This window comes from Zingiber officinale, chromosome 6B (genome assembly GCF_018446385.1).
Source record: "Zingiber officinale cultivar Zhangliang chromosome 6B, Zo_v1.1, whole genome shotgun sequence".
Classification (NCBI taxonomy): Eukaryota; Viridiplantae; Streptophyta; class Magnoliopsida; order Zingiberales; family Zingiberaceae; genus Zingiber; species Zingiber officinale.
The window spans coordinates 93,067,319-93,211,497 of NC_055996.1; the positions used below are offsets into that span (position 1 = coordinate 93,067,319).

At 37.2% G+C, this 144,179-nt stretch overlaps 6 protein-coding genes and 1 long non-coding RNA gene across 18 annotated transcripts in view; 5 read left to right on the top strand and 2 right to left on the bottom strand.

Annotated features, from left to right (window-relative positions):
* The first annotated feature begins 4,437 nt into the window (after nucleotides 1-4,437).
* On the top strand, nucleotides 4,438-5,908 carry LOC121993204 (NAC domain-containing protein 21/22-like). Its single transcript, XM_042547894.1, has 3 exons — nucleotides 4,438-4,689; nucleotides 4,907-5,175; nucleotides 5,339-5,908. Exons 1-3 carry the CDS (start codon nucleotides 4,515-4,517, stop codon nucleotides 5,747-5,749), a joined length of 855 nt encoding a protein of 284 aa, XP_042403828.1. The 5' UTR covers nucleotides 4,438-4,514; the 3' UTR covers nucleotides 5,750-5,908.
* A 450-nt stretch (nucleotides 5,909-6,358) lies between these two features.
* LOC121993205 (calcium homeostasis endoplasmic reticulum protein-like) lies at nucleotides 6,359-12,789 on the bottom strand. 2 transcript variants are annotated; one of them, XM_042547895.1, is made up of 4 exons: nucleotides 12,539-12,789; nucleotides 8,838-9,926; nucleotides 7,428-7,702; nucleotides 6,359-7,312 (listed from the first exon to the last, which is right to left on the bottom strand). In XM_042547895.1, the coding sequence occupies exons 2-4, from the start codon at nucleotides 9,857-9,859 to the stop codon at nucleotides 6,582-6,584; spliced, it is 2,028 nt and encodes a 675-aa protein (XP_042403829.1). In that variant the 5' UTR covers nucleotides 9,860-9,926; nucleotides 12,539-12,789; the 3' UTR covers nucleotides 6,359-6,581. The 2 variants fall into 2 exon arrangements, with proteins under 2 accessions (XP_042403829.1, XP_042403830.1); XM_042547896.1 differs by having other exon boundaries at nucleotides 12,518-12,789.
* Nucleotides 12,790-26,823: 14,034 nt separating this feature from the next.
* Nucleotides 26,824-56,534, top strand: LOC121993207 (chaperone protein dnaJ 16-like). 6 transcript variants are annotated; one of them, XM_042547900.1, is made up of 12 exons: nucleotides 26,824-26,868; nucleotides 47,118-47,762; nucleotides 51,413-51,536; nucleotides 51,719-51,801; nucleotides 51,898-52,009; nucleotides 52,088-52,192; nucleotides 54,624-54,674; nucleotides 55,430-55,516; nucleotides 55,619-55,727; nucleotides 55,823-55,971; nucleotides 56,054-56,107; nucleotides 56,187-56,534. In XM_042547900.1, exons 2-12 carry the CDS (start codon nucleotides 47,599-47,601, stop codon nucleotides 56,415-56,417), a joined length of 1,269 nt encoding a protein of 422 aa, XP_042403834.1. In that variant the 5' UTR covers nucleotides 26,824-26,868; nucleotides 47,118-47,598; the 3' UTR covers nucleotides 56,418-56,534. The 6 variants fall into 6 exon arrangements, with proteins under 6 accessions (XP_042403834.1, XP_042403837.1, XP_042403833.1 ...); XM_042547899.1 differs by lacking the exon at nucleotides 26,824-26,868 and adding an exon at nucleotides 37,088-37,149; XM_042547898.1 differs by lacking the exon at nucleotides 26,824-26,868 and adding an exon at nucleotides 43,296-43,554.
* Nucleotides 56,535-58,801: 2,267 nt separating this feature from the next.
* On the top strand, nucleotides 58,802-60,790 carry LOC121993206 (IAA-amino acid hydrolase ILR1-like 2). The gene is made up of 5 exons (XM_042547897.1): nucleotides 58,802-59,292; nucleotides 59,500-59,625; nucleotides 59,742-59,871; nucleotides 59,952-60,124; nucleotides 60,199-60,790. Exons 1-5 carry the CDS (start codon nucleotides 58,867-58,869, stop codon nucleotides 60,709-60,711), a joined length of 1,368 nt encoding a protein of 455 aa, XP_042403831.1. The 5' UTR covers nucleotides 58,802-58,866; the 3' UTR covers nucleotides 60,712-60,790.
* A 40,029-nt stretch (nucleotides 60,791-100,819) lies between these two features.
* LOC121993209 lies at nucleotides 100,820-121,823 on the top strand. 6 transcript variants are annotated; one of them, XR_006115115.1, is made up of 5 exons: nucleotides 100,820-101,308; nucleotides 116,530-120,901; nucleotides 121,006-121,164; nucleotides 121,479-121,533; nucleotides 121,619-121,823. XR_006115115.1 is itself a non-coding variant. In XM_042547906.1 (5 exons), exons 2-4 carry the CDS (start codon nucleotides 116,155-116,157, stop codon nucleotides 120,856-120,858), a joined length of 4,416 nt encoding a protein of 1,471 aa, XP_042403840.1. In that variant the 5' UTR covers nucleotides 101,170-101,308; nucleotides 116,072-116,154; the 3' UTR covers nucleotides 120,859-120,901; nucleotides 121,006-121,218. The 6 variants fall into 6 exon arrangements, 4 of the variants coding, with proteins under 4 accessions (XP_042403838.1, XP_042403840.1, XP_042403839.1 ...); XM_042547906.1 differs by lacking the exons at nucleotides 121,479-121,533; nucleotides 121,619-121,823 and adding exons at nucleotides 116,072-116,180; nucleotides 116,368-116,428 and having other exon boundaries at nucleotides 101,170-101,308; nucleotides 121,006-121,218; XR_006115114.1 differs by having other exon boundaries at nucleotides 121,479-121,823.
* An 886-nt stretch (nucleotides 121,824-122,709) lies between these two features.
* On the bottom strand, nucleotides 122,710-124,904 carry LOC121993210 (protein STRICTOSIDINE SYNTHASE-LIKE 10-like). The gene is made up of 3 exons (XM_042547908.1): nucleotides 124,616-124,904; nucleotides 124,275-124,538; nucleotides 122,710-123,326 (listed from the first exon to the last, which is right to left on the bottom strand). The coding sequence occupies exons 1-3, from the start codon at nucleotides 124,894-124,896 to the stop codon at nucleotides 122,822-122,824; spliced, it is 1,050 nt and encodes a 349-aa protein (XP_042403842.1). The 5' UTR covers nucleotides 124,897-124,904; the 3' UTR covers nucleotides 122,710-122,821.
* A 19,076-nt stretch (nucleotides 124,905-143,980) lies between these two features.
* The window catches only part of LOC121990425, a 370-nt gene continuing 171 nt past the window's right edge, over nucleotides 143,981-144,179 (top strand). Inside the window, exons 1-2 of the long non-coding RNA XR_006114593.1 lie at nucleotides 143,981-144,082; nucleotides 144,160-144,179. The exon at nucleotides 144,160-144,179 is cut by the window's right edge and continues 30 nt beyond it. This is a non-coding gene — a long non-coding RNA (uncharacterized LOC121990425). The remainder of the gene's footprint in view (nucleotides 144,083-144,159) is intronic.

The following is a 144,179-nucleotide window of genomic DNA, read 5'->3' on the forward strand; positions in this document are numbered from 1 at the left end:
AAGCGTTGAAGTCTAGCAGTTAACGGAAAATAATACATCATTTTCCAAGCAATATTTTTCCTCTTCTTCCCTGGTATGCGAGGACGATGTTTAAAACGAGGGTGAGTACAGATTTTGCATTCATTCAGATCGCTGTCTTCATTCCAAAATATCATACAGTTGTTTATACAATAATCAATCTTCTCTACAGGCAAATCTAAACCTCTGATCAATTTCTTTGTTTCATAGAAGCTATCAATCATTATGTTATCAGTAGGGAGTAACTCTGACATCAATTGACAAATATCATCGTAACATCTTTCAGAAAAATGATGCTCTGCTTTCATATTCAATAGCCTTGCAGTAGCTGATAGTTGAGAATGATCGGAAGGAATTCCTTCCCACACTTCTCTTTCACTAGCCTTTAACATCTCATATAGTTTTTGATATTCAGGTGTTGGTGTTTCATCTATATTGGAATAATCAACTGCATTCATCACATCATTAACCGTTGATTGCATTGTAATATCAATATTAGTTGATGCTTCAGGAGCGGTAACAGTTGTCCCAGATGACGAACCACCAGAAGGCTCAATTGGTTCATATAAATAAGGCTCTCCGCGATAGTACCAATTGTAGTAATTTGGCACAAAACCATTTCTGCATAAATGCATTTTTACGATATCCTCATCACGGAAAGCTCTATTTTGACATTTTTTATGATTGCAGGGACATTGTAACTCGGCACCATTCATACATTCTGGATGACTTTTAGCAAAGTTCATGAACTGTTCAACTTCAGCAATAAAATCAGCTATGAGAAATCCATTTTCTAATCGATTGTACATCCAAGCTTTGTTCATATACATTGTTACCTAATAAAGCATTATGAGCTCAGATTCATCTCATGATCTTCCTATCATATTACCAAAATTCTATGTTGTTGCATAAACGCTCATTAAATGAAATAACAATACATATAATGAAACTAAATCTACTAAATAAAAGATAATGCAAGTAAAATAAATCTAATTTATAGAACGTAAGCAGGGGCCTGCCGTCAGCCGCGAGCAGGGGCCTGCCGTCAGCCGCGAGCAGGGGCCTGCGGCCAGCCGTGATCATGGAGGCTGCAACCAGCTGCGATCATGGAGGCTGCGGCCAGCCGCGAGTAGGGATCTGCGGACAGCCACAAGCAGGGGCCTACGGCCAGCCGCGAGCAGGGGTCTGTGGCCAGCCGTGAGCAGGGGACTACGGCCAGCCGCGAGCACAGGCCTCAGGCCAGCCGCGAGCACGGGCCTGCGGCACCTGCCTGCCGCGAGCAGGGGCCTGCGGCGCCCGGCCTGCCGTGAGTAGAGGCCTGCAGCAGCCGGTTGCCGCAAGCAGGGGCATGCGACACCGGCCTACAGCGAACAGGGCCCTGCGGTGCCGGCCTGCAACAAGCAGGCGCCAGCGGCGGCCGGTTGCCGCGAGCAAACGCCTGTGGAGCAGCCACCGGCGGAGCACACGCCTGGGGAGCAGGCGCTGGCGTAGCAGGCGACATGCACGTCAAACAGAAGAGAAGAGGGAGGAGAGGAGCATACCAGAGTCGTCTGTTGTTGATCGCCGAGAACGAGAGAGGACACGAGGCTAGACGCCGAGATCGCTGGTTGCCGATCGCCGAGGATGCGGAAAGAGAGGAGATCGAGTTCGCGCGGAGAGGAAAGTCGCACCGTGCTCTAATTTTTACTCTATTATATCGACGGAATTCAATTCCATCGGGAATTACCGACGAAATCACAAATCCGTCGGTAATTTCTGACGGAATTGTGATTCCGTCAGTACTTACCGACTGAATGTTACAATCCGTCGGTAAACCCTAATCCTAATCGGAGCTCCCGAATACCGGTATATACCGGCGGAAAATATTCCGTCGGTAAACATCAATACCCGAACCCGTTAAAAGATTTACCGACTGAATTAAATTTAATACCCGAACCCGTTAAAAGATTTACCGACTGAATATAATATTCAGTCGGTAAATACCGACTGAAATATATAGTTCAGTCGGTATTACCGACTAAATTAAATTTAGTCGGTAATTACCGACTGAAGTAATTCAGTCGGTAATATTTCGACTAAATATATATTTCAGTTGGTATTTACAGTCGGGAATGTCGTCATTATTTGCAGTTTTTTTGTTAGTGAGCTTCCACCCTCTTCTAGTTTTCACAAGTCCTAACAACTTAGACTAAATAGGATTAAATAATATAAGCTTAGATAGATAATCAACTTATCAATAATAATTTTCAACTAAACATGCCCAATCCCTCACGGGAAAATAAATTTTTTTTCTACAAATAAATTTGATATTTTTTTGTATGAATTGAATATTTAAGCACAATTATATATGGAACAGAAACTAATCATATTTGTTGGAAAAATAAATAATTTATTTGTTGAGTTTTTATCATTGGAAAATTTCAAATTAATTAGTTTCTCCTCAAAATGACCGAGAACAATATCTCCTCTCCTTGGAAGGAGAGGAAGCCACATTCCTAGAAATCTATCCAAATTAAGGACGTGAATTGCAAAAGTAATAAGTAGGGCAGATGAAAGAGACAAGTTTATTTGTTTGCATTCATGAATATAATTTAATTGATCATCATCAAATTTATAAAATTATTCATGTTTTCTTATTTGAAATAAAAAATAATAATTGTAATTTCTTTTGTAACTAGAGATTATTCAAAATTTATATATGAGGTAATCTAATTGATGAATCTTCAGTTTTACTAATTTGAAGTGCTAATTTTTGTTTAACTATATGTATGAACGATCAATAGTTTTATAGAATAAATATTCATAAATTATTTTCTTTTTTACTTATCAATCGTGTGTTAAAAAGAGAGTTTGATGGGTATGTTAAAAGTGACGATGTCTCCTTTCAATAACTTTGAAAATAAAAGGTATTCCTTATCATCAAATTTATTGTTTCAGTTATTTGTTTTCATCCATTTATATGAATATTATAAATATTCTCATTGGTAACGTTTAACAGAATAAATTAAAATACAATAGACCTAATACACTAAAATTAATGTTATATTATCATGACAATTGACAAGAAAATAATAAGATCACTGCACATGTTTACTAAATCTATTGTTCTGTTTTTCAAAATTTTGCATCCCATTATTTTTTTGGATTTAAGTACATAAATAGAAAATTCCACATCAAACAATCTATTTTATTCTTTTGAGATGATCTACTTGACCAACTTTTTTTTTTTGGTCATTTTACATAATTCATACTTTTTAAAACTCTCATCATTGAGCGTATTGATCAAGACATCCATTTACAGGTGCGATTAAAATAATAATAATAATTTGGAAAATTGAGTCATTTTATGGGTCTCTTGATCGATCTTGTCTACCTTTTTCACTTGTTCATATTTGAACTTCAAACTAAATAATATTTCAACATTAACTTTTCCCGCATGAATTGCAAATGATCTTAGTTAATATAATTATTATTATTATTCCTATCCATATATCGTTATCATTTTGTTGTCTTTTAAAATTACAACAAAAACATGCACATCACTAAAATGACAAAAGGATAAGTAAATTCAATGAAATACAATTAGAAATGTCACAATATTGGCACTGTATTAGGAGGCATCTTATTAGAGGATATGACATTATGTATATGATTTTTCTTAATTAGAATAATATTAACTGCTTTATCATGCCTAGCTTGGCTGCTTATTAGGGATGGCCCCCAAAGGGGCCATTCAAGAGAAATTCCTTGTCGTCCGATCATGATCAAAGGATGAATGATTGGCCACGTGGCCATCACCACATGAAGCCCATGTGACAGCTAGAAAGAGATGTGAGGTGAGGCCATAACTCTGAAGTCCATTTCAATGAAAAGAGAAGGGTAAGAAAGGATCATATATATCTATAGGTCAAGTTGCCAAGATTCCATGATGCCAATTGAAGGATATGTATATCTTGTTATGAAAAAAAGAAAATTTATACTAATCAGATTTATTATTATTTTTTTAATATTTGTCTCGATTTGTCGTATGTGTGTATTTATCTATTAAGAGGAAAATAATAATGAAGGTTAGAGTAATAGTTAAAATCGAATACAACTTTGCCTAGGTCAAGATTGCATGAATTTAACTTTCCAATTTTAATTACCACGTGGTCTTATCAATAAAATGGAAAAGATCTGGGATGCGATAAAAATGTTGCTAGATCTTCAATGCATAAATTTGCAAAGTCAACTCCAGGAACATGCATGCTTCGCTGTTGACCTGGCATGGTTAGTCAATGGTATGTCTACGCTTAACTTCGGAAAAAAAAATGTAAATATAAAATTTGACTAAAACAAGACTGTTCAAAGAAGAAGAAGAAGAAAAATAATCAAATAAAGGGCTTTTCATTAAAAAGATGAGCAATTGGCTCTTTCTTTTTGCCTATATTTAGCCCTCCATCTCATGCCATCTGAACAACAACAGAGATAACGATAACAAGAAAAAGCCATCGGAGATGAACTTGGGTTTGTTGAGCATGGCGGAGGCAAGGTTGCCACCGGGCTTTCGGTTTCACCCCCGCGACGAGGAGCTCGTTTGCGACTACCTTGAGAAGAAGGTGATGAACACAGCAAATCACAGTATGATGATCGACCTCAACCTCAACAAATTCGAACCATGGGATCTTCCAGGTGCGATATAAAGTAAATTGTGCTTCCTCGATCGGTTCTACTTAATATTCTTTTTCTTAAACTTCTTTTTGCTCCTTGTTTATCAGATTCAGAAATATTCCTCCTGACAAATTAAACTCTTGCTTCGTATATAATTTTTCTAGGAGAGTTTCGCTCGATTTGAACTATCAGTAGTTTGCATATGAAATGAATTAAAGATTGATGTGTGCGATGACAGAGATGGCTTGTGTGGGAGGCAAAGAGTGGTACTTCTTCACCTGCCGGGACCGAAAATATGCGACGGGGAAACGCACGAACCGCGCAACCGAAATTGGATATTGGAAGGCGACGGGGAAGGACCAGCGAGTGAGCCGGCGAGGGGAGCTGGTGGGAATGAGGAAGACCTTGGTTTTCTACCGAGGAAGAGCTCCAATGGGGAAGAAGACCAACTGGGTCATGCATGAGTTCAGACTGGAATCGAGAGAGTCTCCGCAGGTCCATTGCACGGTAGAATTTTCTAAATTACAGAGTCCTTTTAATTTGCCATCGACTTAAGTAAATCACCAGTGGCGTCGTTACTAGTCATTGATCTCGTGTAATAAGAATGTTGTATGAGCTAGCTAGATCGTTAAGGAGACACTGACCTGCGTGCGTTGTGGCATTGGAGCAGGAAGATTGGGTCCTGTGCAGAGTATTCTGCAAGAGCAGGGGAATCAACACCTCCGACTCGAAGGCAAGCATGGACTCCGTCGCTACAAACTCTTCGGCACCCCTCCCTCCTTCTTACATGGACACTATCAAGTTTGACAGCGAAGAAGAAGACTGGCAAATAGCCTGCTTCTCTGGTCTCCCTTCCAGTTCGGTGTGCCTGCAAGACACGAGATTACTCCAAATGGATGCGGAAGGCTGTAACGTGGGTGCGTGTCGTCGCATGCCAGACTCGATTTGTAGTGATGAAGAGATGATGAAAGAGGCCGTGTTGGTCGGCCATATCCCCAAGCTGGAGGGGAAAACAGAGCAGGATCACTTGGAGAGGTTCTTACAGCAAGATGGTTGGTCTCATATGCTCAGTTCCTTCTAGGAACATTGTATAAGGATCAAAGTAGAAGAATGAAAAATAGTTAGTAGGGATGAAAAAATGTTCTCTTTATTTTGAGAGGACATGCATGTATAAAGATGACAAATGGAAGGAGGAGGAGGAGGTTGTAGAGGTTGTATGGTTAAAGTGAGCTTTCGCATAGATGTGAATAGTAGATGTGTATGGAAATGAAGAGAAGGAATTAAAAATTCTTCTGTAATTAAAATCATCAGCCTAGTTTTAATCTCAATCGATAAACTATTCACAAAATGAAGTGCATTTGTACCTTTCCCATAAATTTCAACTCTCATCGTCTACTTTCTGTCATTTCTGCACCTGTGGCGCTAGCCTGGAAATTCATCTATTTGGAATCGAGTGAAAGCGACAAAGAGAAAATGATGAAAAACGCCCCCGTTCGAGTTAGCTATGACTTACTCTATCATCGACGAATAATACATCGGGTACGGTGTGAAACAGATTTAAGGTTTCTCTAAACCACACATAGCCAACATATCATATTTATATAGAAAGTTATATGGAGATCCTCTTCGTATCATAGAGCACAAGTGCATTGCTTGACTTTTCTCAAAGTGAGAAAAAAGAATTGTAAGATTATGTGAAGATACGGATCTCATCGATTATAATTAATTAGACAATTACAATCACAGTTTTATTAAGAACTATATGATGACCGAGAATAAAGGTACACAAAGGCAATTAACAACTTCCCACAATGATCTATCGGAAATGAAGTCGAGCAAACGTCCCAAACACTACATGTTTCCCAACATTTTGGATTTAAACACAGGTCGAGTAAACTGTTTAGTTTGCAAAATTACCTAGCACCAGTTCTAGAACTCATAGAAGAATGATAGTTGGTGCTTCTCTGCTTGCGGTAAGATGTGTAGACGTCATCATACTGGCTCACCTCGTTTGGATTTGCCGTTGCACCGAGACCTAACCTCCCTGAGCTACACTCTGTCTTGCGGTCTACACTGCCATCAGGGTAGGAACCAGTTTCAGGGTCCATCTGCAAGTTAGGAGGTGGAGGGATGCATGCCCCACCCTTCCGAACAGGAGAATCTCTCTCATAGTCATGGAATTCATCTTTCAAATCAGATTGCGCCATTGGGCCTTCTGATGGGTTGACCTCTCCAATCTCCTTGAAGAACTTGGACACACGGTCGAGAATCTCAGAAGGAGTCACGGTGGGCGGGGGAACCACAGTTGGTATATCCAGTGGACTCAAAGGAGAGTAGGGCACACCACTGCCAATCTGCATCTTTCTCACCATGCCAGGGATGAGCCCAGGTGGGAACAGCGGATAAGGTGGAGGACTTTGATCTGTTATGCCAATAGGTGGTTGGATCGGTACAGCTGCAGGGAGAGAACTCTGGGCTGCTGCTGGGAAAATGGCACCAGGTACTTGGTTCATCACAAATGGCTGACCGGCAGCAGGTGCAAAAGGTGGGGTTGACATAGCAGGCAGATGTTTACTGGCATCTTGTTGACCAACCGAGCTCAAGTTAGGGTTTTGCTTGTCGGGCCATTGTTGAGGTGTTAAGCCTGCAAAACAATGATCAAAAACCCCCCAAAAAACAACAATTCTTACCATGAGTGTTGAAGGATCTGATACGATTAATGAAATTATATATATATATAGCAAATATAAGAGAGTAACCTATGAAACTCGATGGATCTGATACACTCATCATTTCCTTTTGTGAAGATGACCGGAAAGACAATCCACCAGTCATTTCTATCTCAAGGCCTTTGATGATTTCTTGGTCAAATACTTCTTTAGAAGCCCAAAACTGTAATATCTTCTCAAGACGAGATTGATTAGCGTCTTTGTTATGAGAGTTATTGTAAATCCTTGCAAGCATGGATCCCAGCACAGGTCTAAATGCAAGCGCTTCATTATCAAGCTCTTGAGGATTGATCCGGCGTTGCAAGCTACAAAAAAAATAAGGTTGAGACAGGATTATAGACTAAACTTTGGAGGCGAAGATCTATATGATTTCCCAAGCATAAAAAAGGAATAATAATAAATCAATGGTGAGAATGGAGGAATTGCCAGGGGGAGGATAGGAGAAAGTAAAGAAAAACTTGTCTGATTACAGAAATAGGAAAGACAGGAATGAAAAAATGAAAGAAAAATTGCAACATATGTCTCCAAATATTATCTTGTTTATGACCTGTAGTTCTATCTTAACTCCGCCAAGTCAATAGACCAACTTACTGACGATGTATGTGTGATCGTTTGGGTCTCAGATTCTATAATCTAGTACAAGTAACTCCTAATACCAACAGAAAAAAGGTTTGCAAGCATATTAACTTAATGTGCCATTTCAAATAAAACACTAAGGTTCAGAGATTGTAGTCTAAGATTAAAAGATGAGCTATATGAGCAAAAGAAGGATCTAAGAATACCTTGTTTTCAGAAACAAATTACAAATAAAAGAAAGATACACATCTATCAAGATGGTTTGTAAAGTCTAGTAGATTTTAATGTCTAAAATAGAGAGCCAAGTATTCAGATTGTGGATATCAATGCTTGAAACTACAGTAGTAGAAATCACAGCCTTACATTAAACCATTTTAGTGCTAATACCAACCTGTATGACCATCATTTTTAAATTGTACACACTATTTCTGGTATTCAATATTTAACAAGATATTTCTTTCTCCAATGCCTTAAAGAAATTAAGATTCTTTTTTACCATTCTTTTGTTCATAAGCCAAGATTGCTCGTGCATGTAAGAAGTACCTAAATGCTACTTGCGCACATAACTTCAATCAGAGACAGCATTATTTGCTAAAGTATTTGGGCGTCTTATAATCCTATTGAACCTAAGCAAATCTTTTGCTTGATATGCAATAAATAAATAAATAAAGGTCAACTGATGGTAGAAACAGGCAATATCCACACATAAAACCAAACTGTTAAGTTACAGAATGAGCCAGCCAAAGCAAATATAAACTGAAATAATCACACATACCACTGAACTATTGAGGAATCAGCAAATAAGAGTATTCACAATGAAAGCAAGTATACAACACAATCATACATGCAAAGCACCTTCAATACCTGTCGAAGAGGATGTCATTGGCTAGAAAAATAATATGCATCTGCCTCTCAGCATCTTCTAGAGAAAAAATTCTATCTCTAAGAGCTTCAGCCAAAGCAGGTGCAAAAGGTGATCTTTGCATGAACCACATTTTGGCTCCCTTAATAGACTCCTTGGTGCCAGTTAGATTAGTAAGTACACCATTAAGCTCGGCTCCAACATCAGAAGGAAGTGGCCCAGATAGGCCCTTGAATTTTGTTGATGGTTCATAATCAGATCGGGGTTGTCCCATGTAGGGCTGGGAATGATGAGGCTGTTGATGCTGATCATAGTAAGGTGGATAAGTAGGTTGGTGTAACTGAGATGCACCCAATGGAGAACCTGTAGAACCAGCTCCAGTGCCTAAAGGAGGAAGATTTAGAGCAGATGGATTTATCATGGGATTATAGGATGGGGGCATCACTGACATAGACGGAGGGAAAGGATGGTTGAAGGGTGCACCAGAGGCTCGTGTTGATAGCCATAACTTGTATCTATAATAACTATGGCCCTCACCACCAAAAAGAAAGCTGTACTCAGGATTGTCATGTTGCTTCTCACGGATCATAGCTTCAAACTCAGGGCCATTCTTGGCAGAATACTCGACTAATTTATCAATCCGCTTCTGGAGCTCTGGATCTGAAGGAGGAGGAGCAGGCGGAAGAGCTGAATCATATGGGTGCGCATAAGGAGGCGGAGCCATTAAATGAGAGGTTGGATTGTGAGGACCAAATGCAGCTGATGATGGCTGTTGTTGTTGGAGACCAAGATGAGGATGAGGATAGAGCTGCTGTGGCGGTGGAAAAGGACGAGGGTAAGGAGGGAATTGTTGGAGAGATGGATGAGGAGGTAAGAACTGTGACCCATGTACTTGGTGAGGGAATTGTTGACTCTGTGGATGGAAACCAAACTGTTGCTGAGGTGGCATGCCTGCATGCTGCTGCTGCTGCTGTTGCTGAGCAAATGCCATGGCTGCTGCATAGTCATGAGCTTGCCGATCCATCAATATAGACAATAAAAGAAGTCAAAAATTGACACCCTCAAGTGTGAATACAATTTCTTCCTTCTCCCTAACATATAGAAAAGCACCACTGTAATGAGTAAAAAGAGGGCAACGAAATAAGCTATATTCTGAGAGTACTAAAAGTGTAATTAATAACATTATTCTTCAGGGAGACAATTGATTATAATTTGATAGATAGCCTAAGAAAGGCATTTCCAAAGATAGCCCCAATATTTCACATCGGAATCAGGTGTTAAATTAAACATGGTGGCAATCAGCTGAAGGTGAAGAGTAGGGTGCATGTTAAATAGCCTCACGAGAGGAGGGAAGCTATGCAACTTAACAAGTGGAAACAGATGGCTAAATGCCTTTTTAACAAAAAACTAGAAAATTAATTACCAAGGTCGTAGAAATCCAAGATGGAACTGCTTTATGACAAAAGCGTCCCACTGTAAGAACACAAAAACTAATGATTAATGTGTTGAGTCTATGCCCAGTGTATATCAGTCCATCAAACTCAACCCAAACATGAAAAAAAATGTTTAAGACAAATATATCACATAAATAATATAGCTCTATAACTATTCTGAACAATAATATGCATAGCCAATACATAAAACTGGAAAAATGAAATGCCTGAGTTGACTTGAAATTTTATGAATAAATAAATGAAAAAATAACAGGAAAAAAATCAGTAATAAAAGCAAAAGGAGAAATTTAAATAAAAATTCCAAAAATGCAATGCAACAAAGCTTATGAACCAAACCAAATGGATTAGAGCAGAAAATTTTCCATTCCATCTCTATAGCTAGATAAATATTGAACTTGTTGTCCTATTAACTAAAACAAAATCCTATTAAACCTCACTCTTGATCTCTCATAAAGCTCAAGGCATATTTTAAACACATTTACATGAACTCATGTCATATCTTATTTGGTGATCATCTGTGAGCTCACTTACAAATCTAGTCAACTACATGAATTGATTGACTAAGTACTTCCAAATTAAGCTACATCACTTAAGTTGACTTCTAAAAACATGCATATTATCATCAAAGAAAGCCATAGCACACTGTATTAGAGAATCTCAGAAAACCTAGTTCCCTAATATATGTAATGTTAAACCAATGCAAACACTCAAAAATCATGGCACAAACTGACATAACAAAGATTTAAACTTGAAGAAAAAATGAACAGGAGAGATGTGACGCCCCAAGTGAGTTGCCATGGCCATTAGGATGGTATGGCACCCATGATGGTCGCATAACAACCTCTTGCGCTAAGCCGGAACCAATTATGCAACAAAAACACTAGTTACCAGAGAAACACATAAGAAATGCATCAATAAGTACCAAATTGAAAGCAAAAGAAAAATATAGCAAAATCTAAAAACCTTGAAAAAAGTGTATGAATTGTCCAAATCCTCTTTTTGTAGCCCTTGAGCAACAAATAAAGGGAGTCAACAAGGAAAATGAGTCAAGCAATATAATGATCGAACATACATGTAATGTGCAAATAGAAAAATCCCGTAAGACACACAAGGTTATTAACCATAAATTATGCCTGTATCGACTGTAATGCAGTCTCACATCCACCTACTATAAACTAGAACTGCAATCAATGGACATGGTTGGATCGTCTATGAGGATATGCCTGGCATTGATAAAGAATGGTGCATGTGATGTGTACACTCTAACATGTGCACAATTACCAAAGATGACCTGAGTATACTACATCTAACATGCCACTCGCCAACATGGGCAATATGCAGATGAGATAAAACTGCTGTAACTGCTCACCATACCCTAGCCTAAGGTAATACTTTATCAGCATGCATCACAATACCCACATATAAACCAAATTTATTATATCTGAGTTCAGCATGTAACTATACCAAATGTAAAAATGACCTACATGTAGCACGTAAGTATATCACAAATGAATACTAGATATTAGAAAAACTAACATGGTGCATATGTCCAATAAAAACAACTAGAGTCCAGAAGGACAATGTGAGTGATACAAGAAGAAGAGTCAAAGATAGCATCAGGATTCCCAGTACAAATCCATACATCAATCTCTAACTCCACACAAGTTAGCTCCCATCAAGAAATAACACTCTGACTCCTGATGAACACACACTAAACTGATAGCCCACATCGCCATTTCAATACCAAACAATCATCCTCTATTAACGCCGCACTAATTATCAAAGTAAGTAAACTCTCGGTGCAACATTATCCCCTAACCTACCTCTTGCATTACCTATCCATAACTCGAAATCCCACAACAACCACGAGAGAACCACAACACCGGATTAAATGTATCCATTCCACAAGTATGGTTTGGAACAACTGAAAATTACCAGGTATAAAATAGAATAGGTTATCACGACTCTCCTAGGGTGCTCCCATACACAACCTGCAAAATGAGCATTCCCTATCCCTTTGGTTACTTCTTCCATGATTCGACCCAATTCTAGGAAAAGATAAGAGAAACCTTCTTACGCGCGGCAATCTGTAGAATCTAACAAGAAAGAGCCGCTAAAGAAGGAATAGAACACCTCCTTGCTGCTCCACGACGTAGTCGCGCATTCGGGGGATTTTGGAAAACAAAAGGAGAGCTTTTACAAGGAAAACGCACGAAGAGAATCAATACCACAGTAGGGTACGAACTCACGCCTAATGCAGATTTGGAGTGCAGGAAGACACCAGGAGGCCTGCTCGATGCTACTGCAACTGGGACTCAAACTTACTGCAGCGGACGAGGGAACTAAGGGTTGCGGCTGTTGACTCTACGGAGGAGGGCAGCAGGAACTCGCGGCGAAAGGCGAGAGGAAGGCGCAAAGGCAGGCGGCGACAGGCGACGGCGAGAGGGAGTCGCAGGAGATCAGGAATGGAAAGACACGAAAGCAGGCAGCATCAAACCCTAAATTGATTTTGAGTCTGAACCGGATCAAACTGATTTGGTTCGGGTTAAATTCAGCTCCGATTCAATCGAAATAAGTCTAATTCAAATTCGATCCGAGTCCAAATGCAATATCTATTAACAATATAATGGACCAAAACTTAAGTGCCTTCACGGCCTGAACCATTTGTGTTGTGCACTGCAGTCAGTCGTTGAAGGTCATTGTTCCTCACCTGCTTGATAAGGCCTCCAATTCTGTCCATATCTCATTCAATTTGGCCGGTCCAATGTTGCCTGGAAGAACATCTGGTGCCCACTTGAGAGCATCTTAGATTAGTCTGGATAGAAACTGCCATCCGCATCCGTGAACGTTCCTGTTCTTTTACGTACAATTTTTACAGTGCCAAGTCAACACAAATCAACATTTTACTCCCTCCCCTTCACTTGCCTATATAAACACCGAAAGTAGTAGAAGACAAGACACCGATAACCAATTGCCCAACGCGCTTCTAATTTTGATGCTCAGGGTTCCAAAAACTTCCTCTACCTTTTTTTTACATTCCTCGTCGTGTTTTTAATTGATCACATTTAAGTATCTCTCACTTAATTACCCTCTCGGCAGCTGAAAGCTGATCTAACATGCGAGCGATGTTAGACATTTTCGCACCTAGCCTTTTGGGCCGTCGCCTTTTTCTCTTTCTCCTTTTCCGGGGAAGAAAACCCGTCGACGGCCGCGGATGAAGCCTCCGAAATTTACCTCGACCTCTTCACGCTCTACCTTATCGCCTTGGCACTTTTGTTCTTCCAACTCCAGTCGACCGTCCCACGCATAAGGTACGTACGTATTTTTAATGACCATGAAAACAATATTTTATCGTTACAATTTAATAATTTACTAAACAATTTAACGACCATGCTTTTATTACTGGAGTAAGTGATCTAAATTTCAGAATTAAAAGTATTAATGATAGTAATAATTATTTATTTATCTTCATTTCTTTATAGTGCGTTCGGTAAATTATTGGCGCCCTTCGTTCTCGTGTTCGGCGCCGCCTGCGGCGCATTGCTCATTGGAGACGCCCCCGCTGGCGCCACCATCTGTGCCAGTTGCTCGTGCACCTTCACGTTGTTTCTCACCGGGCTAGCCTTCTTGTTCACGCGGTTTTTCGCCAGGGTCCCCTCCGCGGCGATGCCGATAGGTTTCCTCCTCGTCAGACTCGGAGTCACCGTATTCTTCTACCGCGCCTACCCGATCCAATGGAATGACGGCGCCGACTTCATCGGATGCTTAGATTTACAACAGTTAGAGATCCGCACCGCCGGCGTAGTAATCATGTGGGCACACGTCTGATATATTTCCGTAGACCATGTCATTATAAAGACTTTAGTATCCTAAAGATAAAATAATATCTTCTTTATTTCCCAATATTATCAGTTCTACATTTCCTGTAAATATTAATGAAATATTTTCACGATTCAAAATGATATTTTTATTTTGAATAATCAATATCTTGAATAAGAGCATTCACATCAGATACCCTATTGAAAGATTTTACCTTAAATTTTGGATAAGGTAGTTAAAAAAATTTTACATCAGCTACCCTATCGATTCCCTAAATTATGCATTTATGAACAGTACTTTTCTAAATTTAGGGAATGGATTTCATTCCCTAAACATTATAGAGGAGAGAGAAGAAATAAGGAAGCTGATATATGATGTATTAAAAAGTGGATATCCAAATTTAATAAAATAACTTTTTTTTCTCTAAATTATACATTTTGGATAGGGAAGCTGATGTGGATGGTCTAATAATTACTTGCACGATCAACCTACCTCATATCAATCAGCCCTTCGTGCAACTAGAATCTCACAAATCTCTCTCTATATATGTCTGACCGGTCAGACCCTACATGTCTGGACGGATAAAGTTTACACTTGAACTAGAAAGACGACATGTCTGGTCACTCAAAAGTCGATCGAATTTAAAGACGATCATCCTTACAAGCCGACCGAAATAACTGACTCACCCTACATTCGACCAGCCATAGACTTGCTCGAAAGGAGGGTCAAACTCCTTACTCTGTATGAGCCTCTCTACATATGTCGATCACCCTGATCATCGGTCAGCCCTATGAGTATCTATTCAATAATAGAACCGGACGGGTTTATAGGACTCCATACCCATCTCTTCTATGTCTAAGGGTAAGATAGCTTTATAAATTCGGTCAAAAAGCCAAGTGCACTTTACCCACAAGTTATTATACACCCGGTCGGGCAAGGGTTTGATCGGACCTAAGGCACTTTGGTTCAAAATACCGACCGGACTGCTCAAAACACAGTTTCATTTCTCCAGAAGTCCATTATATGCCGCCTATATAAAAGCTGACTGGACCTAAGACGTTTATCTTCATATTGTTGCTTGGATGGATCTATAACACGCACATGTCATCAGATGAATTTTCAGCACGCACATGTTTCATACTATTTCTCAAACATATTCCCAACATGTCCACGACATTATATTATTTCTTGAGCAAATTTCTAAATAGTTTTTAATACATAACAAAATGGCTTAATACAAAAATACGCATGAAGACGGACGGCCTTATAAGTCGGCCAAGATATACTCAGCCGACAACATGAGCAGAGAATCTCAACAACCTATCAGAATAACAACTATGTGTCAGAGAATATTCTTTTGGAACCTTCTTCGGGAGCCATCATGTCTTATATCAGCAGATCATTTATAACAGCATATTCCTTCAACAATCTCAGCTATAAACAACAAAAGAGGTATACATGTGGGTAAGGGAAAGATTCCTTAGATAATTATTGTACATTACCTAGGTTGTATATATTTCCTTTACCTAACAAACTCTGCCATACTTCACCACCTCATGATTGTGGTGGTTATTTGAGGTGGTATATAAAGGGGGAGTCCTTTCCATGGCAAAGGTACGTTCTGTGAACATCTGCAACTTACTCTCGCGTGCATTGTCTACTGTTCTTCATTCACCCTTCTGGACTGTTGGAGCAATCTGAATACCCTAGGTTTTGATATTTGGGTAAAGGTTTAAGTTAGATTTATTGTTGTATTTGATATGTGCTTATGAGTGTGCAAGATGCAAGTACAATAAAGAAAAGTCCAAGTGTGAACTTCGCAAAGGGAAAAGTCCAAGGGTGAGTCTTGGCGATATAAGTCCAAGCATATAGTCATGGTCACCCCTGACGGCAGTCATCCATCTCACACACAATGGTGAGACCGAGTGGGTAGGGCTGTGACAACCGTGCACTCTGCCATCACTACCCCTGATGAGTGAGCGAGTGGACGGGATGCTGTCGGAGTGCACCTATCCTCCTACCCCAAATCATAAATGGGAGAGTGCAATGCTCTCATCTCCCGGTACACCATGACAGGGAGGGATCCCTGACGTACTACCACGCTGCGTCACACTACCCATGAGCGGACCAACGGAACACCGACAGAGCCAAACTGACGTGCTACCATGCTGCGTCACGCTACCTATGAGCAGACCAACAGAGCACCGACAGAGATGAAACCGGCGATGTGCTCAACAATAATGGAGCAGACTATCGCGCAGCATGCAATCATGCGAATGGTGCATGACACTAACCATGACACAATACTTAGCAGCATAGCAATATCCATGTATAAATATAAAATGTGTACCATAGAACAATGAGCCAAATCAGAGGTACACAGATCAGATAAGGTATCAAAAGCCCTAGATCCTTAACATAATAAATAACATGGTTGTGTCACTACCTCTATAAATATGTATAATCAGATAAATACTAACATGATGTGCATAGCAAATAAACAACCAAGCATGTAACAGATCAGGTAGTGATCAACCGAAGCAGATAAGAAAATACAATCGTTGCTATTTGTTAAAGACATTACTATGCATATCAAATGACATAAAGTCAAAGTACCCGCATCCAATCGAAAAGTCCAATCTGGTCCAAATACGACGTCGAGATACTCGTCTCGCGTCGAAGTCCTGTGTCACGAATAGAAATATATTTTATTTAACTACAATCATATAAATAGCTAAATAAAATCTCTTACACTAAATTAAGGCAAAACCCTAATCCATAAACCTCGACCTGCCTAAGTTAAATCCAATGGTTAATTAGGGTTAGTTTTCCTAATCCCTAATCAACCCATTAGATAACAAAGCGAAACCTACATCAATCTACACATGAACAACTATCTAAAATAATCGAATCAAAACCACGATCTATAGCATGTATCAAATGTCCTACACCTTACCGTATTTCTCAGCCTTGATTGTTAATCCACAGCAGAGACAACTTGCTGCCGAGAACGGATCTCACTGCCAGAAACCATCACTCCTAGTTAGTACAACAAAAAATCAAAACTCAACCTCTATAAGCCTATACAGAAAATGCTACTCCAATTTCTACAAATCTGATATCAACCACAGCTTAATTAACAAACTCACCAACTCGGTATCGGAGGTAGCTGTTGGTGCTAGGGTAGAGGTAGGTAGAGCCGTCAATTTGGGTTGGGCTCGTCGGGTTGGCCCGCCCCGCCAAACAATTTAAGCGGGTTGGGTTGGAATTTTATCAACTCAAGTCCGCCGTGGGCCGACCCGCCTAGGCCCGCGACCCGCGCGGGTCGGCCCGCTCGGGCTTGGGTTGGCCCGCGGGTTGAAAAACATATGTAAGCTTAAGTTTTATGCCAATTTATTATCTTTCTTTGTTATAATTTTGAAATAAAAATAGTATTTTTCATCCAACATATGTACTCATTTGTGTTCATTTATATTTAAAATACATATTTATGTATACATTTAATTGTAAAAAACTTTTTCGAAGTAAAATATTGTAGATATGAAATATTTTTTAATTTTTTTAAAAATTTTTGATGGGCCCGCGGGTTGGCCCGCCAAACCCGCAACCCGCCTTAGAATGGGTTGGGTTGGAAATTTCCCAACCCGCCAAGTTGGCGGGTTGGCCCGCCCCGCCCCGCCAAATGGTTAGCCCGCCACGGGCCGACCCGCCCCGCCACGGGTTGGCCCGTCTGACAGCTCTAGAGGTAGGGCACGGCAGTGAAGACCAAGCTAGGGCACAGTGGTCGGCGTCGGCAGACAGATCAGAAGGGGAAAAAATAGAGGAAGAGGAAGGATTGGGAGGTGGCTCGGCGCTGTCCCGGCGGTGGCGGCGACGCTCTGCCAAAAGAGAGGATGAGACGAGGAAACAGAAACTTGGTCGGCGGCGCTGCTCCGTGCGACGACGGCGGATGTGAACCCAAAACTAGGGCACGGAAATCAGCCGGATGGGGCGGCGGTGGTGGAGACGGCTAGGAGGCGATCGGCGGCGCGCTCCTTTGCTGAGGACAGGCGGCCGGCGGTGTGCGGCTCGGGAGAGAAGAGGAGGAAGAGAAATCGACGTCGGCGCTGCTCCGTGCGGCAGACTCCAAGGAGGTTAGGGCAGAGCTCGGGAAGAAGAAATGAAGAGGAAGAGAACCGCCGAGCAGTTAGGGCACGGGTCGCGACGGGGAAAGAAGAGGGCGCGCGGTTTCGGCGAGGAAGGGAAACGAAGAAAAAAATAAAAAGAAAAAGAAACGGAAAAGGAATTATAAATATAAACATTTCCTCGCTTAAATGGGTAGCCTAAACAGGCTTTCCCGGGCCCCGTTTTTATTCCCGTTAACTCGTCCGTACGAGCTCCGAAAAATTCTCGAAAAATTTCCAAAAATTCCAGAAAATTCTCTTATTATTATCTACCATTTTTCGGTATTTTACTGGGAGCATTAGGAGAGGGGCATTTATGCATAGACGAAGAATATATAGTTAAAGACAATGGGAGAGACAATAGGGTTTGATAGAAAAAGTACATAATCTTTAGTAAGTAATAAAGCTCCGTTAGGAGTAAAAAAAAGTTTAGTCTCAAAATTAAATGAATATTTAGGTGTAATAAAGGCTTAACTCATGATTTAGGAAGAGAAAGAGGAGAGTTAAATGTGTCATAATTATTATAAAAGTGTAAGTGAATATTTGCGACAAATTTTGTACAAGAAATTTTTGGTCGTCAAATTGTGTACTGACCAAAGGTTGGATAGCTGTTTTTATAAGCATCAGAGGTAAAACAGTATTGCGCAAAGAAGGAGGCAACACCTCTCAACCTTAAAGTGGAAGAAGAGGAAGAGAGAAAGAGATCATGAGGAGCAACAAGACAAAGACACGTAAAAGGAGAGCAAGCACGAGGAAGGAGAAGAAGAAGAGAAAGAAGAATAGTTACCGTGGTTCGGCGGTGTGCCTACTCCACAAACAAGACCGAAGTTTTATTAGAATTCTCTCTACGTACAAGATAATCACATTACATGATTCTTGTGATTATTGTTGTACAATAGGTTTACAATGATCCCTATAAATAATGCATAAACTCCAGACCCGGTAAAATCATAACAGAATTTTATTATGAAAAATCACAACAGAATTCTGTTATGAAAAATCATAACAGAATTTTGTTATATAAAATTGTAACAGAATTTTATTACAAAAAATCTTACCAGATTTTTCTTCCATAGCATCTATCGCATTGGTCTTCATCCAAATATGAGTCACCCATCAACAAATAGGGAATATGATGGCTTCATTGATAGTTGAATTGGTAGCTCCACTGTCAAGAAAGTGTGAATTGTAAATTCATGACCATGTATATTGACCAAGCACCGAACTCATATATCAATAGTTTATCCAGTATTGCAGATACTGATATTTTTTATAAAAAAAATCATATCAATGTAAGAGGTAGGATCGATATTTGCCTATGTTGTCAGGTATAGATGTAGAGGTTTTGTTGGTGCAGGGAGCACCAGATGATCAAATCAGAGTTTTGATTATGTCAAAGGGTCCAAAGTTAAGTTGTCTTATGATCTAACAAGTTTGATTGAGGTTGTAGAAAAGTCCTAAGTTGTCTTAGGCAAAAGTCCTAGCTGCGGTTAAGCAGGTGGAAACCCCTAGGGGGTGGTAACCCTAGGTCCTAGGAGGTAGTAACTATAGGTGAAGAAAAGTCCTAGCTGCGGTTAGATAGCTGGAAAATCCTAGGGGGCAATATCCCTAGGTCCTAGGGGTGATAACCCTAGGCGAAAAGTCTTGGCCGGTCAAGGGCTTCGGACAAAAACCCTAGAGTCGGGGGCTCTAGGTGGAAAGTCATGGTGGTCACAGACCAAGTGAAAAGACTGGACGGGTCGTGGAGCAAACGTCCAGCCGAATGTCCTAGAGCCTCGAGCGCTGAGTAAAAGTCCAATCAGTCTGGAGGACCGGCTGGCAATAGGTAACTTCTCCTGAGAGGAGTATGTGAGGACGCGTTCCCTGAAGAGGGAACAATAAGCGTCGGTTCGACCTAGAATTTTGACGAAACTCAAAGTCAAAACCGAACAGTCAGAGGCTATCATAATTTCATATTATATGTATATTGTTTTTACCTGGACTAGCTTTGTTTTATAGAAAAATAAGGGTTGGAGAAAGTTGGTCCGGGAGCCCGGAAGGAGTCCGGGATCCTGGAAGGAGTCCGGGCGCCCCGACCTGGTCCGAGTACCCAGAGTCGGTCCAGGCACCCGGAACCCAAAGGTTATCGCCAAGTTGATGTAGCGTGCGCGGAGTGGCCAAGCCACGTGTTCCAGGCGCCCGGAGGGGTTCCGGGTGCCCAGAACAACCTATATAAGGAGTCTCGACCAGCTGCTTAAAAACAACACAACGAACGACTTCTACTTCTTCGAGCTGCTCAGAAAATGCTTCTACGATGCCCGAAAGCTCCGACAATTGTTCCACCGAAGATTTTCTGTTGCCAGTATTCTTTAAATTGCTAATTATTTGTAATACTCAATTTGTAATCTTTCGATTGATTAGTAATTGCACATCGAAAGTACTCTTACGTGCGGGCCTTGGAGTAGGAGTCGACACAGGTTCCGAACCAAGTAACCAAAAGTGTTAGCGATTGGTTTTTCGTTTACTTCTATTTCCGTTGCATATTTATGAAACAAAAATGAAAGCCACGAGCGCTATTCACCCCCCCCCCCCCTCCCCGTCTAGCGCTTTCGATCCTACAGGTTTGCCTAAGGCTTGTAAGCTTAAATTCTAATAGATTAAGTCTAGTTTCAAGTACTGAAACTCTAGTTTCAAGTATTGAAACTCATGTTTCAAGTAGTATATATCGTGTACTGCCTTGAACTGTATGAATTGTAGGAATTGTGACTTCAAAGATTTATTCTAAGTATAGATTGCAACATTACTTCTTACAAAGTTTTCAAGTTCGTCTTTTAAGTATAGAGGGATAAAAACCACATATAAAACAAGGAATATTATCCATTCCTTCTCTCAGTAACCAGTTAGGAGAACATTCTCTTTGATCAGATCATATGTTAAGTTATATGGTATAAGTTGGATTGTTACGCACCTGAGAGGGGGGTGACTCACGTGGTTTTAGAAAATTTATCTTTTTCTTTTGAAATCAAAAGTACGTAGCGGAATTAAACATAGAAATAAAAAGCAAACATACAAGTACGCGACCTCAGTCGGTTTTACTTGGTAACTCCTACTCTAAGACCCAGGTTCCATAAACCTATCGATGAGTAATCCACTAAAGACCCTTCCAGAATCATCAAAAGAGGGGATCGAGTATAATAAAAAGAATAGGAAAAGTGTAACAAGCTACACTTTCCTTTATACAAAACTTATGTATAAAATGAAACTTCGTTACCCAACACTTGTAGTTTTAACAGATCGAGCTCAGTGTTGGATAGCTTCTCAGTGGCAGTCAGGCGTAGTAGTGTTGTAGCAGAGCAACAACACAAAGTCGAAGCAGACGGAACATCGATTGAATGCGTAGAAGCTTGTAGAAGATTTGTGATTGAGTTGCATTGAAGTCTTGGTCAAGTAGCCCATTTAAAGGGGATGGAAGGCACCTTCAACACCACTGAAGGTGTCTTCAATACTAACTCTTATTCCCCCAAAACTAGCTCTTATCATTTCTAAGGTCTTTTGTGTTATTCGACTGAAGACGCTTTCCAAGCTCTCAAAGGCGCATTCCACAGCCCTGCTTAAGGCTCCTTCCTTTACATGGAAGACACCTCGGGTACTGTTCACCCAAGGCATTTTGTTCTCCTTTCCTCCTATAAAATGTGTTAATCTAACAAAACATAGTATACCCTACAAGACGAAGTTATCACAATAAAACTAAACAGTTTAGTAATTAGATTCTATCTCTTCGAGACCAGAATCTAGTCAGAGCCTCAATTTAGGTTTTTGAAATTAACCTAAATTGGATATGTGCCTAAAGTCCTCAAATAGGACTCATCCTCACTAGAACACTCTCCTCCAATGACTTACCTTAATATGCAGAATCGCTTAACTACTTATGATCCACCAGGTCTTCCCATCAGTTGTCAGGTTCATAGACTCAACTGGACTTCGGCCAGCCATTAGGTCCCACGGATCCACCTGGACTTCCCGCTAGATATCAGGTCACTCCTTGACCTATTTAGACTTCTACATCAGCTATCAAGTCCTCCAGACCTAGTTGGATTTCAGCTTGGTGTAAGACAGTCAAATCCTGCACACTTGGTGGAAAAGATTAGATCACAACACATCTAACTTTAATCTACTTGTCATTCATCAAAACTTAGGTATGATCATTGGTGTCAACTACACCAACAGTATAAATTGGTAATACATGATGTTTAAATCCTCAAGTAATGGTTCTTCTAAGTTTGTTTGGTCATTTTGACAAAAAGGATGAGTTGCACCATATTTGTCAATTATCCCATAAGGATGCTAAAGAAATGAGTTGACTAATGTATAGTCGGAACAAGAAGGTATTTCATCCATTTTATCAACTAATATTATAGAATAAATAGAAGACATTAGACACATCTAATTGTACTTCTGCTAAATCAAGATTTGTGCAACCTACTAATTTAACTTCTTTGTTATACAAATTCTTTCTATTTGGGCAGGCATACGATAAGTGTCCAAGCTCATTACATGGAAAGTATGTTATGGTATTGGCATAAATTTTCTTTATTTGAATTTCCTAACATGTTTGTCTTTGTTAAGATAACGCTTTTTAGCCTTGCTCTTCTTGAGATAGTATACCTCCTAATATGTCTATGTATTTTTCTTTAAATTTGGCCAGAATATATTACATCCTTATTCCTATGTTATTAGAGTGTCGGCATATGCAGGTCAGTCCATGACTTATATATTTTTTTTCCTAAGTCTTTGGGTAGCTTACTAAATAATTTCTCTCCTAAAGCAGGACTATAGTAATCACCTGACACTATAGTTAGAGCTAAGAAGTAATTACAAAAGGATTTAATATAATTCCAACTAAATAGTTGAAGTTGTTCCAAGTTCCTCATGACTTCTTTTTGTCGTATGTCTAACCCTATGTTTGCATCTCTGGCTATTAAAAGTTTAAATATTATTGCCCTGTAAGACAATTCTAGTGACTTCTTTTGAGAAGTTTAATTTAAAATCTTCCCAAGCAGCTCTGGTTACATCGCTAAAGTAATTTTCACATACTCGGATCATAGTATCTCTAATTTCTATATCAAGTTCATGTTTAGCTTGGTAATTTCATTTTACAGAGATTATGTATTATTCTAAGTATCATACAACCGAGGACCACATTTAGTTATATTTAGAAGTATTGTATCTTTGTCAAACAAAGTAACTTTTGGTGGCCTTTGTTTTCCAATACTTCTAACTAGACGATTTTTGTTGGTGTATAGGTCAATTTTGTTGGGTAGCTCGATACAGATACAAGCTAAAATATGTTTTGTAAATATGCACAACGGAAATAAAAACATAATAATTCCTAATTATCATATGACACACACACCACAAGCATGCAAAGATACAACAAGACAGACATGATCATAAAATAAAAATTTTACGATAATAAAATATACCTGCAGGTTCGTTAACAAACCTTATAGAGAGTGTTTGCTAGCCTCACTAGGCTAGCCTCCATTGGAATCAACTGGAGTGGAATTGGAATCAACCGGGCAACATTAGGAAGTCTCACCTCTATTTGTATCTATGCCGAGTTTTCTTCAAAATGGCTTCCAAAGTCTGAGTCGAGTCTCCGCTTCAGTAGCCAAAGGGTGGAGATAAATCAATTCGAGAGAGAGGAATCACGGCTCAATTTATGTCCGGTAGTCGAAGCAACCTGATGGCATAAATCAAGATGAACGACAACAACTATTTGCGACTATTCAGAAACTAAAACCTCGTTGCTGACAAGGGACAACAGGTCTGACAATCGTTAAGGTTTCGGTAGCAACTGTTGTTGGCTGAAACAAGTCTTCCAGCCACGGAACACGTCTAGACGGAGCAGGTTGAGCCGGAACTGATGTAGGGTAGTGGTGGCAACTTCTCAAGCTACGACGACAATGGCACGCGGGCAGCTAGGAGGTGGTGACAGCGAGCAAGGATATCTGTTCTCCTTTCTATCTGTCGTTGCTGGCAGAGGCGGCTGGCATCATCAAGGTCTGGAGGCGGTAGGAAGCACGCAGATCAGGCGGCGATGGCGAATCCCTTTTTTGGAGTCGGTGATAGAGAAGGGAGAAAAACCCTTTTTTCTCCCTATTCGCAATGGAGGGAAAAGGAGACCTTTGTTTGTTTGTTTTTTTCCTCTCTTAACGAAGAAAGAAGAGAAAATAAAATTAAAAAAAAGGAAAGAGGATAAAAAAAGGGGGAGAATTTAATTTGGGGGAAATAATTTAATTCCAAAATTAAATTTATTTTCTTTTCCATTCATATCTTATATAAATTTTTTATCGGAATCAAATCAAACTCGTATCCACTAACTTATAATTGATATCATTAGCCTTAAGTTTAGTTCAAGATCAAACCATCTTAGTTTTAAAATTAAATTGTTTGGTTCAATAAACAAACCTTTTTTAATTAAAACCAAACTAAATTGGTTTATAATTAAACAAAAAATGTCCAACTATCTTCAAAAGATATGGTTCATCTATGTTTTTGGCAAAATATCTTCAACCAAACATAATCTCTCTCGATCTAAGAATTAAATTCTTAAACTCATTTTAAATCCTTCATATACACTTATTGTGTGTGACATAAGAGGTTCCCAGTTTATGTTGGTCGCCCATAATTAATTATTAATTATGGAACGATCATCAGTGGTACCTATTAGTACATCAAATTCCTAATTAACCAAAATTAAGGATTGATTCTAGAACCACTTTTGAATATTTCAGCAGTTATAGTGAGTTGTGTCTTATTTCTTTCACTCATCTTATATTTACTTAGTTCAGGACATGATCTATGTGTCAGTCCCCACTAGATTAAATACGACATACCTAATACAAGTAATACTTTCTCGTCTTGTGGATTCAAGTCACTCCAATATGTGTCCAAGAGTATCATACTCTTGACATGTATTGCTTTGGCCAAAGACTTTGAGTAACAATCCTAATGAGTGGTCATAGGGTATATGTCTCCTCGTAAAGAGCGGTGAATCCTTTGTTGGCTATTCAAACACCTTCAAGCACTTTGACTTACACCCAATCATCCTGAGGTCATACCTCTAAGGAAATGTTTTCTTAGGATGTCAAAGTATAAGTCTTATGACCAAGGTGACTTGAATATCTCAAGTCAAAGGAAATTTTCACTTAAGCTACAGTAAAACTTTCATTTACATATCCATATATATAGAGAATCATATGAAGTCTTACAATAGATCATTCCAATGAACTAGTTATTATAACTAGCATCCACATTTGTCTGGTTTGTTCATTAAGTTGAAGTGATACACCTCAGTACTGGTTTGTTTAATTTTTTTTGTATTAATCTTAGATATTTTGTTCCAATTTTTCTAAGTATGTTGATGGAGTCATCATCTTGTCTAAGCATGAGATTTAAATTATCTTCTAAACTTTCTTCATCTTGAGAAGTAGAAGCTTGATATCTTGAGAATCTAATAGATATTTTTTTATTCGTACCCTTTGTAGAAAAAGGTGATTACACTCACCCCATACGTCCCTCATAATCTGTCTCTAGATTATGTGAATGAAGGTAAATCACGAGATTAGCTTATAGTCGACCGCCAAATGGCTACAAGGTGAAAGGGTTTTTTTTCCTTTCCCCAAGAGCATGTACCCGTCGAGAATTGACCCATTTCCCCCATTATAGCAAAGTTGTTACCTTCTAGCCAACTGGGCACCACCGTGGGGACTTTTTATGGCTATCCTTATACATTATAAAAGTTTTTGGTTTAAGTGTTGTTTTAGAATTGTTGAGACTAATAGTCCATTCTACTCCTATCAAAGGTTTTGAGTTAAAATCCCTTGATTTAAGAAAATATATACCTTTAGAGGAAAAGGCTTCAATCAAATTAATGATTATAATTTTAAAGTGATTGTGAATGCAATTCATTGTTTTTCCCAAAAACATAATATATAGTTGAATATTTTTACCTTGAAACTGACCATTGCTTAGACAATGAGTTTCCAGAATGGACAATGTATAATAAGTCAAATTAAGATACTAATTGGATTTCTTTAATCCCATTAGAAAAACAACTTCGACACTAGAGAGTAGTCGTCCAAGGAAACACATGGGAATGGGATACTATGGTAGACTCATAAGATTTTCTCTTAGCCGGTGAAGCCAGTAAAAAATAAATTACTAGCCAAAGGAAATGAGAGTCTCATTTTTTTTCCTTTTCTAATTATAACTGAACACATCACTTTAGTTTAATATTACAAAAAAAGACACAAGCGGAATGGGAAAAGAAACACTCATCATTGTCTACCATAACTTCTATGTTAGCCATGATATTTAAATCCACTCAAAAAAAGAACATTGATAATGCAACAAAGGACTAATGGCGGACCCCAAAATTCTCCAACTTGTCTTTATATCTTATCAACGTATTCAAGCTGAGTCAGCCTATCTTATCTTTTGATCATACAATTTTAATAACTCCTGAAGTAAGAAGGCTTGAAAACCTCTATATAAGGACTCTATGTAAATGACTAAGGCATCAACACAAGAAGTCGGTGTCTTAGAAGGAATAGGTGTGCTTGCTATAAGTTTGTTAATTTTTAAGTTATTATAAAATAAGCAGTGTGTACACTTTCTATAAGTCTTTAATCTCTCACGTTTTGTTGCAATTATCTAGCTTCAAATTTGCAATAACTAGTTTGTAATTTTCTAGTTTACAATTTCCTAATTAGTTGTAATTCCCTAACACTCTATAATTTTTATATGTCAACTTAACAAACTTTTCTGCGCCAAAGTAAAGGCTCTATTTTTCTCAACTTATGTCAAAATTCTTAGCCCTTTTCCAAGTATACATTTATGTGAAACACTAACCATCTAAAGAAGATGGAATTGTTGTGGTTTTTCACACTTGTAAAACTTATGTTGGCTCTAAGTTGGACAACAAGAGCTAGAAGCTCACTGTAAGTCCCAACTCTATCGGGGTAATGGTGAAAACCTAAGGCTTAAGATTCCTAAGGCTTTTTAATATGTGAGGCTCCCAGGTGAGACCAAAATTGAGAAAAGTATCTTTCCGAAGTGCCTAAAATTATCCTAAATCCCATAAAAGCCTAAAACAAAGACGATTTTGTTAAAAATACTACAAATAGTACTTTGACACTAGACATCCATAAACTTCACTTAGAACCCAGAAAGTTCAACAAAAACAATGGCAATCTTAGACACATAACTCCAAAAGGAGCATAAAAACTCCAAGATAATAAGTGAAATTGGAGCACTTTAGTCTGACACTAGAACCCTACTCATGTAACGACCACTCTTCTTACTACTACTACTACCTAAGAGTGACCGTTACTTAACTACTAACTCTACTTAACCGGTATGATTAAAAATCACATGGAAACCCTACCGAAAAATTTCGACAAAATCACCCTTGTACCGGTGACCATATTCAACAATACATGCAATATATACTCAGCCACAAGCGGCCGGAACACATATCAATCAACCACGCAGTTAAATAAGTATCAAACACACAAATATCTACTTACTAAACTGAACTCATCCTACATGCAACCTAAACAGAGTAATCTCAAATAACATTAGGTAACTATGGAATAGCAATTTCTAAGACATTGCAAAATTCCCATCTCTATGAATAAATCACAATTCAATCACAGATCCTCCCATTTGCATCAACTATCAACACGAGATGCAAATGCAAAAACAAAAACAGAATCTTAAAACCTGCTCACCAACCTACTCTACTATCAAGTTATTTATCAACACATGTAGCAACCTCAACACCATTTCAAACAACTCTATCATCAAAGCATGTACCATTACTAATGCATCAATTTAACTCCATTATCCAGATGTACATCAAGGACCACATAGAAGGGCAGCAATACGAATCTAATAAGTTCCCCTGCCAAGTTCACCTTCATCCTCATAACTCATGAACAACCCACAGGAAGGGAGGCAGGCTACCCCACTACATCACTACTGAACCTCACTGTTACAAAACTGAAATCACCAAACTACCTAGCTTAATTTAGCACACATTAGAAAACATCAGCAACAAGATGTAGTATCAAATCCGGATTCTACTACAAACTGTCTAGCTTAAGCTATCACACATTGGAAAGAAAAGCATCAACAACCAAAACATAGAGTCAAATATGGATTCAGCTACCACCTACCCAGCTTGTACAGAAGAACCCCAATGCTACCATTGAAAGAACTAGCTTAAAACTCGTATCAAAACTCAAAACATGAAACTAAGTAGCATAGAATCCGATCAAAACACAGAGCACCTACGATCTGTCCCAAGCTTTCGGGAAAAAGGAAAGAAACAAGGAATAAAATCTCGGAGCTATCCTACTGCAGGTGAGTAGCAACTTACCTTGCTGTTCTTGAACTCGCAGCCGGCAAAAATCCCTTCTAGGGTTCGGACGAGCCCACGATCTCAGCGTTCTCCTCGTGTCGGCGCGTCCTCCTTGACAAGATGATCACGACGATGTGAAAGACCCTCGGATTTGGTCCTTGACCGGCCGCCGGAGACGAAACCTAGCTTCGGTTTCGTTTCCGCCCGATAGAAATCGCCGACGCCGCGCACGTGTGAGGGAGAAGAGAGGAATTAGGGGTTCTAGGGTCAAAAGGAAAAACCTAAGTTCTCCTTTTAATAATCCGGTATTTTGTTAATAACTATCACTTAAATATCCGCTGGCGCAGTTGGTTGGCTGTGTTCCGCTTAAAACTTTGCTGCGGTCAGAGGTCTTCGGCTCGGCCCTTTTTCTGCAACCTTTTATTTTTATTATCTATAACTACTACTTAAATTTATTTCGTTCTCTATTTGTTCACAAAACAGCCCTGGAATAGCTGGTTAGCCGGTTTTAACCGAAGTCGCATACCTCGGCTTCGATTCCTCAGCCGCGCCCTTTATTTTTCAATTTATTTTAAATGTTCCAATTACAACTTATTTTAAATGTTCCAATTACAACTTAAATAGATTCGCTTCCCTTTTCAATAACAAAACAACTGCAGATCAGTTGATTGGCTGGATTCGGTTAAGACTGTGGCTAAGTCTGAGGTCTTGGGGTCAAAATCCGTCTTCAATATTTTTTTTTTTTAACTTCTTTCTCTTAGTAAAAATACCAAACGAACTCTAAAAATTGTGTAAAAATACTCTAAAAATTTCTAAAAATTTCTAAAAATCTCTAGAATTTTTCTATAGCATTTCAAAATATTTTTAGAATTATTTTTGGGACTCAAAAGGAAGAAATTTGGGTCGTTATAACTCAGAACTTCTTGGATCTAAAACTGGAGCACTTTATACAAAAATTGGTATCAGAGCCCTAAGATCTTCTGAACCACTAAACAATGCATGACTTATAGTTCTAAAAATTTTTACAACTTTTAAAAACTAGACTTTTTAGATTTAGTTTTGCAATCCCCAGTTAAAAAATCATTACTTCGGATCAACATAAACATAGTTGTTATGTTAGATCTAGGACAAATAATCACTATTTATATAATAAAAATCCATACTTAAATATCATTACTGATCTACTCATTAGTTTAGGAACTTCCCTAACATCCCAACAACGACAAACTAATCAGATATTGGAATAAGTGTCTAATAACTTATTACAGCAAACTCAGATAATAAGTGACTTATAATGAAGCATAGACTTCCTGAAAGAATCATAAGATTCTTTAAATAGAAGATTTATTCAATTTAATTTACTTAGTATCCTTATCAAGAAAGAGATTTTAAGTCTTTCTAAACTTATTGAAAAAAATAAACATGAAAATTTTAAACTTCAGTCCAAAACTATTTTATTTCAAATTAAAAACTTAATTCCAACAAATAAAACTTAGGTAGAAGGAGCACTTAAACTCCTACCTACTATGAACAAACTGCACTTCGAAAATACCTATTACGAAGAAGTTTTAAATTATTCCAAACACTTCTCTAAGACTAAAGAGAACTTATATTGTAGTATTGAAATAATTGGAAATGGAGACCAATTCTCAGTTCAACAAACTAATACCATACTAGCTCTAATAACATCTTTATGCTACAGAACAACACTATTAGAAAATAGATTGTTTGCAGTAGAAAAACACCTTAAAAAACACCCAAACAACTTATTAGAAGGTTGCCTTGGAAAATCTCAACAAATACTTAAGTAGGTTATCCCTTGGAAAAACTGTCTTTAGACAATTGCCAATTACTTATAAGTTTTAACTTATAATTCAGAATAGTCAAATGAATCTCACAAGAACTCAAGTTGAACCATTTTTTAGTCCTTCCCAGACATTGAGACGACGACAAACATAGGCAAATGCTATGTCTTGGTTAGACAATATCACAACAAGAAAAAATAATATTTCTAATCATAAAAAAAATGATTAACCAGGTCAGATAATGTCGAACCTAGGGCGACTAGCTCAATCCAATATTTATAATCATAGATTAGAGGAATTGATAGGCATTGATCAAAATTTAGCTATATTTTCAAATGAGCAGTTAAATACACTTAACCCTAGGCAACTACGCAACCACAAAATGCTCAACTTCTCCTCTTTAGTCTTTAGAAATTATAGAACAAAACCTCTTCACCTTCCTCATGAAGGAGAAGAACAACTTAACTTAATGACTAAAGCATCAACCAGAACTTTATTTGACAGAAGATATAACTATATACATTTAGAATTAATTGCGTTTGGTATTAAAGGACTCACTGGGTTTCACACCCACACATATCACTACAAAAAAACACTAATTTAGTGATGAAAATAATTCATCACAAATTGATAAAAAAATTTGAGGAAAAAAAATTGTCACTAATCAGCAATGAAATTTGTAACAAACAAATTTTGTCCCAAAATTAGCAACAAAAAATATTTCATTACTAATAATAACTTTGTAGCAAAATTCATTGCCAATTGGTGACAAGTTTTATATTTATAGCCAAATTAGCGATGAATTTCAATTAATCGCTAAATGATGAAGTTGGCTACAATTTCAGTCAGTCCCCCTCTCCAACACGTGAATCAAAAGAGAGTGCTCTCCCATTCACTGTTCTTCCTTAAATCTACGTCCATAATTTTCTACAACTTTCCCCTTTCTTTGGATCCGTAGGCTTCATATCCCTTTTCTTTGGGGGAAAAAACTTCATCTTCTTCATCACCGGCCTTTTGCGCTTCTACGACATCAGCATCAGTGTCTAAATAATGAATAAGAAATTCATTGCTAAATCAATGACAAATCCAAGATTCATTGCTAATTATACGATGAATAAAGGATTCATCACCGATTCATGTTCTGAGGGTGTACTTGTCAATCAAATTGGACGGTACCCATAGTGACAATACAAGAAATAATTAGTATCAAACCAATTAAAACCAACAAAAATATCAATACAATATAAAAGAATCACTAAGTTGTTACAATGCATATGATAATGTATGTATGCATGAACATTTGAACATACTAATCTATACAAGATAATAGTTATACTATTATAACAAAACCTCATCAATTCGATGAGGGAAATAAAACCATAAACAACGACAACAAAATAAAAAAAATAAAACAACTCAAACAAAAATCTGAAATTGAGTGGGACTGATAGCTAGGACCTTTAAGCGACATAACACATCCTCTATCTGCTAATTTGGAGGTCAAAAAAAACAAAGGGTAGTAATAATACTTACTACAAAAGTAAAGGCAATAGTATAATCATCTGCTAACAAAATATAACAATAATATAACCCTCTATTAACCTGCTAAGCTATGTATAATATAATGAGTAATGATAGGTAATGATCAACATGGATGATGCACATCATAGGCATGTACAAATGTAAATAACAAAAGTAAATCATCCTACATGGGAGCAATCACTCTACCATAAAAAGTCCAAATGACAAAGACATCTAGTCATCTAGATATGAACTGTAGGAGAAACGCTCTACAATGAGTGGTCTAGTGAATAGAGAGGTAGTAGTTATCTTGCTACGGGCTGCAGGAGAAACACTCTACCATTAATGGTCTCATGGGCAGCCCAGGAGTATAACAATCCTATAATAACAATGTAGCAAACATATGCAATAAACATATCACATGCATATACAAAATCTCACAAGCATACTCCAAGGTCAAACTATCGACGCACAACTCCAGCTACCACTACTTCAAGTGACCAAGTGGGCGGACCTGACAAGTAGCTATCTAGCTACTAACTACACTCAACTCCAGCTACCACTACACCGAGTGACCGAGTGAGTAGTCACAATCTTATCAAAAGAATACTAGTCCACCAATCTCATCAAGAGAGTACTAACCAGTGAGCCGTAATATCTTAATTAATTCCATGGTATCATCATAAATACATGAAAAAAACATCTCACAATCAAGTAGTCCTGTATGGCAGTACAATAGATAACCTAGTAGAATACTCTACCATTTTACTTTAGTTTAACATTTATCACGTATAGGCACCAGCCTAAGCATATAATTATATACTACGGTATAAATGCACTAGCATAAATCTACAACTACACTGGTCTGGTATATCATATATATATAATTTGTTGTGCCCAAAGGATATTCACATATCTCCACAATGACATGATATTGTCCACTTTGGGCCTAGGCACTCATGACTTTGCTCTTGGGCTCTCCTCAAAAGGTTTCATTCCAATGGAGATATCATGCATTCTTTTAAACCCCTGATCTTTCTCAAAATTTTCTAATGTGGGATTTTGATTGAACCCCAACAATCCTCCCCTCAAACGAAGGACCACTATTACTCTCATGGTCTGGCCCCCCGTGAGAATTCAGTCACCCTGACATGTTCCGGGCCTCCCTACAAGCAGTTAGATCCGGTCAATCTTGACCTGCTTCGGACCTATCCGTGAGCATCCGATCACCATGACCTGCTTCAGGCCTCCCTGCGAGCATTTGGTCACCCTGATCTACTTGCCTCCCTACAAGTATCTGATCACCCTGACCTGCTCTAGGCCTCCCCGCAATCATCTGGTCACCTTGACCTACTCCGGATTCCCTGCGAACATCCGGTCACCCTGACCTACTTCGAGTCTCCCCACGAGCATTCAATCATCCTGACTTACTCCAGACCTCCTCGCAAGCATCCGGTCACCCTGACCTACTCCAAGCTCACCCTCAACTTCGTTCAAGGTCACCCCACATTGCATCGGGTCTAGACCATGGCTTTGATATCATTTGTAGGATTGTAGACGTGTTAGAGGGGGTGAATAGCACGCGTGGCTTTCACGTTCATTTCGAAAAACATAGAGTAAGAAATGCAGCAGAAAGTAAAGAGACAAAGAGTATAATAGCAAACACCAAGAGTTACTTGGTTCGGACCCTGTGGCGACTCCTACTCCAAGACCCGCACGTGAGAGTACTTTCGATGGGCAATCACTATAAGCTCGAGAAAATCTTTACAAGATCAATTGCAATTCAAAGTTATCGACAATACAAATATGTTGGAAAGGAACGTCAATTGTCGGTGTAGCAGTTGAGTGTTGTTGAAGCGTTTCGTCGCAGCACACAGGAGTGCAAGTAGTTTAAATTTTGGTTCTTTTGAAGTGTTGGCCGAGACCCCTTTTGTAGCCTCCTCAAACTTGATCCAGATCCCCTGATCTCGGGATCAAGTCTTAACTCGACCCGGATCGATCGATCGATCCCCATGTTCGGTCAACCGAATCCACCTGAATCGGTCAACCGATCCCACCTGAATCAGTCAACCTTCCAATCTCAATTCTGTTGCTCAGATAGAGTTTCTTAGTTCGGTCAACTGATCCCGCTGTTCGATCGACCGATCCCCAGCTCATCTGGTCCGATCAACTCGTCTCGACCACGTCACCGCTTATCCTCGGTTTGGTCGATAGATCCCTCGGTCGAACTCGGTATCTCTAAAAATCTGATCCTGCTGTACTAGGGTTCGGTCGATTAATTTGGTCGTTCGGTCGACCGATCAAGGTCGAATCTAAACCTACAACAAACTATTAGTCTCCTGTAAAACAGAGTTAGACAAATAGCAATTAATTAAGTAAAATAACTTTTAATAGCCTTCGGACTGTCCTGTTCTGACTTCGGATTTCCTCTGAAAATCATACGTCGAACATATACCTATTGTTCTCTCACCAGGGAATGCATCCTCACCTACTCCTCTCAGGAGAAGTTACATGTTGCCAGACCGGTCCTCCAGACTGACTGGATTTTTCATCTAGGGTTACCATCCCCTAGACATAGGGTTACCTCCCCCTAGGATTTTCCATAACTTAGGGTTACCACCCCCTAGGACCTAGAGTTACTGTTGGTGCGGTTAGCGCTAACGGTCTAACTCAGGTTTTGATGAATGACAAATCGGGTTAAGTTAGGTTTTTCATGATCTAACACTCTGACCGAGTGTGCAGGATAAGTCCAGACAGGTCAACGGGCTAACTGGATGTCTGGCACGAAGTCCAAGCGGGTCGACGGGCTGACCGGATGCTTGGTGAGAAGTCCAGCTAGGTTGACGGGCTGACCGAATAGCTGGCGAGAAGTCCAAGCGGGTCGACGGGCTGACCGGATGCTTGGCGAGAAGTCCATCTAGGTCGACAGGCTGACCGGATAGCTGGCGAGAAGTCCAGACGGGTCGAAGGGCTGACCGGACGTCTGGCAGGTGAGTAAAGGTAAGTCACTGGAAGGGAGTGACTGTGAGGACACGTTCCCGGGAATGGAACATTAGGCGTCGATCCGGCTTAGATCCATTTCGGATATCTAAGTCGAGATCGTGACTAGATTCCGGTCTCGGAAAGACGGAATCTAAGTCATAATCTTCTTTGATTAAAGTATAAACTGTGCTAACATCTTATTTTGCAGGATATACATATTGTTTGCCTCGGACTAACTCTTTCTTGCAGATAAAGGAGCTTCTGGAGAAAAAGTGGTTCGGGTGCCCGGGAGGCAATTTCTATCCCTGGCGTGCGTCGACATGTGGAGCTCGTTGGTTGGGCGGGTTACATCACACCAGGGCGCCCGGAAGGGATCCAGGCGCCCCGAGCATCCTATAAAAGGAGGGTCAGAGGGGAGCTTCAAAATATAACTGAAAAAAGAGATCTTCTACTCCTTGCTCTGCTGCTCTACGCTCCTACGACGCTAACGAAGCTCCGATAACACACGTTTCTCTTTTCGATTCATTCCGTTGTCGGTATTGCTGTCATTTTTTCATTAGCTTTTTTTGTACTTAGTTTGTAATAAAATTCGAATTGCTAGTGATTGCCCACCGAAAGCGGTCAACGACCGCGGGCCTTGTAGTAGGAGTCGACACAGGCTCCGAACCAAGTAAAATTGGTTTGTGTTATCATTGTTTTTTTTCCGATGCGCTTATACTCGAACGAATTTTTTACATTCGATATTCACCCCCCCCCTCTATCAGACATCTACGATCCAACAAGTCGTATTAGAGCCAAGTTCTGCTATGATTTGGTGCAACCACCAATCATACAAGGGGTGAAATTTTCTTTTGTTTTTTTCCCTTTCGCTTTCAGTCTTACGTTTAATTCCAAACTGATACTATTATCTTTTTGGAAAGCTTTCTCGTTGCAATTAAATCTAAATTGGTGCAACACCAATTTAGTTCCTTTATTATCTTTTAATTCCTCCCGCACTGCTAATCCAAGACCAAGTCTTGGGAATTTGCCTGTCCATTTCTTTGATTGTGTGCAGGGATTAAAATGTCTCAGCTTGAAGACTTCAGCACAGTACGACCTCCTCTTTTCAACGGGGATGATTTCCCGTACTGGAAGAAGCGAATGAAAGTGTATCTCAAGACGGACTTCAATCAGTGGATAAGCGTCACCAGACCCTACAAAATTCCAGTAGACAGTTCCGGGAATCTACTGGATCCAGAAGATTGGACATCATACCTAAAAAAGAAGGCATCAACAGAGAACAAGGCAATCAACACCCTACAGTGCGGATTGACTAGAGAAGAACTAAACCGGGTCGGACCACATAAGAACGCCAAAGAGCTGTGGGGCAAACTGATCGAGCTGCACGAAGGAACCAGCGACGCTAAGGTAACAAAAAGGGACTTACTCTTAAATAAAATATTTAATATAAAAATGCAGGAAGGGGAAACTGCAAGTCAGCTGCACGCGAGGATCAAGGACATCCTCAACGGGCTCCACGCAATAGGCCACCAAATGGAGAACCGAGACTTAATAAGGTATGCACTGAATGCGTTTCCACGTAATAGTTTGTGGGCATCTATTGTGGATGCCTACAAAATTTCTAAAAATTTATCTAAACTCAAATTAGACGAGTTGTTTTGTGAATTAGAACTACACGAACAAACTAACGTCGGGGCCGAGAAGGGTGTAGCTTTGTTTGCAGGTTCCTCCAAGGAGAAGATAAAGAACAAGTCTGAACCTGAAGACGACTCAGATCAGAACTTTGAAGATGAAGAGCACCTGGTGAACTTGGTAAGGAAAATGTTCACCAGGAGGAAAAGAGCTTCAGCAAAAAGGACCTTCAGAGGATCAATTCTCCAACCGACTCGAGGAGCGTGACATGCTTTGGATGCAACAAAAAGGGTCACTACAAGAACGAGTGTCCGAAATTGAAAAACGAGAAACCAAGGACGACCAAAAAGAAGGCCCTTAAAGCAACGTGGGATGACACTTCCTCAGATGAATCGGAAGCCGAAGAACAGAAGAACAAGAGTTACCTCGCGCTGATGGCCCGTGAAGAAGAATCGGAGGAAGAATCGGAAGACGGGTCCAAACCCGAATCGAGCTACGAGTCCGTACTTGTTTCCGAAGGTTCCGAAGAGGTATTCCTAAACTTAAACCGAAATTTTTTTAAAATTATTTCTTGCTTAAACAATAAATTAATTAAAATAGAAAAATAAAATGAGTTGCTCTTTGAAGAAAATCAAAATCTCAAGGAACAAATAAAAAATTCAAATCCAACTCAAAATCTAACACTTGAGGAGGAGAATTCATCTATAAAATTAGAAATTAATAATTTAAAAGAAATGTTAGAAAAATTCACAACAAGATCCAAAAACTTAGATTTAATATTAAATAATCAAAAAGTAATTTATAATAAAACCGGACTTGGCTATAAGTCAAGCTCAAATAAAACATTCAAGTCATTAATAACCCAACACAAACCAACAAAACAAGCTTGGGTTCCGAAAGCGTGTTTAATCACGCAAGTAGGACTTAATCAACACTACATACCTAAAGAAAAAATAGTTTATATAAACTCGAACAAATCAAGTCAAAGACCAAAATACAAACCTAAACCAAAAAATTTAAAATCTAAAAATAGTAAAACTCAACAAAATATAAACTATCACCAAGTAAAATATAATTACAAAAGAAATAGACATAAACCAAGAACAAAATTAAATTAAATGACCATTAATTCAGGGGGAGGGTCCAGAATAGCTGGCACCTCCAAAACTAACCTACCCGACAGGGTAACCCTAACTAACCTACCCGACAGGGTAATTAGGATTAGTTAAAAAGGGTTCAAGTTTAACTTGAAAAATGGTACTGGTGAAATATTGGATGATAGTACGTTAGGGAAGCTTAGTCTATGCATGTCTAGGAAGATGTGGCTTCGACTTGGTGCATTTGGCTAAGTGGAACTGACCGAAGCTACCCTTTATGAATCCTAACCAGTTAGACCAAGGTTTTTGTACTAAGTCCAGTGGATAGGACTATTTGGAAAACCTCGAAGGCATAGTTACTTTAATGATGTCCGAGTGACTCACTATAGCTCAGAAGTTTATCCAGAGAATGCCTATTTGTTGAACCCAAAGCTAAACTTGAATCTAACTCAAGTTAAAAATATACTCCAAAATTGAATCTAATTCATCTCACAAAATTATAGGATTCCCTGATTGAAAACATAGATCGGGTGAGATGACTAAGAACATTTAAATTAAAATTAAAATTAAATTAAATTAAAGTAAAATTAAATTAAATTAAATTAAAATTAAACAAAAATTTATTTTAAAAATTAAAACTTAAATCCTTTGTAACTTCAAAATTTATTTTAAAAATTAAAACTTAAATCTTTTTTAACTTAAAAATTTATTTTAAAAATTAAAACTTAAATTTTTTTTAACTTAAAATTTTATTTGAAAAATTAAAACTTAAATCCTTTGTAACTTAAAAATTTATTTTAAAAATTAAAACTTAAATCTTTTTTAACTTAAAAATTTATTTTAAAAATTAAAACTTAAATTTTTTTAACTTAAAAATTTATTTTAAAAATTAAAACTTAAATTTGTTTAACTTAAAAATTTATTTTAAAAATTAAAACTTAATTTTTTTTTAACTTAAAAATTTATTTTAAAAATTAAAACTTAAATTTGTTTAACTTAAAAAAATTATTTTAAAAATTAAAACTTAAAATTTTTTTTAACTTAAAAATTTATTTTAAAAATTAAAACTTAAATCTTTTCCAACTTAAAAATTTATTTTAAAAATTAAAACTTAAATTTTTTTTGTAACTTAAAAATTTATTTTAAAAATTAAAACTTAAATCTTTTGTAACTTAAAAATTTATTTTTAAAAATTAAAACTTAAATTTATTTTTAAATATTAAAAATTAAATTTTTTTAACTTAAAAAATTATTTTAAAAATTAAAACTTAAATTTTTTTGTAACTTAAAAATTTATTTTAAAAATTTAAACTTAAATCCTTTGTAACTTAAAAATTTATTTTAAAAATTAAAACTTAAATCTTTTTTAACTTAAAATTTTATTTTAAAAATTAAAACTTAAAATTTTTTAACTTAAAAATTTATTTTAAAAATTAAAACTTAATTTTTTTTTTAACTTAAAAATTTATTTTAAAAATTAAAACTTAAATCTTTTTTAACTTAAAAAATTATTTTAAAAATTAAAACTTAAATTTTTTAACTTAAAAATTTATTTTAAAAATTAAAACTTAAATTTGTTTAACTTAAAAATTTATTTTAAAAATTAAAACTTAAATTTTTTTGAACTTAAAAATTTATTTAAATCTTTTGCAACTTAAAAATTTATTTTAAAAATTAAAACTTAAATTTTTTTGTAACTTAAAAATTTATTTTTTTTTTAACTTAAAAATTTATTTTAAAAATTAAAACTTAAAATTTTCTAACTTAAAATTTTATTTTAAAAATTTAAAACTTAAATTAAAAAAAAAAACCAATACCGGAGTCAAAAACTAGGGGCGGGCGCCCCTGGTATACGGACCCGGGGCGCCCGGAGGGGATCCAAGCGCCTCGCCCCACTTGACCCCGGCCGCCCGGAACAGGTCCGAGCGCCCGGACTCCCCTATATATAGGGGGGCAGGGGCGCCCTTTCGTTCAAGCTTCTTCCAAGCTTTACTACGAAAGCATTCAAAGTTAAAATTTTCTCTCGTTCTACGGGTAATATGCGGTCGCGAATCAACCGAGGTCGTCGGTTCTAAAAATATTTTAGCAATGGCTCCTCGGTAAAATTCCTGTCTTCTATTTAAAGTTCAAGAATATTATTGCATATTTGTTTTATTTAATTAGTATAATTTTGGTATATAATTTAGGAAACGTTCTAAATTTGGTGCTGGGCCCTCTACTCCCAGTGTTGATCCTAGGTTTCCCACTGATGAGCTTAGGATTAAGTTTGAGTCAACAATCTACATGGCCATTAGGACCAAATGTATAGATAAAGCGTTCTTTTACGCTCTTGCATTCCAGCTATTGAGGCCATAAACCACTACAACCTTCAGAACCTTGTTGAATGTACTAGCCCAGTAAACATAAGTTTGTGTGCAGAATTTTACAACAACCTAGTGAAAGTAGACGACTTTACCTAGACTACTAGAGCAGCTGGGACTGATATCACGTTGTCCCCTACTACCATCCGAGAGTTTTTGGAGTTACAGGAGTCTACCTGTCCCTTTCAGTGCTATCCTCCGAGGGAGCTACCCTTTGGAGATCCCTACTCACATATCACTCTTGATACGATTTATTCGTATTTTTTCGGGGGCGAGCGAGTACCCACAGTGACCCAGTTTAGGTTAGTTACCCTTCGAGTCCAGGACTACGCCCTTTATAGGGTCTTAGTCTTTTGCATTCTACCACTGAACACTCGCGACATCACGATGATGCGCCCATTCCATTCCTTTCTCCTCTACGCTCTGTGTCATAGGCTAGATATTGACATTAGCTTGCATATCTTTTCCACCATTATTTACTCGGCCGGATATGTGATGAGTGGGCGAGTTCATATGCCCTACTGTCACATTCTGACAGCATATATGTCCTCTTTGGGCATTGATGTCACCAGAGGTGACATCCGCTATATGACCGAGTTTGACGTTATAAGATCTAGGAACTTTTCCCTAGCTAGCATTCATATAGATGATGAGGGTATCATGACTTGGCAGAGGGGAGCACAGCACCAGCCCGACCCAGACGCACAGCAGGAGGAGGCCGATGAGTTCTTTCTCGCACTCTTTCCTGATGAGGCCGCTCCTGCCCCAGCGCCAGCTCGAGCCCCACGTCCCGCTCCTCGCACTCTAGCCGATCGAGTATCCGGGCTAGAGAGAGCTATGTCGAGCCTCCAGCAGGAGTCCTCCGAGTTTCACCAAGACATACGACGAGAGGTCTCCGATTTCCGACGAGAGGTGCGACAGGAGGTCTCTGATTTACAGCAAGATGTGCGGCAGGAGATCTCCGACCTGCGACAAGACCTACGAGAGGACGACCGGACTCGTCACACTGAGATATTGGCACTGCTTCGGTCATTGGGTTCCGGACCACCTCCATCATCGTCTCAGTAGTCGTGATTATCACATGGCACTGTTATGACACTATTACAGCTTTTGTAGTACATATTATTCTATTGATCTTCATTTTCAGATCTGATTGGTTATACTCTAATTTAATAGATTAGGATTTTCAAAATTCAAAACTGTTTTAAAATTGACTGTTTTAAAATTCTAGGTTAAAATTGTTTTATTTTTTTAAAAACCTTCCTACTTTTAGAATTTCAAAACAACTTTAGCCTTAGACTAGAAAAATCCCCTTAGAAATCATGTACCCCTAGGACTAGCATTTGAGCATCTCACCAACACCCTAGGATTACCTTACTTGTGATTGACAAACATAGAAAGGGGTGAGATGTATAGGCTGATTGTCTGGACTTAAGATGCTTATATCAGTGCAACGAGGTCTGGGCGTTAAATACAAAACATACATTGATCAAGCTAAGTTACTCAGTTAAGTCAACCACTAACTGATTACAACAAACTTAACTTGACTAACCAAGTGAAAACTGCTATCTTCTGATAGTCAGTAAGTACCTAATTGGTTAGACAACTACTTTAGATGTCCGGTTCAGGGGGAGGATTAAATCAACACTTAACACCAACAATTATTTTCTCCACCTTAAACATAATACTTTTTTTTCTATTTTTTTTTTCAGTATTCAAATTGATCTTTGGTTTCAAAGTTAAAATTTTTACAAACTTAATAAGTCTTGAAAAGAAAAGTTTTTCAAACTTAGTTTTTTGAAATCTTATTTTTCAAATATTTTTCTTAAAACTAGCTTTTATTAAATTATTCAATTAGATTTTATAAACTCAGATACTTTTTCAAACTTAGTTTCAATCAGTTTTGAAAAGTAAATAGCTTTTAAAACTCAGTTTTGAAATTTTTTCAAATTTGAAAAATGTTGTTTGGAAAATTTAACCTTGAAAACTTAGCCTTAAAATTTTGATTGTCAAAACTTATGTTTGAAAAATACTTCAAAATTGAAACATATTTTGAAAATTCACCTTGATCCTAAAATTTAAAACTTATACTTATATTAGAAAATTAGCTTTTCAAATTTCTGATTTGGAAATCCTCTATGAATTTACAAAGTCATTTTTGAAAATTAACTTCTGCAAAAATAAATCTTTAAATGCTTTATATTTAGCCACTCTTTCAAAACTTAGCTATTTTCCAAAAAACTGTTTTACATGCTTTAGCTACCTTAAAAACTTAGTCTTAAAAATTAAGTTAATGTTTTAAACAAATCTTCGAAAGTTCAAACTCCCCCAAGTTAACTTGACATTGTTTCTTACATATTTTTTATGTGTTCTATATTTTTTAATGTTTAAAATATATCCTTGTTTGATGAATGCCAAAGGGGGAGGGATAGGTGGTTAAGTTAGAGAAACAAAATGTCAAAGTTAAAAACTAACTTAAACCTCATGCTAGAACAAAATGTCAAACTTAAAAACTAACTTAAACCTTAAAAATCATGTTTTTCTCTCGCATATTTTTCACTAACTTAACCAGATTGTCATTCCATCAAAAAGGGGGAGATTGTTGGTGCGGTTAGCGCTAACGATCTAACTCAGGTTTTGATGAATGACAAATCGGGTTAAGTTAGGTTTGTCGTGATCTAACACTCTAACCGAGTGTGCAGGATAAGTCCAGACAAGTTGACGGGCTGACCGGATGTCTGGCACGAAGTCCAAGCGGGTCGACGGGCTGACCGGACGCTTGGCGAGAAGTCCATCTAGGTCGACGGGATGACCGGATAGCTGGCGAGAAGTCCAAGCGGGTCGACGGGCTGACCGGACGCTTGGCGAGAAGTCCAGCTAGGTCGACGGGCTGACCAGATAGCTAGCTAGAAGTCCAGACGGGTCGAAGGGCAGACTGGACATCTGGCAGGTGAGTAAAGGTAAGTAACTGGAAGGGAGTGACTGTGAGGACGCATTCCCGGGAAGGGAACATTAGGCGTCGATCCGACTTAGATCCATTTCGAATATCTAAGTCGAGATCGTGACTAGATTCCGGTCTCGGAAAGACGGAATCTAAGTCATAATCTTCTTTGATTAAAGTATAAACTGTGCTAACATCTTATTTTGCAGGATATACATATTGTTTGCCTCGGACTAACTCTTTCTTGCAGATAAAGGAGCTTCTGGAGAAAAAGTGGTCCGGGCGCCCGAGAGCCAATTTCTATCCCTGGCGTGCGTCGACACGTGGAGCTCGTTGGTTGGACGGGCTACGTCACACCAGGGCGCCCGGAAGGGATCCAGGCGCCCCGAGCATCCTATAAAAGGAGGGTCAGAGGGGAGCTTCAAAATACAATTGAAAAAAGAGATCTTCTACTGTTTGCTCTGCTGCTCTGCGCTCTTATGACGCTAACGAAGCTCTGACAACACACGTTTCTCTTTTCGATTCATTCCGTTGTCGGTATTGCTGTCATTTTTCATTAGCTTTTTTTGTACTTAGTTTGTAATAAAATTTGAATTGCTAGTGATTGCCCACCGAAAGCGGTCAACGACCGTGGGCCTTGGAGTAAGAGTCGACACAGGCTCCGAACCAAGTAAAATTGGTTTGTGTTAGCATTGTTTTTTTTCCACTGCGCTTATACTTGAACGAATTTTTTACATTCGATATTCACCCCCCCCTCTATCGAACATCTACGATCCAACAGTTACCTCCCCCTAGGGTTTTCCACCTGCCTAACCACAACTAGGACTTTCCATCACCTAAGGTTACCACCCCCTAGAATCTAGGGTTACCTCCCTCTAGGATTTTCCACATGTCTAGAATCCACTAGGACTTTTGTCTAAGACAACTTAGGACTTTCTTGTAAGCTCAATCAATCTTGTTAGATCATAAGACAACTTAACTTTGGACCCTTTGATATAATCAAAACTCAGGTTCGATCATCTGATGCTTCCCACACCAACAATCTCCCCCTTTTTTATTACGGCAACACGGTTCAAAGTTAAGTAAAATATAACAATAAATAAAAGAATTTAAGCATGAGCATAAATACAATAATTTGTAAAAAATAACTCCCTTATGCTCCCCATTTCATAAAAATTATGGTTAACTCTTAACTTTTAACTTTTCTCTCCCCTTTTGACATATATCAAAAAGGAGAGAAGGTTGTTTAAAAAAAAGATTTTATTTTGTTTAATTTTAAGCTCCCCCTGAAGGGTAGTATTTAAAAAAAACTTAGTTAAACTTAGCTTTGAAAATAATTACTTTGAAAAACATTTAGCCAAATTAGAAATGCTTTGAAAATACTTACCTTTTTCAACAAAGACTTAGCTAAACTTAAGCTTTGAAAATTACTTAACTAAAAAAAAAACTTAGCTAATCTTAAGTTTTAAAACTGTCTTAGCTTTTTCCAAAAAATAACTTAGCTAAATTTTAGCTTTGAAAATGATTGTTTTGTCAAGTACTTAGCTTTCAAAAAATTTGATAAGAACTTAGCTTTAATACTTAGCTTTATAAAGGTTTTAAAAAAGGCATAGTTAAAAGTACTCAGCTTAAAAATGATTTTGATTAAAGCTTAGTTTAAAAAATTTGATCAAACTAAGTTAAGTACTTAGCTTTAAAAAAGAAGTTGATAAAAACTTAGTTAAGTATTTAACTTAAAAAGCTTTTGATAAAAATACTTTAGTTTTAAAAATATTTTGATAAACACTTAACTTTAAGAAAATGATTTCTTTGAAAAATACTTTAAAATACTTTATCCAAAACTTAGTTTTTGTCTTTTCAAAAATAATTTATTTTTATTTTCAAAAATAGTTTTAAAAAAAATTAAACTTCCTCTTTTAGAAGTATTTTGAACTTTTGGAAAGTTTAACTTTTAAAACCAATGTTTAACAAAAAAAAAAAAAAAATTAATTTTTTAACCTTTCTTTCACTCCCCCTTAATTAATGCCAAAAATATTTGAGGGTCCTAGAGTCCAAGCATGTAAAATAAACATAAAAGTTATTATTTATTTTTCTAATTTTTCATCTCACCCATTTTATATTGTCAAGCATGTTTAACTTATGAGTGTGTGTGAGACGGAGTTAAGTTAAGTTAATTTTATCTTTAACTTTGAAAAATAGTTATGATATAAGTTAAATTTATATTTTAAAAATTATTAAGTTTAAATTTGAAGATTTCAAAATTTTGAAGACAAAAGTATTTTAAATTTGAGTTTTAGAATAATTAAATTTTGAAGATTTTAAAATATTGAAGCCAAAAGTATTTTAAATTTAAGTTTCAGAATAATTAAGTTTGAATTTGAAAGCATTTACGTTTGAGTAATTAAATTTTAAAAAATTTTAAATAATATTTAAAAAATAATTATGATTAATATTTTAAAAATTAAATCATTTGAAAATAATTTACTTTCATTAAGGATTTTAGAATTAATTGAAATTAATTATACTTTTAAAATTAATTTAATTATGATTTGAAACTAATTAACATTTTGAAATGAATTATGATTTGAAAGTAATTATAATTTAATTATGATTTGAAAATAATTAATATTTTAAAATTAATCATGATTAACATTTTGAAATTAATTATGATTTGAATGTAATTATAATTTAATTTAGTTAGCTTTAATTTAATTAATTTAGGTTTGGTTAATTACTTTAAACTTAGGTCCATCTCACCCTTTTTCTAAATTTACAATCAGGGAACCATAATAGTTTTGTAAGATGGTTAATTTAATCTTCAATTTAAATTCTAATATAAGGATTGATCAATATTTGAGTTAGACTAAGGTTTAACAGTCAATTAATTAAATATCTATTTCAATAATTGACTTCCAGACTGTGACGAGGCACTAGGCTTTCTTGGGTATGGAATCATCCACTACTTCTAGACAAAACCTTTTAAAGAAATTAAATATTTAATTTTCTTTCTGAAAAACCTAGGTTTAACTAGTCAAGTGTGGATTAAGCCTAATATATCCATTCTAGATTAAACACTTAATAATCATGAATGACATTTATCAATTAATTACTTGTATGCATATTCATGGTAATTATGCATGGATCAAACAAATCAAGTTAACAAGTTGTAATTTTAAGTTAACTTTTTAAGTTGAGTTATGAGTTTACTAATTAATTTAGTGTTTATTGATTGGTTTCATAATTAAAATGTACTTGATTATAACTTGATTTGTAGAGTTTAAGTTTTACCTTCTACTTGTAATCCAAGTCTAGATTTTATAATTTGGTTAAATTATTAATAATCTTTTCTAATTTATCAATTTTATCTTTTAAAATATTATTCTATTTTTCTAATTTTCTAAGAGTTAATTTCTTATTTTTATTAAATAGTTTTGAGTTATTCTTATTTAGATTTGAATCAACTTTATTCATTACATCATTAGCATGTGTATCTAATTTTCGAGAGAAATCTAAACTAGTACAATCAGGATTAGTTAGGGTACCAACATGTGTTGCAAAAATTAGATTTTCATGTAATGCAAATTTACTAACCTTGATTTCTCTTAGTATAAATTGATTCAATTGGTAAAAAATATTAATCTATTGATTTTCAAATAAAAAATCGATTCGACTAAGTTGATTAATTAAAAAAAATATAAATTCAGTTAGCCTCATTGACTAATTCTGGGATGATCGATCGAACCTCACAAAATTTTTTCATTTACCATTAAGATAAATCATGTGAATAGTAATCCAGAAGTCCCCTCGGATGGGTCTAGTGGCTAGCACATGAGGTGTTGCCACAATGAAGTCTGAGGTTCGAAGGTCGGCAAAGCCGAGGTAAATACCTCCCTTATGTACTAGTCACTATTGACGGAGGTGCTGGGGACGAACGTATTCGTCTTTTGCCATAGTGAATAGTAATCCAGAAATTCAATATCAATTGATTACATGTCCCATTTTTTAAAAAAATCTATAAATATATTATAGCATACTATTGCAATTTGATAATTTTAATACTTTACATGTACGATAAAAGCTGTTTCACGTTTCTTTCATAGGAGTATCCGAAAGAGAATGGTGTTTCACGGCCATTGATTATGACAGCGGAGGAACGGGATCGCATCGCAGATTCGAGATTTATGCGGACATCGCGCTTCACGTGAGCTAGCAGCTGGCTTGGAAGGCGTGAGGAAAGAGGGACAGGTTTGCAACTTCAGTCTTCATGGGGAACACCTGATTGCGATCCACCCCTTCTCTCTAGCTGATATCCTATCGCTCGCTCTCCGCCTCTTCCCTTCTCCTTCTCTCGTCCTCCGGCAACGGAACTTGGAAGGTTTCGAGGCATATCCGTTGCTCCGGGATCTCTTTCGCCTCCTAGTCCGGTTTCGGGACGGGAGAGAGGTGGAGGATCGGCGTGTAGATTTGCATTCTTCGTGCGGTATTCTAGATTCGGATAGCGGGAAGGTTTTGTTTCTTTCTCGTGTCGAAGTGCGACTAGGGTTGGAGACCGAAGGTTAGGTTGGTTTTCGGGGCGAGAACATGACGGCTCCGGAATTTTCCTCCGCGAAGGCAGAGAAGAAAAGGGATCCGAATAAGCAGCAGCAGCAGCAGCAGCAAAGAAGGGACCCCTACGAAGTGCTTGGCGTCCCCTGTAACGCAACGGAACAGGAAATCAAGAGTGCGTACCGAAGGATGGCTCTCAAGTAAGATATCTTAGGTTTGATTTGCTGATTTATGGCATTAGTATTTGAGCTATAATTGATTTTTTTTAATCCAATTTTCATTTTGCAACATCATTATAGGTAATGACTAGAGAAACTTTTGGTTTTGGTATATGTTTCTATCCGGGCCTTATTGAAATACTATTGCGCACATAAATTACATATAATTTGTAAAAGTTCTTCGTGCCTCAATGCTTGTTACTGTATTCCGGTAAGTGTGACTTAGTGACATGGGTATGACATATGATTCGGAAAGTGAATGATTTATAATAGAAATCACAAACAATTTGAGCTGAAGTGCCTTCGTATATCATATGCGAAGGTCTTTGTTTTGAAATGACTATGTTACTGTATTATAGGGAAAGGGTTTGTCGAACCTCAAACCATCTGATGAAGTGGCATGTCTCTGAGTGAGTTCCATCCTTTTTCAGATGCCAATCGGACAAGATAATCATAGGCATTGATTGTCTCTTGTGCAATCGAGACCGTCAACATTGGTTATCTAGTCCCAAATGAGGGATTTTTCTATTCACACTAATCTCACATTGCTTGTCTTGGCAATATGACGGCTTTAATAATGGCCATCTGCATGAATGTTGCCTTCTTATAAATGATGCAACCCATCTTGTATTGATTGTGTGATGCATGATGATTATCCCCCTATTGATATCACTAATGCTTTGTTTACTCCAAAGCACGGATGATGAAGGGGAAGAAATTTATGATGGAAAATTATCCTTGAAGAGAAGAGAAAGGGTGAAAAAATTTCTTCCTTTGTATGCTTGTTTACGTTGTTAGAGGAAGGTGGATACATGCGACGTAATTTTGTAAATAAAAAAGGGTACATGCATCATTTTTTGGATACATAATGTAATTTTGTGAGTTAAAAATGGTAATTTTTTTGGATACATAATGAAACTTTTGGTTTTGGTATATGTTTCTATCCGGGCCTTATTGAAATACTATTGCGCACATAAATTACATATAATTTGTAAAAGTTCTTCGTGCCTCAATGCTTGTTACGGTATTCCGGTAAGTGTGACTTAGTGACATGGGTATGACATATGATTCGGAAAGTGAATGATTTATAATAGAAATCACAAACAATTTGAGCTGAAGTGCCTTCGTATATCATATGCGAAGGTCTTTGTTTTGAAATGACTATGTTACCCTATTATAGGGAAAGGGTTTGTCGAACCTCAAACCATCTGATGAAGTGGCATGTCTCTGAGTGAGTTCCATCCTTTTTCAGATGGCAATTGGACAAGATAATCATAGGCATTGATTGTCTCTTGTGCAATCTAGACCGTCAACATTGGTTATCTAGTCCCCAAATCAGGGATTTTTCTATTCACACTAATCTCAGATTGCTTGTCTTGGCAATATGACGGCTTTAATAGTGGCCATCTGCATGAATGTTGCCTTCTTATAAATGATGCAACCCATCTTGTATTGATTGTGTGATGCATGATGATTATCCCCCTATTGATATCACTAATGCTTTGTTTACTCCAAAGCGCGGATGATGAAGAGGAAGAAATCAATGGTGGAAAATTATCCTTGGAGGAAGAGAAGAGAAGAGAAAGGGTGAAAAAATCTCTTCCTTTGTATGCTTGTTTACGTTGATAGAGGAAGGTGGATACATGCGACGTAATTTTGTAAATAAAAAAGAGTACATGCATCATTTTTTGGATATATAATATAATTTTGTGAATTAAAAATGATAAATGCGTCATTTTTTTTTGTTATTTGGTGTAATTTTATGAATGAAAATGGGTAAATGCGTTATTTTTTTTCCATCCGTTGCTTTCCGTCCGATTTTGAGGTGATCGATTTTGACTCCAAAGCTATCCACTGATGGATTGCGTTTCTGTTCCCTCTTAAAATTTTAATGAAGTAAACAACCGAAACTTTTCCACTACTCAAACTTTTCCTTAGTTTTACTTTTCACTCTCACAAGTAAACTGACTGTAACTCTGGAGGCCTGATGCCAATGATAAGAACTATACATTATAAATGATGCATTTATTGCTGTTCTCATTACCTCTACTTTTAATACAATCACTCTCTCTATCTGGCTTTGTCATCAAATCATTATACCACTGGGTCCATTTGCATTGATTGATAGAATTCATCCCCTATATATCTGGAATTGAGTTTTAACTTTATAAAAATAGCTTCCTCAAAACCTTGTAACATAGTGCGCAGGATATGTTTGCTTTCCCAATATAAGACAATGATTCAGGGGTGAATGACATATAAAATTGTTACAATTCTTGCTAACTTAACATCTATGTTTCTTGTGTTAGGTCAGTTATCTCTATTTTTGGTTATCGAAACATTTCAAAAACCTTTGAGAATGCAAATATCTGTCATATGTTAGGAAGTATAGAAGGATCATTAAATCTTATTTGAAATGTCTTTAACTTAGATTCCATTATTTCTCATTATGGCATTTCAATTTGCTGACTTACCCAATTTCAAAATCCTTGATCCATTTTTTTTCAGTTTTTTTGCGGCATTATGCCAACTTATTTAGCTTAGCAGTCTTACACAAAAAGCGTAGCCTCGTGTGTGAAGCTCCTGCCAATGCAGGGGAAGGGTTTATTGTACGCAACCTTGCCTACTTTGCAAGGGGTTGTTTCCGAGATTTGAATTTGTGACCTTCAGGTCACACGACATCAACTTTACCATTGTGTTAAGGCTCCCCTTCTTAGCAGGCTTACACAAGCAAGATAAAACAACATAACAAATTAAACCAGTAAATTTATTGCAATACTGGAAGTCTGTGGTTCACTACAATATCTTATAATTATCCTTCTTGAAGTCTAATCAATATAAAATAATACTAAAATCTGATCTGAAGATTAATTTAACATGTATTAGAGGCTAAGTGGTTTCAATGAACATGTTTGCTTGATGATGCTGATGTGTTGGGGGCTAAACGCTATGTCCATCACAATCATGGCAGTGAAATGCAGTCTTGCTTCAAGTAACTGAAAAAAAAGTCATGACACAAACTGTCCACATCTCATCATCAAGCCTTATTTGTCACAAGCCATATATGCCGAATCATCGCAATCAAGTAGTCTTTGTCCCATCTATTTTGGATCAGCTAGCTCAACTAGCTATATGGATCTTATTTCTCATTGAGATTTATACAAGCCTATATCACAAATAATATTTATAGTTTTTATTTTATTCTTTCTAATAAATGTACACACACCTTTTAGTACTCTCATCTCTGCTATATTAAGACAAAAAAAAGGTAACCAGGTGTACGAAGCTCTCGCTATGCGGGGTCCCGGGGAAGGATTCATTGTACGCAGTCTTACCTTGCTTTTTGCAAGAACCTGTTTCCAAGATTCGAACCCGCGACCTTTTGGTCACATGGTAATAATTTTACCGTTGCGCCAAGGCTCCCCATCTAGGCATTGTGAATTTATCCTTGATTGCTATATTAAGACAAGTTATTCAATAATATTTATCCTTGGCATTGTGAATTTATTTTTTCTTCTTACCATAATGCTATCAGTCCTATATCGTAGATGGAATTGTTTTGCATACAGTCATATTGTAGAATTTGTAGCATAAAAAATAATGCCTGATTATATTTTTATGCTCATTTATAGATATCATCCAGACAAAAATGCAAATGATCCTATGGCTGCTGAGGTTTTCAAGGAAGTTACATTCTCATACAATGTGTTGTCTGATCCATATAGAAGACTTCAATATGACGCATCAGGTTTTGAGGTTAGCAATACAAATTGTATGCTTATTTTTTTGGTCATCTTTGTTTAAATTCATTTATTGTCTTCTTCCAAAGACATCATTATCATTGATATGTTTACTGCTTCTATAATGTTATCTATTGAGTTAATTTGTCAAATATTTTAGCCAAAAAATTGTGTAAAAAATTTAAATTGTTTTCCTAGGCTATTGAATCAGATAGTCAGGAACTGGAGCTTGATCTTTCAAGTCTTGGTACTGTGAACACAATGTTTGCTGCACTTTTTAGGTAAAGTGAGCTAATGGACATAGTACTACTTTATATCCTGTGGTGGTGTTTCTGAATTGAATATCAAAAATATCATTGTTTAATACTTTATATTAGTAAACTTGGAGTTCCAATTAAGACAACTGTTTCTGCATTTGTACTGGAGGAAGCACTTAATGGCTTGGTAATTGTCCGTTCACTTCCATTGGGCCAATCAATTACCGGAAAGGTAATGACACTTCCTCTTGCTGTTCGCAGAGCTTTCACTACAAATCTATAGAATAAGCTACTTTCCATAATTAAACAGGTAGAGAAACAGTCAGCACATTTTTATTCAGTTGAAATAACAGAAAAGGAAGCTAGGATGGGAGTTGTTTGTCGAGTTCATTCATCTGCAAAGAGCAAATTCAAGGTTGTTTCAAAATCTCAAACTGGATTCTAATACAATGATGCTGGATATATTATTTAGTACCAATCCCAATATATGAGTATTCTCTTGCGTTTACTTTTTTAGTCTTTTAATAACTCTTCACCCTTTCATCCTAAGCCACTCAGTATAAAGGTGGAAACTTATGCACATGTCATCCTAGTTAACATTATTTACATTGAAGTTCTCTTTACAATGATATAAATATATTCAACAGATATATACCAATCTTTGGGTGTGTCCATGGGCTGTATTCAAAGTTTCAAACTAGCAACAACCCTGCTTTCTTCAAGTTGAGTTTGACACATCACAAATATGTCTTGTTGGGCTGGACCCTAGCCTTACATGTGGTAGCCCCACTCAACAGGGATCTTAGTCTGAGAAAATTTTCAAAAATAAAATATGTTTAAATATCAGAAATATTTTTCGAGGAATTAGATCATTTAAAAATTTATAATATTTTAAAAAATTACTTAGGAACATGAACGCATGAATTAATGAAACACATTCTAATTTTTAACTTTCTAACTGTGCACTTTTAATATTGGAAAGTGTTGGATAAATGTTATAGCTGCAAATCTGACGTTAAACCCATGGGGAGTGGCTTAAAGATTACCTATTAACCTTTGACATATTGTGAAAGGCTTGGATGCTCAACTCCAGTCAACAACTAGTAAATCCGGATATTCCTCCCTCATATAGCCATCTTCTGGATGGAGCATCCTTGTTTTAGCTCCAAGAGGATGTAAAAGAACGTGTTCTTGATCAAAGACACATGTAGTCATGGTGCAGCCATAAGTTTCGATGTGATCATAAGTCTCCAATCATCAGGATCCTTCACCATCCTCACATCACACATCATAGGTGACAACTCAAATTAATAGCAAAATATTGTACTAGAAAAATTTGGGACTTGAGAGACGAAGGAAGGATGGAGTTTGAAAACGAGAGGATAGAATGAGGAAGGGATGAGAATATGATGGATCATGGATGAAGAGTGGAGGAGGGTATTTATAGGAAAATTTAAGGGTTTTTTAAATAAAAAATAAAAAAAATCTAATTATTTTATTAATGAAATGACTTGAATGTCTTATTATTTATATTTAATGTAAAATAAGGGGTGCTTTTTTAGCAATTTAAGTAGGAAAACTAGTCAGCCCATGGACTTGGGTCATGCCCAAGCTAGATTGGGGCCAAACCTAGCTTGTAGTCTGAGTGAAGCATGGGTACATGCCATGCTCAGCACTGCTTGGGTGCGAGCTAGGCTAATTCCAATATGTGAGACGATTGAGATGTTGTCTAGCACGGACCTATCATGCTCCAGTTGTGGTCGGTCCATTTAAGGCTGGACCGTGCCAATCCGGTCTTTCTGTGTGGCACCCCCACCAACAGCTGTATGTAAACATTGCTGTTAAATATGCTGGATATATATTTTTTTGAAGAAGCATCCATTGAAGTAAAAGGTAATGACGCTCACCTCAAGCCCAAGGCTAGGTACTCAATGGGACATTTTGCACTCACTGAGAATTGGCCCCAGGACCTATTGGAGTAACCACCCATATAGTTACCAACTGTGCCAACTTGTGGAAGCAAAGAAGTGTCCATATAAAGTCTTTTTGGGACTTTCCTTACTAACAAGTAATCATTAAAATTGGTTTTCAATTCACTTTCGTTATCTGCAAATGACATGAATTTAATTGTCATAGTTTTGGGGTACTACATTTCGTAGTCTGTGTATAGTAAAAACAACATTATTGTTTGTTATATAACATTTTTGTCTCCTACTGATTGCTGGTCCAGATGCTTTGAATCTTGATGCATGTTTCCAGAGATGTTTGGAGAGTTGGACAATGAACGCATGAAAACATTTCTATTGTTGCGATGTTATTTGTATATAATCCACAAATTTTAGAAAATACCAAGTATTAATAACATTTTTCATTTAATATCAAATATTTATCTGAGTCGAAGATGTCACAAATTAACATTCTAATTGAGGTACAACTGGTCACTATCAATAATCTAATTCCTTGGAAGACATTGTGAAATTGTTTGTCTAAGATAGGTTCTTGTGTCTTATATTTGCTAATTGAACAACCAGACGCTACAACACAAGCTAATTGGTGCAGCAATTGGCTAGTCATCATCTGAACTAGCTTCCAAGAACCTTGTGTTGATTAATTCTAAGGACTTGAGTGCCTAACAAAGTAATGGTTGGACTTAGAGTGTACAGGTTGCTGCATGGTCGTTGCAGCTCGAGATTCACTGATTTCTAATTACATGAATATATTGATAATCTGTTGTCTCTTTGTTAATTCCTTATTAGCATTATGGATTTCATTTGAACGCTAATTCCTTTTTATTTTGTTTTTTATATCATTATTCATTGTTGATCTTTCTTATTGTTAATGTGCAGTTGTTGTACTTTGAGCAAGAAGAGAATGGTGGTCTAAGTCTTGCATTACAGGTAGGTGTAATATGTTGGCAAATGTAGTGGTAATCATTTAATGCCTTTTCTTCTCTTTGCATCAATTGTTTTGTTAACCCAAGGTATTTTCATGTGGATCCATCTGCTAAGTTCAAGGTGGAATTTAGATGTCACTTTGTTCATGTGTAATGAACTGACATCGTCCAAGATGCTAGTCTGGTTTTAATACTATGTTGGAGTTATACATGAATCATTTTCCACTTATTTACCGAAAACATAGCAATAGCCTGATGTTTGTGATGATTTCGGATGGGATGTCAATTAAATGCTGAATTGGTAAAGTGGGCTTTCCATTGCGCTTTGCTCCTTTGTATGTAAAATAATACCCGTTATCTTGAATATGTTAGTTGTATCTCATCTTAGATTTTCTGTCGGTTTTCATCTATTGACAGTAATATGATCATTTATTTGATTTCCTCTATTAATTTATGAATCCATCTTAATATTTTCATAGGAACCCAATTAATCAATCCACGTTGCTTAATGGTGAAACTGATTCCAACATTGTCATGTTTGAGTGTCAATTCTTGAGTTTCCTTTCAGAGTATTACTCCATTTCCTCTTGCAACTTTTGTGCCCCAGTAGGTAGCCTAAGAATTAGTCAACATAGAAATTGTTTATGTAAGTTACAGATCCCTTGTTCTCATATCATATAGCCTTTGAATGCATGTTTTATAGTCCCGTCCGATCTATATAGCTTGTGATGTATTCATCTGACTTCCAGACTGGTGCAGGAAGATAGCACCAAAACTGGAAAGGTTACTTCTGCTGGAATGTTCTTCCTTAATTTTCCCGTATATCGGTTTGATCTAGTTAATTCGGTAAGAATAAACTATTCTTAGAAGCATTGGAAACATTTCCAAAACCAAGGATAAATTTACTAAATCACACTTTGTTTAGTAACCTACATTTTTCACCTCCAGCTTTCATCTACTAAAGATCCAGATGCTGCATTCTTCAAGAAACTGGATGGGTTTCAAGCTTGTGAAATACATGAACTGAAAACCGGCAACCATGTATTTGCAATCTATGGTAAGTTGCATTGTTGTTCTGTTCTTCGAATGACCTTAGCAAAGAGTTTTTATCAATTTTTTCTGACTTTGTTCCCGTGGAATGGAAATCTGAAGGTGATAATTTCTTCAAAAGTGTAAACTATACACTAGAAGTCATGTGCGCTGAAGAATTTTCAGTGGAAAAGCTAAAACTCCGTGATGTTGAGTCAAGAATATTAGCCAAAAGAGTGGAACTGTCTAAGTTTGAGACAGAATATAGACAGGTTTGTCATGTATCTTTGAATGGTTCTGTTTGCTATCCTTTTTTCTAAATTAAAGAATGCCCCATTACTGTGAGATGAACAGGTTATGGCACGATTCACCGAGATGACAGGCAGATACTCGAAGGAAATGCAAGAAGTAAGTTCTATCATTTGATACCCTCTCCAAGCATTGCAAAGTTCTTCTTTTTTGTTAACCTATTTGATACTTCATCCAGATAGATGAGCTTCTCAAGGAAAGAAACTCTGTCCATGCCTCCTACACCACTGGCTTACGGCCCTCACCTCTAAAGCAACATTCGAGTAACCGCAAAATGAGCAGTTCGTTCAAGCTGTCTGTAAGTGACGACGAGTCCCAAGTCAAAGAAGAAGGCAAGTCAAGGGATCAAACACGAAAGAAAAAATGGTACAAAATTCATTTGAAGATGGACAGAAGTAAGCTATGTTGATTAGATTCGTTGCCCGTGTTATCGTTTCATTTCTCATAGATCATCATCAACTGACTGACAATGTTCTCAAGGGCCCGTTATAATTTTCAAGGAATATTCATCCCTTTTTTTTTCGTTTTCCCTTCTTGTTATTCATTTGACTATGCATGCATTCACTTTGTGTTGCTCTTCCTCCATGGCAATGCTATGTATATATATTAGATGTTATAATGTACCATGAATCAATATTTTTCTCACGAGGAGCTTACCAATTTTCTCTTTATAATTGCCCTCTTAATTAATGGAATAACAATTTGTTGCGTGCATTATGAACCAGACGAATACCGTATTTTTAAAACAAATTTAAATAAAGCTAGCAACTGTGTGTCGGCAAAAAACGACACGTGACTGCTTCATATGCGGCTTCCTGTCTTCCCATCAAGGACTTGAATGAAACACGTGAGATTTCATCCGCACCACAATTATTTATATATATCGATTAATTTCTTTAGGAACTTTTAATAAGGATCAACCATAACATAGGATTCTAATCATATGCCATATCCATCTCTCAATTTATTATTAGGGATAGCAATACATTTTTTCTGATATGCATGACTACCTGTTTATTTAAATAGATTCAGATATATGAGAAAAATTTTATGAATTTGACATATATAGTTTTATTTTTTATATATTTATTAGCATTTCACTTACAAATATAGTTTTATTGTTATTTTTAATATGTATGTTAAAATTGAATAAAATGTATGGGTATGTATTTGAGTAAATCAATTTTTATTTTACTAATAATAATTAATCTTAGCGAAGGAGAGATTGGATTAAGCATCTTTGATGAAGAATTTTGAAGTTAACTTAATAAAAAGATGTTCAGTTTAATTTGTTTGGTGGAAACCCGTTTTAACTTTTCCCATTTGTAGAATGAAATAATAAAAATAATAATAATCATATTGTTAGTGACAATTTTTTTCCTATAAAAAATTCACTCATAATAACTAATTTTAATATAACAAAAGTTGCTTTGAAAGTAGTAAAATATTATTTTTATATAAATAATTACCCATAATATAGTACGTTAATATCACATCCACAATTTGATATGAAATTATTGATATTGTTATTTGTTTTATTTAAATTCAAATTGGAACCGATTAGGAATATTTTTGTTTTCAAAAGACTCTAGAACAACACCATTTTTTTCTTCTCTTTGACAAAAATGATCACACCAATAATTACCTTTCAAAGTATTTCCTAGTTCTTTTAATGAATAAACAAGTGTCTTTTTTTAGATCATCCAAAAGTCGAGTTCCAAGTAAAAAATATTTGAATAAAGATCCACTCGTTAAAATATTTATTTCTTTATTTTTTTAAAAAAAAAATCCACACACACACTAAACTTGATGTCATAAGCCTGACGTCTGCGAGCATCATGAGTTTTATTAAAGAAAAAAAATCACGTGAATAATTGGAAAATTCCAAGTTGTTTTGGCCTTTTTCAAATAGCAAAATTCACCATTTTTCAACACAAGTTGGTCGAAAGTCCAAAGCTATCACATGTGTGTTTCTAGGGAATAGTGGGCTACTTTATTCCTTTTTGTCAAAATTATGCTTCGCTTTGGAATGTTCAAATCTTAAAAACTATGACGATTTTTTTTTCTTTTTTTCTTTTTTTTTCCCCTGAAAAATCGAAGTAATATGTTCAAGTAACCAAATATTAAAAAATAATTTAATTATTATGTAAAATATCTTTGAGAATTTACAAAAGCAAGAGTGGTTCGCTGTCATCTATCCAATCCTTTCCTTTTGAAATTCCCTTTTCGTCCTCCTACGACATCGTGCTTGCCCCTTCCATCACTTTTTGTCTAATTTATTTCCTCACAAATAATTATGAAACCGATCATGTAAAATCGGTGGATGACTATCATTTGTCTGACTTTTGTTTCGCCCCAGATTTAACTGGGTCATCGATTTTTTTTATCTGACTTTCGAGTTTCGTCTTCTCCTGTCTCATTTGTCAAAACACTCTCGATCAATGTTGTTTTTTTCTTTTATTTTCCTTTCAGACTTCACTGTTCAAAACGGAACCTTCTTATTTTAGCATAGACGGTGAATTCATGTATTCCGGACGTAATAATTAAAGGTCGATTCATATGAACTGAGAACTGCCGCTATTAATCCTTATCCTGATCGAATCTTACCATTTATTTTTCCACATTAATCACGTGCAGACGCTGCAATTCCTCACGCCGCTGGGGCGCGTGTCGACGACTCCGTGAAAACAAAATCTGATCTGGCACTCTGGCAGCGAACGACGGCGCTTTCTTTCTCTTCCTCAACTTTCCCACAATTATTTGTATATATATACATAAACACGATCGTGTTCTGATTGATTGGGAATGCGTGCGTTGATTTAATAAATTAAATCATCTAAATTCCGGTCGCCAGCGTTATGGATTCTTCTTCCTTTTTGATCCCTTGTTTAATTCTTTGCTTTTTGGTGGGCCCGCTGGCTGCGAGCTTTCCTCTGTTTTTGGGCGGCCGGAACGAGTGCGCGAGCGTCGTCGAGGGGGCGGCGGTCTGGGAGGCGAAGGCAGCAGGAGCCGTGGGGGAGTACTCGACGACGGAGGAGATAAGGAGGATGGCGCACGCGCCGGAGACGGCCCGGTGGATGCTGCGGCTCCGCAGGGAGCTCCACGAGTTCCCGGAGCTCGCCCACGAGGAGTTCCGCACCAGCGCAGCCATCCGCCGGGAGCTCGACGGGATCGGGGTTAAGTACCGGTGGCCGGTGGCCGGTACCGGCGTCGTCGCCACCGTCGGCACTGGCTTCCCGCCCTTCGTGGCCCTCAGGGCCGACATGGATGCGCTGCCAATCCAGGTGCGCGTATGAATCTGATCAATTGAAAATTTTCGCTCTCCCAAGATTTCATAAGTTTTTCAAAGGAAACGTACTGTCTCTTCTCCTTCTTCTCCTTCTTCTTCTTCTTCTTCTTCTTCTTAGTTTAAATATAATCTCTATTAAAAAGCAAACTTCTGAACAGTAAAATTGTTAATTAACACCGCCTAGCTATATATGATATATCAGGAACTGGTGGACTGGGATCACAAGAGCAAAATCGACGGCAAAATGCATGCTTGCGGCCATGATGCCCACGTCAGCATGCTCCTTGGCGCCGCAAAAATACTGCATCAACTCGAACACACACTCCAAGTAGTCTCTGAATCTATCTCCTTCTTAATTATTGGTCTTAATTATATTCGCGTCATCACATTTTGTTAATTTTTAGTGGTTTTTTTTTAAAAAAATTGAATGGATATAATAATCAGGGAACAGTAGTTCTGATATTTCAGCCGGCGGAGGAGAAGGGAGTCGGGGCCTCAGAGATGATCCGTGGAGATGCCCTCAAGAACGTGGAGGCCATATTTGCCATGCACGTGGCTTACCTCCTTCCCGCAGGTTAACATACATATATATAAAATAATTAATTTATATAAAATCGCGTTTAACATAATTGTTTCAATTGGCTCTGCTTTTAGGGGTGGTGGCCTCCAGAGCAGGGGAGTTTTTGGCTGGTTGTGGGTACTTTAGGGCCACCATCAGCCATGATGGACCTCCACAGGCAGCCATGAACACCATTTTAGCTGCTTCAGCTACCGTGATCAGTCTGCAGAATCTAGTCTCGAGGGAAGCCGATCCCTTGGACGGCCAGGTAGGTATTCATCTTAATTCCTCATCGTAATTGATTCAATCGGAATTGTTGGGAAACGACTTGTCTGATGGCAGGTGGTGGCAGTAACTCGAGTAGACGGAGGCAGTTCTAATTCTTACAGTGACATTCCGAGTTCAGTAACGATATCAGGCACGTTCAGGGCGTTCGGCAGGGCAATCTTCCGAGAGATCAGCAGGAGAATAGAGGAGGTGATCGAGGCGCAGGCGGCGGTGTACCGGTGCGCAGCAGAGACGGAGTTCTCGAACGCGGGGGAGCCGCTGATTCCTCCGACGGTGACTGATGGGAGAGTGGACGAGTACGCGCAGGAGGTAGCCAGGGAGCTTTTGGGGAGCGACAAGGTTGAGATTGCGCCGCGAGTGATGGGGAGTGAGGACTTCGCTTACTATTTGGAGCGAGTGCCGGGGACTTTGCTGTTGCTTGGGACTAAAAATGAAGGGATTGGCTCAGTGCATCCGGCGCATAGTCCTTACTTCACCATTGATGAGGATGTGCTGCCCATTGGAGCTGCAATTCACGCCGCTTTCGCGCACCATTATCTTGTTAAATCTGCAAAACGCGACCTTTAATTAATTATGTCGCTGAGACGAAGAACATCCATCCATCTATACATTCTATCGATCTCAAGGGTCAGGTTACTTGGCGTCATTTATTTCACTAAATTTTTGAGACCGAAGAGAGACATAATCCATTAACCGATAATTTATCAGACGGAAAATAATGGATGGAAAAAAAAAAAATGACACACATATATTTATTTTCATTCATAAAATTATATCATATATCAAAAAAATAATATATGTACCCTTTTTAACTTATAAAATTATATCATGTATCTAAAAAATAACACATGTATCTTTTCTTATTTACAAAATTACATCGCATGTTCCACCTTCCTCTATCAAGATAAATGATCCTGTCCGGAATCTGAGTCAGATGAAGATCGGATGAGGTGTTGCTGGTGTTGACAGAGGAGAGATTATGATGCTGCGTGTTGGTTGCTACTCGGAAAACCTATAGGTTCCACTGTACAAAATTTTTTGTACAAAGGTCTGAACCTTTTCCTAGCTACCATGTGTTCTTTTAAATTAAATTCTGGATCGCCTGCGGAACTTTACACGTTTGATCCAAAACTTAATCTATTTGTTCTTTTAGGTTTTGACTTGGATCTCCTGCGGAACTTAACACGTTTGACCCAAGTCTCCTTAAGTTATTAATTCCATTAAATATTAATTTCCATAAAAGGTTCCCAGTACTGACGTGGCGAGGCACATGGCCTTCTTGGATATGGGAGCAACCACCACCGACTAGACAAAACCTTTAATAGAAAGCTAATATTTAATTTCCTAAAATAACTTTAGGTTAACCAAAGAGAACAATCAAATCACAAGGAAAAGAAAGAAACAAAAGAACACAACTTGAAAACCATATTGAAACACTAGAACGTAAGCCTCTTGTATTTAGTATTATTTCCAAAAATAACTAGTATGATGCGGAAAGAAAATTACTAGTTATACCTTGTAGAAAAAACTCTTGATCTTCTACCGTATTCCTCTTCTTATCCCGGACGTCGTGTGGGCGACGATCTTCCGAGACGAGAACCACCACGCACCTTCTTCTTCTCCAAGCAAGGTTCGGCCACAAGAAGAACCACCTCCAAGGAAGAAGAAATTGATCACCACCAATACTTCAAGGGATCTTCAAGATGAGGCTTCCTCCTCTTCTTCTTCTCCTTCCTAGGTCCGGCCACCAACAAGAGCTCCAAGAGATGTATGGTTCGGCCACCAAAAGAGAAGAAGGGAGAACGGCCACAGAAGGAAGAAAAGAGGGAGAAAAATAGAATAGATTCGTTAGATGAAGCCTCCTCTACCCCTCTTTTATAATCCTCGATCTTGGCAAATAAGGAAATTTTAATAAAACTTCCTTAATTCTTTTGCCATTGAAAAGGAAAATTTATTTAATTAAAATAATTTCCTTTCTCAATTTTATATTGGCACCACAATAAAAAAACTCAAGCAAATAAAATTTTAAACACCAATTAAAACTTCCTTATTTGCTTCGAAATTTTATAAAATTTCTCAATAATTTTATCCCTTCATGATTGGTTTATAAAAGGAAATTTAATAAATTAAAATCTTTCTTTTAAACATGTGGAAAGAAAGTTATCTCTAAAAATTAAAATCTCTTTTAATCTACAAATAAGGAAAGATATCAAATCTTTTCTTAATCTCTTGTAGAAACTTATAAAAGAGAATATTTAATTTTTAAACTTTCTTTTAAATCATGAACATGTTTAAAAAGGAAAGTTTTCTTAAAATTTAAAATCCTCCTTTAATCAACAAATAAGGAAAGATTTCAAATTTTAAACTCTCTTTAAAACATGTAGATGATTTACAAATAAGGAAAGTTTTTACCAAAAATTAAAACCATCCTTTTAAACTACAAATAAGGAAAGAGATTAATCTCTTCTCTTAATCTTTTGTAGAAAGCTATAAAAGGAAATTTTTAATTTTTAAACTCTCTTTTAAAAACATGATATCCACATGAGAAATAATTTTAATAAAAATCCTTTTTAATATTCTAGTGGCCGGCCACCTAAGCTTGGGACCCAAGCTTTGGCCGGCCACCAACTTAACTCATCCACTTGGTCTTGGCCGGCCCTAGCTTGGGTTCCAAGCTAGCTTGGCCGGCCCCATTGGATGGGTAAGAAGGTGGGTATGCGGTGGGTATAAATCTCTATATACTAGAGGCTACGATAGGGACCGAGAGGAGGAATTGGTTTTGGTCTCCCGATAAAATTAAGCATCCCGTGTTCGCCCCGAACACACAACTTAATTTTATCAATAATAATTCATTCCACTAGAGAACTATTATTGAACTACCGCACCAATCCCAAATTACATTTTGGGCTCCTTCTTATTATGAGTGTGTTAGTCTCCCTGTGTTTAAGATAACAAATGTCCACTAATTAAGTAAGTTACTGACAACTCACTTAATTAATATCTAGCTCCAAGAGTAGTACCACTCAACTTCATCGTCATGTCGGACTAAGTCCACCTGCAGGGTTTAACATGACAATCCTTATGAGCTCCTCTTGGGGACATTCTCAACCTAGATTACTAGGACACAGTTTCCTTCTATAATCAACAACACACACTATAAGTAATATCATTTCCCAATTTATCGGGCTTATTGATTCATCGAACTAAATCTCACCCATTGATAAATTAAAGAAATAAATATCAAATATATGTGCTTGTTATTATATTAGGATTAAGAGCACACACTTCCATAATAACTGAGGTCTTTGTTCCTTTATAAAGTCAGTATAAAAAGAACGACCTCAAATGGTCCTACTCAATACACTCTAAGTGTACTAGTGTAATTATATAGTTAAGATATACTAATACCTAATTACACTACGACCTTCCAATGGTTTGTTCCTTTCCATCTTGGTCGTGAGCTACTGTTTATAATTTATAAGGAACCAATAACATGATCTTCTGTGTGTGACACCACACACCATGTTATCTACAATATAAATTAATTGAGTAACTACATTTATCATAAATGTAGACTTTTGACCAATGTGATTCTTATTTCTAGATAAATATTTATACCAAAAGCTAGGCTTTTAGTATACACTCTAACACTGCGGTCATGCGGGTTTTGGCGAATAGACCCTCACATGGCCCTAAAGAACTATCGAGTCTGAGCCGGTGGTACTAGAACTTTGCACACTCTCAGACAAGCACACGAAACTTTAGAGACCAAGAACCAGGGAAAAAGTCCTTTGGAGCAGGCCCTTCGACGCTCAAGTCAGGTACTTTTTCCCCAGAAGAACAGTGTACGAAGGAAGAAGAAAAGTAGACAAGTGGGCGAGTGAGTGTACCTGCGAAGGGAGAGGACGTCCCTTTTTATATGAAGGTGCGTACCTTCTGGAGACTGACCCCTGTCAGAGGGTGTCGGGTGTCAGGACTTGTCAAGTGGTGGAGGACACGTGGCCTTCTCCTATAGACTAGAGGAAGGTTCTATTTGTGGATGACCCCAACCGCTGGAATATTCCCTGACATGCAGCAGATATTCTCTGACAAGAGGTTACGATTCCCTGACCTATTGTCGCGTAGCGCCTTCTATTCCACCCGGGTGCCATCGGAACAACCCAAGTTGGTCTACTAAGTGTTGATGAACATACTAGATGGATGGAAGGGCGTAGCCAGAGTCCCTTTCTGCCGGCCTTTACGATTCAGACCTTGACCGAGAGTGACAAGTCTACTTGCATAGGCTAGTTTGAGAACACCCGATCGGTAAAACCAGGTCGGGCTTGATCCTGATCACGCTTCCTGCCGCAGACCTGGTTTCCCGACCAATAGACTTCGCTCTAGCTTTATACGCCGGATAGCCCCGGGTGGTCCCACTCCGTATATTGACTGTCACATCTCCTTGATTTCTGATTGTCACATCCCCTTGACTTCTGACTGCCACGTCTCCTTGACTTTGGACTGCCACATTTCCTTGACTTCTGACTGCTACGTCCCCTTGACTTTTGATGACCAAACCCTACCATCATGCACCGTATCACAAGCTTCCCCCCAAGTGTAGTCGAAGGAGGCTCAAATTCGACTGACTAGACCAGACTCCAGTCTCACTTGGCCTCGCCACTACGACGTTAACTGCTGCTCCATTTTCCCAGGTCTTTTGGGAATTTACCCTGCTCTTAGATGCTACGTCATTTACCGGATGCAACGTGTCCTTGAATGCGATGCTATTTCCTATAGGTCGTTGTGCGCCTCGAGGATGACTCTTCACATCTCTCTCTTTAAAAAGGGATGCCCCCTCTCACACCCTTAGGCTCGCCTTGTACACCTTCCCACCATGGAATACAGCATGGAGCCTGATGAAGTATCATCTTTGTGTCAACAATTTACTCATCTGACTCAATTACTTGCCCAGAAGGATGAGACCTTATTTGAGATGACACAGAGCAGGGACCTTCAATCGTCCCTTCGTCGAGAAATGGAAGAGCTTTGGCTAGCCGCTAAGTCCTGGACCCAAGCTGAGGCGGCCTTGAAACATAAGGCTCATTCCAATCTGGAGAGTCAGACTCACTTTATTGCCTATTTGAAGCTAAAGCATGATGACTCTCTGACCCTTCTCCAAAAAGAAAACTGGCTGAAAGATGAAACTATTGTCCAGCACCATCGCACCATTCAGTGTATCAAGGCGAAGTTGATCTAGGTACGAGCTTAGTTGGAACGGGCAGGTCATGTAGATCGATCCTGCTCCAAGTGTCGATCTGACCATGCTAATTGAAAAAGAAGTTGGGACTACTCATACTCCAGTGTGATAATACGTATTTTGAGGAATGTCTTTCAAACTTTATCAAATAAACGTCAATTGGGCTGGGTCGTGTGTCTCTCTGTTCATGTCTTTCTCTTGTGTTTCCTTCCTTGTCTTGGTACTTCTCCATTTGTGTAAACCCATGAATTGCTGCATATGAAAACATGCTTACTTGTAGTTTATGTTGAGGCAAGAGTTAGAAAACCCAGTCGAGAGGTCATTGGTCGTGAGTACAAGCGTGAGAGTAAGCTCATTTATAACTCGCACTAGGACGAGAGTCTGGAATCCCGACTGTGAGGTCATTGGTCATGAGAGCATGCTCACTTATAGCTCGCACTGAGGCGAGAGTGGAATCCCGACCGAGAGGTCGTTGGTCGTGAGAGCATGCTCACTTATAACTCACACTAGGGCGAGAGTCTGGAATCCCGACTGAGAGGTCGTTGGTCATGAGAGCATGCTCACTTATAACTCGCACTTGAGCGAGAGTCTGGAGGCGTGAGAGCAAGCTCACTTATAACTCGCATTGGGGTGAGAGTCTAGAATACTGAACGAGAGGTAATCCGACTTCCTTATCGGGAACTTGATCTGAAGACCTACCCAAGAATTTGATCTGGAGATTTACCCAAAAATTTGATCTGGAGATCTACCCAGGAATTCTGATCCGGAGATGTGCCTAGGAATTTCGATCTGGAGATCTGCCCAGGAATTCTGATCTGAAGATCTACCCAAGAACTTGATCTGGAGATCTGCCCAGGAGCTCTGATCTGGAGATCTATCCAGGAATTCTGATCTGGAGATCTGTCCAGAAATTCTGATCCGGAGATTTGCCCAGGAATTCTGATCTGGAAATCTGCCCAGGAATTTCGATATGGAGATCTGCCCAGGAATTCTGATCTAGAGATATGCTCAAGAATTTCGATCTGGATATCTTTCCAGGTATTCTGATATGGAGATATACCCAGGAATTCTGATATGGAAATAACACTTGTGACTCAACAAGAGACAAGCTAGTGGACTTAGCTTAACCCTCCTGTAATCGCAAAATGCATTTCATAAGGTTTTAAATTAAATTTTAACCTTACTCTGATTTCGAGAAAGTGTAAAGGCGTCGAATTCTGCTCGCCTTTCCCGCCGCCATCTTCTTCGTTTCCCGAGGCTCCCGCCTGAATTTTCCAATTCTCGAGGCACGATCTTCACGAAGAAAGGCACACCTCCTCGCATATCCTCCCTCATGATTTTCTTGTCACTTTCATCATAAATATCCTTTCATAGGGAGGTGATGCGTGTCCTGTAACCTTAACTCTTCATAATGTATGACCCATGCTTTTTCCGCATGCTTCCCCAAATCGCATGTGTTCCTTGATATGACGGCTACCGTGCGTTGCACAGTTTTGTTTGTCCAACCCGGTCTTCGATGTTTCCTAAGGATTTTGGTTTATAAACCCTAAAGACAGTCCGCTGTTACCTATTGTCGCTTCTCTTCCTTCAATTCTTCTTCGTTCCTTTGCTTTCGATTGCTCGCCTTCTTCTTCGTGCCTCTTCGCTGTAAGTACCTTTCTTCCCTCGTTTGCCTTCCCCTTCTCCGTCTCTCAAATGGCTAGTGAGAGGGAAATGCCTTGGTACTCGTATTTCCTTTCTGATTTAGATAGGAGCAACCTTGAGTCGATTTGTGTTAGCTTGAAGCTTCCTAACACTTACAAGCTCCTCCCTCCGGGTCCCCATGATCATCCGTCTTCCCCTCCCGCTGGGTTCGTAACCTTCTTTAAGGACCAACTTCTGGGTGGCCTCCGTTTTCCTATTTATCCGTTCTTCTCATATTTGAGTCAATACTTTGGTGTCTCTCTATCTCAATTTGCTCCCAATGTCTTCCGTGCTATGTGCGGAATGATGATCTTATGCCGCCTATATAAAATTCCCCTAACTCCTCAACTCTTCCACCACTTTTATGCCCTTAAGCGCTCTGAGCCAGGCGTTTTTATGGTGCAATCTAGGATGGGCTATAAGTTTTTCGCAGACATGCCCTCTTCCAATAAGGGCTGTAAGTTCCATTTTTCTACATACAACTGTCTGAGTCTGTCTCTTGGCCTGCGCGATGGCGATATAATCTCCCTTCCCCTTCCGAATTGAGGGAGCCCCAGCCTGACTGCCTACCATCCTCAGAGAAGCTAGAAAGAGTTCGACTCCAGCTCTCAGTGATATTGCGAGAGGGCTTACTATATGCCTTCGGGCTTAGCCCTATCCCGACGTCGATAGGCGCTCCTTTCGGTAAGATCTCCTGTCTTCTGTTCCAAATCTTCGTTAACTGAGATATCTCCTTGTTGTTTTGCAGAAGCCGCTATGTTTCGCGCATTCTCTGTTGATTCTTCCAAGTTGCCCAATGCGCCTTTTCTGGGTGCTAATCCGATTTCCTGGAAATCTACTAAATAACGCACGATTGCGCGCTCTTCAACTGAGGCTTAATATCACGCCATTGTCTCTGCGACATCTGGAATCCAATGGATTAAGTCACTTTTGATAGACCTGCTTTTTCCGGTTACTACGCTTGTTGTCACTGATAATTTGGGTATCACCTATCTTTCAGCTAATCTTGTTTTTCACTCTCGGATGAAGCATCTGTTATTGACTATTACTTTATATATTCGTGATCTGGTGTATGCCTCTGAACTATGAGTTACTCATATTCCATGTTGAGGATCAGCTGGTTGATGCACTTACCAAGTCACTTTCTCGACCTCGACTGTTTGCTATTTGCAGCAAGATTAGTGTCATTTATGGGACACCATCTTGAGGGGCGTATTAGAAAATAATTATTATTAGTAAATACTTATTTGTTTTGTAGATATTAGAGAATAATTATTATTAGGAAATATTTATTTGTTTTATAATATTTTATATGTTTTCCCATTTTATGTGTTTTCTTATTTTTCATTTTGTAATGGTATTTATATACCATATATTATCATTAATAAAGTGTATGAATTCTATCGTCAACAGAACTATTATGTGCTCTCATGAATTTGGACCAGTCGACTGGCCTCAGTACCAATCGATTGATCCCTTACATTCACTCATACGCATCCTCTCTGGAGTCTCCCTTGAAGTACTCTTCCTCGACCTTCATCCCTCAGATGTACTTGAGCTCATGGCTCCTCTCCATGACATCCTTCACGTTGCCTTGAAGTTCGCTTCCCTCGGCCCACTCCTCTGCTCCTCGTCCGACGGTCCCTCGAATGTACCATCCTTCACTGATCTCAAGGACCCGAGCCATATGATGCATTTATCAAACTTGACCGCACCAAATTTCTCATGTGTAGTTCATCAAGTACGGTATGAATCAAGTACACATATTAGATCCTAGATTGATTGCACTCACATATTGGACCAAATTTTACTATATTAAAAAATAGTGTTTTTTTTTTTCTGAAATATTGTTCATACTTTGCTTTTAGAAAATATCATTAATAATTTAGTACCAGATTTTGATATATAATCATTTAATATTTTATTTAATTAAAAATGTTAATGAGTTAAAACAATAATTCTGTCACTACTTGTTAACAATATTTTATTAAAAAAATATTGTTGACAAATAGAATTAAATAATTAATAGCTATTAATATTTTCATTCCAATTAATTAATACATTAATGCTTAATGTATTTAAATATGATTACTAATTTCATTTAATTTAATCTTCATTAATTAAAACTACACCCCTCTTAATTAATTTACTCTTGTTTGTTAGTTGGTGTAGAGCTCAAATCAAGCACCAATATAGTTGTGTGTGAATGTTCTAAACTTCAAAGTCAATATATTTCATAAACACACACCGAACTTAAGTACCGCGTTGATTGAGATTTAGACCAGTAACAATATCGCTATGAAGCAGACTCATGAGATGGAAGCTTTTCTAAGTTATTAAATGAAGATTGAATACAACACGGTTAATGGCCCTTTCAAGGTAGATTTTTCATTTTCTTGAATGCAAATTGATCCGTGGGCCTGATAGACCCCCGTGGGCCTTATATGGAATCATATCAAGCACAATGTGGGTCTGATATGGAATGATATCAAGTCCCATTTGACTTAATATGATTTCATATCAGGTCCAACGTGAAGAATTTTGATAATTATTACTTATTACATTTTAACACATCTGAGAAGCTAACATTAACAATGGATATCCACATGAATTGAAATGGATGTAATTTGAGATCTCTAGTCCATTAGTGAATTTTAATCGAAATTCATTGATGAACCTAGAAAACTCTAATTGTACTTATTTTAGTTTATATGGATTTATGAGGTTGCAAAGAGTTCAAATACGCTATATATCCATTATTTATTTTGGCCTTTTGGAGATGTTAAAAATGTATTAAAGAAGAATCATCAAAAATCTCCACGTTGGGCCTGATATGTATGGAGATTTTTGATGATTTTTCTTTATTACATTTTAACACTTTTGAGAAGTTGAAATAAATAATGGATAACAAATTTGAACTTCTTGCAATCTCAGAAATCCACAGGAACTAAAATTGGTACAATCGGAGCTCCCTAGGTCCATCAGCGGGTTTAAATTAAAATTTATTGATGAACCTAGAGATCTCAATTTGCATTTATTTCAGTTTCTGTAGATTTTTGGGGTTGTAAGGAGTTCAAATATAATATCCATTGTTTATTTTAATTTTTCGGAGGTGTTAACATGTAATAAAGAAAAATCATTAAAATTCTCTACATTGGGCCTGATATCGAATCATATCAGGGCCATGTTGGGCCTAATATGATTTCATATCAAGTTAATACTGAGCTTGATATGATACATATCAGGCCCAACGTGGAGATTTTTGACGATTCTTCCTTACTACATTTTAACACATCTGAGAAGCTAAAATAAATAATGAATAATATATTGGAACTCCTTATAACATTAGAAATTCATAGAAATTGAAATACGTTTAATTAGAGCTCTCTAAGTTTATAAGTGGATTTTAATCAAAACTTATTGATGGACATAGAAATCTTAAATTACATCCATTTCAATTTTTATAGATTTCTGATATTACTAAGAGTTCATATATATATATACTATCCATTGTTTATTTCAACTTTTCAAAATATATTAAAATGTTATAAAAAAATTAATTAAATTTTATAAAAATATTATCCATATACATGCATGCAAAAAGGGAAGAACGAGAGAAGAGGAGAGGAAAAATGAGTAGGAAATTGTATGTATATGAGAGAGGAAAAAGAATAGAGAGAAAAATGATAGAAAAAAATTTAAAAAATTACTTTATCAAGAGACTAAAATAGAAAATATACATAGAAAATACACCTTTTAATAAATAATAAAATAGCATATAACATTTAATCAATTCAAAAATTTAAATATGAAAAATAAATTACCGTACATCTTTTTCCCAACCAATTAGGATCATGCTGTCGTGCATTAAATTGCATACAAATCTATTAATGGTATTTCCATGGCGGAATGGGATCCAGCTCAGCTGTAAGGAACCCTTAGCTGGACCAAATGTCTATGTCACTCCACAATTATATATCTGACATACATCTATCGTGTGCCGACACCAGTCGAGGCGTGCATGCATGTATCGCTTGAAGAAGTGAATTCTCCCTCCCAAGATCAAGCCAAAAAAAAATGACAAATTGCCTCGGGGCTGGGTTATAATGTGATGGTTAAAAAAAAGAGTCTCTCGGGTGGTGGTAGATTGGTAAGAATAGGGATTGAATTTTAGAAGACGATCTCTTAGGAATTATTCTTTCCATTTTATTATGGGGCTGGTAAGATGCATTTGCAGTGAATGAATTGTCTTTTAAAAAATTCCCTCTGGATAGTAGATCGTCAGAGTAGGATCTAATCCCCCGTTAAATAATTCACTAGAGATAAAAAATTTTCCATATAGAGAAGTCATTGTCATAGTTTATTTTCTTCATCTCGTTATGAGACCTACAGTAACACACGCTTGAGATGAGTAAATTACTTTTTGCTATATGATGGGTAAAAAATTGACTGACTTCCTAGATAATAAGAATTTAAATCTTATCTAAGGTTAATTTTTTAATATCTCCGACAACATATTATATTTCCCAACATATACAATCTACTCACAAATAAACTTAGTTCAAACTAAAAGTAAATTTTGAGAATTTTATAATTATATTATTTGTTATTATCGGTCGTAAAGATATTATCTCCTAATTTCTTCATCACAAATCAGTTTAAGTAGATCATTTTGTTATTATCTTCAATTTAGATTTATAAACATGTAGTAGAAATAAGATGAAATATATTAAATTACCTAGTTGGGACATGAGAGAGCTTTGTTGGCCACATGGAGATGACACTCCTCCAATGATAGCACCTAAATAATATCAGTTGTATAAATCAAAGAAAACCAAAGATCAAAATATAAAACCTTCAATTACTAACACAATAACTAAAAGTAAATTAGCTAGTTTTTTTAATGTCGAAAAATCTTGTTTATCCTGTAACAAAGAGGTTCAAAGTCAGTTTACAAAAAGGAATCCTAGCTCGTTCTAGTGCTGTTCTATATTCACATCCCAACTATAACATTTCATCAATCATTTATACCTGCACGTTTGAAAGACAAAGATGTCTCACGGGGTTATCCGAAGTGGTTGGGGTGTAATTGTTTGCCCAATGAGTACGTGGGTTCGAATCGCGGCGGCAGCAAGGACGTAAATCCCTTATCCCCGTGTCCCTCAGCCCACTGCACCCTTAACCCCTTCGGCTATCGTGATTAACCCTCCTCGTGATCACTTTGGGTAAGGTCCACGGGGGCGCTGGAGACGAGCGTTATCGCCTTTTGCCCAACGTTTGAAAGACAAAGATCGAAAATCCTAATTTAATAAATTTGAAATTTCAAAATAATGCCTAAATAAATTCTGAAAAATAACAAATACCTCCAATCAACTCAAATACAGTGTGTAATTATTATTATTTGTACGTTAAATATTATCCTAAATAGAATAGTACATCCATAGTCTCAATTATTAGGTCTAGCAGAGGGTTTAGAAAACTAGATCGATCGGATTGAATCATTCGACTCAATTAAAGTTCAATCCATCGATTCAATCGTGAAAATGGTTCGGTGTCCTGGGGATCACTAATTTCGGTCCAAATTTACTTCTGTTTGGATCAAAATGTGACGAGAGCTGGGAAGGAAAGCCAGCTGCAAAGCTAGTACGGTCGAGTGTTTGCTTTGTCTGAAGTTCAGGACTATAATGATGAGTTATAATTAAGTGTCCACGATAACTAATTTTAATATATACAGTGATTAGAGTGAAATGAATCCAAAAAAATATAATGCAGGAACTAATTAATTAAAGTTCTTTCGTGTCCCCTCTCTGCGTACGTAGTAGCTGCTTCACTTTTTCTTAAGGCTGCTTGAGCCATCACTTCATCCCACCACCTCAACTCGAGTACTAGCTCCATGGCTTTGTGCTTCAAGCAGCTTCTCTTCGCCATGCTTCTCGTCTGCTTCCTCCTTCACCAGGTTAGGTTTCGATCCTCTGTTTCTGAACCAGATCTAGTTTATTCTGGTCGCTCTTGCTCATGGATCATTACTGGATCTGGATGGCAGGATCATCTCGCCAACTTACTTGCTGGAGCTGTCTCCGTACGTACAAGTCTTCAATACAATGTAATTTAACTTGTAGCTGTTGTTCCTATTGATTTGGCAGGCTGCACGGGGCTGTGCGGGGCACGGTGCAGTGCCCACTCTCGGCCAAATCTGTGCCTTCGGGCGTGCGGGACGTGCTGTGTACGGTGCAAGTGCGTGCCTCCAGGCACCTCCGGCAATAGGGAAATGTGTGGCACATGCTACACCAATATGACCACCCACGCCAACCGCACTAAATGCCCTTAATTAATTAGTTGCTTCAACACATATCCTACCCTACTGCACGCTACTCTACTCGATTCTACTGCACCAGAATAAGTCTCAAACTGCACCACAAAGTGATCTCCCGTACGTATGGTCGTGGCTCTGGATGTGTCTTTGCTAGTTGCATGATCTGCTATTATAAAAGCTCTCCACTTGTTATCTGTTTGTATCGATTCGTGCTTGTTTTCTTTTTTTTTAGAGTCAAGATGCATGTTGAGAATGGCTCGTCAGGATGTCGTTAGCAGTTTAAGTTGGTTTGTGTTTGGAAAAGATGATTGTATTAGTAAGGCTAAACAAACCACTAGTTGAGTTTATCAATTATTCTAATATGTATTTATATTTTCTTCTCGATTGCTATTCATCATCTCCTCAATCTAAATGAAGTATTTTAATTTTCTTATCATTTATCAAATATATTATTATTATTATTATTAATCTCATCCTAAAAGTAAATAGATGAGCTGTCTGTGAGAAAATAAGAATATTAACATAGGAAGGATCTAGAATTAAAACTGTGTACATCGTAAAGAAAGTAAATAATAATGCTAGAGCGAGAATCAGGAAGAGATCTTTAGCATAAAGAAAATAAATAATAATGCTAGAGCGAGAATCAAGAAGGGATCTTTAGTACATATACTTCGACACTCAAGTTAAAATTGTAGCTCTGGTGAAAAATAAAGAAAAAGATAAATAGTAAAATAATAATATGGATGCGTATACCTGGCCAATGAAGAGGTTCCCTTTTTATATTATCTAATCTTAATAATGATGAGGAGTTAGAGAATGTCTGGTGTTAGAATATGTCAGATAGTGGAGGATGTACAGTAGTCTTCTCCTAGGCAGAGGAAGGTTCTGTTGCATATATATGTCAGAGTAGTGAAATATTCTCTGGTGACCGTTATTCTCTAACAGGTTATTGCGATTCTCTAACAATACTTTCTCTTGGAGGGAGTTTGATTGACTTGGAGTCGGTCAAGTTTAGGTTGAGAGTCATGCCCATGTGAGGTGGGGAGCGCAACCCCGAAGGTTCGACCTGCTCTAGGGCCGAATGATTTTATGCTGGGAGCTATGCTCATGAAAAGTGCAGAACTAAGCCCCGGATGTTCGATTGACTTTAGAGCTGATCGACTTTATGATGGGAGTCATGCCCATAAGAAGTGGGGAGCTGAGTTCCGGAGATCCTACCGGCTCTAGGATCAATCGATTTTTTACTGGGAGTCATGCCCATGAGAAGTGGGGAGCTGAGCCCGAGAAGTCTGACCGGCTCTGGGATCGATCGACTTTACGCTGAGAGTCATGCCCATGAGAAGTGGGGAGCTGCGCTCTAGAGATCTGACCGACTCTGGGTTGATCGACTTTATGCTAGCGGGCATGAGAAGTGGGGAGCTACGCTCCAGAGATCTGACCGACTCTGGGTTCGATCGATTTTATGTTGGGAATCATGCCTATGAGAAGTGGGGAGCTGAGTTCTGGAGGTCTGATCGACTCTGGAGTCGATTGACTTTATGCTGGGAGCCCTGCCCATGAGAAGTGGGGAGTTGAGCCCCAAAGGACCGACTAGCTCTTGGCCGATCGAGCAATTATTCTGAGTGGTTATTCTGGCAAGGCTCGGTTAGTCAACTCACGGGTGACCACTGTTGGGACATTGACGTCCGCTAGAGGGGGTGAATAGCGTTTCACCCAAAACGTCGCTTCCTACAATGGTTAGTACGCACAGTAGAATACAAAAATAAATACTAACAATAGAAAGTAAACCTAACACGTTGATTTAACGTGGTTCAGAAATAAAGCTCCTACTCCACGGCTGTCCGTAAGGTGGACGATCCCGATCCATCGGTGGATGATTCCCCAGAGAACTTCCGGCTAGCTCGCGTAGCTCCTTGTGGGTGGAGAAACCTCGCCACAACCTCGTACAAGCACGCTAGATCACTTGGGCACTTGGAGACTCTAATTAGGGTTAATCACCACTAATTTCGTCAATCTTAACCAAGCTTCCAATGCTCAGTTATATAGGCAACGAGTTGGAAAACTCCGCCTACCAGTCGACTGCCAAAATCATCAGTCGGCTGCCCTCTGTGAAGATTCGACCGTTACAACCCAACGGCTCGATACTAGTCGACTGATACTTCCATCAGTCGACTGCTCCATACTAACTGAACGAACAGAAGCATTCTGTTCACTCCCAGTTGACTGTCCGGTCGACCGCACCAGTCGACTGATGAAAACACCAGTCGACTGCTACAGTAACGCTACAATAATGCTACAGTAAACTCTAATCCTAGGATTTAACCCCCGAGTACATTCACTCAGCACTCGTCCTCGCCCGATCAACCTAAACTTAGCCTCCTCCATCAGCCTTGCGTCCCTCGGATGTCTTCCCATCCTTCACGTCTTACCTTATGGAGCTTCCATCGGCCTTGTCATTGTTATCGGGTCTTCCTTTACCAAGAGGTCGCGCCTCCGGTACTTCATCCATTGTCAAGTCATACTTGGACTTACGTTGCCAAGACTACATGCTTGGACTTACACAGCCAAGACTCATCCTTGGACTTTCCTCCTTTGGCAAGATCACCCTTGGACTTTCCTTGTTGTACCTGTATCCTGCACACTCACAATGCATATCAAATACAACAATAAACCTAACTTAAATCTTTGCCCAAATATCAAAACCTAGGGTACCCAGATTGCTCCAACAACCACTTCCGACCGACAATGCTAGGTCGTCTAGAGTGGTTATCCCCTAGGTGCCCGACAGGAAATGCCTAGGTTATCACCATTGCTCTACTTTTGTTCCTCCTGAATTAAGAACATTACCATTAAGTGGATAGCCCATCTGTATAAAGAAGAGGAAGCATACTCGCGCTAGCTGTTAATATGTTGAAGGCAAAGAGTCGACGACATTAATGATAATCCTTAATTCACCAATTATTGATGATACTTAACACCAATTAATAATAATTATTAACATACCAAGAAGGTGTAAAGCCACGAAGAGAAATAAATGGTCGTTAATATAAGGAAGATAAGCAATCATCAGAGGTTGCATTAAAAGGGAAGTAAGCAGGAGGTAGAGGGGAGGATTCTAACCTAAAAACTCTTTAGTATTCATTAGTTTAGATTTCCCTCCATCTTCATGCTGGTTCTGACTTAAGCATCGGACCAACAATGCTAGGACATCCTGATGCCATTCTAACTCTTTTTCCTGGTCCTTGATCTTCTCTAGGTTTTTCAGGAGACATTGATCCCACCTCCTCAAACTCTTCTATACGGTTCTCGCAATAGTAATTGACACGTCCGCAACCTTGCTGGTGGATCTCCCACTAAAAGTCTTGGCGTAGGAACAAATATTAAAAATCTAGAAAAATAATTTTCATGGTCCAAGAATGACCTTCTATATTTTGTTATATTTGTTTGTTTGCTACAATTGACTGATGATGTAAATTACTGAACCGCGTATAAAAGTTTTAGAAACATTTTTAAAATATTAAAATCACTTATTTTAATTTTAAAATTATTAAATCTGAATCAATTGCTACAATATAGCAGTTGATTCAGACACTGTTCATTAGAATAATAATATCCTGAATCGATTACTACACTATAGCAATCGATTAGAAAATTCATTCAAAAAAATCACTACTTTTAATATAGTGCGTCAAAGTAATATTTGATAACATTGATATAATCAAGAGAACCACCAAATACATAAAATATGGTTCTATGCCATCTGAGTTTTCTAGTTTCAACAACTGATTTTAACCGAAACCGGTTGATTGACCAAAAAAGCTTAGAATAAAATGGAACCAAGTTCTATGTGTTTGTCTCGTTCTCCTAATTATATCCATTTCCTCAATCATAGAAAACTTTTTAATCTTTTTTTTTTTAAAATTACTCTTCATGATCAACATGATCACATAAACATTATGAATTAATTGCTATACTATATCAATAGATTAAAAACTTTGATTTGTATTTAAAAAATTATAGCTTCCAATACAGTTTATTGAATTTATATTTGATGACATAAATATAATTTGGAGAACTAGATAAGTACATAGGATCTAATTCCATATCATTCTAAGCTATTTAGATTCATCATTCGATTGTGGCCGAAACGGGCGGATGGACTTAGAACGCTCAGAATAACATGGAATCCGGTCTTATGTGTTCGTCTAGTTCTCCGAATTATATTCATATCCTAAAACATCATTTCCATATGTTATATTCAAAATAACAATTTTTAACACAAATGTGTCCGGAAAATTAGAATCTATATTCAAAAAATTGTATTTAAAAACATGCATATAATCAAGAGAACTAGATTAGCATATAAAATTTTTTGTCCATATCATTCCGAGCTCATTAGATCCATCAGTCGATTTTGGCCGAAATCAGCTGATAAACCTAGAGAGATCAGAATAGACTTGATCTTGAGCAGGATCTGACCTAGGTACGACCCGGACCCAGCTTGGACCCGGCTCAAACCGTAACCGGGTCAACGAGCCGGTTGCCTGTTGACCTGAGTCACCGGGCCAAACCAGAATTGGTCGGGTAGGCCAATTCCAAACCCCCAAAATTGACGAACCGCTGATTAATCGTCGGTTTTGCTTGTCAAATTTTTTTGTTTTAAATCATTGGAATTGTCGGCGGTTCCTAGCCGTTGGAGTAGCCATTGGAACTGATGGTTAACCGGTGGTTTATAGCTATTGAAGGGGTGGTGGGGGTATTTTTGGATTTTGTTTTAACGGTTAAGATCATTTGATCGATTTTTTATGCTATGATTTAGTGTCTGTTACTATCCAAATTCTATAAATAGGGAGTTCATTTCATCATTTTCACATATATCTTCTCTACTTTCATTTTTAATTTCGTATTCTCTACACATTTTTGACTCCAAGTTTCCATTTCTATGCACTTTTGTTTCAAATTTTCAACTACAATGGAAAAAGGTCATGGAGGTTTATCATCTCGATCTTGAAGGGAAAAGGAAATACTGAATTCACACGAGGATCCCAACATTCAATGCATCGATGATGAGACTGAGCACCTTCTGATTCTGACACCTAAAACACAAGGAAGTACCGATTCAATTACTTCTAAGGTTCGAGAAATTTCTCCTCTAAAATCTTCTATTTTCACTAAACATTTTAAGAATGTCACTCTTTTGTCAGGAGAATTATGTGCAAAATGTAAGTACTATAATGCTTCTTATAAATTCTATGTCGGCGACAACTAGAAATGAAGCATTCGACGGAATCTGGACTCGACCATTTTCAAACATAATTATTTAGATTTTCTTCAACTAGTGGTAGTACTGATTTTGGTTTATTTTTATATTTTGATAATAAATTAAAAAAATATTAGCTAAATTTATTTTCGTTGAATATTTTTTTAATTTTGGATCTAAATGCACATTTGAAGATTTTTATAAAAAAACTCTTAATTTATGTACTAAACGTATTTCTAGACTTACACTTACGCGTACAATTAAAAAATTAGTAAAACAAGGAGAAAGAATTTAATTAATGAATTTAGTAAATTAAATAATAAAGTTTCTTTATGTTCCGATATTTGGAGTGATCATTGGTAAATAAATTCGCATATAGGTGTGACTTGTCATTGGATCGATAACTTTTGGAATCTCCAAAAAAAGATTGTTAGCTTATAGAGTTTTTAATAAATCACATATTGATCAAAACATCGCATAATTATTATCTTTAATTTTAGAAGAATATAGATCAACTCACAAATTTTTTTCAATATTATTAGATAATGCTAGTTCCAATATCGCTTGTATAGAAAAACTATAATTTGTTTGTCAACTTGTTATTAGTGGTTTATTTTTTTATATTCATTGTGTATGTAATGTTTTAAATTTATGTGTTTAAGATGCATTAAAAATTTTAGAAAATCATATTAAGTCAATTAGAACTATAATTTTTTATTTATGATTGCATCTATTTTTAATGAAACAATAGGGTAAGTTTTATAAAGCTAATAGAATGAGACCTAAAAAATTTTCACATGATGTACTAACATGTTGGAATTCAACATATCAATTATTACAAGATTCATTTCAATATAAAAATTATTATATTTATTTTTTTCACAAAATACTAATACTAATATATATTTATTTTCACAACAATGAAATATTTAAGTAATATTTGTGAAAATTTAAAAATATTTAACGATGCAACTAATTAATAACTTTTCAATGTGTATTTTGTCCACTACTCATTTAATTTTAGAAAAATTTTCTAATATCGTATTAGTTTTAAATGAATATATTAATAATGAATCTATATCTTCTTGTATATTAGCTATGAAAACTAAATGAGAATTTTTTTTTATATTATTCTTGAAATTTATTTAATTACATTTGCTTTAGATTCTAGATTTAAATTAGAAGTTTTATAAGGAATGTTAACTTTATATTATGTCACTTTAATTCCAATTAAAGATTCTTCTTATCCTAATACAGTTAATATTATATATAATTTAAAATTTATTTATATGATCTTTATGTTAGGGTCGATTTGTAGTTAGAAGGGGGGGTGAATAGCTCATCGCGCTTTGTTTGCTTACGTTGTGATAATAATTTACAGCGGATATAACTCGAAGCAACACTTACAATGCTAACATAAGAATTTACTTGGTATCAACCTCAAGAAGAGGTCACTAATCCAAGGATCCACACACGACACGCTATCCACTATGAAAAATACTCCTTCTCGGTAACGAGTTCAGATCCTCTGTCCCCATTTTTCCCTGTCCCCATGTCCCATTGTCGATCGGACGGATCAGATTAAAATTCAAGGATGTTTTACACATCACGAGGATACTGTACATATATTAAAGATATCATGATACCTTGAGATTTAATCTGATCCGTCCGATCGATAATGGGACACAGGGACAGAGAAAAATGGGGACAGAGGATCTGAACTGCTCGGTAACTACCGGAGGTGGAGAAACCTCGTACAAACTCACACAGCAAGATACAACACACGCAAGAAGGAAATACAAGTATACAAAAGAAAAACCTCTTCTTACTTGACCTTGTTGTTGAAGAACGCCTCTTGAACCTTGGAAGTGCAGCAACACTTGTCCCCAAGAGCTTCCAAGAACTGGCGGAGAGTGTCAGAGAAGATCGCGTGCGCTGGAAGAAGGCTTGAGGGGAAGAACTCTACGGAGAAGAAAGTTCGCCATGCCTTTAAACTCAACGCTTCTAGGGCTTCCAATCGATTGCCACGTCACATCCATGCAATCGTAGTTGTTCATCACTGGCTACCTGCACAACGGTCATATCCCAATCGAATGGTCAATCGATTGGGGAGGCTTAAATCAATCGGTCGATGGATTTAGAGCGCCTTTGTGCTCTCCCTGAAAAAGCCTGAATCGATTGATTTAGCTTTCTCGTGCCCGCACGAGAAATCCAACCCCAATCAATCGCCTGATCGATTAGTGGTGCCCAATCAATTAGTCGATCGATTGAGCTGCATTCTGTGCTCGTGATAAAGGCTTCCAATCGATCGACCGATCTATTGGGCTGCTGTTTATCGCAGCACTCTCCCAATCGATCGACTGATCGATTGGGCTTCGGTTCAATCGATCGGCTGATCGATTGACCTCCCTTGACTAACTTAACCCAAGCTCAAGGGTTTCCAAATCCAACATCCAGTCAACCATGACCTGTTGGAACTCCTCATGCCTAGTATCGGGTCAACCTTAACCTGCTGGGACTTCTTCACCAAGTGTCCGATCAATCTTTTGACCCACTTGGACTTTTCTCCTCGTGCTAAGAGTCCGGTCAACCTTGACCCACTTGGACTTACCGTGTCATGCCAAGTGTCTGATCCTCCATGACCCACTTGGACTTCCTTCAGCCAGATGTCTGGTCACCCTTGCCCCATCTGGATTTCCTTGTGCCAAGTATCCGGTCACTCCTTTGACCTACTTGGACTTCCCAGCATCAGATGTTCGACCCACCTTAATTCACCTGGATTTCCTTGTGCCAAGTATCCGATCACTCCTTTGACCTACTTGGACTTCCCAGCACTAGGTGTTCGGTCAACCTTGACCCGCCTAGATTTCCATATGTTTGACTTCACTCACCAAGTCTTTCCATCTGCCTAGGTTCACTCACTAGGACTTTCCATTTGCCTAGCTTCACTCACTAGGACTTTCACCTAGCTTCACTGATCACTAGGATTTTCACCTGCCTTCACTCACCAGGATTTTTCCACTCCCTAACTTCACTCACCGAGATTTTCACCTGCCTGGCTTCACTCACCAGGACTTTCACCTAGCTTCACTCACTAGGATTTTCACCTGCCTTCACTCACCAAGACTTTCACCTAGCTTCACTCACTAGGATTTTCACTTGGCTTCACTCACCAGGATTTTTCCACTGCCCGGCTTCACTCACCGGGACTTTTACCTAGCTTCACTCACTAGGATTTTCAATCTGCCAACATTCCTGTTGGACTTGCCTTTTTCTAACCTCCAGTTAGAATTTTCCCAATCAAGTAATCGATCAACCTTGACCTACTTGACTCTTCTTCACATTAGATTGGTCATCCCTTGACCAGAGGGGAATTACACTAACAATCTCCCCAATCAGACGATTGGACTTACACTCTCTATATATTGTCAAACATCGAAACCCAAACATCAAGATTCAAGCTTGAGCCAACTCAAACTTAGTCAACTTGTTCAACCTTGACCTAGGAGATATTGCACCAACAATCTCCTCCTTTTTGATGTTTGACAATACCTTTAAGTTAGGCTAATCCCATAGCCTCAATTTCCCTTCATGCCAAAGCATGAATGAGGGTTTCCTTTATTCTTTTCCTTTCCTAGAGAGCAAACTCCCTATTTATGTAATGAAGGTCTAACTTAAACCCTACATTTCCCCCGTTGGCACACATAAAAAACTCTCCTCTTGAAGAGTCACTCATACGTTGTTCACAACCTCACATGTTGTTCACAACACTACAATAAATATCTCATACCCTTCATTGTATCTAATGCTCACTCTTGAGCATTAAACCACTTCACAATGCTCATCCTAGAGCATTCATAACTTAACAATGAAGATATCCACTCTCCATTATTTTTCAATGTTCAACCTTAAGCATTTACTCTAACGAAGGTTAACTACCTTCCATGAAAGAATTAATTTTCATGTCCTTAAAGAGTAACTCCCCTTAAAGACATGCTCTAAACTTCTGTCATTGCGCCAACAATGACTTGGAATCCCTAAACCTTTAGGAAATCCAAAACTTGAAGTTTTGGGGTTTAAAAGATTCAATATTGAAATCAACCTCATCCTAAACTTCAACCTAGTGTTCCTTAACCATTTATCCTTGTTTTCATCATGAAAACTATTATTAAATGTATATAAATATATTCCAAGAGATTAGGAGTGGTTAAAGAGACTAAAAATGACTTAAAGTGCTGAAATCAGACTTACCCAGCCAAAATCAGCCTTCTCAATCGATTGAAGTCATTTCAATCGATCCACTGATCGATTTGCGAACTTCTATTCGTGGAGAAAACGCTTGAATCAATCGATCGATTCAACAGCATTGAATCTATTGGCGGATCGATTCCGCGAGCTTCTGCTCATGAGAAATCCTATCTCAATCGATAGATTGATCGATTGAGATGCTTCAATCGATCGACTGATTAATTGAAGTTCTGATTCCCTAAAATCCAATTTCAGCGAAATTCATAAATACCCTAAAAATGTTACAAAATTCTAAAAATCATGAACATTTTTGTAAATATTATTTAGGGTAAATACTTTGATGAAATCAAAATTCAACTAGATGCATTAAATCAACATCTTGAGTTTTATTCATCATCCTAACATCTCACTTGTATTTAATGTGCACTAAAACACATACAAATCATCATATAGTTTTTGTGAGATGTAGATTTTGATTTTGTCCTAAACTAGGGATCATGCATATCTATCAAGACATTTTAATTTATGAACATGCACCTACGATGTCACTTGTTAGTAAATATCATTGTCCTTAATTATAAGGAATTTAAAACTAATGCATGACGATTTTATAACATACATCAAAATAAGTAATTTTCAAAATAAAACATACTATAGCTACATGATTTATTTATTTATTTTTATAATACGCATGAATGTAAAATATGATGTCATAACATATGATGGGAAAATAATCATGACAAATTAGCATAAATAAATTATACCTAGATAATCTATTTAAGTATTCTTAAATCTTTGCTAAATGAAAATCTAATCCTAAATTGCCCACATTTTTTTCAAGAAAATACCAAAATCCAACTTGGTATTTCTTTTGGTTTCCTCATTTGTGCCAATGTAAATTAAATCTAATTCCTCAAATTTTGACACATTTTACTCTTCCAAAGAGTAAATAATTTATCCTCTACATTTTCAAAGGTTAACAAAAACCTTGAAAGCGCCTCCAAGTATCAACTTTATCAAGGTTGAGTTAACCACCCTACCCATTTAGTGTTGGCACTCTCTAACCCATCTAAGGCGTAGAGAATATACTCCTAGGAACCCAAAGCATATTGGTTCTCCTTGGATGCTCTAGGCACTCACTAGAGATAACTTCCCTAGATACCTTCCTAATGACCTCTCTAGGCTTCTTAGAAGCCTTGGTCACTTTCTCTAGGTCAACTCTAGGGATAACTTCCCTTGTGACCTTCTTGGTGACTTTCTTTGACTTCTTAGAAGTCTTAGTCATGTTGGCCTTGGCAAAAATACTTCTAGAGATAACTCCCTTGTATCTTTGACTTGACCCCTAGATCTGGGGTTAGTTCCATAGCTATATGGAACTCTATGATAAGAAGTCACATCCTTCTTAGTTTTAGGTTTGTATTCCAAACCTCTATGACCATTGGATGACCTTTGTTGTCCTAAACCTAGGTTTTTGTTCTTGGACCTTTGTTCTTCATGTGTGATTTTCTAAGGGTCCTCTCTAATTTATCAAGTCTTGATATCAAGACTTGATTTTCCTTCCATAACACCTCAACCTTAGATTTTTCATTAAAACCTTTATTTTTATTTCTCTTAGGCATGCACCTAGAATCCTTATAGTTATTACCTAAGTTATTTTCTATCTTTCTAGCCTTAGGTTGAGTGGTTTTAGCATGATTTCTACATAATTTTCCTTAATTCTATCATACTTCCTATTTTCATGATAAATAGCATTAAAATGATATAAATTATTCCTAATATGCTTTTTATCATTACTTAAAGGAATAGACTCAATAAATGATACCTTGGGCTTGCTCTTGAGAGCTTCCCCTTGACTTGAGCTTCCTCCTTTGAGCTTAGTTGATTTCTTCCCATTAGAACATTGACTCCGGTAATATTATTTTTGATTGCAAGAGAAACACACTATGTGCTTCTTACTCTTCTTTGTCATGGGGGCGGTCTCGTTGGGCTTCTCCTTGCCCTTAAATGTCACTTGACCCTTCTTCTTGGCCAATTTAGGACATTTACTCTTGTAGTGCCCTTTTTCCCTATACTTAAATTATATAAGGTGTTTTTTATTATTGAAAAATGAAATAGTTATATCTTCTTTGCTTGTAGGGGTGACACATGATTCTCCATTTGATTTTGCTTGACTTATGGAGGTGGCACCATCTTCTTCTTCATTTGACTTGGAGGTAGAAGCTTCTTCATGCTCCGATGTCAAGGAATGAAGTTCTTCCTGTTGGTTGCTACTCGGAAAACCTAGAGGTTCCACTGTAAAAAAATTTTGTACAAAGGTCTGAACCTTTTCCTAGCTACCATGTGTTCTTTTAAATTAAATTTTGGATCGCCTGCGGAACTTAACACGTTTGATCCAAAACTTAATCTATTTGTTCTTTTAGGTTTTGACTTGGATCTCCTGCGGAACTTAACACGTTCGACCCAAGTCACCTTAAGTTATTAATTCCATTAAATATTAATTTCCATAATTGGTTCCCAGTACTGACGTGGCGAGGCACATGGCCTTCTTGGATATGGGAGCAACCACCACCGACTAGACAAAACCTTTTATGGAAAACTAATATTTAATTTCCTAAAATAACTTTAGGTTAACCGAAAAGAACAATCAAATCACAAGGAAAAGAAAAACAAAAGAACACTATATCGAAAATAAATTCGAAACTCTAGAATTGTATGCCTCTTGTATTTAGTATTATTTCCAAAAATAACTAGTATGATGCGGAAAGAAAAAATACTAGCTATACCTTTTAGAAAAACCTCTTGATCTTCTACCGTATTCCTCTTCTAACCTCGGACGTTGTGTGGGCAACGATCTTCCGAGATGAGAAACCACCAAACACCTTCTTCTTCCTTGCAAGTTTCGGCCATCAAAACTTCTTCTAGGATGAAGAGGTTCGGCCACCACCACCATGCTCCAAGGGATGCTAGAAACGAGGCTTGCTTTCTCTCCTTCTTCTCCTTCCTTGATCCGGCCACTAACAAAAGCTCCACCAAGAGATAAGTTTCGGCCAACAAGAGGAGAGGAGAGGAAATAAAGGGCCGGCCACACCCAAGGAGAAAAGAGAGGAAAAATAGAATAGAGATATTCACCTTGAAGCCTCCTCTACCCCCTCTTTTATAATCCTTGGTCTTGGCAAATAAGGAAAATTTAATAAAAACTTCCTTAATTCTTTTGCCATTGAAAAAGAAAATTTATTTAATTAAAAATAATTTTCTTATCATCAATTCATATGGCCGGCCATATTAAAGCTACAAACAAGGAGAGTTTTAATTAATTAAAACTTCCTAATTTGTCTCTAGAAATTTATAAAAAAATTCTCCAATAATTTTCATCCCTTCATGATTGGTTAATAAAAAGGAAATTTTATAAATTAAAATCTTTCTTTTAAACATGTGGATAAAAAGAAAGTTATCTCTAAAAATTAAAATCTCTTTTAATCTACAAATAAGGAAAGATATCAAATCTTTTCTTAATCTCTTGTAGAAACTTATAAAAGAGAATATTTAATTTTTAAACTCTCTTTTAAATCATGAACATGGTTAAAAAGGAAAGTTTTCTTAAAATTTAAAATCCACCTTTTAATCAACAAATAAGGAAAGATTTCAAATTTTAAACTCTCTTTTAAACATGTAGATGATTTACAAATAAGGAAAGTTTTTACTAAAAATTAAAACCATCCTTTTAATCTACAAATAAGGAAAGAGATTAATCTCTTCTCTTAATCTTTTGTAGAAAGCTATAAAAGGAAATTTTTAATTTTTTAAACTTTTTTTTAAAATCATGATATCCACATAAGAAATAATTTTAATAAAAAATCCTTTTTAATATACTAGTGGCCGGCCATCTAAGCTTGGGACCCAAGCTTTGGCCGGCCACCTACATGACTCATCCACTTGATCTTGGCCGGCCCTAGCTTGTGTTCCAAGCTAGCTTGGCCGACCCCATTGGATGGGTAAAAAGGTGGGTATGCGGTGGGTATAAATCTCTATATACTAGAGGCTACGATAGGGACCGAGAGGAGGAATTGGTTTTGGTCTCCCGATGAAATTAAGCATCCCGTGTTCGCCCCGAACACACAACTTAATTTCATCAATAATAATTCATTCCACTAAAGAACTATTATTGAACTACCGCACCAATCCCAAATTACATTTTGGGCTCCTTCTTATTATGAGTGTGTTAGTCTCCCTGTGTTTAAGATAACAAATGTCCACTAATTAAGTAAGTTACTGACAACTCACTTAATTAATATCTAGCTCCAAGAGTAGTACCACTCAACTTCATCATCATGTCGGACTAAGTCCACTTGCAGGGTTTAACATGACAATCCTTATGAGCTCCTCTTGGGGACATTCTCAACCTAGATTACTAGGACACAGTTTCCTTCTATAATCAACAACACACACTATAAGTGATATCATTTCCCAACTTATCGGGCTTATTGATTCATCAAACTAAATCTCACCCATTGATAAATTAAAGAAATAAATATCAAATATATGTGCTTGTTATTATATTAGGATTAAGAGCACACACTTCCATAATAACTGAGGTCTTTGTTCCTTCATAAAGTCAGTTTAAAAGGAACGACCTCAAATTGTCCTACTCAATACACTCTAAGTGTACTAGTGTAATTATATAGTTAAGATAAACTAATACCTAATTACACTACGACCTTCCAATGGTTTATTCCTTTCCATCTTGGTCGTGAGCTACTGTTTATAATTTATAAGGAACCAATAACATGATCTTCTGTGTGTGACACCACACACCATGTTATCTACAATATAAATTAATTGAGCAACTACATTTATCAGAAATGTAGACATTTGACCAATGTGATTCTTATTTCTAGATAAATATTTATACCAAAAGCTAGGCTTTTAGTATACACTCTAACAATCTCCCACTTATACTAAAAGACTAAGCTGCCATATCTGCTGCCATACATCTGATTCCCATGCCTTTCAAAAAGCTCTTGTCTTAAGGACCTTAGGTTATCATCTGATGTAATCTAGGCGGCAACAACTTCTCCTCGTTATACAATTTCTCGTATTGGGTAGTACTTGCGCTCTATTGTGTTTACTTGCCTTATAGACTCATGGTTTCTTCGAGTTTGTTACTGCACCATTATTATTACAATAAATTGTAATAATCTTTGGACAAATTAGAAATCATATCTAAGTCTATCTTGAGGTAATTAAGTCATTCAGCTTTTATGACTACCTCAGAGGTTTGCCATATACTCAGCTTCTATGGTGGAGTCCAGAAAAACACCTATGCTTATCACTCTTCCATAGTTATGACTTTTCCTCCTAAAGTAAACACAAAACCCCGAGGTCGACTTATTATTGTCCCTATCTGATTGGAAGTCAAAATACGTGTAACCCACAGAGACCAAATTAACTGCCTTGTAAGCTAGCATATAATCTCTAGTGCCTCTAAGGTACTTTAATATATGCTTTACTGCAGTCCAATGTCCTTGTCTAGGGTTACTTTGATATCTGCTAACTATGCCCTTGGCAAAACAGATTTCTGATCTCGTGCATAGCATACATTAGGTTGTCTAACTGCCGAAGCATAAAGAACTGCCTACATGTCCTCAATCTCCTTTGATGTCATCGGAGACATCTCTTTAGATAAAGACACTCCATGCTTAAAAGGTAAGAAACCTTTCTAGGAGTTTTGCATGCTTAAAACGAGCAAGGATTTTCCGATGTATCAAGCTTGGGATAAGTAAAATATATTTTTTTTTTCCATCTCTTATTACTTTGATCTCAAAAATATATACATTCTCCCAAGTCCTTTATATCGAATTATTTGGACAATCATACCCTTACTTCTGACAACATTTTGATATTGTTTCCAACTACCAAAAATGTTATCTACGTATAGTACAAGAAATACCACCACGTTTCCATCACACCTTTTGTATACACAAGACTTATCCGTTTACTCAATAAATCCATAGGTCTGGATTACTTTGATAAACCGGATATTCCAAGACCTTGAAGCTTTGCCTCAGTCCATAGACTGATTGAGCTTGCACACAAGATGCTCTTAGCCCTTTGCAATGAACCCTTCTGGTTGCTTTATATGGATGCTTTCATCAAGACTTCCATTAAGGAATGATGTCTTGACATCCACTTGCCAAATAGATAAAATAATCCGGATAGACTTAAGCATGGCTACCAGTGAAAAAGTTTCCTTTTTCATCAAGCCTTGCTTTGAAAGTTACTACCTTCCTTTCTATCCCTCTTTTCCTATTATAGACCTTTTTACACCCAAAGGCTTTTACATCATTTGGTGGTTTTACAAGCTTCCAGATTTTATTAGAATACATATATTCTAATTCTGTTATTCATTACTCTTTGCTAAGATGTTGCATCTTTATCTTGGAGTGTTTCGTCATATGTCCGGAGATCAGGTTCATGTCCTCCAGGGATCGAGTCCAAAAACTCTCCTAAAACATGAATCTTTTTAGGTTGCCTAACAACCCTCCCACTACGACAAGACACTTTCTGCAATTGTGTATCATTTGTGATACGTGTTGCAGTTTCCTTGTGATATCTCATCTTGTACAGTTGGTACTAGATTAGACATGCCTTTTATTATTTCCTTAAGAACAAATTTTCTTATGGGCACATAGTTTATTACATAGTCCTTTTCTAAAAATTGGTCATTGATGCTAACAATGACCTTCTGATTTTTAAGACTATAAACCTACTTTCATTTTACTAGGATAACCCACAAACAAGTGAATTCCTGTTCAACTTATCATTGTCTCTCTTCTGCATATGTGTTGGACTACCCGAATCCGAATATGCTTCGAAATAGGCTTACGCCTATTCAACGATTCTATATGAGTAGAGAGTTCTATATTCACTCCCGTTTTCAGAGTATATCCTTAAAATGATTTTGATAATATTCTTAATAACTCATCAATCTACTTATTTCCATAAGAGTCCTATACCTTCCTTTTCCTACACCATTCTGTTGGAGTGTATCAGGTGTAGTTAGTTTGGATTGAATCCCTACTTCTGATAAGTGAATCCTAAATTTTCCCAAGAGGTACTTGCCACTACGATCTTACCGTAGTGTCTTGATACTTTTACTTTGTCGTTTCTCCACATTAGCCTCATACTCTTTGAACTAATCAAAGCACTTAGACTTGCGGCACATCAAGTAAATATATCCGTATCTCAAATAGTTGTCTATAAAATAGATGAAATATTTGAAACAACCTCTTGCCTGGATGCTCATAGGATCACACAAATCAGAATGAACCAATTCCAATATATCTTTGACTCCATACCCCTTAGACTTAAAAGCTTCTTGGTTATTTTTCCTTCCAAGTAAGACTCGTAGGTTGGAAAGATTTCCACTACTAATGAACCCAAAAGTTCATCAGCTACCAATGAATCCTACTCAAGTTAATATAACATAGCCTTAGAAGCCAAAGATATAATTGGTTTATTTTTGAAGGTTACTTTCTCTTAAAGTTAGAAGATGTGTTACTAATTTTCATTTGTTGCATCGTGAGAGTTATTGGATTTATAAATTGCCAACCAACGTACCAGAACAGATAACTTCCCTCTTTTTCTTAATAACAACTTTGTTATTAAAAGAGGCAGAAGATCAAGTTCTTTGAATAGTTTAGAAACTGAAAACTAGTTCTTTCTAAACTTGGTGCGTAAAGACAATTACTCAAAAATCCATGTTTTATTCTTATCAAAAGATAAACATCTCCCACTGCAACAGCTACCATTTTGTAGTGCCCGTGTAGACGGTGTTTTAATTTTCATTTAGTTGTCGGGTTTCCTGGAACCCTGCAATGAATTGCGGACATGATTAATGGCATCTGTATCTACACTCCAGGTTCTGGTAGATAACACCACTAAACATGTTTCAACTAATGAATTAAATACACCTATATTGTTCTTAGTTCTAAGAAGACAATTTACCTTAATGTCCAAGTCCTTATTTCCAATCATTACAATTGGGATTACTAAGTCTTTCTTATAGTATGACTACTAGGGGATTGACAAACATTTTAAATCCTAAGAATCACAAAAATACTTGGTCAAGATCAACTCCTTAAAAATCCCCATGAATTTTGTATGCCACGATAGTGTGGACGTATACAAAATCGAAGAGGAGATTTTATTCATTAATTTTATTATCTCGTCAACTTTACTTTATGACGAATAAAATTAATAGTTGATCTGTCTTTGATCAAATATTTGGTCAAAAACATTTGAATTTAAAAAATATTGATTCCTCAAACAATATTATTTAAATTCACCAACACCTCAAACACCGTGAATTTTGCATGACATGTTAGTGTGGACGTATACAAATTCAACATTTGTAAAAGGAGGGTTTTAACCCATTAATTTTATTATCTTGTCAACCTATCTTTTTGACAAATAAAATTAATAGTTGGTATCATTTGGTCACACAAATAATAGCAGTGACTCCGATGGGGAGGATACTATTAGATGTGTCTAAGTGTATACCATTACTTGACACTAAGTCCATTAATAAGATTATGCCCCTTCCATTGGGGAAGATCACACGCTCTTAATTAACTTCCTATAGTCATCCAAAAATGGAAGTCTGTTCTAATGATCCACAAACAAGCTCATCCGTTATGGAGGAAGGCACTCAGAGCCAACGCGCAAGCTTGTTTGCATCACTTACAAACCAGTAATGGAGACCATGAGATTTACTTAAAAATCCCTCTCCCACTTAGTTATTTATAAATGAGGAATTTTAACTATGCTAGCCAACTAAATATGTAAACTAACATGCACACACAGCACAATATAAAAGCAATAAATAGAAAATCTAATTTTCAACTATTATGCCTTTTATCTCTTGTTGTCCTCCGTGTGTTGTCATCCCAAGCTGCTGCCATATTTGGCCACTGCCACCGGGTCTAGCTGTCGCATCCATCTTGCTCCTAGTTCCGCTGCGCCTCTGGTCCTTAGAAGGTTCCACGCTTTGCAAGATTCGATCCGCGACATAAATAGAATTTTACATTTTGATCCTATATTCCTCGAAGGAATGTACATGTAAACTAGATCGAACATAAAATAAAATTTACATCCATCGATCCTATATTCCATAAAAGGAATGTACATGTAACTAGATCAAAAATAAAATCCTAATAAAGCTAAATACAGCTCCTGCTGTATTTTATAATACAATCATGCACACACAATAAAATGCCCTTGACATGTCCAAGCGTCCAATCACACACATAATAATTATAAGCCATAATAGTTGGATCCTGCATCCACAAAGTTAGCACATCCTACTATTAACCTGCCTAAATTATGTATGACATGTGCATAATTAACCTAATACCAAATACACAGAGGCAAAACCCTAGCTCTGATACCAATTGTTGGTTGCTACTCGGAAAACCTAGAGGTTTCACTGTACAAAAATTTTGTACAAAGGTCTGAACCTTTTCCTAGCTACCATGTGTTCTTTTAAATTAAATTTTAGATCGCCTGCGGAACTTAACACGTTTGATCCAAAACTTAATCTATTTGTTCTTTTAGGTTTTGACTTGGATCTCCTGCGGAACTTAACACGTTCAACCCAAGTCACCTTAAGTTATTAATTCCATTAAATATTAATTTCCATAATTGGTTCCCAGTACTGACGTGGCGAGGCACATGACCTTCTTGGATATGGGAGCAACCACCACCGACTAGACAAAACCTTTTTTGGAAAGCTAATATTTAATTTCCTAAAATAACTTTAGGTTAACCGAAAAGAACAATCAAATCTCCTTTGATGTCATCGGAGACATCTCTTTAGATAAAGACACTTCATGCTTAAAAGGTAAGAAACCTTTCTAGGAGTTTTGCATGCTTAAAACGAGGATTTACAACGGATATAACTTGAAGCAACACTTACAATGCTAGCACAAGGATTTACTTAATATCCACCTCAAGAAGAGGTGACTAATCCAAGGATCCATACATGACATACTCTCCACTATGAAAAATACTCCTCCTCGATAATTACCAGAGTTGGAGAAACCTCATACAAACTCATACAACAAGATATAACACACGCAAGAAGGAAATACAGGTATACAAAAAAAAAACCTCTCCTTGATTGACCTTGTCGTTGAAGAACGCCTCTTGAACCTTGGAAGTGCAGCAACACTTATCCCCAAGAGCTTCTAAGAACTGGCGGAGAGTGTCGGAGAAGATCGCATGCACTGGAAGAAGGCTCAAGTGGAAGAACTTTACTGAGAAGAAAGCTCACCACGACTTTATACTCGACGCTTCTAGGGCTCCCAATCGATTGGGATTACTCCCAATCGATTGCCACGTCACATCCACACAATCGCAGCTGTCCATCGCTCGCTACCTACACAACGGTCATATCCCAATCAATTGGAGAGACTTGAATCGATCGGTCGATCGATTTAGAGCGCCTCTGTTCTCTCATTGGAAAAGCCTGAATCGATTGACCGATCAATTCAGCTGTCTCACATCTGCACGAGAAATCCAGCCCTAATCGATCACCTGATCGATTAGCGGTTCCCAATCGATCGACCGATTGATTGGGCTGCATTCTGTGCTCGTAATAAAGGCTCCTAATTGATCGACCGATCAATTGGGCTACTGTTTATCGCAACACTCTTTCAATCGATCTACTGATCGATTGGGCTTCGGTCCAATCAATTGGTTGATCGATTGACCTCCCTTGACTTTCTTAACCCAAGCTCAAGGGCTCCCAAATCCAACATCCGGTCAACCATGACCTGTTGGAACTCCTCATGGCTAGCATCCGGTCAATCCTTTGAACCAATTGGACTTTTCTCTTCGTGCTAAGTGCCCGGTTAACCTTGACCCACTTGGACTTACCGTGTCATGCCAAGTGTCCAATCCTCCATAACCCACTTGGATTTCCTTCCACCAGATATCCGATCACCCTTGACCCATCTGGATTTCCTTGTACCAAGTATCCGGTCACTCATTTGACCTACTTGGACTTCCTAGCACCAGGTGTTCGATTAACCTTGACCCACTTGGATTTGTTTATGCCGAGTATCCGGTCACGCCTTTGACCTACTTGCACTTCCCAACATCAGGTGTCCGGTCAACCGTGACCTACCTGGATTTCCATGTGTCTAACTTCACTCACCAAGTCTTTCTATCTGCCTAGCTTCACTCACTAGGACTTTCCATTTGCGTAGCTTCACTCACTAGGACTTTCACCTAGCTCACTCATTAGGATTTTCACCTGGCTTCACTCAGCAGGATTTTCCCACTGTCCGACTTCATTCACCGGGACTTTCACCTGCCTGGCTTCACTCACCTGGACTTTCACCTAGATTCACTCACTAGGATTTTCACCTGACTTCACCCACCAGGATTTTTCCACTTCCTGACTTCACTCACCGAGACTTTCACCTGTTTGGCTTCACTCACCAGGACTTTCACCTAGCTTCACTCACTAGGATTTCACCTGACTTCACTCACTAAGATTTTCCCACTGTCCGACTTCACTCACTCGGACTTTCACCTATCTTAACTCACTAGGATTTTCAATTTGTCAACATTCCTGTTGGACTTGCCTTTGCCTAACCTCCAGTTAGGACTTTCCTAGTCAAGTAACCGGTCAACCTTGACCTACTTGACTCTTTTTCACATCAGACTGGTCATCCTTTGACTAGAGGGAAATTACACCCAAAATCTCCTCAATCAGATAATTGCACCTATAATTCCCATATATTGTTAAATATCGAAACTCAAACATCAAGACTCAAGCTTAATCAACCCGGTCAACCTTAACTTAGGAGATATTGCACAACACTTTATAATTAATATTATGTAAAATATAGAGTACAACATAATATTTTTGAAATACAACAAACTACTAGTGGTAATTTAAAACTTACAAAAGTACAACTTTTATTAAAAAATGGACGAAACGTTCATGAGGATTCTCAAGTTCCACACAGGAACTTGAGAATTATTTTACGATTTCTTTTGATTTTAGAGAAGCAGATAACTAAAATTTTGATATCCTAAAGTGGTGGTTTCAAAATGCTTAAAGCTTTCCCATCTTCTCCGTGATTGCCAAAGAAATTCTAGTTGGTCCAATGTCAACTATTGTTGTGGAGCAGACGTTCAGTGTCGGCGGCAACATATTAGATGAAAGATGATCAACTTTGTCTCCCGACTTATTGGAAGCTCAAGTAGGGTTGTAAACAAGTTGAGCCGAGCCGAGCCGAGCTTTGGGGTGTTCAAGCTTGTTTGATAAGGTAACCAAGCTGAGCCGAGTCGAGCTAAAAATGAACCAAGCTTTTGAAATGAGTGTTCAAGCTTGACTTAGTTTATTTTTTATGAACTTAAGCTTGTTTGAGACTTGGATTGAATTTAGTTCATTTAGATGTTATCAGACTCTCAATTCAAGCTTGGCTTGAGCTTGGTTTGAGCTTGGCTTGAGTTTGGTTCGAGCTTGGTTCGTTTAGATATTATCAAGCTCTCAATTCAAGCTTGTTTGATTGTTTGAAACTTTTAGTTGTTTGATTGGTTATTGAACTTGATAATTTAAATTTATTTATTTTATTTTATTATTTATTTAGCATATTAAAAAGAGTTTTATTAATAAATATGGATCACGAACAATGATCACGAACGTTGTTCCTGAACGTTGTTAATGAACGTTAACAAGCTGAATACATATGTGTTCAAACTTATTTGTTTAGCTTAACGAGATGTTCAAATTTGTTTATTTAATTAATCTTATGTATATTGTATGAACATAAACAAGCTCTTACTAAGCCGAATATCAAGCTTGTTCACGAACGTTTGGTTTATTTACAGTCCTAAGCTCAAGCATTACTCTATGATTGGACCAAAGCCTAGAAAAAAAATCCAAGGAATGTAACTTTTTGATGACGAAGTCGAAGAATTTGATACCGAAGGAACCAATACAATGGAAACGGAAAATGAAAGTGAATAATTAACAACGTCACTTCTTAATGTAAAATGATAAAAATGTAAAAGAACTAAATGAGCTTTGATTCCCTTATACACTGAAGGGATAAGTAGACAATTTAATAAGTGTAAGCTCTTTTAAAAATAAAATTTAAATTTTAAAATTTTTAATATAATAATCTTAAACCATAGTGAACCATAGCGAACCGTGAGTCGACGATTCCGAACCGTGAATTGTAACTGTCTTAGATGATTAAGGTTAATGATCGACCTCTCAAGAATTATCAAACCGACGATTCCGAACCATTGAACCATGGTCAGGTCTAGCTCAAAATAATATGAAACTAGGTATTATGTTCATTTTGTTCTTTTTGTCACGCCCCCAAAGGAGTCCCTGCCAGAAGAAATTTCGGCAGCATCTCCCCTGTACGGGTGACAATCTGAAACATTACTACATACAAAATATACATCAGCCACACTCAGCTGGAATATATACACAATAGAAATAATATAACCACGCAATTAATATACACAGTGTTGGAGGATCGGTGGCCGGCTTGAAGGGGGGTTGGATAGACGGCACCCCCAAAACTCGCTTCCTACGTATTCGTTAGTGCGCAAGCGGAAATACAAATACTAAAACAATGAATACGAAAGCTAAAGACAAAGAAAAGAACTAGCAAACCAAAACACGTCAATGTAACGTGGTTCGGAGATGATGCTCCTACTCCACGGCTGTCCGTAAGGTGGACGATCCCGATCCTTCGGTGGATTAGCCCCCGGAAACCCCGGCTATCTCAAGTCGCTCCTTGTGGGTGGAGAAACCTTACCACAACACACCAAGACCTCTTGGATTCCACAAACACTTGAGAACTCTTGTGACTACTAATTAGGCTTTAACCAAGTCTAATTTCGTCAGGTTGACCGGCCATCCCAAGCTCCTTCTTATGAAGCTTGGGGAAATCAGCCTTGCTGATTTGCCCGTTACCAGTCGACTGGTCCTTGCACCAGTCGACTGGTGCCAACCCAACGTCTCTCTCAACGACTATCTATCAGTCGGTGGTCCTGTACCGGTCGGTCCCACCGTTTAGGCACGAGAGCTTCATGCTCACCACCGATCGGTTCCAAGATTACCGCCGGTACAACCCTAAACTTAGGGTTTCCCATCCCGAGTACATTTCTCTCGCACTCGGACCCTCACGACTCACTTGACTCTTCTTTGCAGCCTTGATTTCTTGCCTTCAAGCCTACTTCCTTTGGCTCTCGTCCCTCGGATGCATCCAAGCCCGCGGCTCGTCCCAATGCCATCCTTCGCGTATGCCTCGAAGTCGCTTCCCTCGGCCCTTGTCCTTGCTGCCTTGTCCACGGTCCCTCGGATGCTCCATCCTTCACCGGACCCGAAGCCATCAACCTGAGTCACATGTGTCACCTGTAGTCCTGCACAACTCAAGTACACATATCAAATAACAAGGGTAAACCTAACTTAAATCCTTTGCCCAAACACCAAAACACATGGTCCCACGAACCATTGGGATTGCTCCAACACACAGCAGCGGAATACATAAAACGATACGAACGTAAAACTAACAACGACACTAACAAAAATACCTGTCATCACAGACTTGACCCAAAATTCACATCGACTTGTTGAAAAACAAAATACACAAAATCAATATACCACCCCAAACAATAACAAAACCAAAACGAAAACTATCCTCGAGTGTGACGTAGGACCCAGGACTGGCAGCCGACATCTCTCCAAGCATCCATGACTCATCTACCTGTTACCTGACGAAAGAAAACCATTTTGTGGGGTGGTGAGTATTGGAACTCAGCGGGTAAGGAAAGAGATAGTACATGAACATAACATGTAAGTAGAGAGTGTCAACAGTATACAGCCTCACAAGAAGAATAGCAGATACTATAATAGAACCAAAATAAATGCTCATACCTGAAACCATATCCTAGGCTAGGTATAGTAGGTCAGAACTGGTACTAATCTGCTACAGTACTGCTCATACTACAGAGGTAATAAGCAAGGTATATACAAATTTCCAATGACTAAACATCTACAATGAGAATACATCTCAACATAAGTAAACATATCAGCATATGTGAAAAACAACAGTAAGCAATAACACCAGATATAAACAGCAGCAGCCAAAGCAAATATAATAACAACAGCGTATGCACGGATGGTCACTCCCGCCCATCTCTCTACACCATGACCCCCGTATGGTCGAGAAGCCGGGTCAGTGACAGACTGTATACCACTCCAGCTACCACTCACACGAATGCCCGAGGGGACAGTTGCATAGTAGCTAACTAGCTACATCTGCGACGGGGTCCCTGCTGCTCGTACTCCAACTACCACTCACACGAGTGGCCGAGTGCGGCACGACAGGACAAGCGACATCAACTCCAGCTACCACTCTCTTGAATGACCGAGGATGCGACCCCTTTTTAACGACTCTCTCAACTGCAAGGGAGAATTGGTCGTTGACATGCATGCCATGACAGGATGCGAACAATGCAACAGTCATCATATATATATAAGCAGAAACAGGTATACTACATGAAGTCAACATGCTCAATATCATACATAAATAAGCAACAGTCAAAGCATACAAATATGGTATCTAGTATCTACTACTGATCATGGACAATAACAAGAGACTGTATAGATATGGAACGAATTTCTCAAAGATTGCGTGGAAGTATCAAGCGCAGGAAAGTAAGAGTGGAGTCAAGGTAAACAGTCCTTATCCAAAATAATTCATGCATTAAGGTCAAAGTACTAAAAGAAAACAAAGCAAGAAGTATCCGCCTTTATTGCGAAGCTCGTGCCAAACCAACCTAATGTCAAATCACCCATATCGAATCAAAATCCTGCAAACACGTGATGCATATTATAGCTATGTCAAACATGAACTAGTTAACTAAACCCATCATGAATTGGGTGGCTAACCCATAACCTGAATCTGATTAGGGAAACCCCTAATTTACTAAAAACAAAATCGCATATCACCATTTAGTTGTGTTGTCCTAGACATATCCTACTTCATAAGTCAAGATGTGTTTTGCCATAAACGTTGAGATCCCGTAAGGAAACAGTTTCAATTGGAAATAAACTAACCAAACCACTAACCAAATCCTTAATATTAAAAGACTCCTAACTAGCATACAATAGAACTTCATAACAAATCCATTAACAGGAACACCAAAAGCTGCATAAAAATTCCCAAAACTAGAATTCAACAGACTTAAACCCCATAACATCACGAGAACAGACCCCAAAATGGATTCCACAAGATAGTAAGACTTCTTTTACAAACTCTATTCCATAGGACAGACTGGGAACAATTTCACCCAAATTCAAAAGCATCATCGATCAAGGCTTAAAACTTCTACAACAAGAATTAACCGAAACCCAACTAGTGAGAAGAATGCAGCACATCAAATTCAATCAAAAGCCCCAAATCCATGGAACCAAAAAGGATCGCAAGAAGGACCAACCCACCAAAGGCAACCATGTCACAACTACCCTATGCCAAAATCTGTCCACCATATTACAACTAGTTTGAGGGATCTAGAACTCCATCAAAACCAAATGACTTTACCTAAATCCACAGCAGGCATAAGAGGAACAAGATGGAAAGCAACTACCTTGATGCCCTAGACATCATCCCGGATTGTATCATAATCTATGGAAAGAAACATTCATCTCATACTTACAAAGGAAATTTGTTTGCTGGACAACTCTTGTAGGGGTCGGAGGTGGAAGAAATCCGGCTGCCGGCGCTAGGACAGGAAGAAGTCGGTCGACGCTAGGGCACAAGAAAGGCGGCGCTAGGGTGTTCGCGTGCTGGAAAGGGTCGGTTGTGTGGTGCTCACGCAAGGGTCGACGGCTGCTAGGTGCTCGCAGAAAAGAGGAGATCGCCGGCCGTGTGGCTCGTGTGAGGGAAGAAGAGGCCGGCGCCCGCATGGTGCTCGTGCGCGGGTCAGAGAAGAGGCCGGCTGAGCTCGGCGAAGGAGAGGGAGGCGGTGTCGTGAGGGCTCGGGAGAGAAGAGGGAGTTCGGCGAGGGGAATTAGGGAGGAGAAAGGAGAAGTTAGGTTTATATAATTAAACCTAGGGTTTAATAAACTAACTTTAGGTTAATTTAATTAATCAACTCCTAATTTAATTGGGATTCCAAATAGATCTCCTTCGAGCTCAATATCTATCTCTATCCCTGTAATTATATCATACGAGTTCCAATTAAATCCCAGAAAACTTCTAAAAATTTCTGAAAAATCCAATAAAAATATTTGTCAAATAACCCTATTTTTAATTATTGTTTGGGTATCGTATTTTATACTTTTAATTATATTCACACCCTAAAATATTAATTTGATACCTCATATTTAGAGCAATAAATTTTTTATTATAGAAGAGTTTTTAATATGTTTTAGAGGTTTTTAATTGATTGATGTAGCAATCAATTCAAAAATGTAGCAATTAATTTAGAGGAGGTAAAAATAAATTAGATACGTGATTTAGTAATTAAAAACTCGAATAACTTATTTGAATATTTTAAAAACTTTAATTGGTGGTTCAGTTAGCGGTTGTTTGTTTGTTCGGTTGAATTAGGATCGAACCGGTCAAATCTCCGCATCACTCGGGTCACGTGCCTTCCACAATCCTCAGGCTCCTATCGCGATCCAAAAAAGTACGAAGCCGACCGGTTCGGTTCACTGGCCGTCTACGGTCTACTTCGAGTTTGAAATGAGGATGTCATGTTTCATCCGACGCACGAAACACGAAAACAAGGAGATATAACGATACAAAAGTTTGAATCTCATGGTGTAGCCGTCTGAAGATTATTAATGTTCCTGTTTGGTAAGTCAGACAGCGACAGGACCGTCTCCAGTACAATTTCCTTAACTTCCTCTTCTTTCCCATCGCTTTCTCCTCTCCAAACCGTCGCGACGAACGATTCCATTCACCCAAATCCGGCTGTAGCTTCGCCCTTCCTTGCGATCCGAATCCTTTCTTCTTCCCTTTTATCACTCTATATTTGCCTGCGATCGATCGTCCCTCCCGCCTCCCATCGTCCGCCACAGATGCAGTTGCCGGAGCTAGGGTTTCCTCCCGTTTATTTTCCGGGAATCTCCGCCTCTGGAGTGTTTCGATTCGACGTCTAGTTGATCCTTGAATCGTAATTCATCTGGAATTGATAGTTTGTGCTGTCGGAAGGACTGGAGGCAACCGAATCGGGGAAGATGCAAAGCTATGCAGGGGTGGAAAGGAAAGATGAGATGAAGGTTTGGCGGCTCATTCAGTCTGTCTCCACGCCTAATGTTGTACAAGAAGCTGGAGAAATTGTTATCACCGGCTGCAGACGCATTTGGGATTCGTTCCTAAAGGTACGGTCTTTATTGGATTAGAGCTTGAAAAGACGACTATCTGGACAAATGTTTAGGAGTTGGCTTGTTCATTGGTTGGAGTTTTACTGATTTCTTATAGGTTGTCTGTTTTAATTGTTGGTTGGATAATTTTTAAGGCTGAATTGCCATGTTCTTGTATGGTGTCGATGGTTGGCCCATGGGTATGTGCCCTACGAAAGTTTCTTCAAGTGTGCAATTTCTCATGCCCTATAGAATTTAGAAGATGTTTGGAAATTTTGTTTGGAATATATCAGGAGGCTGTGTGATGTTTTGCAATTTTCTTTTAAACTTTAGTTGATACGTCGCACTTATGATGCACACCATTTTGTTCTTTTGTAGAAAATGTATCTTATGCATAAGAAAACATGGAGAAAGATGAGGCTGCTGCCAATGTAGTAGTGCTCTAGAAAGTGTGAGCTTTCATATTGGCGTCCTCTCATAGAAAAGTGATTAATCCCATGATTCAGGCCTCATGGACTTTATCCTTGTCGTTGGTATCACAGTAGACAGTAAATTTATTACTTGAATAGAATAACTTGATTTTCGGAAATTAGATAAGCATAAAAAGATGGCAACATGTGTGTATTTTTTAGTGACAACTTAGACTTCTACACCAGGAATGAATACCGTACTCTCACGTAGCAGTCTGTAAGGAGACATCTTCTAAATGGAAATAATTTTATTTATCCGTGATCGAATTTAAAGCCCATCAGTACATAACCCCATAGATATTGATGACTCATCAAACACAACTTCTGGTCCTAAAGAAACTGCAGCTCACCTGAACTTTGTGTCCCTACGGCTTGTAATTACATGCTATGTATATCTTTTGTTGTATTATATTTTCTGTTATTATTAGAACATATGCATTTGAAGAACATGCTTACCTTAATAAAAATTAGGAAATATATGACATGCTTTTTCCCAGATAATAGAAAAACCATATTAATTTCCCTCTTACGCTGTTATTTTTTTCAACAAAGTGCCTTTGAAGTTTTGGTTTCAAGCATTAAAACCACTAAAATGAATTTGATTTTACTCATACCTGATGCAAATGAATTTGATTAATCTAAAATAAATATATCCACTAAAATAAGCTGGTTCAATGTTTTAAATACTTCTTTTTTTATTTCTTCTTGGTTGAAAATTTGACTTTAATGATCTATTTAAATATATCCACTAAAATAAACTGCTTCAATGTTCAAGTAATAGGAACTGAGCCCCGGGGAGCCGTTCCTTTTAGCATCCTTTTGTAAATATGTGTGGTGTGTTTTCATTACTTGCATGTTAAGTATTGTAAAGGATTATAGACAGCTTAAAAGCTAGATATGATAAGATGCGATGGGGCCCAACTGTGTACCCGATCTTATCACAATAGCTCAAAAACTTGTCTATAAAATCCAAGTAAGTTTGCACTTTGCAAGACAGACGAGAGTACCTCGGAGTCTTACTTAGTTAGCCATCTTGAGTTCAAGAGCTCTAAGCGCCTATACTCAAGTGTTCTGTAATCCTTTGTAATATTACCACTTTTAAAATGAGTTATTAGTTTCTAGCTTTTGCAATATCTTGTGCACCCTGGGAATATTTGGTATCAGAGCGATGTCCGGCTAAATTCCTTATACAGGTATTCTAGTAAAGCATCATGAATAATGATCTATTTCTTTATAGAAGACTTTCCGTCCATAGTTATATTTGATTTTTGATTATTAAATGTTATTGTGATATGCTTTAGTAAGGTGAAATTAGGCCAGAACAGATGGCAGGAAAACACCTGGAACAAGGTATCATCAGTAACATTTATAGTTTAAAATCTTATATTAATTATGGCTGAAAGGCTAGAAAAAGCTATAAAGGATTGGTATCAAAATTCGAGAGTAGCGGATCTAGAATACCTGGACTTAGCAACAGAAGTAAGACTTAGGGACATCTCTCATAATATAGACGTAGTCTATGATCGTTTGATATTACACTCCAGAATTTCTCGAAGCGAATATAGAACCTTACTTAAGGTCATCAATGAGAATCATGCTGAGTTACTAAATTCTCTGGAAACAACATCTAAGGTACAACAAAGGTTGCAAAAAGCTGTATTTGAACTTCAAAAGGAAATCCTATTTTATAAGCCGTTGACAGTTGAAGATGTTAGAGAATTAATTTTAGAAAAGCAACCTAAAATAATTGAAGAACAAACGGTGATTGTGCTACAAAATCTGCAAACCCAAGTTAGACAACTACAGGAGGTAGTAAAGGAAATTAAAAAACAGTTTGCATGAATCTACCTCAATCAGCTTCTACAAAGACATATTTAGAAGCTTTAGAAAATACAGAAACAGTCAGTAATCCTGCTATTGGATTTATATTTGCTAAAGAAGCTTCAGTGAAAGATATTAATAGACAAAATAATACAATTATTGAACTATTATTGTCTATTAATACAAAGCTTGATTAATTACTGATAAAGCCTGTTGATACCTCTAATCAAGTTGCTGATATAGCAAAGCAGTTAGAAGGACTAAGCCTGGGAAAAACAAAATCAAAGAAGGAGGAACCTTTTTTTTGTATACAAAGATCCATTGAAAATCCTAAAGGAAGAAAGGGAAAAAGCAAAAAGCCATGACGAGCAGAACCAGGCCTAATATTACTGAAGCCATTACAACAGCAGAAACTTCACAACCTGCTGTATCAACTCAAGAAGATCAAATCCGAAGTTATAGGAGAATGGCTAGGCTGAGGTATGAAGCACAAAGGAGATTATCTCGAAGACAAGGAAGCAGCAGAACATTAGAAAGCCAGCTTAACCCAGAAGCAGAACTAGAATTGTCTCAACAACGAAGAGCATCTCTAGTACCAGCAGAAACACTTTACACAACACATTGGTCTGAACCCAGACATCGAGTATATCAACATTACTCAGAAACAAGAGTTTTGGTAACTGAAGGACAGCAGAATTTATCCCTTATAAATACAGAAAGTTATGGCATTCTCAGAAGAGAAGGTATGCAATTAATACATTTGGGATTAGTTATGATACGCATACATGCACTCCATAGAAGAAATGCAGGAACAAATGCGCTAATAGTCTTAAGGGATACCGGATGGAATGATGATAGATCCATAATCGGAACCATGGAAGTTGATTTATCTGAAGGTACCCAACTTGTTTATATAGCACCAAATCTTTTAATCAGTGTAGAAGATTTTTATCATCATATTGAAATTGCTATACAAACACATGGGTACGAGCAATGGAATTCTGCAGAAAGTAATCTTTTAATTACCAGGGGACTGATTGGTAGATTAACAAACACCAGTCATGCAGGGTTCAGATATAATATACAAAATGTTGCAGATTATTTGGCAAGTACAGGTATTAATGCAGTGCCAGCAACACCAAGAACAACTGCGGAGCTTCAAGGAATGAGATGGATACTACAATCACCAAATACACCCCAGATACGAAATCCGCAAGGGGTAAGAACATCAACATTACTAGACGAATCAATTTCATTGGCCTTTTCTGGATATCGATCAACAGGAAATCCAAGGCCTAGTAATTATAACGAAAGGGATACGGAAGATATACATGAGGAAGAATTTGCTGGAGTATTTTTCCAAAAATTTGGTATGCCTGATACAAATGACCGATGGGATACTCTGGGAGAACCTACAGGAAGGTATAATTTTTATGTAAATTATGCTGCACCTCCTCCTGTTCATTTTATTCCTCCTACTAAACCTTGCTGGGATGATGATGATGATTATGATGATAATGATGATGAGGCTAAAACAAAGGAAGAGGTAGTTTGTCCAAGCATCTGGGAAGATACTCCCTGGGAGGATGATCCAGAGTTTGATCCAAATGGGTTAGCAGAAGAGGAAGACGATCCAGAATCTTATTATTTAGAACTCCAAAATCAGGAGTTGGACTATCCAGTATTAGCACCTATTCCAGAAGAGACAGCAATATTTCCACAAGACCAAGTATCACAAGAAGAAGGATCAGAGCAATATTGGCAGCAAGTAGTCCAACGTATAGAACAAATTGAAGGTCAATTACCTATGCAAAATGGATGGCATAACCCAATACCGCTGGATTATTCTTTTGAAGACTTTATTGACCGAATTCCTGAAGGAATACCGCCAGGAGTTTGGTATGAAATATATGAAAATCCAGAACAAGCAGAATATGAAGTTTATGATGTGCTTGAAGGAATTCATAATGAGGTAATAAGTGTGGATCAATTAACTAATAATGTCTCAGCTCTTAATTTGCATCAGGAGCATGAAGCAGCACATGTCAACACGGAATATCTGGAATATCCAATGTTCAGACAATTGGAGAAAGCCCTAGCCTCAACTTCTGAATCTGCGATTTCCAATTACAAACAACCTAATGAGCCTCTAATGGGACAAATTAATTATCCACCAGCACAAGGAACGACTCCTCAGTTTAATGATAATGGGCAATTCAGAGGAAGGTTTAAAGGCAAAGCATTAGAACATAATACTTGGGTATTACCATCTGCTCAACAAAATACTGGTGACATGCTAGTATTACCAGAGGATATAGGTCAGTACCATGATGTTATTTCACGTTGGGAGTCTATTACTAATAACTTAGTAAATGACCGAACATGGCTAGACAATAAACAAAAGGTGCAATTTATTGAAAATCTATTGGGAGAAAATGAAAAAAAAAATGTGGATACAATGGCGTATGATGTATGCACAGGAATATGAAGAACTCATTCAGATGGCAGGAGAAACTCAGAATGTGTTATCAGCCATCAGACGATTTATTTTACTTGAAGATCCATACCAAGGTACGACTGTAGAACAAGATCAAGCATACATAGATTTAGAGCGATTAACATGCTCTAGTATGAAAGATGTCTTAAGCTTTTTAAATGATTATAAAGTATTAGCTGCTAAATCTGGTAGAATGTTTATCAATTCAGAACTATCAGACAAGTTATTCAGGAAATTACCACCATTGATTTCCAATGATATTGAAGCAGCTTATAAATTAAGACATGTAGGAAACCAAATTGGTGTTATGCCACGTATTCATTTTATTTATCAATATCTGGCTGAATTATGCAAAAAGGCAGCAATACAACGCAGTGTAAAGGATTTGGCATTCTGTAACAAAATACCAATCCCAGGTTATTATGAAGGCAAACAAAAGAAATTTGGCCTCAGAAAATCAAAAACTTATAAAGGAAAACCCCATGACACACATGTTCGGGTTTTTAAGAAGAAAAAGGCTGAGCAACAGCATAAGTGCAAATGTTTCATTTGTGGAGAACCTGGTCACTTTGCTCGAGATTGCAAAAGAAAGACTGGCAACATTGCAAGAGCAGCTATCATGGATCAATTAGATTTACCATCTGATTATGATATTCTTTCAGTTGATTTAAATGAACCTGACTCTGATGCAATTTGCAGTTTATCTGAGGGAGAAGTAGGACCAATAAATTATGCAAAATATGCCTTGGAAGACTTACAATGGGAGACAGCATTTATGATGGGAGATGAGCAATGTGGATGGCGATCACGAGTCTTTGTAGGAGATACTATGAAGAACTGTCCACATAATTGGGAAGAAAATTCCATTATACCAGAAGCTAAGTATCTTTACTGTACATTTTGCAAAATGATTACTACAGACTCTATGAGGTTACATTGTTTAATTTGTAAAATGACAACTTGCCCATCATGCTCCAAGTATTATCTGCATAAAACAATTTACATGAAGGAAAAATCATTCATACCTCCCTATCAGAAACAAGATGAAATAATTCAAGAGTTACTAGACTATACACAGCACTTACAAGCAACCCTTGACAAACAAAAGGGTAAGTCAATCTTACTGGAAGATGCCGATGATTCTGAGAATGATATTTTACCTTTTTTCGAGGGTGGAAGATGGAATAATACAGTTACTTTTGAATTCTTAAAAATTAAGCGGTTAACGCCAACAGCAAGAATCCCTGAAAGGAGAATGCCAACAGCACCAGAAAAAGGATTTGGCATTCTCCTTTCAGGGATTCTTGCTGTTGGCGTTAACCGCTTAATTTTTAAGAATTCAAAAGTAGTATTATTCCGTCTTCCACCCTCGAAAAAAGGTAAAATATCATTCTCAGAATCATCGGCATCTTCCAGTAAGATTGACTTACCCTTTTGTTTGTCAAGGGTTGCTTGTAAGTGCTGTGTATAGTCTAGTAACTCTTGAATTATTTCATCCTATTTCTGATAGGGAGGTATGAATGATTTTTCCTTCATGTAAATTGTTTTATGCAGATAATACTTGGAGCATGATGGGCAAGTTGTCATTTTACAAATTAAACAATGTAACCTCATAGAGTCTGTAGTAATCATTTTGCAAAATGTACAGTAAAGATACTTAGCTTCTGGTATAATGGAATTTTCTTCCCAATTATGTGGACAGTTCTTCATAGTATCTCCTACAAAGACTCGTGATCGCCATCCACATTGCTCATCTCCCATCATAAATGCTGTCTCCCATTGTAAGTCTTCCAAGGCATATTTTGCATAATTTATTGGTCCTACTTCTCCCTCAGATAAACTGCAAATTGCATCAGAGTCAGGTTCATTTAAATCAACTGAAAGAATATCATAATCAGATGGTAAATCTAATTGATCCATGATAGCTGCTCTTGCAATGTTGCCAGTCTTTCTTTTGCAATCTCGAGCAAAGTGACCAGGTTCTCCACAAATGAAACATTTGCACTTATGCTGTTGCTCAGCCTTTTTCTTCTTAAAAACCCGAACATGTGTGTCATGGGGTTTTCCTTTATAAGTTTTTGATTTTCTGAGGCCAAATTTCTTTTGTTTGCCTTCATAATAACCTGGGATTGGTATTTTGTTGCAGAATGCCAAATCCTTTACACTGCGTTGTATTGCTGCCTTTTTGCATAATTCAGCCAGATATTGATAAATAAAATGAATACGTGGCATAACACCAATTTGGTTTCCTACATGTCTTAATTTATAAGCTGCTTCAATATCATTGGAAATCAATGGTGGTAATTTCCTGAATAACTTGTCTGATAGTTCTGAATTGATAAACATTCTACCAGATTTAGCAGCTAATACTTTATAATCATTTAAAAAGCTTAAGACATCTTTCATACTAGAGCATGTTAATCGCTCTAAATCTATGTATGCTTGATCTTGTTCTACAGTCGTACCTTGGTATGGATCTTCAAGTAAAATAAATCGTCTGATGGCTGATAACACATTCTGAGTTTCTCCTGCCATCTGAATGAGTTCTTCATATTCCTGTGCATACATCATACGCCATTGTATCCACATTTTTTTTTTCATTTTCTCCCAATAGATTTTCAATAAATTGCACCTTTTGTTTATTGTCTAGCCATGTTCGGTCATTTACTAAGTTATTAGTAATAGACTCCCAACGTGAAATAACATCATGGTACTGACCTATATCCTCTGGTAATACTAGCATGTCACCAGTATTTTGTTGAGCAGATGGTAATACCCAAGTATTATGTTCTAATGCTTTGCCTTTAAACCTTCCTCTGAATTGCCCATTATCATTAAACTGAGGAGTCGTTCCTTGTGCTGGTGGATAATTAATTTGCCCCATTAGAGGCTCATTAGGTTGTTTGTAATTGGAAATCGCAGATTCAGAAGTTGAGGCTAGGGCTTTCTCCAATTGTCTGAACATTGGATATTCCAGATGTTCCGTGTTGACATGTGCTGCTTCATGCTCCTGATGCAAATTAAGAGCTGAGACATTATTAGTTAATTGATCCACACTTATTACCTCATTATGAATTCCTTCAGGCACATCATAAACTTCATATTCTGCTTGTTCTGGATTTTCATATATTTCATACCAAACTCCTGGCGGTATTCCTTCAGGAATTCGGTCAATAAAGTCTTCAAAAGAATAATCCAGCGGTATTGGGTTATGCCATCCATTTTGCATAGGTAATTGACCTTCAATTTGTTCTATATGTTGGACTACTTGCTGCCAATATTGCTCTGATCCTTCTTCTTGTGATACTTGGTCTTGTGGAAATATTGCTGTCTCTTCTGGAATAGGTGCTAATACTGGATAGTCCAACTCCTGATTTTGGAGTTCTAAATAATAAGATTTTGGATCGTCTTCCTCTTCTGCTAACTCATTTGGATCAAACTCTGGATCATCCTCCCAGGGAGTATCTTCCCAGATGCTTGGACAAACTACCTCTTCCTTTGTTTTAGCCTCATCATCATTATCATCATAATCATCATCATCATCCCAGCAAGGTTTAGTAGGAGGAATAAAATGAACAGGAGGAGGTGCAGCATAATTTACATAAAAATTATACCTTCCTGTAGGTTCTCCCAGAGTATTCCATCGGTCATTTGTATCAGGCATACCAAATTCTTGGAAAAATACTCCAGCAAATTCTTCCTCATGTATATCTTCCGTATCCCTTTCGTTATAATTACTAGGCCTTGGATTTCCTGTTGATCAATATCCAGAAAAGGCTAATGAAATTGATCCGTCTAGTAATGTTGATGTTCTTACCGCTTGCGGATTTCGTATCTGGGGTGTATTTGGTGATTGTAGTATCCATCTCATTCCTTGAAGCTCCGCAGTTGTTCTTGGTGTTGCTGGCACTGCATTAATACCTGTACTTGCCAAATAATCTGCAACATTTTGTATATTATATCTGAACCCTGCATGACTGGTGTTTGTTAATCTACCAATCAGTCCCCTGGTAATTAAAAGATTACTTTCTGCAGAATTCCATTGCTCGTACCCATGTGTTTGTATAGCAATTTCAATATGATGATAAAAATCTTCTACACTGATTAAAAGATTTGGTGCTATGTAAACAAGTTGGGTACCTTCAGATAAATCAACTTCCATGGTTCCGATTATGGATCTATCATCATTCCATCTGGTATCCCTTAAGACTATTAGCGCATTTGTTCCTGCATTTCTTCTATGGCGTGCATGTATGCGTATCATAACTAATCTCAAATGTATTAATTGCATACCTTCTCTTCTGAGAATGCCATAACTTTCTGTATTTATAAGGGATAAATTCTGCTGTCCTTCAGTTACCAAAACTCTTGTTTCTGAGTAATGTTGATATACTCGATGTTTGGGTTCAGACCAATGTGTTGTGTAAAGTGTTTCTGCTGGTACTAGAGATGCTCTTCGTTGTTGAGACAATTCTAGTTCTGCTTCTGGGTTAAGCTGACTTTCTAATGTTCTGCTGCTTCCTTGTCTTCGAGATAATCTCCTTTGTGCTTCATACCTCAGCCTAGCCATTCTCCTATAACTTCGGATTTGATTTTCTTGAGTTGATACAGCAGGTTGTGAAGTTTCTGCTGTTGTAATGGCTTCAGTAATATTAGGCCTGGTTCTGCTCGTCATGGCTTTTTGCTTTTTCCCTTTCTTCCTTTAGGATTTTCAATGGATCTTTGTATACAAAAAAAGGTTCCTCCTTCTTTGATTTTGTTTTTCCCAGGCTTAGTCCTTCTAACTGCTTTGCTATATCAACAACTTGATTAGAGGTATCAACAGGCTTTATCAGTAATTGATCAAGCTTTGTATTAATAGACAATAATAGTTCAATAATTGTATTATTTTGTCTATTAATATCTTTCACTGAAGCTTCTTTAGCAAATATAAATCCAATAGCAGGATTATTGACTGTTTCTGTATTTTCTAAAGCTTCTAAATATGTCTTTGTAGAAGCTGATTGAGGTAGATTCATGCAAACTGTTTTTTAATTTCCTTTACTACCTCCTGTAGTTGTCTAACTTGGGTTTGCAGATTTTGTAGCACAATCACCGTTTGTTCTTCAATTATTTTAGGTTGCTTTTCTAAAATTAATTCTCTAACATCTTTAACTGTCAACGGCTTATAAAATAGGATTTCCTTTTGAAGTTCAAATACAGCTTTTTGCAACCTTTGCTATACCTTAGATGTTGTTTCCAGAGAATTTAGTAACTCAGCATGATTCTCATTGATGACCTTAAGTAAGGTTCTATATTCACTTCGAGAAATTCTGGAGTGTAATATCAAACGATCATAGACTACGTCTATATTATGAGAGATGTCCCTAAGTCTTGCTTCTGTTGCTAAGTCCAGGTATTCTAGATCCGCTACTCTCGAATTTTGATACCAATCCTTTATAGCTTTTTCTAGCCTTTCAGCCATAATTAATATAAGATTTTAAACTATAAATGTTACTGATGATACCTTGTTCCAGGTGTTTTCCTGCCATCTGTTCTGGCCTAATTTCACCTTACTAAAGCATATCACAATAACATTTAATAATCAAAAATCAAATATAACTATGGACGGAAAGTCTTCTATAAAGAAATAGATCATTATTCATGATGCTTTACTAGAATACCTGTATAAGGAATTTAGCCGGACATCGCTCTGATACCAAATATTCCCAGGGTGCACAAGATATTGCAGAAGCTAGAAACTAATAACTCACTTTAAAAGTGGTAATATTACAAAGGATTACAGAGAACACTTGAGTATAGGCGCTTAGAGCTCTTGAACTCAAGATGGCTAACTAAGTAAGACTCCGAGGTACTCTCGTCTGTCTTGCAAAGTGCAAACTTACTTGGATTTTATAGACAAGTTTTTGAGCTATTGTGATAAGATCGGGTACACAGTTGGGCCCCATCGCATCTTATCATATCTAGCTTTTAAGCTGTCTATAATCCTTTACAATACTTAACATGCAAGTAATGAAAACACACCACACATATTTACAAAAGGATGCTAAAAGGAACGGCTCCCCGGGGCTCAGTTCCTAATTTTCATCCATCTGTATCGCATTATCACTACTTTTGTTTTTCATCAATAATTCTGCATTGTTTTCACAAAAGTAGATTCCTTCACTATTATCTTTTTCTGTTGGTGCTGCAATAATTGAATTTATCATGCTTGCCACCTTCTCTGCTGGTGCTGCAATAATTGAGTCTATCGTACACGCCACCTTCTCTGCTGGTACTGCAATAATTGAGTCTATCGTGCACGCCACCTTTTCTGCTGGTGCTGCAATAATTGAGTCTATCATGCTCGCCATTTTGTCTTGTATCATTGTTGGCGCATCTTTTATTTCTTCAAGGGCTGCCTCTAGTATATGGATTACTTCATTCTGATCATCATTAGGATTTAAAACAACATAATGTACTAATCTTGACAAAGCATCAGCAAGTTGATTGTTAGAGCCTTCAATATGTTCAAATTTAATATTGACTCCCGTACCAGTTATGTAGTCAATGAAGGAAATCCACCTTACCCTTGATGGCTTGTTCTGAACAGTCTTATTGAAAAATTTAATGATGGCATGACAATCTGTTCTGAGTGTGATTTCTTCTTTGTCAAGATAATGAATTTTTAAAGCAGATAAAGATTCCATACACGCATGAATTTCTGCATCAATAGCCGACTTAACTGTAGGAAATTTTCCACTGGCATATGCGCAAATACGTTCTGAGTTCTTTGCATACACGCATGAATTTCTGCATCAATAGCCGACTTAACTGTAGGAAATTTTCCACTGGCATATGCGCAAATACGTTCTGAGTTCTTTGCATCATATTTTCCTGTCTTCCATTTACAAATACCTCCCCATCCTTCCATACACCCGTCTGTTTCAATAATTATGTATGCATTATTGGGGGGTAACTCTAAATCTAGAAGTTCCTGGATGACTTGTCGAATTTTTTTAACAATTTCCCAATCTGAATTTTTGAATTTTCATCACCTGTTGGGGCTGTCTTTGAGTATAGAGGACCAAGTAAAGTACTCAAATTTTTAATATATGGTCTTGCATAATTAATAATGGCAAGCCAAGACCTGAGCCCTTTAAGTGTCTGTAATTTTTGCTCATCAAAGTCAAGAATTTTTTTAACAATATGCTGTTGCAATTTTATCTTTCTATTGCCAACTGTAGCCCCTAAAAACTCTATCTCAGGTTGGGCAATCTTCATTTTTGAGGGAGATAAAACTAAGCCTTCTTTTTCACAAATTTTAAGCATTCTTGTAAGATGTAATACATGATCTTTTTCTGAGTCTGAGAATACCAATATATCATCAATATAAATAGCTAGGAATTCCTCACAGTTTCGAAAACAGTTATCCATTTTTCTTTGAAAAATGGCAGGTGCATTCTTGAGCCCAAAAGACATCACAAGCCATTCATAAAGGCCCTGAGGTACCAGAAATGCAGTCCATGAAATGGATTCCGGATCGATCATTACTTGATGGAATCCTGACTTCAGATCAAATTTAGAAAAGATTCTGCTATTTCCGATTTTCTTCAATATTAGATTAATTCCAGGCAAAGAGTATTGGTCCTTATAAGTGTTGTCATTCAGAGTTTTATAATTAAAGACCAATCTTTCTTTTCCTTTCTTTTCCTGCCCCGTTATTGGATCTATAGTTGTACCAGATTGAACAACAAAGGCCATAGTTCGATGTCTAGAAGTACTGGGCCTAATAACCTTTTGAGCCAGAAGAGAGTCTATATGAACTTTAAAAGTTGCTTCCATTGCTGGTGTTATATGTTTCAGGGGTTTATCCTGTATAGTTAAATCAAGATTTATGATGTCCAATTTACAGATTATTCTATTTTTCGACCAAAAAAAAGTTGGATTTTCACCAATATAGCCCATAGTTTTTAGTCGCTGAATAGTTGGTGCAAATTGTAAATGAAAATTAGTTACTGTCCCCAAAAATTCCTTTCTTCCAACCTCAAGTTCATTATGCAGGGTAATAAACTCTTCTGCTTCCATTTCTAATTCAGGAATTGCATAAGCTGAAATATTTACCTCTAGTGTTGCGTTGATAGTAGTAATACTTCTATAGAAAGTAATTTCTGAGCCTTCTATACGCAATCCTCCAGCAACAGTTCTGATAAAATTACATCCCAGCAGCATTTGTATTCCATCTTTGAGGTTCATCTGTAACTGATAGGTAAATGGAATTCTGAATTTATGATTTGAAATTGTCATCATACCTTCCTTTACCTTCTTCTTTGTTTCCTGTTGAGAATTTATTCCAGAAAATACCACCTTATAGTTTATCTCTTCAAAAGCTCCCCTCGGTAATGCATCCTGGCAGATACAACATTTAGTAGCACCAGTATCAAGTATAGCTTGTACCTTAGCATCAGGAATTCCTGGAATATGAAAAGTAATTTCCATGTTGTATAATCTGTTTAGAAGAGATTTTGTTGGTGCCGAGAATGCTAATTCTTCTTCTGTAGAACCAAAGGCTCCCGCTTCTCTTTCAGTGTGGGTTAATGATTCCACTGCTTCTATTGGAGGGGTAATAATCTTTTCCAGTATGAATTGGGCGATGCTATCTCCTGCTTAAGTGAGATTAATTCATTAGAATTGTTAAGTACTAATAATTTAATCTCACCTCTGTAATCAGCATCAATGACTCCAGCTCCAATATCAATTCTTCGTTTTGCCGCTGCTCCAGATCTAGATGTTATTCTTGCATAACAAGTATCAGGGAATTCCATACTTATGCCAGTTGAAACAATCATTCTGTCATGCGCAGGTAGATAGGTAGATAGATAGATAGATAGATACCCTGCACAACGCACGTGAGAGGCACCCACACGCAGGGTGTGCAGGGTAACACGACGTTATCTCTCTCTCTCTCTCTCTATATATATATATATATTGCCTGAGTCATAATGAGATTAGTTACATTAGATAATTAACTTTGAGTTTATCTATCATGTGTTATGTCAATACCACCTATAACCATCTATTTCTGAAATTGCAGAGTAATATTGTAGCTTTTGGATAATGTTTCTGTTCTCTAAATGTTGTTCCCTCATTCTATTTAGTTATTTAAATTTAGATAAGTTTGTGAGCCAAGTTAAGTTGTTCTCTGAAATTATTTTGAAGCTTAAATAGGTATATCTTTATGACCCATACTTCATAGCTCCCTTAATTTCATTCCTTTTTCCTCCCTAGGTTACAGATATATTTATCTTTATAACTGACTAACTATGGAAACTGAGACTATTTCTTATGTTTGGTATTAATAATCTGTAATCATTGTTTCCATGATATCTGTATGATTGAAAAGTACCTTTTCTGTATTCATCCTTTATGCATATTACATACTGTTTTCCATATATTTAGTCTTGTTTCTCAATCTAAGTAATCCAATTAATACTTAGGCTTTCCCTAGTATTGGTATCTATATAAGAGAAGCATAAACTTCTTATTTTTCCATATCTATTAGTTTCTTATTTGGCTGCTATATACGTTTTGAAATTGTCATCTTTATGATTTCACCAGCTTTGAAAAGCATATATTTTTTTCTATCATAGTGATGGAATTTGGAACTTGCTCACACCACTAAGTTTCTTCATACAACTCATACCTTTTCCTTTAGATTTTCTTTTTTTCCTGACTCCTGAATGTACAAGCCATCAATTTCTACATTGATTTTGGTAGTTGTTCTAACCTCTTATGTCTATTCATCTATTGCAAGTTCTTAGCATCATTTTATTTTATTGAAGTAAAAAGCAGTTACATTTTTTTCCTTTTCCATTTTTTTTAAAATATAGATAACGAACTGTATAAACTTATTTACAACACAACTAAATTTTTTTTTTGTGGTATTTGGTTTGGAATATTGATCCCTATTTATTATGCCAATATTAAATTTTGAAAAAATCATTTCTGCTACAGGATTGACAGAAAATATCAGATGGCGAACATTCTCCTTTCATGCTGGAATCACTCCGCCTTTCATTGCAATCATTCAGTATTTAATGAGAGTGAAAGATTCTCCCAATTTGTATGTTAAGTGGCTTAACCTTGTGATCTTAGCTCTTAAATAGTATATATTGCTTGACACAGCCATAAATTAAGTGTTTTGATCTTTACACAGACATGATTCCTTTTGCCTTGTTCTTCATTGTGTAAAATTGCATTTTACCTTAGAATGTTTAGCTTCCTCTGAGGACACAAGCATTTGTGTGTAGGAGAGTATATGATATTATCAACAAATGTTTGTGGTGGTTGACTGAGCAGGATTATGTTAATGTGAGTTTTTTCATCCATCCGTGTCTATATTTCATACAACTGGAATGCCTTTTTCTTACCTTCTGTGTGTGCACTTATGAACCTTTGACTCTTCTTCTCAGCAACACCAGGAAGAAGTTGGTAAACCTTTGAACCAGACTCAGGTAGAAATGAATGGAGCATTGCAATCAGGTGGGCATTCACAAAAGACACTGAATACTCCGACAAGCAGTCAACAGTTAAAATCTGCTTCAGATAATGTAGAGAGTAGTGGCACCTCTCCTCATGTCAAGGGAAAGAAAAGATTGAGGAATGATCAAATAGTGGAGCCAATCAAGGGTGACCAGACCACGGAACTTGTCAAGAAAGACCTTCATACAGAAACAATCAAGCGAGAGCAATTTTCTAAAGTTGGTGATGGAGGTTTTGTTACCTTTAAATTTGACAACATTAACACAGAAATTAACAAAATATCTGATAAAGGTGGGCTTGTGAGCACTGAAGGGGTTGAGAATTTGGTCAGCTTAATGCAACTAGATATAACAGAGAAGAAAATAGATTTAGCTGGTCGCATAATACTTGTTGATGTCATTACCGTTACAGAAAAGTCCGATTTCCTTAATAAGTTTGTTCAGCTTAGGGGAGTGCCTGTGCTGGATGAATGGCTCCAGGAGGTGCACAAAGGAAAGACTGATAATGGAAGCAATCCTCATGAGAGTGAAAAATTAGTTGAGGAATTTCTCTTGTCTTTGCTTCGTGCACTTGAAAAATTGCCTATAAACCTACATGCTCTGCAGATTTGTAATATTGGCAAGTCGGTGAACAATTTACGCAGTCATAAAAACATGGAGATTCAGAAGAGAGCTAGGGGTCTTGTTGACACTTGGAAGAAACGAGTTGATGCAGAGATGTCAAAAATAAGTGATGGGAAATTTGTTGCATCTGGTCAACCAGCTTCATTTTCTATGAAGCCAGGACATTCCGATGTTACTCAAGCAGGAAATAAGCGCACTGGATCAATTGATGCAGCTGGTAAAATCTCTATAACTCGGCCATCAGCTGGTAAGGCTTTACCTAGTAAACATGGGATCACTGATTCTAATAAGAAGCCAATTGTACTTGCACCTCTTGTAGCTAGCTCAAAGGATCTACATTGTAAAACAGCTGCAGGCAGTGGGGTTTCAATATTGTCATTTCCAACAGTTAAAGAGGAGAAGAGCATTGCTTCCAGTCCATCTCAGAGCAACAGCCACTCTTGTTCTAGTGATCAGGTAAAAACAATGACTTCTTCATGGAAGGAAGAAGCAATGAGTTCAGTAGTTGGATCTGGGAATGCTAGCAAGTTAATTGGCTCTATGAACCGCAGTCGTCGGTCAAGCAATGGGCTTCTTGTAACTAATGTATCTGGAAATCTTAATGAAACTCATGCTGGTAAGTGTATGTCAGTTAACAAGGTTATGACAGCAGCAAAAACATTACAAGGTGAAAAACCACTTGATATCCCTGTTGATGATCATGGAAATATCAGTACGTTGATAGTTAGGTTTCCCAACACCGGACGAAGCCCAGGGAAGAGTGACAGTGGTGGTTCTCTTGAGGATCAATTGGTAACTAGCGGCAAATCATCGCCTGTGGGTATATCAGACAAAAATGATTTGAATGATGGCAAATTAAAACTGAAGAACGATGTTCCTTTGTATCACACAACTGATGTTAATACAGCGGCATGTCAGGGCAATGATGTTAATGAAGGATTAAGTGGGATTGAAGAACATAGAAGAAATGCTGAGGTAACTGCAAAACTCGCAGATCCTGCTAGAACTGCCTGTTTGTCAGGGAATGAAAATGGAACTTGCTGGACTGAACCAAGGGCAAATTCTTACAATTCTATGCTTGCCTTGGTAGAAAGCTGTGCTGAGTATTCTGAATCTGCTAATCCTTTGGCTGCTGGGGATGATATGGGGATGAATCTATTAGCTACTGTGGCTGCTGGGGAAATTTCCAGGTCTAACATAATTACACCAATTGATTCACTTGGAAGTCCACGTGCAGTAGAGGAACAATGCACTGGCAATGATGTCTCTATGTTAGGATTATCTTGTGATGATGATATGGCTGAGAGGAATACTCCACATGATGAATCTGCTAATTCTAGCTCTGAGAAGAAAGAAAAGAAAGTTGATTGTGTGTTAGCTTCTGATATATTACAGACTGATAACAAGCTTACAAGTAAAAGTGCTAATTCTACTCAATTGCAGACAACACAATCTACTATCACATGTATGAGCTCTCTTGATAATTTAGATTCTGAGAACACAGTGGTAAAATCTGGGGAAGAAAGAATTGATGAACCAGAACCAGAGGAGGGTGATAGCATTGGAGCTGATCCAATTAAAGACAAACAAACCACTGATGTGCAAATTTCTGGCATTTGTACATATATTAGGCCTAATTTTACAGGCCCATTGAAGGATGAGAACACATCTTTTGAAAGGAATTGTAAGATTGAAGATAACAACAATATGTGCTTTTCTGATGTTAAAGCAGGTAACAAGTTTGATATAGATGTCAGTGATTCTGGTAGGAAATTAGAAGCTCCTGTTGTTGAAGAGCATACGACAAGCCAAGTAGTGAAAAAACCGTCGAGTAGTTCTAGCTCGACTGAAAACCTTTTGAAATCTTCTTCACTAGATTCTGAAATCTCATTGCCTGCTGTCAGTATGCCTTCTCTTACCGCTATCAATGAGTCTAATGTCCTGAAATCCAATAACATGGAGATCAGTCCGTTGGAATTGTCCTGTGAAGCAAAGGAGAAGAATATCCCCCCTCCTAGCACTGATGAACTAGTAGTGTCTGCTGCTGTTTCTCGTGTCACTGCTGAGATTCTTGAAAATTTGAAGGAGGCTAATGAGAGTCGCTCAGCTGAATCATCAGCAATTCAAGAAGCGCTGTCTACTAAAATCAAGGAAACTGAGAATTCAGAAAAGTCTTCTAGGTCATTTGGGATTGAGGAAATGAAGGAGGAGGATCATGCATCATCTTTAGATCGCTGCTCATCAATTGTTTTTGCTGAACAAGTTGTTGTCACTAGACTCCAACTTGATTTGAATGAAGGCATTCCTGTGGACGAAGGAAATCAAGGGAAGCCAGTTATCTCTTCAACAATATCTGCCTCTTCAGTACATATGCCTTGCCAATCTCTTTTCTCAATTTCTATGTCAACTAATTTGCCAGCTTCAGTAACTGTAGCTGCTCCAGCAAAAGGTCCTTTTGTTCCACCTGAAGTTTTGTTTAAGACTAAGGGTCAGCCTGGATGGAAAGGCTCAGCGGCTACTAGTGCATTCCGGCCAGCTGAGCCATGGAAGGCATCTAATATTCTAGATACCCTGCCATCTGATGGTGCTGGAAAGAAGAGTCATCTGCTGCTACATATTGATCTTAACATAGCTGATGAGGACGTTGAGGATCAGATGGCAGGTATTACTACTGCTAATGATTTCCCTACAAAAAATGTTGTCGGGGTAGATCTCGATTTAAACAAAGTTGATGATAGTGTGAAGAATGGCCAGTTCTTGGCAAGCACTAACCGTAGATTGGAGCTGCCACTTTTGCACATTCAATCTGCATCTGGAGGACTCCCTGCTGGCAAAGCAAATGTACTCCGGAATTTTGATCTGAATGACAGACCAGGCATTGATGAAATTGGTACAGAAATGCAACCCAGGTGCCAACAAGCAAACTATGCAAATATTGTACCAAGTTTAGCTCCTGTTAGTGGTCATAGAACAAATAATTTGGAACCTGGGTATGCCTCATCTTCCTTCTGTCCTAACTCTTATCCAGGTGCTGTTCCATCTTTTTTGCCTGATAGAGGAGAGCAATTCAATCTGGCAGTTGCAGCAGTAGAATCCCATAGAATTTCAGGATCATTATGTGCTGGTAACCTTGGTAATGATATTTATCAGGGTCTTGCATTATCATCATCTCCTGCTACAACATTTCCTTTTGCAAACGTATCCTGTCCTTCCACTTTTTCACGTGCACCAGCCTCCTCTCTCTCTGGTGGATCAATCCCATATGTTGATTCTTCTAGTGGAGGTGGTTCGTGCTTCCCTGCTTATCCTTCACTACTTGTCGGTCCTGTTTCTGCTGTTTCATCTCACTATCCTAGGCCTTACATGATAAGTTTTCCTGAAGGTAGCACTGGTAGTTTGAGTAGACAAGGCTTGGATTTGAATACTGGTCCTGGGAGTGGATATCTGGAAGGAAAAGAGGGGAATCTGCCTTCATCCTCAAGATATCTTTTGCCTGCTTCTTCCCAGATTTTCATGGAGAATCAGACTAGAATGCATGGTGTTCCTGGTGTGGGTTCCAAGAGGAAGGAGCCTGAAGGGAGTTGGGGTGCAGAAAGACCCACTGAGAGATCGGCTAAGCATTCACCATGGAAGTAAGAAAATAAATGAAGAAGCAGCTTTGCACTGTACCTCGAGTCCGGTGAACTACTAATCTGTTACCTTTGTTTATTGTGTAAAATGCCGTGTTTGCGATGCATAGTCTACTAAGTGTACATGGAATTTATCTTTGTATTGTTTTTCTAGGTTATACACACCAACTGAGGCACACATCCTAGTGCGTGCATCAAGCATGAATTTGGGATCTTACTGAGGTGATCCAGAACTTGCTTTAGTTCCTGTAAATTTCACTCACCATTTTCATCTTCTCTGAAGATGTTTTCTTGGCATTTTTAGGGCTTTCAGGTAAGTTTGCTGTTTTTTTTTCTTATGGAAAGATAATAAAGCAGGCTTTTTATAGAACGTCTCCAATAGAATTAAATGCATTCTCTAAATATATTTATTTTATCATACCTTGTGCTAATGCCACTGAGTACATTCGATTTATGGGAGGCATTTCACTGGTTCCAATAGCTTGGCGTGAGAATATGTTGTTTTTTCTCATGAATGCACTACAATTTTTTTTTTATTTAGTTCCTAGCTTTATAAGATTGTCAATTGAATCTTCCCTACATGGGCACATTTTAATTCCATGTCTATAATACATATCACAAGCGAAGATATTACTTGGTTGGGGCGGATGTGAATAGCAGCACTTCTTCAGTGTCTCAACATGTACGTCTTATTACCTGACAAATTGTGACATTTTATATTTTTTATTGCAGAAAAGCACATCTTAACATTCACTTCATTCTTGTAGTTGCTTATATCATACTTTATGGTAATATGACACCGTAGCTCAGCTATATCTACTAGTCGATAAAGCAAATCTTCAAGGCTTTTTTTCCCGAGGTAAAATGCTGTAGCAATTTGTACCTCAAATTATTTCTAATTTTTTTATTCTTTTGATGATTCTGTGACTAATACAAACTTAACAGTGAATATATTCACTGCACTTATGCTTAGCTTGCCTTCATTTGTTATTCTTTTCAAGCCGTATGTGAATTCTATGGAGTTGGAATGATCATTTTGTCAATCTTTTGCCGGTTAAGTGAGAGAGAGGCTAGTCTACAAATCTTGTCTCTGCAAAACATGTTTTTATTAATGCTAGTGAAAATATTCTGTGAAAACAAAAACCATGAAGATAACAAATTATCTTGTGGCGCCTGCTTGGATTTTAAATACATTGTGCTATAATAGAATGTGTTGAATGCGAGCAGAATTGGCCTAGTTTAAAATGACTTGATTAGCTTGATTGAATGAATGATACATGATTATTTGCCTCAGGTGGTCGAACTAGGTTAGTCTTCCAGGCTCTAATGACTTTTTGACTCAACATACTGATTGGCTTTGATCGATTGAACTATGCTAATCTGATCAACTCGTTACTCAAATCGGCTTATTATTTTCTGTAGATCTAGAGGGTTTCAGGGTAAAGGTCCTTCCTTCCAAAGGTGAGAGATTTAAATTTATATAATAATATTGTCAAGGGAGTTTTTTTTTCCTTATCAATGAAAAGACTGTACATTTAATTAGGTCATGAGCAATTTGTGGCCAAGATTAAAATAAAATAAAATAAAAATTATTTTTTACACCAAAAAGACAAAACTGAATCTTTCAAAACTGCTGCATGTACAAAATACATTACCTAGTCAAATCTCTCTTAATTTAACCAGATCCCAGCTCTTCTGAAAATATTGAGCAGAAATCCAAATTTTATCAACTAGGAATAAAACCTAAATGAATCTCCCAAATTTATACCTCTATGTTTGCCATGAGCCTCACGAGATAAATCCTTCATTCTTCTAATGGATGAACGCTGAAGATATCCAAGTTTGTTAGGACAACAAATCAACAAAACATACAAACAGTCAAATAATATTACTTTAACTTATATTGTATTTTACACCACTTGAAGAGTCAACTAGTGGAAGATTAAAAAAAAAGAAGCACAAATCACTAGCTAGAACTTATACACTTGGACATAAGGGTTCTCCACTGAACCAATCCATATTGTGCCGTTGTGTTCATTCGCTTCGCTCGCTACAAACGTATCATCTTCATTCAATAATACCTCCAGTAGCTTTCCTTCTCTACTCAATTTTATTGCCATAATTTGCTTTACCGCCTGTGTTGTAGTCTTGAAGTACACTTGATGGTTTAAGTCTATCTTTTCACGATTTATGGCCACCCAGAATTCTCCTCTTGAATTTCTTCGAATATTGTCCGGGTAACCTGGGAGGTCTGCGAACACAGTGGTGGCACCAGCCATGGGGCCGCGAAGCCAGTACTTGATGATCCGGCAAGAACCGGTCTCAGCATATACAAGGAAAGTGTTATCATCGCTCAAGGCGACTCCGTTGGGAAAGGGAAGAGAGTCTTTCAGCACTACAACATTCTTCCTTATTGGATCATATTTCAACAGTCTTCCCGTTGAATCTCCTGTAAGCACACATAATAAATAGTCCCTGCACAAAAATATTAGTATTACTTATTATCATTATTTTATAATCAACTTAATTCATTACTTGGAACAAACGAACGGTACATAAGATATGGGGACATTAATTCAGTATTGGATAAAATATTCTTTTCTTTTTCTCCTTCTTCTCACACGCATTAATTATATTGGAGCATTATTTACTCTCTAAAAGCTAGAAATAAATTCCTCAAACAAAATTAACAATATTTGAACTAGACTAAAAAAAAAAGAATAGCTACTATTAAAATGGCAAAACCATAAATATATGCTCTATCTGTGTTTTATCTTATATTTTTATTAATCGTGTTTTAATTCGAGCTATTACTAGTGGCCTTATTTGAAAGTGTTTTTATGTCGAGATGCAATCGAATGGGTTGTTGAACGGCTTCATTGCGAATTTATGGCGTAGCCCACATTTGCATGAATACATAATTAATGTATACGAACGAGGGAGGATGGGAGTGTGAGTATTAAATGTTATGGGTAGGAAATCAGTATAATAGTTTGGTTTTATCCGTTGACTTTTTAAAACTTGAGATACATTTTGAACTTGGAACTCTCACCCTAACTTGCAAAAATCTTTACCAACATCGTAATTAATAGTCTTCTATAATTTTATTTTTTTTTTTAAAAAAAACTTATGAAAAATACAAAGCCTTGATACTTTTTAAAATTTTATTAATATCAAAATGGTTATATTATTGTAAATTTTTTTATTCGAATATCTATTTTACATTTCTAGTTATCTTGTTTATTAATGAAGAGTGGGTTTTGAATGATATTTAATATTCATAACTTTGTAGAAAGATATGGTAAAAAATGTTAGAGAATAGGTTTAATGGTAGTTGATGTGGAAATATTTAAATTTATGTACAGTTGGTTTTATGGATAATAATAATAATAATAATAATTCTTAAATTGTAAGTCTACTCACGGCCTCTGGTACTGCGTGCTACTGTCGGTGAAGTACACCTCCCCGGTGCTCTGATCCACGTCCACTCCATTAGTGAAGTTGAACGGTACGCCGTCGGCGCCGTCGGCGATCCTCCTCGCCACCCCTCCCTCCGCCCCCACCGCCAGCAGCCCCAAGTAGGCGTCCGCCACGTACAAAACCCCCGTCGCCCAGTGGAACTGCAGTCCCAGCGGCCGACCGCACTCACTCTCCTCCACCACTCCGCCGCCATAGCATGCTCTGTTCCTGATGAAGAACTCAAAGCGATAAATTAGTAGGAGTTGACCGATCAACTCGGAGATATAGATTATTATTATTATTACTTGTTTGCGGAATTGACGGCGAAGGTGGACCAGCCCTGTGAATGGCCATGCCAGAGGAGGATGCGTCCGTCGGAGACGCCGGTGTAGGGTCCTCGGCCGAGGTGGTCGAAGATGAGGCTCTCAGGGCCGACGGTGGCGGTGAGTTCGAGCCGCTCGATCTGGAGCATGCATTTCACTTCGTAGGGATAGGAAGAGGAAGAGGAAGACGAAGACGATGGGAGGTAGAAGAGGAGAAGAATGACGGAGGAGAAGATTGGTAGAGTTATTGAAGCATCGTCCATGGCGGAGTTGGAATTGATGCCGGCGAACAAGGGAATCTGAGGCTTAAATAATAATAATAATAATAATAATAATAATAATAATAATAATATGATTTGACACGGCCCCAAATAAAATTTATGTTAACTAAATATGAAAATGACAGATCAACACTAGAATAAATAAATGGATTATGTAAATTAATCAGTTTTATCAAATTAAGTTGATTTTAATAACTTTTTTTTATATTAAATAACGTTACACTTTAATCATATAAAATTATTTTTTATAAAATACGTGTAACAGTCAGCTCAATCATGCTGTTCGACTCGAATAGAATGTAAAATCGGATTCTCTGCTTGCTACTTCGAGTCGACTCTATGTCAAAAATGGAAATAAATAAATTAAAAATCAGATTCATTGGTTATAAATTAAAATTAAAAGTATATATATATAGTATCGTTTGAGATTTTTTATTTAACAAATAAAGGTCAATAATAAAAAGTTCATAATGTATACCGAGAAGTCGGTGGAAGCTGCGATTAATGAATTTATAATAAATGCAATTTTTCAAGATAATGTAAAAATATTAAATTAAAAAAGAGTATAATTTAATTAGTTTTAAGCTTTTCAATCATTGGTCCTCTCATCCCGTTTCATTTTAATTTAGTCTTTAATTCTCAATTTCAGGTAAAAAATAATGCATGTAAAAAGTGCAATTATATTGTAGACTAGCTTTTTTGCTCAACGCAAAATTAATTGTGTTTTTCTTTTTCTGATTTATTTTTAGTTAAATGTAATTACTTACTTCATCCCTCGGATAAAAACTCTTTTTTTTTTTTTTCTCTTTTCTATTACTTTTGTTTGTTTTTTTCCCTTTGTTTTGAACCTTTTTTTGTTTTCTCCTGCATGCTAGCTGAGTTCGTCACTAATTAATGAGCCATTTGGTCGCGGGCCCCTCCGTCCTCTTGGGTTTTTCTTCTTCTCCAACAATTGCCTTCCGAACCAATTCTCTTAAATGTTTGTCGTGAGCATGCTACCTAACAATAACATCCTAATTAAGCTCATCCCTTGCTATACATTGAGCCCATACATTAATTAATTATATTGCTCGATCCGTCCGGAATAGATTAATAGTGACAGGAAACTTAAGAGAAAGCTCGGAACATATTAAGAGTGATCAGATATTTAAAAGAAGGTCATATCATAAAAATAATGATGATCCTTTGTTTGAAGGGAGGATTGTTAGAAATACAATCACACATTAAAAATATATAAAAAAGACTGAGTTTAAAAGATTAAATATATCTCCATTAATATGAGATATTTTGAGTAGAGCAAAAAAATAAATCTATAAAGACTTATGTTTAAAGTGGACAATATCATACCATTACAAAGATATATGTGATTTCTTTTGGTCCTAACAGTGTTCCCTGTCTTGCTCTCTTTGTGTTGTTATCGAACTCACTGAAACTAGTCGAGGTTGCTAACGAAGAAGGTAAAACTTTCCCTCTTTTCTTTCTTCCTCCCTATCTTCTCTTTTTTGTTTATCTCAAAAGCAACAATTTTCCTTTTATTTTTCCAATGAGCAACCCTTTACAAGTCAGCTCTTTTTCCCTTTATCCAACCACAACAATAACAAGAGGAGTAAGCTATTCCTTTCTTCTTTCATGTTTCATTAATTGAAGTAGAATTGTAAAATATAAATTTTAATTATTTTATTAGTTGCTAGTTACACTACAAAAATATCTTAGTTTAGTGACAGAATTTTCGACAGAATTACATTCCGTCAGGAATTACCGATGGAAAAAATTATCTGTCAAGAATCACCAACAGAATAAAATTTCATCAAGAACCATCGATGGATTAGGGTTTCCACCAGGAAGCCAAGGCCCGTAGCCATAATTCCACAAGGTTCTCAACGGAATCAAAATTTCGTCGAAAACCCATGAGGGAACTCCATTTTGTCAAGAAGATCAAACGAGAACCACCGATAAAAATGTGATTCTATCGATGAATATAGCGTGATTACTGATGGAATTAACATTTTTATTAGAAATCTCCGATGGAATACCGACGGAAACACATTCCGTCGATAATTCTGAGTAAAAATCTAGGGCATGACCTTGATTTTTCTTATGTGTGGCTTCTCTTCTTCTCCGATCTCCTGCGATTCCGGCGATTCTCCAGTAGGTGCTCCCCGCCCCGCCGTCTCTACCTCTTCCTGATGTCAACAGAGGCTGGCAGCTTTGTTGGCCGCTAGCACACGACTTGGCAGGCCATAGGTTGGGCGACCAACAGCTGTTGGCCGCGTGGCTGACCGTGGGAATGCGGGCGGAGGCTTGGGCGACCACCAGCTCACTGCCGGTTGTTTGGCCTGCAGCCATATGTTGGTCATGGTTGGCAGCTTAGCCACAGCTGGCGGCTTGGCCATGGTTGGCAGCGTGGCCGGCTGCCAACACATGGCAAGCCGCTAGCACGTGGCTGGCCGTTAGCACGCAACCGACAGCTTATTTGAGTGCCAACTTGGATAACCATGAGACTATAGCCGCTATCTTAGTCCTCCCGTAAATGTATCCTAGCTTATCATTGTTTGTGATTAATTTTAGCAATATATATTTTTTATTTTGTAGCATACTACATTTGCTACCTCTTCTCCGGTTGGACTATGCATTTTCTTGTATAATTTATTAAATGAATGAATTTAGATGTATGTTAAGTTAGTATTTTGATCTATAACATGATATAGTTATTTTGTTATTTTATTGTTGATATATTTACATCTAAAATAATTTTAGACCTCATTATCTTTAGTTGAAACATGAAGAATAGTATAGTTTGTTATTTTATGATTTATGTTGATACATACTATAAGTTTAATACTTTGTAATAAATTGTTTGAAATTATATTCTCATTAGATAACGATGTATATAAATAAAGCTGGGATGTATAATAGTTAGAAAATGGATTTATTAGAGATGATTTTATTACTGAAGTTGAATAGTTTATGAATTTTACTAAGAGTCATCCAGAATGTATGAATAATGCCGAGTTACGGTGTCCGTATAATCATTTCAAATGTAGAAAATAGAGCCTTCTATGATGAGGATACCATAAAAGTACATATATGTAGAAATGATTTTGTGCCAAATTACTATAATTGGTACTGTCATAGAGAGTCTTATTTGTATGAACTAATTGAGCCTTCTGTGGTTCGTCATATGACATAACCGTTGTTGGAGAATCATCAACTAATAATATTGCAATGTAATCAATAGTTCACGATGCGATGAATGCAGTTGATTATTTTAATATGGATAAAATAATAACACCTAAATATCAGTAACTATATGAATATTAAAAGCTAGTGAATGAGAAGTGTGGGAATACATTCCTTCTGGTTATTCCCAACTATCAGCTACTGCAAAATTATTGAATATGAAAGCAGAATATCATTTTTCAGAGAAATGTTATAATAACATATGTAAATTGATGTCAGAGTTGCTCCCTACTGATAACACAACGACTGATAGCTTCGATAGTATAAATAAATTAGTTAGAGGTTTAGGTTTACCTATAGAGAAGATTGATTTTATAAATAACTGTATGATATTTTAGAATGGAGGCAATGAATTGATTGAATGTAGAATATATAGCCACCCACATTATAAATATCATTCTCGTATGTTAGGGAAGAAGAAGAAAAATATTACTTAGAAAGTGATGTATTATTTTTCGTTAACTGCTAGACTTCAACGCTTGTATGCATCTACCACTACAGCTTGCCACATAATATGAGACCATGAGCATGAGTACGAAGGAGGTATAATGTATCATCTTTGTGATTCCCTTGCATGAAAATATTTTGATACTGTATTTCCTTCCTTTGCAATGAAACTACGTAATGTGAGAGTGAAGCTTTCTGCGGATGGATTTTATCCATTTGGTTACTTGGATAGCAATATTCATCTTGGCCAGTTATATTAATACCGCACAATTTACCGCCATGGATGTGCATGAAAGATAAATTTATGTTCTTTACTGTGCTTATTCCTCATCCAACAAATCTCAAAGACAAGATAGATGTTTTCTTACAACTTTTAATTGCCGAGTTAAATAAATTATGGAATATAGGGTCGGTGACTTATGATACAAGTAAAATTAATTTTAGATTGCATGATATATATTATGGATGATCAATAATTTTTCAGCATACTCAATGTTGTCAGGATAAATCACAACTGATAAATTAGCATGCCTACACTACATGACAGAGTCTAATGTATTTTCATTACCTTGTTGTGGGAATGTATCTTGATTTGATAATCATCGTAAATTTTTACCAGTTGATTACTCTTTTAGGCAAAATAAAAAAAAAATCCTAAAGAATGTTGTAGTCAGAAAATCTCTTCTAACAGTCCATACTTCAGGTGAAGAAATCATTGAACAAATAAACAGTTATGAATTTCTACTAGTATCTCAATTTGATTTCAATGAGACAATTATAGAAAGCTGTAAAGGATCAGAGGAGATTTGAGGAGGATCAGAGGAGATCCAAGGAGGATAGGAGGAGGGCCGAACGTGACGCGAATAATGAAGCTCTCTTCTTGTATATCTAGCTATTCCATAGGTAGATATCGACATAAACTATCGATGGAAACAGTGTTTCTGTCGGGAAAAATTGCTATGAAAATTAAATTTTTGTTGGAAAATATACTACAGAAATGAAATTTAGTCAGTATACACCGACAAAATTTAAATTCTATCGGTAAAACCATTTCTAACAAATAACTATTTGATAAACAATTTTTCGTTGTAATTTTGTCACTAAACGAATACCCAACGAAATTATGATATAAATTTTCATTAGTAATTCCGATTTTTTTTTGTAGTGTTAGGATGTTTATTTAGATCGGAATGGAGATCTCTTATGTTGGGGCTAAAAGAGTCCACATATTTCAACAATGGTATAATATTGTCCACATTGGACCTATCCTCTTATATATTTATTTTTGAACTCTACCCAAAAGGCAAGATATTTTTATCTTTTAAACTCATGATCTTTTCCATGAATTTCTAATGTAGAACTTTGATTATATTCTCAATAATATTTCCCTCAAATGAAGGATCAACCTTATACCAATGTAGGACTTTGATTGCATCCAATTATTCTTGACCTGCTCTGAACCTCCCCATTGTATCCGATCACTCTTGACCTGTTTCGAGCCTCCCTTCTAGCATCTGATAACTCTTGATCTGCTCCGGACCTCCTCTCAACTTCATTCAAGATCACCTCATATGACATCTAGTTTGGACCATGACTCTGACTTATGTTTCTTCCAACGGTTAGTCTAGTGAAGAGTAACCTCGCTCTGATACCACTTATTTGGGCCAAAAGAAGTCATTTATCTCCACAATAATATGATATTGTCCACTTTATACCTAAGTCCTCAAAAATTTATTTTTGGACTCTACCCAAAAGGTCTCATACCAATAGAGATATCTTCATCTTTTAAACTCATGATTTTTTCCATGAATTTCTAATGTGAGACTTTAATTGTATTCCCAACATCATATATAGAAATGCTAAATATTATGAGGAAGCAAGATCACAAATGATTTTTTGACTTTGAGTCATAGATAAGCTCTAAGGATTGACAGATTATTGTTTCAACTACAACCAAGGGCTTGTGTTGTATTATTTTTTTTTTTTAAGTTATTGAATTCGCTCCCTCCAGTTGTAAATCCTTATAAGGACACGTGCGAACTAGAGGGGAGGAATAGCTTCAATCACTTGTTGTTGCTTTGTGCTTGTCATTGAATGTGCAGCGGAAACCTTGCTTTAAACTTGACTCCACATGCACAAAATCTTGATTTACTTAGTATTCGTCTTCATGAGGTGACTAATCTAAAGATCCACATCAGCGATCTTCTTCCACTATGAACTCTCTCCTTCTCGAAAACTTTTAGGAGGTAGAGAAGCCTCTATAAACTCGTTCTTACAAGAACACAACCAGAAATAAGAAGACAAACACAAATACAATTGAAAATGACTTTACAATCAAAACCTTGCTTACTTGGTCTCTTGTTACTCGAAAATGCCTCATGTTGACTCAGAAATGTACTAGCACCTCACTTTAGAATCTCCAATAACCGACAACTCCAAATCATTATGAGACCTACTTTTAAACCCACAAACTTTTTCATAAATTTCTAATGTGAGTATATATATATATATATATGTTAAATATTATGAGGAAATAAGATCACAAATGATTCTTTGACTTTTAGTCATATATAAACTCTAGGGGTTGACAGATTATTATTTCAATTAGAACTAAGGGCTAAAAATTTTATGTTGTATTATTTTTTTAATTTATTGAATTCACTCCCTCTAATTGTAAATTCTTATTAAGACACGTGCGAGATGGGGGGGGGGATAGCTTCGATCGCTTCATGTCGTTGCTTTGTGCTCGTTGTTGAATGTGTAGCAGAAAACCTGCTTAAAACTCGACATTACATGCATAACATCTTAGTATAATTGGTATCCACCTTCTTGAGGTAACTAATCTAAGGGTCTACATTGACGATCTTCTTCCACTATAAAAACTCTCTCATTCTTGTAAAGTTTCTGGAGACGGTGGAGCCTCTACAAACTCATTTTTACAAGAATACAACAATAAATAAGAAGGAAACATAAATACAATCAAAAATAATTTTATAATCAAAACCTCACTTACTTGATATCTTATTACTCAGAAATATCTCTTGCTGCTCAGAAATATCTCTTGTTGACTCAAAAATGAATCAACACTTCACTTTAGAATCTCCAAGAATTGGCGACTTCAAATCTCCACGAGACTTCCTTTTCTAGGGTCGCTTTCAGGTTGATTTACGCTTCCCAATTGATTGACTTTACCCCCAATAGATTGTCATATCAGATCTGACCATTTAAACCTACAAAATAGCTCTTTTTTGCCCGACCAATTGATTGGTGAGCTACACTAATCGATTGCCAGCTTTTCTAATCGATTAAGTCAATCAATTCTGAAGCCTTCTGTTCTCTCGAAAAAACATTGTCAATCGATTGACAATGTTGAATTGATTAGGCCAATCAATTCAATAGATTTCTATTTCCTCGTAAAACTTTTGCTAATCGATTATCAATCAATTGCCTAAGTCTAATCGATTGCTTTAATCAATTCCGGACCTTACTGAAGTCCCAAGATAAGCCCTCAACAAAGCAATCAATTACATTAATCAATTGCCCAACCTTAAACTTTGAATCTGAGTTTAGAGTTCCTTTGCCCAATCCTAAACTCATTCGTGACTTGTTGGGACTTCTTGTTGCCTAGCATTTGGTTAACCTTAATCTACCAAGGCTTTTTCACTAAGTATCTGGTCAACTTTTGACCCACTTAGATTTTTTTATCTCGTGCTAACTCTCTAATTCTCCATGATCCACTTGGACTGACCGTCTTGTGCCAAGTGTCTGGTCCTCTGTGACTCACTTGGACTTATCATCTTGTGCTAAGTGTTCGGTCATCCGTGACCCATTTAGACTTCCCTCTTGCCAACTCCCTGTTGGATTTTCAATCACCAAGTGTCTGATCCTTCGTGGCTTACTTGGACTTTTTCCTTGTCAACTTTCCGTTGGACTTTTTCCTTGTCAACTTTCCGTTGGACTTTTTCCTTGTCAACTTTCCGTTGGACTTTCGATCAACAATTATTCGGTCCTCCGTGACCCACTTGGACTTTTCTCTTTCCAACTTTCCGTTAAATTTTCGATCACCAAGTATCCGGTCCTCCATAACCTACTTGGACATTTTCCTTGCCAACTTACCATTGGACTTCCAACATCATCAAGTATTCAGTCAACTTTAACTTACTTGAATTTTCTCTCATATATTAATCAAATATCGAAACCGAAGCTTAAACCAATCCAGCTTGATCAACTTGGTCCGCCTTGATCCGAGGTCGATTGCACCAATAAACTTTTCCTTTTTTATATTTGATAATATATTTAAGTTGGATTAACTCATTAATCCAATTTCTTTTATTTCATTGTCAAAACATGAATATCCTGACTACACCACTACATGCAGATGCAGTACTAAGTATCATACATAAATGGGAATCCACTGTATGTCAATGGGCGAGGCGTGATTGATGGCAATATCGAGGAGCCAAAGTGACACTAGAAGGTGCAGGAGAAATATGAGATAGTACAATATACTTTCAATACTCACCCTTGACAATCTACCAAAGAGTTCTAAAAAATAAGAAGAACATAAATCTTCTAACAAAATTAAAAAATTCACAATATGTATTTTTTTAATCTCAAAATACTCCCCATCTCTAACAATACATATCATTTATAGGGAGACTTGGGATAATCTTTCAAAATTAGTCAAGATGTATTAAATGAGATTTATATTTTCTAATGTCTTATTAAATTAAATTTCTATTGTGTAAGGCCTTGAGAAAAAAAAGTGAGCATACAGTGGTAGCAGAGTCGTAATTTTTAGGAGGCCAAAGAGGCAATCGTCTCAGGGCCTAGTTCAATGAAGGACCTATTTTTTTTTTAATTATATCTAAAATAAAATAAGAGACATGGACCCTAAATTACCGCTAAACCTATTCTCACGGCTTCGAGGCAAGCACCGATGCACGACTCTTCTTTGAATGCAATTTCTTCTATGGTGTTACTCTTTTTTGCACATGATTTCTTCTTCAGCGTCCTTTCCTATCAATGCATGGATTCACTGAACAAGAAGTAATCTTAATCTTCTTCTTTGACCATCTTCTTCCTCTTGCAACACGCGGCACCAATTGTATCATAATCGTGCAACAACGGTCGTTTGTACGACCTAATCACGTTGATTCTCACAGTGACTATCTCATGCAACACGGGTTGGTGGTTGACCTTTGCTTGTGTGATCTAATTGCACGACACGATAGCTGTCGCACGCTACCCCGGTCACTTGTGCGGACGACAACCTAATTACATGATGGTTAATGTTTGTCGCCTTGCTACTACCTGCAGCCATCGCATTGATCTAAGTATTACATGATACACTAAATGAGCTATCAATATTATAGATTGAGAAAGAAATAGTCAGACAATTGAATTATTCAGATTTTATAAATATTTTTATCTCTAAAATAGTTAGACAAATAGTATTTATAATAATATATTAATTTTGATTTATTTATGTATTTAGTATATATATTATTTGTAAATTGAACTTTATTATTATTTATCGTAGTAAAAGGATCATTTTTTAATATACGCTTCAGGCTCCATCAAATACAGGTACAACTCTGGTATTAAGACTCATCATTCTAAGAAAATTACCAAGAATACTAACAACAGATTGATTTTTTTAAAATTTCTGAGTGACATGTTAATATTTGAATTATCGAGTAGATTCATCTTTGAATTACACTTTCCCAGATAGATTCATCTTTTCTGAGTATATTAATCTTTCGAGTATACAATTACAAATGTTTTCCTAGTATATTCATCATTCCCACGAGTAAATTAATCTTTCTCGAGTACAATTACAAATACTTCCCTAGTATATTCATCATTCCTGCAAGTAGATTAATCTTTCTCAAGTATCATTATAATTTCCAGAGTAGATTTCCAACCTAAGAAGCTTAGTAAAAAATGATTATAACTCCATGTAGAAATATTATTTTTTAGTATTTTTTTTTTGAAAAATGATGTATGACTTGCCTGTCAATGAGATAAAGCCTAGCACGTCTAGTTGGTTGGAAATGGAAATGAAAGGTGCGTGAGTATATATTTAATGTCTTTTTCTTTCATCTGGACAGATAATGGAAGGGCAAAGATAGCCCATGTCTTTTTCTTTCGTAATTGATAGGTATTATTATTATTATTATTATTTTATAACTAAACTTTATTTTTGAATATAGTCCGTCCTTTTAATATCTAACTTTAGTTATGACTATTATTGACTGATTGAATTCATTTTTTGTTTATTTATTTTAGTATTATGATCATATATCTGCAATAGTCACGTCGTTTTAGCCGTCAATTTAGCAGTCGTCATCAAAATATAATCTATTGACTATAAAAAACTTTCTCATAAAATATTCCGTATAGAAAAATTGTTTTTCAATAAACATACTTAATCAAATATTATTAAACCAAAATTTGAGTAATGGTGCTTCTTTAATGTGCATTTCTCTAAATAATTTTTTTTTAAAAAAAATCTATTTGTCAGTACTTATTTATTATGTGTAAATGATGGTGCAATATAATTATATAAAGAACACAAATTAAATAAATCATCTTTCGAGTAATTAATAAATGTTATTTTTGATGTGCATATTGCATCGTCGGCACGCATACATGGATAATGTTTAAGAAAAAAAAAAAAAAAAAGCATGGCATGGCATGAGGTTCGTTGGAGAGTCAAGAATTCATTGTTCAGAAATTGAAGTTGACAAATCTTCTAAATGCAATTAATGAGGATTTCACTATCGAAGAAAACAAAAAGACAAATAAAGAAAAAAAAAAAACCTTATTTAGTCCTTTTTAGTGGATAGAAGCAGAACACTACTGCTTCACAAGAGATCGAAAAGAATAATCTTTTGTTTATTTGATTAACACGATTTGATTTCGACTTTTGAAATGCTCTTGTAGTTGTTCTTCTAAGAGTAGATGTGACATTTTAATTACGCCAGAAACTGTCACTTAAATAATTAATTAATTTTCTTCATTGAAAAAATAATTAATAATACAAGTCAGTCTCAGTTTAATTACTCGTGGAAAACATGGCAAAATGAGCATGGAGGGGACCTTCGTGCCGGACAATTTAAAGGTCTCTTTTACGATATAATTATTGGACTTGAACAAATTTATCTGTGAAGACATCTTCATTCTAAAATAATAATAAACAAAAAGATATATACAGTCAGTGGATTTAGACAAATTTAATGATAATTAATCTTGGTGGTCGCTAAATTAGTTAGTTATTAATTTTAATTAAAATTTATTTTTTATAAAATTATTTAATTCTGAATTTATTATTAAAAAAATAAATTCTAAAAATAAATTTAAACCATCAATATCAAATAATATCTAATATTTTTAAAAAGTGTTCAAGATTTAAACATGCTAATCTAAAAATATCAAAAAAAAAAATTAAAGATAGTCATTTTTTAATTTATATAATAAAACAATTAATTTGATGTTTAAAAAATTAACATACTGTTTAATAATGACTGAAAAATTTCTGACATTTTTTTTTTTGATTGAGAAAGAAAGGAAAAAGTAAGAAAAGAAATCGATGCAAGAAAACCAACCTCCTTTGATAATAATGTAATAAGAAAGGAGAATATGTTCCTTTTATGTAAAAGGATTGTTCTACTAGCTTAAAATATTTTTCATGATTGATGTTTCTTCTAATGCGTGTGGTACCGTTTTGAAGGGATTTCAGGATGAGAGTTATCACTTTTTTAATGTTGATTAATAAAGGAGGAGGGTAACAAAATATTGACGAAAAAGGGAAAGAACATTAAATCACGGATAATGTACCATTTTTAGATAGAAAGAGTCAACTAAATTTTAAAAAATAAAATATACAATTAAAATAATCAACACATAAAATGGAATTTATAAATAATAGAATCTAAAATTAAAGTGAATGTTTGGGCCCTAGCATGGGCCTTGAGCGTGACATCACTCATTTTGTCTGTGTCTCGAGATTAAAATGGTTGAATTAATAAGATTAAATTTTTGTTCTATAGAGATGTTCATTCTTATCGTTTTGTATTTTATATTGTTATTATTACAGGACAAGCAATATCTACCACTATGATCTTTTTTAAGTAGATATGATTAATGAAATATATAGATTAAAACATTCCAATCAATATTATATATATATATATATATATACAGTTTTGGTTTTTTTAAAGCTGCTACTTAATTTATTTATTTTTAGCAAAAAGATAGCGACACATAACTATTAACAACGAACAATGAAGAGACTATAATTAAATGCTATCATTTTCTCATGATCACTCCGGTACCTTTAAGTGACAGTATTCAATTAAGTTGTCTCGGGATTACAGTTTTTAGTAGGATTCTTAGATTATCATCTAATATTTTTTGTTCCATTCTTAGTTATAATAAATTTGTTAAAAGATTTTTTCTAAATGAGATATATAATTAAAGAATGTTGGATTTCTCGACTGCCCATCGCAAATGCTTTTCAATTTATCCTGATAGTCGGTAGAAAAATTTTATGAGGCCGGGCAGATCATCCCGAGGGGTAGTCAATGAGGCTAAGTTGGTTTATCATTAGTGAAGGTCCGGATAGACCGGCTAGAAGGGAGGTTGAATAGTTTGAAAAAATAAATCAAGACCTTTCTCGTTCTCTAGACTCGGGTTAGCATCAATAGTATAATAAAAATAAACAATACAAAAACTGAAAGAAGAGACTCAGAATTTTACTTGGTTACAACCGGGGTGGTTGTTAATCCAAGACAATGACAGCACTAGAAAAACTCCTTCATGTAGGCGGAGAAGACTCTTACAATCTTTGAATGCTTAGACTATTGCTAGGAAGTTGATACAAGAGTTGATTGATTATTTCCTAACTGTAGGGGCCTTTTTGTAGTTCATGGGAATTCTATCTATAGCTTGAGGGCGCCTCCCAAGGGTATGGAGGGTGCCTCTAGCGAGGCGGTACGAATAAAATTTTATCCACTGTAAACATCCACTCTAGCCAGGTCGAGGGCGCCCTCAAGGCTATGGAGGGCACCCTCTATATCATAGGGCACCCTCTACATCATAGGGCACCCTCTCAATCATGGAGGGTGCCCTCTACCTGCAGCATATAAATAGCTCCAGCTTTCCTTTGGATCTTCCGCTGCTTCGTTCGCTTGGGTGATTGCGATCAATTGAAATAAGACTCACCCGAACCCAATTTCCGGCTTCCTCCTCGAGCAGGCTTCCGCTTCTGTTTCTCATCACTCGAACGTCGCGTACGTTCTTCTCGTCCACCAGTGTACTCTTCCGCGGCACCTCATCCCTCAGACGCACCGAGCCTGTCGGCTCTCTCTCGTGCCGTTCTTCTAGATAGCCGCATCTTCTACTCGACTTCCTGTGCTCATAAGTTCCTACACACTTAGATACAAGGATTAAACCAAAACAGGACCTAACCTAACTTAGTTGATCACACAAAAAATAACTTTGGAGATCCAACAATCTCCCTCTTTTTTGATGTGAGCAACTCAAGTTAAGGTAGGGTAAAACAATCATAAGGTAAAGATAAAATTGCAAAAATAAATAAAGTTGCGATTATGCAATAAGGTGCAAAGATAAAGATTTTCAAAATTTATCAAAATTTAAATTTTAAACTACCTCCCCTACACTCAATCTTCCCTTCTCCCCCTTTGATCACGCAAAAAATTGGAGTATTCAATAAAAATCTAAGGATAAAAAAGTTTTAATAGCAAAAAAATTTGTAATAAAAAAAATCTAAGTGAAATTTTGGAAAAAATTCTAAGTGAAGTTTGTAAGTTAAGTGAAAAATATTTTAAATGTTAAACCATTAACAAAAATTGAAAGCATTTAATTAACAATTTTATGCTTATCAGTTTGTCAATTAAATATTTAATTCAAAAATTGGCTTCCAGACTGTGGCGAGGCACTAGGCCTTCTTGGTTATTGGATCATCAACCACTTCTAGACAAAGCCGCTTAATGAATTTAAACATTTAATCTACTATCTGAAAGCCTAACGGAAATTTTAATTCAAATATTCTTTAGGAACCCAATATAAGTTCCTTCCTACTGGGTTAATTAGAAATTTACAGGGAACATAACTTTTTAGAATTTTCCTAATTTGACTTTTATGAAATCTAAGATATCTATATTTCCTAATATTTTCAATGTATGAACATGTATGATTTTTCAGATTTTCTATCTCTGTTTTAAATTTATCATTTTCTATTTGCAGATTATCATATAAATCTAGTGAGCATACTTTGGACAATTGTATTTTCAGATCTATGTTTTCTTTTTCTAACTTTTAACATTCTTTAGTTAATAGCTTCATAAATTTAAATAATTTGTCAGGTGGGAGAGATCGTACCTTACTTACCTTGTCGATCTCATTGTCCGTAAATCCCCCTAAACTGCTGCTTTCTTCTGTTGGCGCTCCCCCTTCATCGATGCTGTCGATACTCATTTCAGACGAGCTTGCTTCATATTCGTCTTCTTGGTAACTTGCCATTAACGCAAGTCCGGAGAAAACTTCGACCTCTGATTTGGACGACGTTTCATCACACGTCGCCTTTAGGGTCTTGTGTTTGTTTGTTTGGACGGGCTTCTTGTCTTTGCCTTTGCCCTTCTTCTTCAATTTAGGGCAGTTGTTTTTTACATGTCCTTTTTTATCGCAGTGGTAGCATTTTATTTTCCTTCTTCTTTACCCTTCACTTGGTTAAATTGTTTATATTTAAATAATTTTTTAAATTTACGTACCATCAACGCTGTTTCATCATCATCGAAGGAGGATTCTGACTCTTGTTCGTCCATTTTTGCTTTAAGAGGAATATTGTGTTTTGACTCCTTCTTTGAATCTGCACTTCTTGTTTCATGAACTTCAAAAATAGAGAATAATGCATCTAAAGTAACAGATTCAAGGTCCTTAGAGATATAATAGACATCTACTAATGATGCCTATTCTTTATTTCTAGGGAAAGAATTAAGTGCATACCTTAGCGAATCTCGGTTGCTTACCTTTTCTCCAAGATTCGAAAGACCGGTGATTAGTTCCTTGATCCTTGAGTGAAGATGTGCTACAGTCTCGTCTTCTTCTAATCGAAGGTTGCTGATATGGTTGTGAAGTAAGTCCCGTTTCGCAAGTTTTGCCTCCGAGATTCCTTCGTGAAGTTCTAGAATTTTTCCCAGAGCTCCTTGGCGGACTCGTAAGCTCCGATCCGGTTGACTTCTTGTGGTGGTAGGACACTCAGCAGATAAAATTCTGTTTTACCGTTTACTACAAAATCGGCTTGTTCTTTCTTTATCCAGTGGAATTTATCTTTACCTTCGGGTGCTGAAAAACCAACCTCCATTATAAAAAATAAATCAAAATCAGTCTTGAAAAATACCTCTATCTTATTTTTCCAGTTGGCGAAGTCCCCTTTGAATTTTGGTGGGTGAATGCTTGATTTGGCCATCTCGTGTGCTTCGTTCGATGATTAGTCCTCCTGAAGCAAACTTGGCTCTGATACCAATTGAATGTCTGGGTAGGCCGGCTAGAAGGGGGGTTGAATAGCCTGAAAAAATAAATCAAGACCTTTCTCGTTCTCTGGACTTGGGTTAGCAGCAATAGCATAATAAAAATAAATAATACAATAATTGAAAAAAGAGATTTGGAATTTTACTTGATTACAACCGGAGTGGTTGTTAATCCAAGACAATGATAGCGCTAGAAAAACTCCTTCGTGTAGGCGGAGAAGCCTCTTACAATCTTTGAACACTCAGACTATTGCTAGGAAGTTGTTACAAGAGTTGATTGATTATTTTCTAGCTCAAGGAGCCTTTTAATAGCTCCTGGAAATTCTATCTATAGCTTGAGGGCGCCTCCCAAGGGTATGGAGGGCGCCTCTAGCGAGACGGTACGGATAAAACTTTATCCGCTGCGAATGACAACTTTGGCCAGGTCGAGGGCGCCCTCAAGGCTATTGAGGGCCCCCTCAATGCTATAGAGGGTGCCCTCTAATATGGTGGGCACCCTCTACATCATGGAGGGTGCCCTCTACATCATGGAGGGCGGTCTCTACCTGCAGCGTATAAATAACTCCAGCTTTCCTTTGGATCTTTCGCTGCTTCGTTCACTTGGGTGATTGCGGAAAACTGAAATAGGACTCACCCGAACCCAATTTCTAGCTTTCTCCTTGAGCAAGCTTCTGCTTCGGCTTCTCGTCCCTCGAACGCTGTGTACGTTCTTTTTGTCCACCGGTGTACTCTTCCGCGACATCTCGTCCCTCAGACGTACCAAGCCCGTCGGCTCTCTCCCGTGCCGTTCTTCTCACTAGCCGCGTATTCTACTTGACTTCATGTGCTCCTAAGTTCCTGCATACTTAGACACAGGGATTAAACCAAAATATGACGTAATATAACTTAATTGATCATATCAAAAATAATCTTGGGATTCAATAATTAGTATTCAATTAAGTTGATAGATTTCATCATAGAACGTAGCTGAGTTAGTTATTATATAATAGATTTATAAAATTAAGGAAGAATTGAATTTCTATACAACTAAGGAATTATCTTCCATTTTTTATTTTCTGATTTACTCTTGCCACTCCTGGGAGAGGGGATGATGAATTTTTTTTTTTTTTTTTTTTTTGTATTCAATTATGTTGTCCCTAAAGTATGACTGAGTTGACTAATGACTAGCATGTATAATAATATTATTGTAATGGTCATGAGTTGAATTTAGTAAAACTCGTGTATAGCGTCCTCCGCATGCTGACTAATTATATTTTCTTAATTTACTTTCTACATAAGATTATGATGTTATATTGATCCTAAGATAAGATGGAGATAATCATCTTATGATATATACTATTTATTGGATAAATAAAAATTCATTATTTGAGTACATATGATTGGATCTTAAATTAATTTATTAAATATCCGTAATACAATTTATAGTATGAAAAAAACTTATAATTGGATCACAAATAGTGAGTATATCTATATATACAATTATGAATGTATTAAAATAATCTTTAGTCGTTGAATTGATGAATTTGGATATTATCAATTCTGTGAGGCTAGCACATGTTATACTTATTGGTTTATCCAAACAGTCGTTCCTCACTAGCTGGAAACATTGGGATGTTAAGAGTTAAACGTGGATACTAGTTATGGTAACTAATTCATTAGAGTGATTTACTATGAGACTTCATATGATTATTGGTGAAATCACCCTCGGGTCAAGGTTGACTAGTTTAACTAAGCTCTAGTGGATTGGAGCTTGAGTTTCGATGTTTTGACAATATGTGAAGAAGAGGTTAAGTAGGTCATGGTTGACCGAATACTTGACAATATATGATAGAGAAGTCAAGTAGGTCACGGAGGACTGAACACTTGACTAGGAAAGTCCTAACTGGAGGTTAGGAAAGACAAATACCTAACTCGAGAATTAGACAAGGGTAAATGTTAAGTAAAAAAAACACCATACCTACCTACGTGCACTCCCCCCATACCTACTCCTTTTTCTCCATTTCTTTTCTCCTCTTTTCCCCACAGCTACTCCTCTTCTTCTTCTCTCCTTCAACGGTAGAATAAGAGAAATCACAACAACCCACTCTTCTTCTCCAGCACGAGTCCTCCTTCTCCTTTCGCTTCACCAACAAGCAAGAGGAACGCGAGCAACATCCCCTCCCTTCCCTCTCTTTCTCTTCTTCCTTGTTCTCCTACATTTGGGCAGCACCACCAGAGCTCACTGGACCTTGTTGGAAAAGGAGGGGAAGGAACCCTAGCTGTTGCCCTCTTTTGACAACAAGAGCAACAAGTTGTCGCTCTCTTTTCCAACCAATCACAACTGTTGTCGGAGCTCCGCTGGAGCTAGCTGTGGTCACACCAAACTCACCGAGGCTACTAGTAAAGAGAGAAAGATCATCCATTTCCGTGTTCTTTTGTTTTCAACCCTCCCTTCTTCTCCAATAGCTTCAACAGCAGCACCCTAGATGTTGCCTTTCTTTTTCCTAACAAATACCCACTCTTGTTGTCCTTGCTTCTTGGCAGCAACCGTCGGAGCTCCCTGCAACTTGCTGGACACTACAACAAAAACTGCAAACGACAACACCCCTACGACAACGGTTTTAAGAGAAAGCGTTGCGTATTTGCTCAAAGACAACGGTTTTTGCCAAAACCGTTGTCTTTGAACTCCCTATTAAATATAAAAGACAACGGTTTTGGCAAAAATGTTGTCATTGAGCGTTTTTTTTTTTAAAACGACAACATTTTTTACAACGGTTTTATAAACCGTTGTCTTTATCCGCGTTTTTAGCGACTACGACAACAGTTTTGAAAAAACCGTTGTAATTAAATTTGGTCATTTTCCCGCTCGCTGTTTTCCTTTCCCTCGCTGTTTTCTTTTCGGCGCCGTGTTTTTCCCTTCGTGCTCCCGAACCTAGCCACTTTACTTTCTCCTTCTTCGCGATGGAATCAATGAACTGGTGGGAGGCGGCTCCGGCCTCCGCTCCCTCCCTCCCTTCTTCCTCCACGACCCCAACACTGTCCATAGCTCCAATCGCCTTTTTGTAACAGAAGCTTCTCGATATCTCTCAAATCCCTTCCCCCTCCGTATTTTTTGTCGCATTCCCATTCCCATAGCCACGACCATCTCCCCCTCTCCCAGCCTCCATGGTTTTCCTCTCATCGTGCTCCGAAAGATGGCGATCTGACCCCAGCTATGGTCCGACCCCAACCTCTTCTCTCACCTCCTGAACGCCTGCTGCCTACTCCCTTCGCCGCGCTCCCTCCGCCTAGGCCGTCAGCTCCACGCAATCATAGCCATCGTCGGTGCTGCCTCTTTCCACCGCTTCACTGGAAACCACCTTTTCCACATGTACCTCAAACTTGGCCGAGTCCCCGCCGCCCGCGTCGTGTTTGACGCAATGGCTTGTCGAAACGTGATGTCCTTCAACATCCTCATCGGCGGCCTCATCCACAACGGGGACATCAACGCTGCCCGCAAGCTGTTCGATGAAATGCCAGAGAGGAACCTCGCTACCTGGAATGCCATGATTGCCGGGCTGGCTCACTTCGAGCTCGACGAGGAGGGACTCGAGTGCTTCCTGAGGTCGAGGAGGGAGGGCCTGCGTCCCGATGAGTTTGGTTTGGGGAGCACCTTGCGATGCTGCGCCAGATTGAAGGATGCAGGTTCTGGTCGCCAAATCCATGCCTTCGTGGTTATCAATGGGTTTGAGCAGGACATGTGTGTTGGGAGCTCTCTAGCTCACATGTACATGAGAAGTGGTCATCTTGAAGAAGGAGAAAGGGTTCTGAGAGGATTGCCTTTCCTCAATGTGGTCTCTTTCCATACTGTGATTGCAGGAAGAGCACAAAATGGGGACCCTGAAGGGGCCTTCCACCATTTCATCCTCATGAAGAATGTCGGATTGTTGCCAGACCATGTAACCTTTGTTAGCACCATTTCATCCTCTGTTCTCTTTTACAATTTTCATGTTTTCTTTTTCACATTTTGTCAATCTTTAATCAGATTTCTTTAATGGAGAAGTT

What these genes read in the sequence shown, in the direction of transcription:
- LOC121993206 (XM_042547897.1), top strand. Translation starts at nt 58,867, where the DNA reads ATGGATTCTTCTTCCTTTTTGATCCCTTGTTTAATTCTTTGCTTTTTG. An exon ending in AACTCGAACACACACTCCAA is followed by an intron (nt 59,626 to 59,741) that starts GTAGTCTCTGAA and finishes TATAATAATCAG; the next exon opens with GGAACAGTAGTTCTGATATT. An exon ending in GGCTTACCTCCTTCCCGCAG is followed by an intron (nt 59,872 to 59,951) that starts GTTAACATACAT and finishes CTCTGCTTTTAG; the next exon opens with GGGTGGTGGCCTCCAGAGCA.
- LOC121993209 (XM_042547904.1), top strand. Translation starts at nt 101,165, where the DNA reads ATGCAAAGCTATGCAGGGGTGGAAAGGAAAGATGAGATGAAGGTTTGG. An exon ending in TTTGGGATTCGTTCCTAAAG is followed by an intron (nt 101,309 to 116,529) that starts GTACGGTCTTTA and finishes TCTTCTTCTCAG; the next exon opens with CAACACCAGGAAGAAGTTGG.
- LOC121993205 (XM_042547895.1), bottom strand. Translation starts at nt 9,859, where the DNA reads ATGGATCGGCAAGCTCATGACTATGCAGCAGCCATGGCATTTGCTCAG. An exon ending in AATGACATCCTCTTCGACAG is followed by an intron (nt 7,703 to 8,837) that starts GTATTGAAGGTG and finishes TTTTTTTTGTAG; the next exon opens with CTTGCAACGCCGGATCAATC. An exon ending in AGATCCATCGAGTTTCATAG is followed by an intron (nt 7,313 to 7,427) that starts GTTACTCTCTTA and finishes ATTGTTTTGCAG; the next exon opens with GCTTAACACCTCAACAATGG.
- LOC121993207 (XM_042547900.1), top strand. Translation starts at nt 47,599, where the DNA reads ATGACGGCTCCGGAATTTTCCTCCGCGAAGGCAGAGAAGAAAAGGGAT. An exon ending in ATGTTTGCTGCACTTTTTAG is followed by an intron (nt 51,802 to 51,897) that starts GTAAAGTGAGCT and finishes ACTTTATATTAG; the next exon opens with TAAACTTGGAGTTCCAATTA. An exon ending in ACTCGAAGGAAATGCAAGAA is followed by an intron (nt 56,108 to 56,186) that starts GTAAGTTCTATC and finishes TACTTCATCCAG; the next exon opens with ATAGATGAGCTTCTCAAGGA.
- LOC121993210 (XM_042547908.1), bottom strand. Translation starts at nt 124,896, where the DNA reads ATGGACGATGCTTCAATAACTCTACCAATCTTCTCCTCCGTCATTCTT. An exon ending in GCCGTCAATTCCGCAAACAA is followed by an intron (nt 124,539 to 124,615) that starts GTAATAATAATA and finishes GTTCTTCATCAG; the next exon opens with GAACAGAGCATGCTATGGCG. An exon ending in AGCACGCAGTACCAGAGGCC is followed by an intron (nt 123,327 to 124,274) that starts GTGAGTAGACTT and finishes ATTTTTGTGCAG; the next exon opens with GGACTATTTATTATGTGTGC.
- LOC121993204 (XM_042547894.1), top strand. Translation starts at nt 4,515, where the DNA reads ATGAACTTGGGTTTGTTGAGCATGGCGGAGGCAAGGTTGCCACCGGGC. An exon ending in CGAACCATGGGATCTTCCAG is followed by an intron (nt 4,690 to 4,906) that starts GTGCGATATAAA and finishes GTGCGATGACAG; the next exon opens with AGATGGCTTGTGTGGGAGGC. An exon ending in CTCCGCAGGTCCATTGCACG is followed by an intron (nt 5,176 to 5,338) that starts GTAGAATTTTCT and finishes GCATTGGAGCAG; the next exon opens with GAAGATTGGGTCCTGTGCAG.